This window comes from Crinia signifera, chromosome 9 (genome assembly GCF_055691185.1).
Source record: "Crinia signifera chromosome 9, ASM5569118v1, whole genome shotgun sequence".
Taxonomy (NCBI): Eukaryota; Metazoa; Chordata; class Amphibia; order Anura; family Myobatrachidae; genus Crinia; species Crinia signifera.
In genome coordinates this window covers 6375320-6485374 of record NC_139225.1, presented here as the reverse complement: position 1 = coordinate 6485374, position 110055 = coordinate 6375320, and the positions used below count along the sequence as shown (strand labels likewise).

At 44.3% G+C, this 110055-nt stretch overlaps 4 protein-coding genes across 8 annotated transcripts; 2 read left to right on the top strand and 2 right to left on the bottom strand.

Moving 5' to 3' along the window:
• Window positions 1–7648: 7648 nt before the first annotated feature.
• On the bottom strand, window positions 7649–18715 carry RABEPK (Rab9 effector protein with kelch motifs). Of its 2 annotated transcripts, XM_083160963.1 has the most exons (9): window positions 18449–18715; window positions 18199–18316; window positions 15939–16007; window positions 15444–15604; window positions 13496–13648; window positions 12661–12822; window positions 12404–12553; window positions 11856–12005; window positions 7649–8091 (listed from the first exon to the last, which is right to left on the bottom strand). In XM_083160963.1, exons 3-9 carry the CDS (start codon window positions 15989–15991, stop codon window positions 7814–7816), a joined length of 1107 nt encoding a protein of 368 aa, XP_083017089.1. In that variant the 5' UTR covers window positions 15992–16007; window positions 18199–18316; window positions 18449–18715; the 3' UTR covers window positions 7649–7813. The 2 variants fall into 2 exon arrangements, with proteins under 2 accessions (XP_083017089.1, XP_083017090.1); XM_083160964.1 differs by lacking the exon at window positions 18199–18316.
• PPP6C (protein phosphatase 6 catalytic subunit) lies at window positions 18714–30792 on the top strand. Its single transcript, XM_083160965.1, has 7 exons — window positions 18714–18876; window positions 22023–22118; window positions 22881–22946; window positions 23785–23926; window positions 24925–25004; window positions 26629–26838; window positions 29037–30792. The coding sequence occupies exons 1-7, from the start codon at window positions 18802–18804 to the stop codon at window positions 29283–29285; spliced, it is 918 nt and encodes a 305-aa protein (XP_083017091.1). The 5' UTR covers window positions 18714–18801; the 3' UTR covers window positions 29286–30792.
• An 8060-nt stretch (window positions 30793–38852) lies between these two features.
• On the bottom strand, window positions 38853–84675 carry LOC146036487 (uncharacterized). Of its 4 annotated transcripts, none has more exons than XM_083160476.1 (4): window positions 84621–84675; window positions 56181–56280; window positions 48277–48405; window positions 38853–39003 (listed from the first exon to the last, which is right to left on the bottom strand). In XM_083160476.1, exons 2-4 carry the CDS (start codon window positions 56235–56237, stop codon window positions 38917–38919), a joined length of 273 nt encoding a protein of 90 aa, XP_083016602.1. In that variant the 5' UTR covers window positions 56238–56280; window positions 84621–84675; the 3' UTR covers window positions 38853–38916. The 4 variants fall into 4 exon arrangements, 2 of the variants coding, with proteins under 2 accessions (XP_083016602.1, XP_083016601.1); XM_083160475.1 differs by lacking the exon at window positions 84621–84675 and adding an exon at window positions 58319–58445; XR_014460823.1 differs by lacking the exons at window positions 56181–56280; window positions 84621–84675 and adding an exon at window positions 51453–51571.
• Window positions 67504–78648, top strand: LOC146036473 (carbonic anhydrase 2-like). The gene is made up of 7 exons (XM_083160466.1): window positions 67504–67522; window positions 68183–68347; window positions 71733–71884; window positions 74587–74679; window positions 75530–75593; window positions 77674–77828; window positions 78523–78648. The coding sequence occupies exons 1-7, from the start codon at window positions 67504–67506 to the stop codon at window positions 78646–78648; spliced, it is 774 nt and encodes a 257-aa protein (XP_083016592.1).
• Window positions 84676–110055: the final 25380 nt, after the last annotated feature.

Sequence of the window (110055 nt, the reverse complement as noted above, 5' to 3'; positions counted from 1 at the left end):
AGCAAAACCCACCACAAAGTTGTAAGCTCACCTCCGCTCCAGCGTTAGTACGCTGGAGCTTCCCCGACGGCGGCAGGCTGGGGTATGTTCATGGCGGCGCGGGAGGACTCTGGTGCCTGAGCACTCCCGAGCTGTGCCAACCATACCCGAGCCTGCCGCCGACGTCACTGTAAAATGAGTGACTGCTGGCGGACTGGTCAACTGATCTGTACGCCGGGGGGGGGGGGGTGCGCCAGTAGTGGTGGACACCACTCGCGCACACCTATTCTGTATTAGGGAAATGCCCGGAAATTTTCCAGGACAGTCGGCAGCGCAGCTAAGCCCGGAAAATTTCCGGCCAAACCACTCGAGTGGTTAAGGGACCTTTATTCAATTTGTGAATAAGGTTAAACAACTGATACTATGTACATGTGAAATTACTTCTTGGATATTTTTGTTTTCTGATAACTGTAGGGTATCACTACAGAACCATTCTTGGTACTAAACCTTCTTATGGTAGTTGATGCCATCCATACAGATTTCAGTAGTTGTTTTTTTTTTTGGTGGGGGACAAATTTCACACCGCTGTGTGGTGCGACAGGACCTTTAGAAAAAATCTCCTGTAACAATCCGACCAGGTTTAAAAGAAGGGTGTTGCTGGGCAGTGTGAACAGGTAACCCAGGTCGAGAGACTATAATCACGCTATAGGGAGGAGGCAGAGCCCAGCGCTTATTCCCGGGTGGGTTGTGAGGATCTTCCCCTTGCAAATGCAGGGTTGCACTGGGATGGGCCTGTGTGACTCTGCATTTGTGATGTCATAGGGGAATGTAGTCTAGATTTAACTTGGGTCAGACCTTTTCATTCATCAGCACCTTGTATTTCTATATACCATTTTATTTTAGTAGAGAATGTGCAGTTAAATACAGGTGTCTCGCAGACTTTCTGAGAAACCTGTATAGGACTGCCTGAAGGTGATCATAAGTTACCTAGAGACGCTGCTGCTTTGTCTTCTAAATAATATTGAATGTCTCCGGAAGAGCAGAAGAGCAGCAATCTCCCTAGGTACATTCCCCCAATACGCATGCTATAAATAGGTTGTGATGTCATTCATAACACAGATACACCATAGCTACAGACACTAATTTCCTGAGATTTCTCATGTGTCCACTGAACTCCAGACACTGGTGGACTTGTCTTTTTATAGTCTACTACCAATGCTCCTAAGGTAGAGGTTCCCAAATGCTGTCCTCAAGGCACCCAATGGGCCTTATTCTAGTTCACTCAGAGGCAAATTCCTTCTCACATGGACAAAACCATGTGCACTGCAGGTGGGGGAGATGTAACTTGTGCAGAGAGAATTAGATTTGGGTGGGATTTTCTTCAAAGTGAGATCTAAATAGCAGTGTAAAAATAAAGCAGTCAGTATTTACCCTGCACAGAAACTAAACAACTCGCCCAAATCTAGTTCTATCTGCACCTGTTACATCTGCCCCCCCCCTGCAGTGCACATGGTTTTGTCCATCTGAGAAGGAATTTGCCTGTAAGAGTGAACTAGAATAAGGCCCAACGTTCCAGGTTTTAAGTATATCCATGGTTTAAACACAGATTAACTCCACTTGATGTACCAATTCACCTTTTGGCACAGTGTGTGTATACTTAAAACCTGGACTGTTGAGTTGCCCCGAGGTCCGCATTTGGGAACATCCTGTCCTAAACACTGCAAACAGCTGAGGGTAAACTCGTAGCTCCATGGGAGAGTATTGCATCGCGTTCAGTCCTTACAATACTGGTCAACTTCTGAAGAGATCAAGCTCTTTACTAAAAAGCACTAGGTATTATGCAGGCACTATATTGTTCATCTGAGAGCAGAGGTTGAGAACCATCGATGCAGGAGAAGGGATGGATCCATTTTTCGAAGCATTGACCCTCTTGAGCGATCACCAACATTTTCATATAAAATACCAAGTAATGGGGCAGATTTATTAATCCTGGAGAAGAGAGAAACTGGAGATAAAGTGGAAAGAACGCACCAGCCAATCAGCTCCCAACTGTCATTTTCAAACAGATCATTGGCTGGTCCTTTTTACCTTATCTGCAACTCCTCTCTTCTTCAGGCTTAATACATCTGCCCCAATATCCATTCTAAGAAACCCTAACACAGAGCAAATTCAACAAAGTACTTGGCATACTCTGTGGGCAAAACAAACTACCAGCCCGCCAACCGGCATCCAGATAACCCTGGTTTGTCCCTACGTTTTTTAAATCTGGGACATGGTGCTTAACGAAGCCAGCTAGGCCGGTAACTCCATTTATTAACCAGTTTCTTGGCTGTACACTAGTGAGAGGTTATGAACTGAAGTAGCAAACTTTATTATGAGTTAAGTGCAATTGATACAAAATCATTGATGGTTTATTGCCGATGGAAAGCATTTGTGATATCGATGGTAGCGATGGTGCTGTGGATGCTAGCGGTCCAAAGACCGACCCCCGGCATCCCAATAAGGATAATTCTGACCGTATCTGTACGTACCTTAACAATCTCTCCCTAACCTTAACCTCCCTGCTAACCCTCACTCCCGTACCCCGCTGCCTAAACCCCCTTCTCTGCAGCCCAACCAATGGGGGACATGGTCGCTAGGCCTACACTGTAAATGTTGTCATGCATTAGGTTGACAAGGCTTAGGTCAATAGATGAAATAGGTAGACATACCTAAGGTCGGAAGGTGGACACAAGCATTAGGTGGACAGTGGGAAGCTTGATAGTCAAAAAGGTTGACCTGAGTTTTTCACGTTTCTTTTTTAATAAAAAAAGGTGGTATTTCATACCCTACTATTTATTTTTTGGGAACAAACGACTGCTCCCAAATGCTGGAAAATGGACAAAAGCCGTCATCTGCATAAAGATCCATACACACTAGAAGATATTTGCATCAATATTGTTCAGAAAGGAGCTTCTTACACTGGAGGGGGCAAATTTTAAATGAGAAGTGTGATTTATAGTTGGTAATTGGTGTCCGAGGCGAGAACAAATGTGTTTGCATCACTTGCATTGTAACACTGTTTGTCCAGTCGTAAACTGCTCCTTTTTGCTTTGCTCCTAACCATTAGCGTAAGTTATTCATTGCTGCCTCTGCTTTCACTCTCCATGTGCTTCCAGTCAGCCGGGAACTTCCTGTAAGTATGCGTCTGCACTTTCTCTATATGGCATCCAGGTACTGCCTGCTGCAGCAATACTGCCCAACAAGCTCCAACACCGGCTTCCCCTGTACCTGCACCAACAAGTACTCTAATGCTGATGGTGCTGTGCCCCCTTCATGTCAGGAGCCCAGTGACAGCTGACTCCATTGTCTCTAGCACTTCTGCGTCTTCTCCTAAATTTATGGAGCAAAGTAACTTGTCTACATGTTTTGCAGCAGTTCACTTGAACATTGAAACAAACACCAGGGCCAGCGCAAGGTTTCTTGCAACATTTCACCCACTGCACATGCTACCTCCAGTTCATATTATGCCATGTATCGCCATAAGCTCTCACGAGCAGGGCCCTCTTCCCATAGGTCCCAAATAAATAACGTACTATATAGAAATGCCCCCGCTGATAAGCGACAGGATGTACACGCAGTGTAGTGATCAACAGGATTCCTTCATTTTCTAGCAGGACAATGACCAATAAGGATGCATTCAGTAGAGGTCCTGCTAGGAAAAAGCTGACCATAGTGTGAAGTGGATATTCTGACAGCTGGTGTGTTACATAGTATCTGGTTTACATTCAGTCTATCATTGTAGTTTTGGCTGGAGGGGAGACCTATTATATCACTAAATATTTGAGGCATATTTACAGAGCACACATTTTCCTATTCAGTATCCCCCATATGTAACATGGAGGAACCGCACCATATAACGACTAGATTTAATGATGAAGTCTCAGGCTCATAGGTTCCTATGCCAGATGCAATGCTGTCAGACTTACCGGGTGACACCTCAAAAACTTAGCAGGCAGAATGTATGGAAATGTCAGGCCACTTTTAAACTACACATAGGGCCTTATTCTGGTTCATTCGCAGCAGCCGCTCGTTCGCATGGGGACCGACGTTTTGTGCACATGTATACGCTGGGTGCATGCGAACTTGGCGAGAACTCTAGGCATGCTCCCAGCCTTACAAGCCGGGGGTTGGAGGGGGGCGTGGGCTGGGGCATTAGCATATGTGTACGCCCTGCGTTTCGTGGGTGTTCCCATTAAACCGCTGGGCGTACATAGGCTAATCCGGTTGTGACGCGCGTGCAGGGGGCTGACAGCTGACATAACCGGATGTCGTCTGCCCGCCCAGTTCCCTGCATCTCTCGCTCATATGTACGAGTGGTCTGGGCCAACCTTTCTCATGCGTGCACCTTCACCATCATACGATGGTCGGCGACCAACGAAAGATGGGGGAGGTTCCCACTGGCATGCGAATGGATGTTCGTGTGACACATCGTGCGCAAGCCTTGCAAACTAATTTGGCGTGCGAATAGGGTCATTTGGGTCATTCACAAGGATGCGTGCATGTGTATGAGCGAATGAGCCAAAATAAGGCCCATGGGGCGATCTAGCATTGCCCCGGGACTGTGTGCTGAGCGATCTGTTAGTGTCGTGTTCTGAATAGAGACAACACGGGTGATGACTAGATATTGGAAGCGTGCTTAGTTTGTGAGCGATCTAGTGAGAGCGCTCCGTGTGTGGCCCCCATTGGTTACATTTGTGGCCCAATAGTACTCGTGCCTTTTCAGGTGCAGCTTAAGCCTCTTCATGGCTCCACCTTGAATTTGCTAGAAGGGGTGAACCAGAATAACCCCCATTGTGCGTTGGGGAATGCATCCACTATAATCTCTTTTCTCCATATTGGGAGACAAGTCTTCTACAGTTGTCTTCCTACACTTGGGTACTTTTGGACTTCATCTTGGAGAAACAATCAGACGAATGCAACATCGCTCGCAGAAGAGATACACACAGGATAAATATCATATTGCCGGGACGTATTGTTCATTTATTTCTTATTCTCTCTTTTCTGCGCGTATTTGGCCTTATATTTGCAGTTTTAAATTTGATTGTTTGTTTTCCTAAATTTGACCCAACCATATTACTCAATTTCTATAGCGTTATATTTACCCTAGGGGGTCACAGGGGGCTAGACCCCATTGTGTTCTGCCACAGATTGAACCCTCTGAAGCACAGAGATTCTCACCAAACCCTCTTTTGCAATACTGCATCACAAGTCAGTAGATTACAAACTGCGCTCATTAACGGTTCCGCAGTTGCAACCATGTGCAATGTGACATCTATCTTAAGATTCATGCCCGCCCACCTTTGTAACCATCAATATTGCTGGCCACAAATGCTTGTGATATTTGGCATGGATTAAGCTGCAAAATTGCATAATAAATGTCCTATCACTGAAAGAATTGCCATTCAATATCGACAAAAGCAAGTCCTGCCAAAACTAAGAGTGAACAAGATATTTTTTGGACCTCAATTAGTGTACTGATCCGTTCTCCAGGCTTTGGTAAGGTGCCCCTACTACTGCGCTTTAACCACTTCACCAAGACCATGTGCATAGTTAAGGTTCAACACCCCCCCCCCCCCCAAAAAATAAAAATAAAAAAAAACCTCATATAACAACCTTTTAATGTATCCTTCATAAATGTCCCTCAGTAATCTCTTTGAATCAATTGTTTGTATTAAAACATGGGGCACGGAATTAAGGCAAAGTACCACAGGAGCATAAGATAAATTGAAGTTGATACATGAAAATATCCAATAGGAAAGCATCAGTTGTTTACGAAGGTGTGAAAAGATCGAATGCAGTGACAGACATTTGGCGTTGCATACATACTGTGAAGGGGATGCGGTCATTTGGTCGAATGCATTATGGTCGAATGTCATTACATCGAATCCATTAGGTCGAATTGCTAAAAGGTCGACATGATTCTAGGTCGACATGGGAAAAGGTCAAAATGATTCTAGGTCGAAAGGTCATTAGGTCGACAAGGTCATTAGTTCGACATTGTCTAGGTCGACATTCACAAAGTCGACATGGGGTTTTTCACTGTTTTTTGAGCCGACATGTGCTGACAGGCGGTATTTCATGCCCTACCATCCACTAGGGCGTGGCGGGAGAATAAAATAGTGTGCCGAGCGTAGCGAGGCACCGTGCCCGACGCATCGCGAGCGATGCGAGGGGATGCAGTGCACTTTAAACTGTGTCCATGTCGACTGTGTTGACATTCAGGTAAAAAAAACAGTGAAAAACCCCATGTCGACTTTGTGAATGTCGACCTAGACAATGTCGAACTTATGACCTTTTCGACCTAATGACCTGTCGAACTAATGACCTTTCGACCTAGAATCATTTCGACTTTTTCCCATGTCGACCTAGAATCATGTCGACCTTTTAGCAATTCGACCTAATGGATTCGATGTAATGACATTCGACCATAATGCATTCGACCAAACGATCCCAACCCCTGTGAAGGATAAATATCAAAACACAGGTATAAGTGCAGTCTATAAGGCGCTAATGAATGAATGTGTGTAAACTTAACTTCCCTTTTATTGCTGGTTGTAATAATTCAGGCAGTTCTGGAGGTTTCAATTGTTCTCCATGGATGTAATCATGTAGAAGGTCACAGAAATACAATAAATGGAACAACATATATTGTATCAGGTTTCATATACTGTGTCTACATTGAAAAATCCATTGACAAAAGTCCTTGTGGATTGAAACGCGTTAGAAAGCTGTGGAGGACCCGACCCGGTACTTATATGTTAGTTGGGCGCCCACTATAGTTAGTACGCTCATACCCCCACTATCCATGTCCGCGAGGAGTTGATTTTATATAGTGTGGCGAGCGCAGCGAGCCCGAAGCGTGGCGAGCAGACGCGGAAAACGAAGCAAATAGCTTAGTGGGCGCCCAACTAACATATAAGTACCTCTGACCCCTTGCATGTTGGGACTGGAACACCCTGGACTCTGTCATCTGTGTGGACAATCCGGATTCTTTCACACATCCAGGTCATATTCCATCTTTTGTGTCTCCAGTCTCACTTTAAAGGCCCTCCTTTTAATTTGTGTATCGCAATTTTTATTCTTTTAAATGTTGGAGCAATTTTTTATAAAACAACTTTTTGACGCAATACATGCGTCACAAAGATACCTTGATAAGAGTCATACTTCATGCCTCACAGTGAGTTGGGGTACGCTCCCCCTTTGAAAGATACCTTTATGAGAAAAATCTTATTCACTCTGTGAGTGGGGATACGATATCTCCAAGATTAAAGATACTTTTATATGTGAGATATCTCCTTTCACTGATGTGAGTTTTCGGTACGACATCGTCTACATACTTCAATGGTGGAAGGATACTTATAGGAACAGGGGACCTGTTTTTGATTGTAGACACAGTACATGAAACCTGATACAATATATGTTGTTCCATTTTTTTGTATTTCTGTGACCTTCTACATGATTACATCCATGGAGAACAATTGAAACATCCAGAACTGCCTGAATTATTACAACCAGGAATAAAAGAGAAGTTTCGTTTACACATATTCATTCATTAGTGCCTTATAGACTCCACTTATACCTGTGTTTTGATATTGTTGTTTTTGGGGACAGGTGATCCCCCCCATAAGAGCCAATAAGGACAGCTGCGCAAGGCTGCGAGGGAGGTGTACCCCTTTATGTAAAGGATAAATGTATATGTATTTAATTTAGCGCATAGAACTTATTGGGAAATATGGAACTACAAGAGCACGTTTCCAGCATCTGAAGGAACATCATTTGGATAGACATAACATTACTTTTGAAGTGCAGTTACATAGCAGTCATTGTACAACTCTCCATTAGTATCCATGCCACCAAATATGAGACAGAGGGGCACATGCCCTGTGTGGGCCAAGTCCTGAGCGCCAGCAGAAAGACCATTACTATCGCCTTTTTCATTCACGCCAGTTTGGGACTTTTCGGAGTTAGCGATATCAGTCCTGATTTTCCATGGTAGAAGGCACATGGAGTGATCCAACCGTGGAGCTGGACTGGGGGAATCAAACTTCAGCTGTGTCCACACCTTCTTTTCTACAGGATGATGGAGAAAGTTCAAATGTGAGAAGTCTCCGTATGGTGGGTGTCATGTTCCTCATTATACAGTTAAACACTTTCTAGCAAACACCATATAGACAATTTTGTAGTAGTCATTACAGGTTTGTTGTTGTTTTTTTTTTTTTAATCTTTCTAGAGCAAAGATGGGGGATTTTCAGCCCTCCAGCTGATGTTGAACTATACACCCCTCCTACAGTTTTGCTATTTGGCCATGCTAAAACTGTTGCATGGCATGCTGGGATATGTAGTTCAGCAACAGCTGGATGGCCAAAAGGTTTCTCATCCCTGCTCTAGAGAGTAGAGCAGTATGGTTGCCAGTACCATGCACAGAAACTCTCAAGATGTATGTAAAAGTGAGGTCTACTCTGTAGAAAGACTCTGTGGTCTTGTAATGGTAGAATGGGGAAATGGTGTTTGAGGATTTTACAGTGTACACTGAGCTGAGAAGCAACAGTCCAAAGCCTTTCTGACTGCATTTACTATGACTGTGGTTGCCATGGTAGTCACATGACACTGCATACAGTTAAACCATAATCAGGAGCCGGAAAAAGAATCAAGGAAAGTTTTTATACATACAATTTGACTTCTTGGGATGATGAGCCTTATTCTAGTTCACTCTCAGAGGTAAATTCCTTCTCAAATGGACAAAACCATGTGCACTGCAGGTGGGGCAGATGTAACGTGCACAGAGAATAAGATTTGGGTGAGTTATTTTGTTTCTGTGCAGGGTAAATAATGGCTGCTTTATTTTTACACTGCAATATAGATATCAGTTTGATGTAAAAACCACACCCAAATCTAATTCTCTCTGCACAAATTACATCTGCCCCACCTGCAGTGCACATGGTTTTGTCCATTTTAGAAGGAATTTGACTCAGAGTGAACCAGAATAAGGTCCTATGTGTTAAAATGTACCTAATTTTTCATGGTATTGCGGGTAGTGTAAAGGAAAAGGTATCTTTTCTAACTGAGTTATTCTGAACAAAGTCTCTTTGGTGTGCGTACGATCATAATTCCAACACAATGCTGACAGTGGCAATCTGATGGTAATTACTGGGGTTAGAGTTAAAGTTCAGTATCGTGTTAAAATACTTCCGGTGATCTTCGGGATTCTGAATATTGGGAAGCCGCCATTGGCATTTTGCTGGGATCTCAACCACCAGGATTCCAAACCCATCCCCTTCGGATTATGTATATTAACAGCTCTCAAGAATTGAATGAAAAAATGAAAACGCCTATTCTCTTCCTCCAGGAGTAATCTCAATTTGCCCAAATGTCGACAAGAACATTGTTCACCTCCAACACGGTCATAATGTCAATCTATTATGTTGAAATTGTATAGGTCCATGTCCGTAGTCAAAATGTGGAAATATCATTTCCATGCTAAATTTAGGTTTAAGTTAGGGTTGAACCCTTTAAGTGCCAACATCTCTGAGGGATGTGCAAAATATTGGCTAAAAATCCCAGCCTCTCTCACATTACATTAATGTAAATTAAAAAATTTGTAAAAAAAAATAAAATAATAATATTTCCTAAATAAGGTAACGTTACCGCCCATTATGATGAATAAAAATGTTTGCTTGGCAATTTTCACACCAATTCTGACAAATTCACTTGGCACTCAAAGGGTTGAGCTAAAAACAGGATTTTGGTACTCCCCGTTTAATCCCTGAATCCACAGAGTGACACCTGGAATGTAGACGTTACAGTCAATATAGAAATATAGTAACTGGGAGCTGGCACTTTAATTTGAGTAGTGTCAGCTACTGTATACACTCTATACCCCTCTCCAAATCAGTAACCCTTGCAGAGGAGAGCTGGAAATTCAGAGAGAAGGAGCAAACACACATAAACCTAAAGCTGTCCATACAACAGAACGATTCTAAACACGAATGTACGATTTCGATGGATCGTGTGATCGATTGTGTGCACATCGTATGGTATTTCGGTTTGATGACAATGCGATAAGCAGTCCCACAGGTCGAGAGCTCGCTCCACTGATCATACTGTATGTGCCGCACATATGATCAGTTGGAATTGCTAACTGTCTAAAGCAGATCGTATGTGTTTTATAGCACATTGATCGTTTGATCATACGACCTGGTCGTTCTAATGTATGGTCAGCATGACACAAACAGGTATAAACAGGACAGAGACATGAAAACTGAACAAAAGCAGAACCACAGGAAAAAACCATCACCCAGGCAGGAAGAACAGTGCCCGGCCAGTGTCCCCTACTAATTCGGAGAAATGATTTTAACGATGAGTACCAAAATCCTGTTTTCTCCTTCATCCAGCAGGGGACAGTGCAGAAGTGTCAAACCTGGGGGAAATGACAAACATACATTTACTTGACCATGTAGCTGCTTTACAGATTTGGTTTAAGGCAGTGATGGCTAACCTTGACACTCCAGCTGTTGTTCAACTACACATCCCAGCTACAGTTTTATTATTTGACCATGCTAAAACTGTAGCAGGGCATGGTGGGATGTGTAGTTCAACAACAGCTGGAATGTCAAGGTTAGCCATCACTGGTTTACGGAAACCCCACGGGCACCTGCCCAAGAAGAACCCCAAAAAACATGTAGAATGTGCCCTGATCTGTTCAGGAGGAACTTTAAACCATGAGCGTTTGGACCACACAGAGACCTAGATGCAGGAGAAGCATCAGAAAAAAAAATGGTACCACTAGGGGTTGATTTAAGTGGAAACTCGAAACCACCTTAGGATGGAAAGACGTGTGTACACAGTGCAGCCCTGCCCACGTGGAAAATCAAACAAGGAGTGCGACGCGATAAAGTGCCTATGCCTGGCAGAAGCTAGGGCAAGGAGTAACACCACCTCCCAAGACAAGTATTTCAGCTCTACGGATTCCAACGGCTCAAAAACAGATGACTGCGAAAGGAAAGAACAAGATCCAAATCCCATGGAGCTGTGGGTGTAACAAACGGAGGTACTACCAGATCACCCCCTGGAAAACCAACTGAACATTGCACTGTCCTCCTCATGCTGCGAAAAGAATCCCTAGCTAAATAACACTGCGTCACGGGAGAAGCCAAAAATGTGACCAGCTCTCACAGGCACAAAACTAAGAACTAATGGGAGTGAGGGTATAGAGGGGGGTGCCAGATGACGCTCCGACAGTGGGGATCCCGACAGTGGGGATCCCGATGTCGGGATCCCGACTGCTGGAGCACAGAGAAGGGGGATTCTATGCGCTCACCCCCCTGTCGTAGCACCGGCAGTCGGGATCCCGACTGTCGGAGCCCCATACCACACCCGTAGAGGGGAGGAGCTCCCAGTTACTACACTGTAAAGTCTTCATTCCAGTGTCCCCTGCTGGATGAAGGAGAAATAGTGGAAAAAAGTCAAGTTATCATTTCAACTGTGGACATGCACTATGTCCACAAAACATCTATGTTGACATTGTAATATAAACATATACCCCACCTGAAGCCAGAGCAGTGTTCTGTGCCTAGCTCCTTTGCTTAACTGAAGTCTGCAGGAATTCTCTGGGTGAGCAGGAAAGCCCCACGTAGTGGAGTCAGGTTGGTAGTTACCTGAGAACAACCTACGGAGTCCAGTGGTGAAAGCACCTTGAACACACACCTCTCAGAGTACCCATGCGGTACTCAAGGACCCTGCCGAATACATATGAATCTAGAATATTCATGGACATTTAAATTATAAACTAGTTATGGGCTGAGGGAGTGAACAACACAACAACAAACATGACATACCTGTATCATATCTGTGCATAGTGCCTATCGCCCCGGTTTCGGCCATTCCACCAAAGACATAAATGGACTGTTCCCAGGAAAGTGCAGAGTGGGCTGCACAGGCGGGAGGAACGTCCCCCTTCACCTTCAGCTTCTCCCACTTCATAGTGCCTGGAGAATATTGGGCGATTACTAAAGTGGGAACTGCACACACCTTTATCATGCATGAAGCCAAGTGTAATATAATATAATATATTATATTATATATAGCAATCATCAGGGCTATTTTTGTGCAGGCTCTAGCAGGAACTGTGGCCCTTATTCTAGTTCACTCTTTTTGACAAAATATTTCTTAGATGGACAAAACCATGTGCACTGCAGGTGAGGCAGGTGTAAAACCCCACCCAAATCTAATTATCTCTGCACAAGTAACACCTGCCTCACCTGCAGTGCACATGGTTTTGTCCATCTAAGAAATATTTTGTCAGAAAGAGTGAACTAGAATAAGGGCCACATTTCCTGCTGGAGCCTGCACAAAAATAGCCCTGGCAATCATATGGAAAGAGTACCTGTGTCAATGCAGAAGGTGTCACTAAAGAAGGTGCTGCCTGCCATCCCACCATGAATGAACAGCTTAGATCCTACAGCTGCCACAATGTGTCCGTGCCGGGGTCTTGGGGGATCTCCAGATGTTTCAGGCTCTGACCATGTCAGGTTGGCTAGTACAAACAAGATCAATAACAATGTGAAACACTCAAATGCTATGATCACAAGAACATAGAGAAAGCAAATGGGTTTATATTGTATATGTTGCCAAAGAGCTTACTTGTATCAAATACATGAAGCCTATTGTCATCCACTGGCTCCGCCCCTCTCTCCCCTCCTCCAAACACATAGAACTTGTCTCCGATGGCAGCGGAAGACGTGTGGTACGTCCGAGGTGTTGGGGAAGATCCCTCTGCTCTGGGACTTTTCCAAGAACAGCTTCCTAAAAAAACATATTAAAAAATCACTCCAATGACATACAAAATGCTTATAGCGCTATGGGATTGCAAAACGAGAACAGTATACAATATATACAGTATATCACGCAACAGCTTTATTACGATATGTATTGATTTCTGATGGAATATGCAGACGTAGCGTTAGAATTGGGCATAAACAACTTAAATCCGTGAATCCATCCTACCTTCAGTAAACGGTTCAGTCTGATGGGTAAAGTCTCATTGGGTTACAGTAGGCACCTTAATACCAAGGGAACATTGTTGAAATTCCTGAGCTTTCCTGGGTATTGTTCTGGCCATGTGCATCCATAAAAAGACGTTGTCAACTTAATGGATATTAATAAAGCTTTTTACAATATGCGTTATTGTTACACATTTTATATCCCTTTAAACTGATTAACCTGAGACGTGGCAGCACTAAAGCTGACAGAATCAGGTGCAGTGTGAATGGGGTCGGTGAGAAAGTGGCCTGTTACAGGATGTATCAGTCAGAGCAGAGCCTGCAGCGTGAAGGGCGTAGAACTAGCGGAATACAGTCAGTGGATAGACCATGTCTAGGTACGATTACATTACCATTAGTGTTTGACCTAGTGACCTATACTGTACATTGTACATCATCTATACCGTAACCATTCTGAATGGGAAATGAATACATACCTGGGTTTAATACTTGAACACTGTTTCTATTCTCTGCCTGTTCAGCTCCTCCAAATACCCAGATGCTCCCCGGGTTACCAGTACATGTAAAGCTTGCGTGTTCATAGCGTGGTAACAGCCCCTCCCAGCAAGGACTGTCCCACTCGTACGTGTCTGCAAATACGGAGACCAGACAGGGACAGATTCAATGACTTCAGATTAAACATATATGTTATACAACATGGATATAGTAGGGATGGCCATCGACCATCGATGATTCAAAATCATCGATGGTTCATGGCCGATGTCAAATACTTTTGCCATCAATGGGGGAGAACCAGATGGTTTCCCTCCATCGATGGAATAGCAAAACGATGTTTTGCCGTTTTTTTTCTTTCTTTCAAAGTGCCGGGAAGCGGAGCACAGCTCCGCCCCCCCGACACCCGTAACCCCCCCCCCCCCCCCGGTGTTTTGATTGGTCCACTGGCCAATCAATCAAAAACAATGGATGACCATCGATATGTAAAAATATCGATGGTCATCCTTTGCATAGTTTAGCACTGTCGATGGCCAGTTGTAGAATTGCCATCGATGGTAATGACAACGATGGCCATCCCTAGGATATAGGTAGGTTTGTGGTAACTGTTATTGGGAACAGTTATATTCAGTTTTCTCTACCAATTTTACCAGCACTTCTAGGCTAGTGCCAATGGCTTCTATATGCAAATAAATACTAGACTCAGAAGTGATATACATGTAGGGCAGGAATGTCCATACTATGTCCCTCCAGCTGTTGTGAAACTACAAGTCCCATCATGCCTTGCCACAGATTTGCTATTAGGGAATGCTAAAACTATGGCAAGGCATGCTGGGATGTGTAGTTTTACAGTTTGGACATGCCTGGTATAGAGGGTAATTCTGCTTCATGATAATGATTTTTTGCGCATGTGCAGGCTCTCTTGTCGCCCGCCCATTCACACAGAGCAATGCGGGTTGGGGGTGGCGGGCCTGGGTTGCACCCATGGGAACGCCCAGTGTTTGGGGCAGTTATCTGACATTAGTCCATCTCCACATGGTTGTGAGGGGATACGGCGGTGGGGCGGGCCCTCTGGAACTCCATAAGCTGTGAGCTTCGCAGCATCAGGGCCATAGTCTATATAATGCACGGTCATAAAAAAAATTAAGTCTAAAAATATAGGGGATGAAGATTGGAGTTCCATTTCAGATGGGATGTTGCTCTGGGCAACCAATCAGAATCTACTACATCTATATTTGGATTAAGGGACACATTTAAAAAAAAAAAAATCATCCCTTTATATTCACTTTAATATACATTTGCGCCTTGATGTTTGTTGTCAGTTTCAATTTTTTGTTATGTTAGACCAGGGGTTCTCAAACTCAGTCCTCGGGACCCCACACAGTTCACGTTTTCCAGGTCACCCCGGCAGGTGCACAGGTGCATTCATTACTCACTGACACATTTTAAAAGATGCTGAGGTGGAGCTAATTATTTCCCCTGTGATGAGACCTGCAAAACATGCACTGTGCGGGGTCATGCGGACCGAGTTTGAGAACCTGTGTGCTAGAATATGCTTGAAAATGTGGCGACATTTTAGAAACAGATTTTTACTCAGGCAGCACTGCGCCATTTAGGTTGAATCTGAATTGCAATGGAGCGTTACTGGGTGATGACAGGGGGTGGCTTCTGTGTGGACAGATGTGCCGCTATCAGCCACTGTGCTGGAAGACGCAGTTCCATTGGCACAGGCAGTGCGACGATTTGTACACCCCAGCGAATTACAGCTGCAGCCAGCGGCCAATTCACAGTAGCGCCTGCAACATTTCCTGCATCCACCCTTGTATCAGGCGCTAACTTCATACTTCAGTTTTTAGATATTTAGTTCTACTTAAAAGAAATCTCTCCTAAATCATTGTTTTGAGCGACTACACAAGATATATTTGCCATTACCGAGATTTATTATGTGTACATCAGAGAAACAGCATGCAGGATCAGCCCCACCGAGGATCACCACTTTACCCTTCCCCCCATCTTCCTCAGAGGCAGGCACAAACATGCTTGTATGTCCAACTCGTGGACTTGGGGGATTTCCTCCAGGAACAAAGGCATACCTGTAGAGATATAACCACCAACATGGAGAATCAGAAAGTTACGCATATCTACAATACATGAAGCAGAACAGAACATCCTCCGTACAAGGACCCAAGGGTTTATGGGAAAACTTGTATGTGTAATAATAGGATATACCCAGTATGGTTAGATCCATGTGAAGGCCGTCCTGCCCATTGAGGAACAATCTGAGACAACCATCTGGGTGTGAATGTATAGATGATATTTTTTTTCATATACTTAACAAGGAACATAAAACGCTGCATTTGACAGAATTCATAAAAATGGTGATTACAACCAAAGCGGCTTTGCAGGATTATAAAATCAGACACCCACCACATCAATTCTTTAGGCGCATCTTCTGGTTCCAAAACTCCCAGAAATTCCATAGTAGTAAAGTATCAACTGAAACATAAAATCATTGATTACTATACAATAATTTTAGTTTTTTTTTTTATTACAGTTACGTATTTGTTTGAGAATCACATAAAAAGCAGAAAAGTGAACATGTAAAATTTTCTTTAATACTCCATTTACAACCAGCCTAAATAACCTGGGTTTTCGCACGGGTTTGCAGGCGGTGTAAACGCACCCGTTTGAAATGACCCAGGTCGTGATATCCGGCAAGCGATCAGGGTTGTGATCCTGGGTTCAACCCGGTGTGCTGTGCAGAGTTAACGAGTAACCCGACCTGACCACTGTAATGCAATATCCGATGCTAGGAGATGCTCAGGACCCGACTATCCCCACATTATGCTAGGTTTGGGGGGTGGTGTACAAGGGTTCACACGGTACTCTTAACTTAGCACGGCGCCCATCGCGGGCATTGAATGCACTAAAAAATTGGGTGCAACGCGACCGACGCGATGCCCGCGATTTCCCATAGGGAACAATGTTAAATGTCTCAATTGACCCGATTTTCCTGTTCAATGCCTCAATTGACCCAATTTTCCTGTTCAATGCCTCAACTGACCCGATTTTTCCATAGGAAACAATGTTAAATGGCCCACAGAGGCCAAATAGGCACCCTGAAGTGTGAAATGGCCCCCACAATTGTTAATGCCACCCCACGATCAACGTGAACCCGAAGCGTGGCGAGCGCAGCGAGCCCGCGAGGGGCGGCGGTACGCGTCCTACGACCTTTTCATACCCCCACTATCCACGTCGGCGTGGAGTTGAGAATAGAGTTGTGTGGCGAGCGCATTGAGCCACCGAGCCCGAAGCGTGGCGAGCCCCGCGAGGGGACGCGGATACCTGTGAAGCCCGCGAAGGGACGCGTTTACCTGTGAAGGTATCCGCGGCTGCTCAACTCCACGCCGACGTGGATAGTGGGGGTATGAAAAGGTCGTAGGACGCGTACCGCCACGCTTCGGGTTGACGTTGATCGTGGGGTGGCGTTAACAATTTTGGGGACCATTTCACACTTCAGGGTGGCTATTTGGCCTCTGTGGGCCATTTAACATTGTTCCCTATGGAAAAATCGGGTCAATTGAGACATTTAACATTGATCCCTATGGGAAATCGCGGGCATCGCGTCGGTCGCATCGCACCCGATTTTTACTGCATTCAATGCCCGCGATTTTTTTACCTGCAATGCCCACGATCAAAATCGTGGGCGCCGTGCTAGGTAAAGAGTACCGTTCACACTACCCACGGCCACACTCTCTTATATGTGGCAGGCTGCGGGTAGCCGGCTGCCTGCCACTCACAAAGCTGCAGGACACAGAGCAGAGACAGATGATAGTGGTGCTCCTGCATCTCCAGCGTCTGACAGGGGAGGTGAGTGCAGAGTGCCCGCCGCTTTCCAGAAGTGCGGCTTCTGGGAGTGCTGGCATGCAACACGCACCCCCTGACAATGAGCAAGAAACCCCCTGGCAAGGAGAATGTAAGAAAATGGCAGCTATTTGGCTAAATATGCAATGGGCATTCTGGTGTGTGGCACAATCTGCAATGGGCATCTGGTGTGTGGCACAATCTGCAATGGGCATTCCGGTGTGTGGCACAATCTGCAATGGGCATTCCGATTTCGGTGTGTGGCACAATCTGCAATGGGCATTCCAGTGCGTGGGACAATCTGCAATGGGCATTCCAGTGCGTGGCACAATCTGCAATTGGCATTCCAGTGTGTGGCACAATCTGCAATGGGCATTCCAGTGCGTGGCACAATCTGCAATGGGCATTCCAGTGCGTGGCACAATCTGCAATTGGCATTCCAGTGTGTGGCACAATCTGCAATTGGCATTCCAGTGTGTGGCACAATCTGCAATTGGCATTCCAGTGTGTGGCACAATCTGCAATTGGCATTCCAGTGTGTGGCACAATCTGCAATTGGCATTCCAGTGTGTGGCACAATCTGCAATTGGCATTCCAGTGTGTGGCACAATCTGCAATGGGCATTACGCTGTGTGTGGCACAATCTGCAATGGGCATTACGCTGTGTGGCATATATTTAATGTACCTTCAAAAATATGCTGTGAGGCAGTAATGATAAACATTACACCGTCTGCACTGCCCGATCATCTTGAGCAATGGTTTATTATATTTATAATATATCTATAAAGATAAAATATATAAAAAAAGGATAAGTACTCCTCACCTCTATGAGGTGAGGTACTGCCAGTGACCACCCCACAGACCAAATTACTCCTTTGTGTGCTTAATAAGAAGTAGTTCCCATGCAACAAATTGTTTCTTGGTGACAAGTGTATTCCATGCTATGGGGGAAAGAGAGAATGAATTTAGGGAAGAAGGCAAAGGAACTTTAATATAGAACTGACTGTATCTGTATGGATAATAATACACACATATATTGCATACACACATGTACTGTCTATTACACCACTCACCTAGCTACACCGCAGTCACCATGGCAACAGCGTCCCTACATAAACGCCCAGCCTGCAGGACCAGGACCGGACAGGCGGCGGTGCCTCGGTCCCTCCCCGCACAGCTCGGCCGCAGCCGGACACCCGAGACAGGGGACGCTGGGAGTATAGTCAGGATGAATCCGCTTCTATACAGGACGCGGCGTCCACGCTGATCATTGTTGTTGATAAAGTTTGTAGAAAGAAAAAAAAAAATCCCAACCCTCCCTCTCTCGCTGTCAGCTTTATCCCCCGGAAGTGAGGCAGCTGCTCCGGGCCGGAAGTGACGTTGGTTCTCCCGGTGCCTCCCGCCCTCTCGCTACTACCCGCTCAAAATGGCGCCCCTGGACCTGGAGAAGTACGTAGAGATTGCGAGGCAGTGCAAATACTTACCGGAGAACGACCTGAAGGTGAGAGGCTGGCGCGGTGTCCCGGGCCGGCACCGGAATCGTCACGGTGTACCGGGAGCGCGTCTCCGCTGTGTCCCTGTCCTCCCCTCCCATCTCCGTGCCTGCCCGGCAGCTACTGCTCTGTGACCGGCTGACGGTCACCTTCACCAGCGCCGCAGCCCATCGTATCCAGGCTTTTCGTGTATTGAAGCAGGCCAGGTTTTAAGGCTAGCCCTGTTTGTGCAATACACATCCCTCACATTTATGTACAGCTGCAATACACATAGCTGTCTGCTGTGGTGCTTCTAGCACGGTCTGGTCTGTTTCTCAGCACTGAAATACAGACCAGACCTGTGCTAGAAGCGCCACAACAGAGGGTGGTGCCCCAGGCAGATAAGTGGAACTGCACAGGTTTTGGAAGACGCAGGGCGCTACAATGAACACCAAGATGTACTGCCAGGACGCTGAATGATTAACCCTTTGAGTGGTGGGTTTTCCTGGGGCAGGACAAACTTACCAGGCAGCGGTGCTCCCCTGGGGCTGTTGCTTCTGGCTGCAGCTGTTTGTGGGTGCTTTGGGGGAAGAGCAACTGAGCACCTCCTGAATGTCGGGGGGGGGGGGGGGGGGGGGGGGGTGTGTATGTCAGTGGCGTGGGGATATTTTGGGGGGAGGGGTGGGTCGCTGGTGGTGCACCGGCGCAACTTCTGCTTGTCTGGCATTCCTGGAAATTTCCTAGGAGAGCCCGCTAATTTTATTTTTTTACCGTTTCATATAATTCAGTGCAGTTCAGGCTGGAGAATTTCCAGGCGTACCACCATGCGGTTAAGGGTAGTCTTATATTCACCATTTTGAAAATATTGCTATATCAGCCCAATATATTTCAGTTCATACAATCCCACACCTTATATTATTATAATGTATTCTCTCTTTAATATCCTTCTTAGCCTCCTGACTGCTTCTCACTTCCCACCTCTCCTGCATCTTTTTGGACCTTTCCTATCTTAAAACTGAGATTCTAGCAGAAAACTTATAAGACCCCAAGAACTTGTTTAGAGATGTAAGAAGCGGTGGTGAGGGTGAAATGTGCTGTAACCAGCGCTATTGGGCACATTGCTTGTAATGCAATTACTATTTGCACTGATTGGGATGCAGTTTAAATCCCGGCGGTCGGGATCCCGGCGTTCAGAATCCCGACCGCCGAAATCCCAACACTTTCTCCCTCCGTGGGTGTCCACGACACCCCTGGAGGGAGAATAAATTAGCATGCCAAACGTAGCGAGGCACCGGGCCCGCTGTGTGGCAAGCGCAGCGAGCCCGCAAGGGGGGGCGATCCACGCCCCCCCTTATTGGGATTCCGGCGTCGAGATTTTGAACGCCGGGATCCCGACCGCCGAGATTTCATACTGAATCCGCACTGATTATCACGTTGTGGAGATGGACGGACCAATTAATATGTTGCGTCTCAAGCGCGAAAAGCTGACAGTAACATCATTTCAGCTCACAGCCCCCGTGCCAGTGAAAAGTCTGAAAAGTTACCCATTTGGGCCCTGAAACTGCACTTTTTGCTTCGTGCCCTTCACCATGGGCAGCTTTAGCTGATTTGTGTGGCTAAACCTGGTAGCTTTTTAACCTTGATTGTTAAGCTGCGACGACTAACAAAAGACGCAATGTTATCAATGATTTCCCTTGAACTCCCAGATACACAATATAGTGCATACAACCTGTGCAGTCTAGCAAAAGATATCGCCTGTGGCCGCATCCGGGAGTCTGTCGTTTACAGTTCGTACAAATCTTCCTGCAAGTTCAAAACATCAATAGAAGCGACAGACGATCAGTGGCAACGCACATCAGCATTGTGATAGGCCGTACACACTGGGGGATTTACCTGATCTGCTGTTCTGTCCACTATATATATATATATATATATATATATATATATATATATATATATATATATATATATATATATATATATATATATATATCTATATATATATCTATATATCTATATCTCTCTCTCTCTCGCGCGCTTAGTACATAGACCCCTTGGTTTTCCATTCTAAGTAATGTGGCTGTGAGCATGAATGCAAGCATGCAAGTGTGTCGACCCGAAGCACGGCAAGCGGTACACTGATAGTGTCCATGTTGACTTAAGTCGACATGCGGGCCCAAAAAAGTGAAAAGCTCATGTTGACCTTCCCATTGTCGTCCCAAAGATTCTGTTGACCTTAGCTATGTCAACCTATTACATGTATAGACCTGTCGACCTTTAGTGGCAAACCTAATGTTGACCCTATGACCCATACCAGTTAGGAGAGGCAGCAATATTTAAACGTTTAGTTTTTGTTTATGTGAAGTTGAATATTTTGAATTATTTAATTAGGTACTTGTTTCCTAGCACGGTGCCCGATTTTACTATGTACGCTAACGTAGTAAAATCGCATGCCATTATTGTATGGCATGTGATGTGACGAGATGCGATTTTTACCTGATATAATGGCATTTATTTACCACCCCAAGCCCCCCCCCCCCCCCCCGGTATCCACGTCATCCCGAAGCGTGGCGAGTGGCGGCGGAACGCAGCCGACCTTTTCATACTCCCACTATCCACGTCGGCGTGGAGCTGATTGTATATAGCGTGGCGAGACACCTCGCCCGAAGTGTGGCGAGCGCACGCGTATTATGTTACATGTATTACGCGTCCCCTCGCGGGGCTCACCACACTATATAAATTCAACTCCATGCCAACGTGGATAGTGGGGGTGTGAAAAGGTCGGCCAGATGCGTTCCGCCACCCCATTACACATGATGACACACACACGATGGCAGAATCCCGGATTGAAACCCCCTTCTTAGCCTGAAGGTAATTTAGGGTGACATTTCTAATACAAACTATCCGAAAGCAAAGGTGACACAATCTCATCCTTGCGCCAGAAAAAAAATCTGTGTTCTGGAATTTTCAGTAGTTTTAGATATGGGTGACTCAGCATGTCATGGTGGCCTACAATTTCTGCCAATGCAGGATAAATTCAAATGCAGATTATTACGTTTGCATGTGGTCAAAACCACATGTGGCAATTATGAATGATTAATGTAATGTTCCCATGTAATACTTTATAAATGAAAAATAAGTATTCATAAAGTTTCATTCTGTTTTTTCTTTAAAGCGGTTATGTGATTACGTGTGTGATCTGCTTCTGGAAGAATCAAACGTTCAGCCGGTTTCTACACCAGTCACTGTTTGCGGAGATATACATGGACAGGTAAATAACTGCAGTTGCCAAATCTGATATATTTTGATCGGAATTGATATTTAGTGTTCATTCTAGCACCCGCTATCTTTGAAAACCCATGCAGTTCCTCTTCCCTGCCTGGGGTGTCGCTTGCTGCTGGTGTGCTTCTAGCACAGTGTGTTCTGTATATCAGCACTGATATGCAAACCAGACCTGTGCTAGAAACACCACAGCAGACAGCGACACTCCAGGCAGGGAAGAGGAACTGCATGGGTTTTCGAAGATAGCGGGTGCTAGAATGAACACTAATATTGTCCCACATGTCGGGTTTTGTCGATCCCCCTGACCCATTTTTCGGCAAAATGGGGAATTGGCCTGATAGATGCCTGACGTATGTGCTCTATAACTCAATAATACATATGACACACGACGGATATATGCATGACCCCCTAGTATTAAAGTATAGTAATAAGCAAGACCAGCTTGTGTAATGGCAAAACCGCCTTATAATTTTAAGTAGTTAATGAGATGTATATTTTCTAAATTCTTCTGTGTATTTATCTTCTCCAAGAGGAGATATAAAGGAACCAATTTAATTAAATTTTGAGCCATCTAGAAACCGGGCATTGCGTCAAAAGGTTTTTCCTCACTACATCCTCATGATGGTTACGTGGGCAGAACTTGGTGACACATAACCATTAATTAAGTTGGCCAAAAAATATGCTGACCTGGTGGAACATTTGCTTTGCATATTCGGAGTCCTCCCGCTAATGATCAGGGTTTTCATTGCAGTTTTATGATCTGTGTGAACTCTTCAGGACTGGAGGACAAGTGCCTGACACAAACTATATATTTATGGTAAGTGACCATGTTTATTTGGGAGGTTTTACATTTTTAGAATTGTGACCTTCATGGTGAACGAGGCAAAATGTCTGTGGCTGTTGTAGTTCCTTGTTTGTGAGCTGCCGCTGAAAGAAAATACTTGTCATCACCCTTTCAGGCGGCTCATTGGACAATATAGACCAAAATATAAACCTTTCAATATGTTCTTATATTAAGGGTTTGAGGTTTTGTAAACCTTGTCATCCAAAATCTCTATTGGCCACAGTTGAGGCAATGTCACTGTATTAGAGTGTATAGTATTTGGCTACAAGAAAGTGCCGTGGTGAGTGCGTTTTATCAGAGCGTTCCCTTCCGCTGCATAACGTAGTCCTGAGGCTGCTCCTCTAACCCCCTGCCTCATACCCTGACCATCTCTGCTTTGCTTACATACTACCACCAGGCCACCTCCTGCTTGCTTGCACCTTATGTCATCTGTCTGTCGCCCTTCCCACTAGATTGTTAGCTCCTCAGAGCAGGGCCCACTTCTCACCTTTCACTTACAGCTCTCTCCTACGCAAGGATCATCTTTGCCCGCACACTCTCCTGCTGGTAAAGGCTCATCTCTATCTATGGCCGCCAGCCCGTAGTAGTACGCGGATTACTCTATTGCTTCTTACATCTAAGCTATAGTGTGTATTAAATTGTGGTGCACTAGACTTGTTGTTTATTTACTGTAATGTGAAGTTCAGTCTCCCTGTACTGTTCTATTGTATGCCCTCTGTATGGCGCGGTGAAACGTGTGGTGCTTTATAAAAAATGTAATAATAGTTTCAACCTGCGGCTTGGTAATGATTGTATCCCATTCCATTTTCAGGGAGATTTCGTGGACAGAGGGTATTACAGCTTGGAGACGTTCACTTACCTCCTTGCTCTTAAAGCCAAGTGGCCTGACCGCATTACACTGCTGAGAGGGAACCATGAGAGCAGACAAATCACACAAGTGTATGGATTCTACGGTAAGATACATATTATATTTATTTTTAAGTTGATATAACATATCGCTGCCTATTTTTAGAATAACTTAGTTATTTTTAACTTAAAATGGTTTTTCAAAAGGCCCTTTATGTATTATCTACACCAGACCAGGCCAAACTGTGGTTCTCCAGCTGTGAAACAAGTCCCTGTATGCTTTAGCAGTGACTTATAGCAAAACTGTGGTCAACTGTGGCAGAGCTTGCTGGGATGTGTAGTTTCAAAACAGCCGGAGAGCCACAGGTTGTCCAGGTCTGGTCTACACTGTAGGAAAAACATGTAGTACAAAAAACACCGGCCTGGCTGTGTTTGCCAAAATGAATAAGTAGTAACAACTTCAAAATACATTTTTGGCTAACTTAATTCTAAAGACCTTATGCATATGATTTTTTTTTTGGGGGGGGGGGGGGGGGGGGGGGGGTGCATTCTGGATATATACAGTCACTATACTGACAGTGATGGATCTGTAGGCATGAGAAAGGTAGGATCCCAAACTATTTAGAATGTTTCTTGCAGAACTTTTCATGTTAGAAATTGGAGCATTTTGAATGTTTTACAACTAAAATGCTGTGATTTGCATTTTATCTGTTTAATTCTCGTGTCTAGAGCAGGGGTTCTCAAACTTGGTCCTCAGAACCCCACTCAGTTCACGTTTTTTTTCCAGTCACCGACAGGTGCACTTATTACTGACTGACACATTTTGACTGATCCACGGATGGAGCTAATTATTTCTCTTGTGATTCTGTGAGGAGACCGGCAAAACATGCACCGTGTGGAGTACGGAGGATTGACTTTGGGAACCTGTGGTCTCTCTTTTGACAATACAAATGTAGACTTCTAATCTGCATCCCCAAAAATTTCTACACTGCCCCAATTTTTTTGCAGTTTTTTTAAGTTAATACTAAAGGAGGGGGGGGGGGAATCACTTGTTACTATGGCAGGATAACATGAGCGAAAGTCTAAGGAATGTTCTCTCTTCTAGATGAGTGCCAAACAAAATACGGAAATGCCAACGCTTGGCGATACTGCACCAAGGTGTTTGATATGCTGACGGTTGCAGCTGTAAGTAGTGCCACATTGTTGTTCCATTGGGGGGGGGGGGTCCTTCTGCTAGTAAATCTCTCACCTGTATTCTATCATTTATCTTACTGATTTCGTACATTGGGAACCCTGAAGGGACACTTACAGGTCTTTCATAGGACAGTTTGGGGGAAATTTACTAAGATGCCAGTTATTTTTCACAAATGGGATGTTGCTATGGGAAATCCATCAGAATCTACTTATTTAGAAGATAGATCGTATCTGATTGGTTGCCCATAGCAACATTTAATGTGACATAGAACTTGGTAAATTCCCCCCTGTGTGACCTTAGATTATTGGGTACTTGTTTCCTAGCACAGCCCCCATCACATGGTATACCATAAGACTAAATATGCAATGCGATTGGACGCGATGTTGTACAATAAAAAATTGTATGGGATTTATTGCACAACAACCCTGTTGGGTCCTTACAATGTTAGATGCCAACCCGAAGCGTGGCGAGCGCAGCGGTACGCGCCCTCCGATCTTTTCATACCCCCCACTATCCGGGATGCAGTTAAAATCCCGGCGGTCGGGATCCCGGCGTTCGGAATCCCGACTGCCGAAATCCCGACACTTTCTCCCTCCGGGGGTGTCCACGAGAATAAATTAGCGTGCCGAGCGCAGCGAGCCCGCAAGGGGGGGGGGCGATCCTTGTCCGTGTCCCCCCCCCCCCCCCCCCTTGTCGGGATTTCGGCGGTCGGGATTTTGAACGCCGGGATCCCGACCGCCGGAATTTCATACTGAATCCCACTATCCACGTCGGTGTGGAGTTGATTTTAGATAGTGTGGCGAGCCACCGAGCCCGAAGTGAACGGACGCGTATTACTTTACATGTATTCCGCGTCCCCTCGTGGGGCTCGCTTTGGGCTCGCTGCGCTCGCCACACTATCTAGAATCAACTCCACGCCGACGTGTATAGTGGGGGTATGAAAAGGTCGGAGGACGCGTACCGCTGCGCTCGCCACGCTTCGGGTTGGCGTTGATAGTGGGGGGGCATTTAACATTGTAAGCAGCCATTAGGGTACGTATACAATTAAAAATAGCATCATATGCGGCTATATGGCATGCGGTGGCATAAGATGGAAATCTTGGGCACCGTGCTGGGAAACAAGTGCAGATTATTGTTTGTCCATTATTGGGAAAGTTCAACTATTGGGGTTCAGCCCTATTAACTGAGGTGGTGGTAGTATCGGTTTCTGTTGACTTAGCTCATTGGGAGATTAAAGGCTCGTTCACACATGGCGATGAGGGACATGTCTAAGCAGGGATATCTCCGCACACAGCGATGCACCCACAATGTGTGCTGTGCGGACCAGTGTTCTGGTGAGAGATGGCGATGACTAGATTTTGACTACATGCATTGAAGATAGTCAGGTGATATCGACGTTTGGGACCGCGCATAACTGTCACCGGGAGGGGTATGCCCCTCCAGGGTTTACGTCTCCCCTCCTTACAGCTGTGTAATGGACTGATGAAGCGCTATGTTTGAGTATTACATTCGGTAGTTAGATAGTAGTAATCCATCTGTGTGCGGAAAGGTCATGGCCTTGTACTGAACAATTCCCAGGTTTCTCCTTATGCGCTATATTCTCCATCTCTGCAGTTGATAGATGAACAAATACTCTGTGTACATGGCGGATTGTCTCCCGACATAAAGACCTTGGATCAGATCCGGACTATCGAGCGCAATCAAGAAATCCCTCACAAAGGAGCCTTCTGTGACTTGGTGTGGTCAGACCCAGAGGATGTGGACACTTGGGCTATCAGCCCTCGAGGGGCTGGCTGGTTGTTTGGAGCCAAGGTCACCAATGAGGTAATTTATTTACCCCCCCTTCCCCCAGCGTTCTGATGGCATCTAAACTAGTCAGCATGTGTATAAGGGCCCTACATACACAGAGATTTGTGCCAGAGATTCATAACGGGAGATTTCAAATCTGTCACTACTGTCACAGAGAAGTGATGTAAAAAACTGCACTTCATCACAAAATATAATGTTATATGCCATAGACAGTAATTTCCTACCCACCACATAAATAATGTATGTTTCCAGAGCTCCTATATTTACATTTAACCTTGGGGCATTTGCTGACATGACGTGCATTGAATTAACCAGCACAACATTTTAAGCTTCCTTATAAATAAACGTTGGTGGCATAGTGTGTCCCCCCCCCTCCCTCCCTCCCCTATCCAAATAAATGTTGGTGGCATAGTGTTCTTCCCCCTAGTAAGCCCCCCTCCCCCCAAAAAAAGAAGTTTACTCATTGGCGGCTAGTGGACCCCCCCTCCCATAAAAAAAAGTTTAATCATTGGTGGCTAGTGGGGCAATCGTTGGTGGCACAGTGGGAGCATAAAAAAAATATATATATTCGGCTCCTCCACCGAACCGGGAGTTAGTCCTGCCAATCCTGGCTCCTGTTTGGCTAGTAGGCGAGGGGAGGAGCTGAGAATGTCAACACACATTCTCTCTGCTGTCCCCGCTGGTGTGTACCGCCCAGCGGTACCTCTTCTTCCAGCAGCTGCAACCTCCTCCTCCTTCAGCCACAGGTCAGCGCCGGGAGCAGTGAAGGTACCTTCACTGCTGCAGGAGCCCCCGGACCCTTCCCCAGCTTCAACGATCGCTTGGAAGGCCACCACACAGCAGAGATGTGCTGGGCCTTCTGAGCGATTGCGTTGAATTTTCCAGCAGGGCAGTTATGTAATGCGGGACGGCGCATACAGCCACTTTTGAGTGATTTACTAAAATTATGTAAAATCGCTCAGAAAGTGGCTGAAAATCGCTCTGTGTGTAGGGCCCATTAGAATAATGCGCGCAATCCCTGCAGGAGCGCAGGCCGGCCAGAGCTGAATGTGCAGTTTGTCAGTAGCCATTGTTGACCCTGTTCACAAATATGACCCCACCAATCTCTAGCATGTGTTCATTTATACTGTGAGATAAGGAGGGCCTCCTGCCTAAGCAATGTGTGCATGAACATCACTGCTGTTACAGGTAGATCCATTACGCTCTTAGATATACAAGCATACATGGGTTGTCCATAAGTGGCTAATTGGTGAACTGGAGTAATGTGAATGTATTACTGAGCAGCTTTTTCAGTTACATTTTTGTTAAAATGTGACTTGCATGTTAGAGAAGACATGGTTTCCCCCAGCACGGATTGCTCATTGTTGGGAAGTGTTTAGGTGTTGTGTTCACATTTTATATATTACAGCTTGCATATGTGATGACAATGCTACTTAGGGGGGGTATTCAATGCAGGGTCACGACTGTCATGTGACCCTGTCCTGTTCTCAACCTGCTTGATACTGAATTGGCAGGCAGGATTCAATGTCCCGCCTGCCGAGCGTCGTAAAGGGGGCGTGGCTGCGAGATCCCGCCGGGAGTTTGTCCATTCTTGTCAGAATGTGCCTGACTGCTTGTGAAATCGGGCACGTTCTGCCGAGATCACTTTTCAAATCTATCGGGGAAGACAGCATTGAATAGGGCCCTGCCGCTATTTTCCCCATCGGGAATAGCAGCGGGAGAGTGAATACCCCCCTTAACCCTTTGAGCGATGTGCAAAATGTTCTCTAAAAAATGTGTCGCTCACATTTGTGTTATAAATAAAAAAAAACAAATGTGAAGACATTTTTAATTTTTTTTTTTTTTTATTAAACATTACAGGATCATTATGATGAATAAATGTTTATTTGGCAATTTAGATAAATTCACTTGGCACTCAAAGGGTTAAAGTTTTGCCCTGCGCCTATTCCTGAAATAAATGTATACATCACACAATCCATATCAAACACCTGTTTTTGGCGTTGGGAAAATGCAGTGCTTGATGGGTAAAGAGCAGGTACAGTAGTACTAAAATACAATGAGTATAATGGGGAAAGGAGGACTGGAGTCGGCTACCCCTGCTGTATTGTATACAGAAAACTGTACCTGTATTACTTGTATATGATATGCCGTATTTGCATGTTCCCGATATTTCGCGTTATGACCTTTATGCCTTTTTCTTGCATCTCTTTCAGTTTGTACACATAAATAACTTGAAGCTGATCTGCCGAGCTCACCAGCTAGTACATGAGGGTTACAAATTTATGTTTGACGAAAAGCTTGTGACCGTCTGGTCTGCCCCAAACTACTGCTACCGCTGCGGAAATATCGCCTCCATTATGGTTTTCAAGGATGTGAACACTCGAGAGCCAAAACTATTTCGTGCGGTTCCAGATTCAGAGCGGGTTATTCCACCCAGAACCACCACACCGTACTTCCTCTGAAGCTCCTCCCATCCTCTTCTTTTGTACTGTGCTGGATTTTTCTTTTCTTTAAGCACTTTGCTGCTGAAATGCTGCATCTTGCCTTTATTCTTTTAAATTATCAAACATATATTGTTTATATTTCTATCTTTTTTTTTTGTTCTTTTTTTATTTCTTGTTAAAGAGGTATACAAAACCTGTACTGAAATGATTACTGCAACACAGTTTCTCGCTATTTTCTCCTTGACGTGGGGTAGGGGGCAGATTAAACATTAAGGGGTGGGAAATCTATTACAAAATCTTGGTACTGCATCCAGCAGAATCCGCAACATTTTAATTTATTATTGCCAAATTGGTTAAGCATTAATTTTTTTTCTTGCTGTAGTAGGGATCTTGGCAGCACTGTCAAGATATAGTTTGGTTGCATCAACATATTACACATATTTGACTAGCAAAGACTTAGGACGATGAAAGGGTGTTTATATAAACACCATCAAATAACAAAGGGTTTATAGCTGCAGAACTTGATACATGTATCCTGGGTTTACACCAGCAATCCTAAGCACTCAAAATATAGAATAACTATTAAATCTAAAATGGTCAGAAGTAAAAACAAAAAGGGCAGTAAATGCAATCTCCCCTGTGTTTTTTTTTTTTTTTTTTTTTGATTTATATATATTTTTTAAGTTCTGTCATTTCTATATTTGCCAAAAGCTGCACCTAGCTTTTTCTATAAAGCAACTTGAACATTTAACATTATATTCTTTAAAAAACCACTGCAGCATTTTCCGTATTGGCAGAATTATGAATTAGATATATATTTTTTGTAATTTATTTACAGTTTATTTTGTGTTTTTATTGCCCATAAAGTAGGTAAAGGTCCTGGGAAGGCAGTTTGTAAACCCCAGAGAATAGTCCTATTAATTTCCTGGGAAACAGCGACATCACTGCGACAAAGATTGAATGGAATAGGCTATATTCTCTGAAATAATACTTAAGCCCTCACAATTATTTCCACATTCCTTGTATGAAAGTCTTGATCTGTTCTAAACATTGTCATCGTAATCATTAGTGATCTACTGTTCATATCCGTTTTCTTTGGCTTTACCATTATCACCAATCTGAACCATATTTAAAACCCACTCAATCTGTTCTCATCATCCCACTTTATTTTATCCTACAGTAGGACAAGAATTGTTTCAGCAGCAAAGTTATTACAGGACTGATTGTAAATGCCTTGTGTTGTGTGTGCGAAAATGTAATTCAACCTTTACCAGAAATGTTGTTTTAAAGCGAATATATATAAATGAGAAAATTACACATTGTCAAGGGCTGCTTTCGTTGTGTTTTTTTTTTTTTTTTTTTTAAATAGAGATTTTATTGACACTGCAGCTTTTGGACTTTGTACATTTAAAATAATTGTACTTATTAGGTTATTTTCCCTTCCAGATATCTTGTATTTTAATAAAGTAATCATAAAAGTCACTTAGAGGTTAAATATTGGAAATAAAAATGCATTGGTCTGCAATCTGGGTTTTCTTTGGCTTTTTTTTTTTTTTGCAGTATGTGCAGCACGTACTTTTTGAGCGCGCATCTCCTCGCACCCAACAATTGTACCGTGTATGGGCACCATTCGATTGTGGAACTTAGTCCTACATCAGATTATCATCTGAGCTCTTTTTCAATTGTATTAGTACACCAATTTGTATGATTGCGGGATTGGGTGGGAAGACCCATTATAGATACACATTTCAGTTGTGGGATGTCGTTTCCATGTATGGAGGGTATAGTCCCTTCCGCCATGTTCAAATCCCCACTTCCGGTATGCTGAGGTCCAATGAAGCCGGGCAATCTCCATAATACACGGGTCCCAACTTCCAGTCACGGCTTGGTCATATGATTGGGCTGCTTTTGACACATGTTATGACGCACTATGCTGCGGTTTTCTATTGGCGGCTGTGGGAGAATGCATGAAGGCGGGACTTCCGCTTTTTGGGTATTTAAACCAGTTCATTGGTAATATGACTCCACCTTGAAAAAGACGTCAGTGAATGTCGAAACATGTTGAAGTTGTCAGGGGAGACCTAGGTAACCAGAAGAAAGAAATACTTTTTCATCAGACGTAAGAGAACACATGGGTTCCATTTGCTCCTGCACTGTTATTACTTAAGAGAGCCTCCCATGGTGCAATAAATACAATTTAATGTGCCAAACAGACATAAAAACAGTTCAAATCTGAAATGCTTTATCCACTTCACATGCACAGCTCAACAAATGTTGAGATAAAAACCACTTTCCACTATATTCAGTTCATCAAAAGGATAGAAGTAATTTCCAGTTTGTCCACAAGATGGCAGTCTTGCTTAGTACATGCATTCCACATATTCTATATACAAAAGATGAAAAGGTACCGGATGGGATCCCGACTGTTAAAACAACGACAGACGGGTTCCTGACAGCCACTGGTTATTCTCCCTCGTGGGGGTCCACAACCCCCACGAGGGAGAATAGAATAGGTGGCGAGTGTACTGAGCCACCGTGCCCGCAGTGTGGCGAGCGCAGTGAGCCTGCATGAGGCTTTGTTGCACTCGTCATGCTGTCTGAGTCCGACCAGTCGGGATTTGAAACTGCTGGCATCCCGAATGTAAAGGTGCCCATTCACGTTTATGAGTTGGGCCCTTTTCACCTGATTTCGACAGTATCTGGCTGAGAAATTGGGGGAAAGTGGCCTAACCTCCGATTCCGATCTGATGTGTGTGGTACATTGGATATGATCTGGAGAAGTGCTGCACATAAGAGTTACCGGATCTGGCAGGATCCAGCAGCAATTGCTTAGAGATCGCATACGACACTTCATATGCTAAAGAACCGCATACAATGTATCGTATGCAGTCTAGCTGGTGGGTTTTGGGGTAAAGGGGACATATATCACAATAGTGAGTGACAGGTGCGAGTGCAGAAAACAAAGCCCCATACACACTAGGCCATATTGTTAACATCGCTCAGAAAGGGGCTTCTGAGCCATATCGTCTAGTGTGGACACTCAATATTGTTAACGATGCCGCTCCCACAAGTCGTTAACGATGAGTGACATCTGCTGAACATGCAAGGTTCCCGGACAAACAATGTGGTTTAATCCTTTCTGAATGCTCCACAAATCTGTAGACCTGACAAACGGCCAGCGAGAACATGCACGGGTATAGAGCGTACACATTGGACGAGTTACACGATTTGTCGTTCAGAAACCCATCGGTAGTGTCCACATAGTTTAAAACATCGCCTGTGTTCACAGTTTTAGAGGGGAGTCTGTGAAAAGGCATTTGACCTTGATTGATAGGAACTTACTAACTTTCACTTCATGTTCTGGAAAAAAAAACAATTAGTATAATGTGATGTTTGTTAGTACGGCTATTTGATAAACATTGGTAAGTTTGATTACTGGGTTGTATGAGTGCTAACATTGTAAAACTCCAGGTCATACGTACAGTACGCTAAAAGCTCAATATTATTTGGTAACCCGCGTCATCAAGCGGTTCTACTGCATGTTCCACAAACTGGAGTAGTGTCCACAGAGTGTATGACTGTGGATTAATACTAAACCGAGCAACATTATACTACGTGGTTATTACAAATAAACCAAAAGGTAGAACAGCAGTTATTGCTAAATATATGATAAAAGATTTCTGTGAATCCAGTCACATTAACATAAACTATTGGAATGAATAATCTATATAAGGCTCACATGCAGGGCTGGAGGTAGGAGTCAAGCTTCCACTAGGCACAATATTTTTGGCAGCTTGGCTCAGCTGTCCCCATCATGCACACCCATTCTATATACAGCAGCCAATAGGCTGTGTGTGCATAGTATATCCAATGGGAGGCAGTGGCTCAGCTCAGACTGAGCCAGTGAGCCTCCAGGATCGTGATTCGTTCATGTCGGCGGCAGCGGCACCACTCGTCGCTCGCCACTGCCCGGTCAGCCATACATATAATAAAAGAGTCAGGGACTCAGACTGACAGTAACTGCCCGTATTAGGTGCCACTATTAAACCTGTGCATCAGGGGCCTAGTGACAAATCCGGCCCTGCTCCCCTGTAGATTCGATGGGGATATAAAGGTCTATGATATAATTGGAATAACGGATTACAAAAATAACAGTTGTATTACAGCTGGCTGTTTTTTAGAAGTGTAGGAGATGGAGATTAGGAAAGAGAATAGAGGGGGGGGGGAGGCTGGAAGACTTGAGAAGATTGTATTATAAGATTCAGATGCCAATAAAATGGTGATTATGAAATCTCCATTCTAAAAGAGATTGAATGAAGCACTCACTGGTAGCGGGCAGTTCTCCCTTCCCTGCCTCACCTGGAGTTCAAATGGTAAATCTGCACATAACAAAATGTTCTAATCAGTAATAGACCATGGGTAGGGTTACACAAGTAACCTCGTTCATGGCGGCTGCGAGGAACTGCCCCTGCGATTCATTTGGCGCGCTGCATATTCCCACCCGCACTCCATGAGTTTACTTTGGAGCGAGTGCAACTAGTTATAGTTCAGCGTACTAAGTCACACCTGCCACAAATATGGTCATGCCGCAGCCGCAACGATCATGGCTACATCGGTAGCGGTGTATTAGGTACTTGAACCATAATGTAATTGTAAGAGAAAGATCATGGGTCATTTATGTCTTTTATGTTTCAGTTAGGTTTACTTGAGGGAAGCTCCATGGCCTTCTGGGGTGTGGTCCCGACAGTCATTAGCCTGACGTTGGAATCCCGACTGGCCGGACTCAGACAGCGGGACGAGCGCAACAAAGCCACTCGCTACGCTCGCCACCTATTCTATTCTTCCTCTATGGGGGTCGTGGACCCCCACGAGGGAGAATATCCGGTGGCCGTCGGACCCCGAGTGTCGGAGTTTTGACTGTCGGGATCCCAAAGTCGGGGTAATGACTGTTGGGAAACTGTCCGGCACCCGGCCTCTTGCTCAGTTCGAGATCTGCACTATTAGTGCATACAAAACCCCCAGGGACAAAGTGCAATGCATTCTACGTATGTGTTCCACAATTATGAACCTTCTGAGTCTCGCCAATGAGTACTCCGTCCCAGGAGCTGACGATTTTGTCCCAGTGCTGGTGTTTGTACTTATTAAGGTAAGGGTCAGGGATGAAACGTGAGCTGCTAATGGGTGTGGGCCGACTGAACTAATATCTCTATACGTTACCACTACTACTATTTTACCGTCCATTATGGCGGTGGGTTATGGAACCTGTCAGCATGTGGGACATTGTAGGTGCGGAGAACATAAATCTGCATTTCCGAAATACAGAATGACAAACTGGAGCGCCCATGGTGGCGGAATTGTAACCATAGCTTAATAATAATAATAATAATAATAATAATAATCATCATATGCTAAGCAATGATCTGGAAATGATTTGATCCACTCCAAGACTTGTCTGCTTACTTATATTTTTTCTTCCCCATATCTTTTGTAATGTCATTTCTCTCTCTCCTTTTCCAGGCCAATCCACCCTTCCTCCTGTCTATGTCCGTGCAATATATCAATAATTTCTATTCCAACCGACTAACCGGAGAGGAGTCCTATTGGTGGATGCAGTTCACTGCAGCAGTAGAGTTTATTAAAACCATTGACGAGCGCAAGTAAAAGTCCTCGCCAGGCTGTTAAGCAGGAAGTGACGGCTGACTGCCAGCAGAGGGCAGCAGAGACCTTCTCCTTGTATCAGAACTGTACAGAGAGATGCTGATCTAACGTTTCTGTTACATGAGCTGAAGGTGTCCCTCTTTTCAGAGAGAAAACAAAAAAAAAAATGGGGTTATATTAATTTACTTGGTACTTGTGTAGTTTCACGGCGCCAGTATGGCGCCGTGCTACTTCCGGGTTCTACGCTCGCCACAAACTATGTTAAAAAAGTAACTTAACTCCATGCCAACATGGATAGTTCATACCTCCACTATCCATGTTGGCATGGAGTTGATTTTAAATAGCGTGGCGAGCATAGCGAGCCACCGAGCCCGCAGCGTGGGCGCCGTGAAACTACATGCTGCATCATTTTAAATGAACAAAAAGTTACATTTTATTTTATTATTTATTAACAGTTTCTTATGTAGTGCATCAGGTTTTGTTGCGCTTTACAATTAGAGATAGGGATAAAACAAACTGGGTAGTTACAGTCAGTCAGATGCGGTAGGAGGGCCCTGCTCGCAAGCTTACTATCTATAAGGAAATAGGTGTTGATACACAAGTATAGGTGTTATCTAGGCTGAATGATATGGTGACCCAGCAACGTAAGCCAGGGGTCAGGAGGAAAATAAGAGAGCAAATGAGTGATCATGTTTGTACTGTACAGTAAGGATGTAATTGGATAGGAATGATATCTGAAGGTAATGTGGGCAGTTTTGGAATGTGATAAGCTGCCTGAAGAGGTGAGTTTTTTAAGGGAACGCTTGAAGCTTGGAGACTGGGGGAGAATCTTACTGAGCGTGGGAGGGCAATCAAGACTGGGAGGCATACAGTAGATCTAGAGTACAAAGAGGTCGGGTTTGGAGATATTTTTGAGATAAGCAGAGATGTACATTGGTGTAGTTTGCTTCATGTCCCTGTTCCGGACGGAGGCAGGTCCCCCCCTGGTACCTGGGCAGCAGGGATTAATGCAGCGCCGCAAGCGGGGTCCCTGCGGCGGATGGGAAGTCAGCAGCGGGGTCCCTGCAGCAGATGTCAACTAGTAGCGCTTACTAGTTCCCATCTGCCGCCGGGACCCCCTGCCCGCCCCGCGCTGCCCAACCCCGCTGCCTGCCACCTTCCACCGCCGCAGTGCCGATGTGGGGGCCCTGGAATGTGTGGGGGCCCCGGGGCGACCGCCCCTGTCACCCAGTGGATAATCCGGCACTGTAATGCAAAAAAAATATATTTTCAACTATTTTTAGATTATATAAAAAGTAAATGACCATCTCAGGGATTGCTCGTTAGTCTAATAATGTTATTTCTAGGAGTTAATGTCAATAACTCAATCAAAGTTCCCCGGAGCTCACGAATGGATGCTAATCGGTACTTGTTTCCTAGAACGGCACCCACTAAGCAATATGCTTTGTGGGCTATTCTGCGTAGGGAAATTGCATCGCATGGGCCATTTTAGTGCCGTGCGATTTTATCATGTATTTTATTCACTGCATGTGTGCCCCAGGGCATCGCATCGCACCTCCCTCAAAATCGCATGCGATCGCATGCGATTTTATAGGGTGTGCGATGCCATTACATTAGGTATACAATAATGATTGTATGTCCTAAAAAATAGGTTTTACGCACCCCCCCCCCCAATATCCACGCCACCCTGGCAATGTTCCCTCTAATTTTACGAAGGCTGTGTGCGGCAAAAGATTTTGGCTGTGCAACTTTGGAAGGAAATTTCAATTTTTGTGCGTCACTTTTATATAACTGGAAAATGACGTTCAGCATTTGTGTTAACTTTACTTCAAAATGATATTAAACATTTGAACATTCAAAACACAGCACACAATGCATTTAATGGGTGAAACACACATTAATTGAGTCCAGAACTGCAAAAATGGACCACTGCTGCTTTGTGCGCTCTGTTGTAATGTCTGTGCGCACACTCGTCAAGTTGTGTGCGCGCGCACGCGCGCACAGCTTAGAGGGAACACTGCCCTGAAGTATGGTGAGCACAGCGAGCCCCAAGAGGGGCGGCGGTACGCGACCTCCGACTTTTTCATACCCCCACTATCCACGTCGGCGTGGAGTTAATTTTATATAGTGTAGCAAGCGCAGCGAGCCACCGAGCCCGAAGCCACACTATATAAAATCAGCTCCATGCCGACGTGGATAGTGGGGGTATGAAAAAGTCGAAAGAACGCGTTCTGCCGCCCCGCCCGGAGCTCGTTGCGCTCGCCACGCTTCGGGGTGGCGTGGATACTGGGGGGTGCGTAAAACCTATTTTTAGGACATACAATCATATCATTGTATAGCTAATTTAATGGCATCGCACACCCTATAAAATCGCATACGATCGCATGCGATTTTGCGGGAGGTGCGATGCGATATAGTACAAACAGCATTGAAAAAATGACATTAAAAAATCGCATCGCATGCCGCTATAATGGCCCATGCAATGCGATGCGATGCGATTTCCCTACGGTGCCGTACGTAGAAAATCTGGGCGCCGTGCTAGGAAACAAGTACCTGCTAATCTGCTCCTTTTGTTGTTATGAGGGTAAGTCCTACTGTACATATATGCTGAGTGTTGGTCTGTGGGACTGTGTTTGGGGCGCTGGGCTCTTTGGGCTGCTGTTGCTGGGCTGCTCCATGGCATCATATCGTACACTTTCAATCACCCCTTTAGTTTGTTTAATATATATGTAGCACCCTTTACATTTATTATTACTTCTTACCTAGGTAAGTCCTATCACATATAATTTCCCCTATCCCTTTTACTATCACTTTAATTTCACACTAATGTGATGCCATGGGGTGGTTCTGCTGGGCTGGCCTGGGGGGCCCTGTGCCCTGGACCTGTCCCAGAGTAGTGTTAGGGACTTGTCCTATTTAGGTAACCTGGATGCGGTGGACAAGCCCATACTAATGGCCATTACTATGCTAATAACCTCAAATGCAATATAGCAAGATATTAAAAGGTCTAGCATATATATTTAGTGTGCACCTGCAAACTCCTCCTCCTGCTTGCTGCACTACAAGTCTCAGCAGGTAGCACCTCATATGTCCAGGGTGTGCAGTTTAGGGCCCCTCCCCCTGGGGACTGCAACAGTACAGCTGCCAGTATTGGGGTCATTCCTAATTGCAGGTGACCGTTGGCACGGGCCCCCACAGTACTAGTTAAGGAAATGGAGATGTTTTTTATTATTATTAGATTGAAATTCTTGTTGAAAGAAGAATATTTTAAATTGAACAATGTTCAATTAGTTAATAACATAACAATAACATTATTGTATTACACTGCGGTATTCGTCTAGACAACACTGTCGTCTTTATGTAGTCTTTGGATACGTTGGCGTGTACGCATTGCTTTGGTACACTTCAGTGTAAGGCCTTTGACATTAAATATCCAGGAATTTCTCTGGCTATATGTTTGTCCACTGGGCCTGATTCAGGGATGAGTGTTACTAAGAATAATCCGTAAATAATACACATACATCTGTTCTAGTTACTAAACTGGATTTGTAAGGGTTAAGCCAAAGAGCAAAAAAAAAAAAAAAACATTCTATTAACATGGTTCATTTTTCTCCCCTTCAGAAATAAAAAAGTCAATCTAGCTGTTATGATCGCCGAATATGGGGCAGGCACTGACCCCCCCGAGCAGGCAATGCCACACCTCTATTCCCAGGGACGCCCATAAAACACTGGATGTTCCCCTGCTCCAGCCACCTGTCCACCCCCTTTGGAGCCAACGGTCCAACGAGTGTGAAACTCGCCGAAGGCATTGCCTCATGAGGTTTGATCTTGCTCAAACATGCTCAAACCCCCCACCATCGAAAATGGGACCGAATTCGGACCCTTACGAACGGGCTTAGTACCATAACATGGAGAACCAAAGATTGCTTCAAGAAGAAAGGATTTTATTTTCCTTTGTCAACAAATATTGTGTTACTTTTCCATTCCGAAATCAAGGTTTAGCGTACAACGCTGCGACGGGTCTCGGAGACGTTTCATCCTTCACCAGGAGCAGATCTTCCATTGTCACTCTCACAACCTTCAACAAGACAAAAACAAATACACGTGAGTGAGTGTAAAATAAAATCTGCAGGTTGTGTTACTGTGCGTATATTTATTTCCTGCTACTTTCACATCTGCTATACAATAGTGTAGCAATATACTGTATTATCTATTGTATAGGTAATTGTACATTCTCTAGTTATTTTCAAACAGGAACTGTAAATTTGGGATCCCGGGAATCCCCAATGCAGGATTACCTGTGTCCGATGGGTGCAGTCGTTTTCTAGAGGAGGAAGAGACTAAGGTGGCGCCTTATAGTGGTGTCATTTTATATAAAATAGTATAAAATATAAAAGCCACAATGGACCCACAGGGAGTACTCATACCGAATACTTCCTCTGCTGTGGGCTTCATCACCACATGTTAGCGCCTCAACCCTTCCACATGTATATTACACACAAAGAAATACAGTAATTCTTATCTTTTTAGGCTCCAATTGATAGTGCAACGTTCCTTATTCAAATCTCTCCAATTTGTATCATGCGAATGAGAGATATAAAAAAAACCATCATAGCGCAAACAGATTTATTCACATACAATGCACAATGTTCTAAAAAGAAATCCTCATACACAGGATTTCACAATTACTATAAAAGATGGAGAACTATAATCAAAGAGTTCTCATAAAAGCAGGTTAATGGAAAGACATCCACTTCAAATGCATCACATAAAGGAAAGGTAAAGTCAATCGCAAATTACCGGATGGTATGGAGAATCAGTGGGCCACTGAGTTCTCAAATAGGCAGTGTGCGCGACTCTGCGCTAGTCCTGGACCTCTGCAGCTGGTCACCGGGCAACGTAACTTTCTCCTTATTTCTGCACCTGGGGTGGGTTCCTTCCGATTCTCCTTCAAGGGCCGACGCGTTTCGACCACGTCCGTGGTCTTTTTCAAGGCTTTTAAAAGGTTCAGTCTTTTGCTCCAGACGGCGATATTTAAAGTCCGTGGGTTTAATCACTCCTCCAATGAGGAAGACAGCATTGTCCGCGTCATTGCGCTTGACGCGATGACGTTTTTGGCGGTCACGTGACCCGCTCCTGCTGGTCCTTCCGCACATAGGTGTAATATAGCTGTGCCGCGTATGGGCAGATTTTCCCTTAAGTAAGATGGCGGAAGCCATGTTTCCTGTCCCCCGTAAGTTGGATTACAAACAAGATCTATAACGTGACGCCCGCATGATCTGGGTCACGTGATCGCCACATTCTATCAACACCATTCTACAGGGTACTTTTCTTTAGTTGCCTTGGCAACCCTTTATTTATCGTTCCCAAACTCTTTAGTTCTATAAATCAAATATAGAAAAAATACATAAGTTAAAATACATAAAAGTAATTCATATATAGATAAAATACACTCTAAAATATGTGCAAAGAGAGAGATAGAGATCCAATTCTCTGAATTTAAAGTGACAGGTGCATCATATATAAAAGGAAGAGAGGAGGGGAAAGAAATCATAAAAACCACTTTAACTCGAAATCCGAGTTTAAGCCACCAGGTATCAGTGTTCCATATTCATATATTAGTTGCATTTCTTTTTGTTGCTAATAATGATACAGTGTCTTTATGTCTCATATGATTTTTGATGAGTTTAATCCCAGCAAAACTTTTAATCGAGTTAGTGGAACAATTATGTTTTGTTTTAAAGTGGTGGGATAATGCATGGGTTTCCACACCCTTTTTTTATGTTCCGTAGGTGTTCCCCCAGCCTTATCTTCAAAGGTCTGGAGGTTCTACCTATGTATACTAATTCACATGTGCATTTAATCATATACACTATGTTGCTGGTATGGCAAGTTATAAACTCCTGGATAGTGGCTTCCTTCCCGTTGATGGTCACTTTTTCTATTTTGCTAGCACCTTCCCCTTTTATTCCTCGACACCCTATACATACCCCACACCTGTGGAAACCTTTCGTTCTCACATATCCTTCCCGTTGTTTAGGGATAAGTGCGCTATTTACTAGGTTGTCCTTAAGGTTAGGGGCTTTTCTGTATATAAAGGCAGGGTTTTCTGGTAATACTGATTTGAGTATTGGGTCCTTTTTCAGGATTTTCCAATGCTTACGAAATGATTTTTCCATCTCTCTATGTTGTATATTATATCCTGAGATGAATGCCCACTCATATCTACTGTTACTAGATCTTTCCTCAGGTTTTTTTGTTAACAACATCTGTCTATCAGTGTCCCCAACCTGTACGGCTGCTTTCTCTATGAGGCCTTTTTGATATCCACAATCAGAGAATTTTTTTGTGAGACCCTGTGCTTGTTCTTTATATGTGGCATCACTTGTACAGTTACGTTTGATCCTTTTTAGCTGGCCGCTTGGAATAGAATTAAGCCAGTTGGAGTGACGGCAGCTGTCATAATTGATGTAAGTACCAGAGTCCGTAGGTTTATAGAATGTTTTGGTGCATAACTTATCATTCTCTGGAAAAATCATCAAATCCAGAAAGTCTACACTTGTGGTGCTGATATTGAAAGAAAATTCAATATTCCAGGTGTTCTCATTCAAGGAAGTGCAGAAAGCATCCAAAGATGTTCTATCTCCATGCCAAATAAATAGCACGTCATCTATGTATCTCTTCCAGGTCACCAGGCTCGCCCCATGCCTCTCTTTTGGCCAAATATATTCGAGCTCCCAGTTGCCCATGAATATATTGGCATAGCTAGGGGCGAACCTGGTGCCCATCGCAGTGCCATTCTGTTTTAAATAGAAGGTACCATTAAAAAGAAAGTAGTTGTTAGATAAAATGAATAACACCCCTTCCTTAATAAGTTCCTTCGCTTGTTGGTCTATATTACTTTTTTCCAAGAAGTCTGCAACTGCTTGTACACCTCTTTTGTGCTCAATAATAGTGTATAAAGACTTCACATCTGCAGTCACGAGAAACATTCCCTCCTCCCACTGGACCGTGGGTAGGAACCTAAGAACGTCTCCCGTGTCCTGCAGATGCGAGTCATTCAATAACACTAGAGGTTTCAAAAAATGGTCAATAAACTCGGACAAATTAGCAGTGACCGAGTTTATTCCCGCCACAATGGGACGTCCCGGTGGATTTTTCGGGTCCTTATGTACCTTTGGCAATAAGTAGATCACTGGGATAGTGATCTCTGTCCGTATCAGGAACTTCTCTTCGTTCTCTCCCAGTGTGCCATTGGATACATATTTTTTCACTAGATTTTCCTATTCTTTTAAAATCTAATTTGAAGGGTCAGCCTTTAATTTTTTGTATGTCATGGGATCGTCAAGGTGAGTGTTTACTGCCGTCTCGTACCATTGACGGTCCATCAACACCACCCCCCCACCTTTATCGGTGGGTTTTATAACTAGGTCTGAATTCTTTTTCAGACCGTCTAGGGCTTTTCTTTCATTATAGTTTAAATTATGTTTGATTTTTTCTGATTTTATCTCCTTCAAATCATCTTGGACCAGTGAACTGAAGCTATCTATGAAGCTCCCCTTAATATGTGAAGGAAAGAAGACTGACCTCGGCTTAAATGATGTAAGAGGTGGTTCTTCTTCAATGACTTCTGTATTGTTTTCCTTCATCAGAAAAAACTTTTTTATACATAGTTTCCTAATGTATTTATTGATGTCTACAAATGTGGAAAATTTATTTACTGGGATGGATGGGGCATATTTAAGGCCTCTCCTGAGTACTTTCTCCTCATAGACATTTAGTTCATATGAGCTAATATTAAAGATTTTTACAGAGATCACTATCCCAGTGATCTACTTATTGCCAAAGGTACATAAGGACCCGAAAAATCCACCGGGATGTCCCATTGTGGCGGGAATAAACTCGATCACTGCTAATTTGTCCGAGTTTATTGACCATTTTTTGAAACCTCTAGTGTTATTGAATGACTCGCATCTGCAGGACACGGGAGACGTTCTTAGGTTCCTACCCACGGTCCAGTGGGAGGAGGGAATGTTTCTCGTGACTGCAGATGTGAAGTCTTTATACACTATTATTAAGCACAAAAGAGGTGTACAAGCAGTTGCAGACTTCTTGGAAAAAAGTGATATAGACCAACAAGCGAAGGAACTTATTAAGGAAGGGGTGTTATTCATTTTATCTAACAACTACTTTCTTTTTAATGGTACCTTCTATTTACAACAGAATGGCACTGCGATGGGCACCAGGTTCGCCCCTAGCTATGCCAATATATTCATGGGCAACTGGGAGCTCGAATATATTTGGCCAAAAGAGAGGCATGGGGCGAGCCTGGTGACCTGGAAGAGATACATAGATGACGTGCTATTTATTTGGCATGGAGATAGAACATCTTTGGATGCTTTTTGCACTTCCTTGAATGAGAACACCTGGAATATTGAATTTTCTTTCAATATCAGCACCACAAGTGTAGACTTTCTGGATTTGACGATTTTTCCAGAGAATGATAAGTTATGCACCAAAACATTCTATAAACCTACGGACTCTGGTACTTACATCAATTATGACAGCTGCCATCACTCCAACTGGCTTAATTCTATTCCAAGCGGCCAGCTAAAAAGGATCAAACGTAACTGTACAAGTGATGCCACATATAAAGAACAAGCAGAGGGTCTCACAAAAAAATTCTCTGAGAGAAAGCAGCCGTACAGGTTGGGGACACTGATAGACAGATGTTGTTAACAAAAAAACCTGAGGAAAGATCTAGTAACAGTAGATATGAGTGGGCATTCATCTCAGGATATAATATACAACATAGAGAGATGGAAAAATCATTTCGTAAGCATTGGAAAATCCTGAAAAAGGACCCAATACTCAAATCAGTATTACCAGAAACCCTGCCTTTATATACAGAAAAGCCCCTAACCTTAAGGACAACCTAGTAAATAGCGCACTTATCCCTAAACAACGGGAAGGATATGTGAGAACGAAAGGTTTCCACAGGTGTGGGGTATGTATAGGGTGTCGAGGAATAAAAGGGGAAGGTGCTAGCAAAATAGAAAAAGTGACCATCAACGGGAAGGAAGCCACTATCCAGGAGTTTATAACTTACCATACCAGCAACATAGTGTATATCATTAAATGCACATGTGAATTAGTATACATAGGTAGAACCTCCAGACCTTTGAAGATAAGGCTGGGGGAACACCTACGGAACATAAAAAAAGGGTGTGGAAACCCATGCATTATCCCACCACTTTAAAACAAAACATAATTGTTCCACTAACTCGATTAAAAGTTTTGCTGGGATTAAACTCATCAAAAATCATATGAGACATAAAGACACTGTATCATTATTAGCAACAAAAAGAAATGCAACTAATATATGAATATGGAACACTGATACCTGGTGGCTTAAACTCGGATTTCGAGTTAAAGTGGTTTTTATGATTTCTTTCCCCTCCTCTCTTCCTTTTATATATGATGCACCTGTCACTTTAAATTCAGAGAATTGGATCTCTATCTCTCTCTTTGCACATATTTTAGAGTGTATTTTATCTATATATGAATTACTTTTATGTATTTTAACTTATGTATTTTTTCTATATTTGATTTATAGAACTAAAGAGTTTGGGAACGATAAATAAAGGGTTGCCAAGGCAACTAAAGAAAAGTACCCTGTAGAATGGTGTTGATAGAATGTGGCAATCACGTGACCCAGATCATGCGGGCGTCACGTTATAGATCTTGTTTGGAATCCAACTTACGGGGTACAGGAAACATGGCTTCCTCCATCTTACTTAAGGGAAAATCTGCCCATACGCGGCACAGCTATATTACACCTATGTGCGGACGGACCAGCAGGAGCGGGTCACGTGACCGCCAAAAACGTCATCGCGTCAAGCGCAATGACGCGGACAATGCTGTCTTCCTCATTGGAGGAGTGATTAAACCCACGGACTTTAAATATCGCCGTCTGGAGCAAAAGACTGAACCTTTTAAAAGCCTTGAAAAAGAAATAAGGAGAAAGTTACGTTGCCCGGTGACCAGCTGCAGAGGTCCAGGACTAGCGCAGAGTCGCGCACACTGCCTATTTGAGAACTCAGTGGCCCACTGATTCTCCATACCATCCGGTAATTTGCGATTGACTTTACCTTTCCTTTATGTGATGCATTTGAAGTGGATGTCTTTCCATTAACCTGCTTTTATGAGAACTCTTTGATTACAGTTCTCCATCTTTTATGGTAATTGTGAAATCCTGTGTATGAGGATTTCTTTTTAGAACCTTGTGCATTGTATGTGAATAAATCTGTTTGCGCTATGATGTTTTTTTTTATATCTCTCATTCGCATGATACAAATTGGAGAGATTTGAATAAGGAACGTTGCACTATCAATTGGAGCCTAAAAAGATAAGAATTACTGTATTTCTTTGTGTGTAATATACATGTGGAAGGGTTGAGGCGCTAAGGTGCTGGGAGATAATCTTTCTATTTTTCACTGTATTTTGGGAGGATTGTGGAATTACCTCCAATTTATCTTACCAGCAGAATTGCTGCCCACCTGGGAGCGCACTACCTGTGATTCTGAAACCTTCTTAGAAAAATTTCATCACCACATGATTTTTTTTTTTTGTTTAAACGGTTTTTATTGAATTGTCATAAGAAAATAAACTTTCCATATACATTGCAAAGCTGTTTTACGTTGCATATTTGAGTAAATAAACTGTATTGTAATGAATAAAGCATTGTGATACAATCCATCTCGATTTATGTATCAATTTTCTCTATACAATGTTTAGTAATATTTTCTTTCTCTAGTAGTTCTCGACCTTTATTGTCTATAAACCTAACTCACATTCCAGTCCATTCTCCTTTTCAGAGTAGCCGAGGTATGATTTTTCCTCAATTACAACTTTGCAATAAAACATGGTGTCAACATATACAAAACATCCCTTTGACCCCCCCCCACTGGCGTAACTATAATACAGCAGCCCCCGCGCTGGCTTGGAGGAGCCGGGGTCTGCGGGGCGCCCTAAAAATACCTTGGTCCTGACGGTACAGTATATGCTGTTCGTGACAGGGGCAGCCGGCTGCCAGGCACCTCCCTGCTGCTGCACCACCACTTCCATGGGAGTAGCGGCCGGCGCCAGGGTCACGCTGCCTCCTCCCTGCTTCTTCCCCCTATGTCCTCATCTACCAGCGCGGCGGTGGGTTCTCCACAGTGACCGGCAGCAGCACTTCACTGCCAGCGCTGTGACGCTGTGAGAGCACCTCTGCTGCCAGGTGCCTCCCTGCTGCTGCACCCTGGAGTAGCGCCCGGAGCCTTCTTCCCCCTCTGTCCTCATCTCCCAGCGCGGCGGGGGGTTCTCCACAGTGACCTGCAGCACTTCACTGCCAGCGCCGGACGGACACCGCTGCATGGCAACACACACACTAAGGTGAACGGGGATGGGGGCAGTTATGTGCTGCGGGAGGGAAGGAATGAAATGAAACCCTGAGGCAGTCCTCTGTGCACAGAGTGGGGACTCGGCATCTTTGGGTCTGTACATAAAGCTGCAAGGGATAGAAGGAGAACCGGCAGGCTGTGCTGCTAAAACTGACTCCCCCCTCTCTCCTGCAGCCTAACCCTAAGTAGGTAAAACATTTTCATAATTAAATGTTGGGGGGGGGGGGGGGGGGCGCTAGACACTTTTTTGGCTGGGGGGCGCAAAATTTCAAGTTACGCCACTGCCCCCCCCCCCTCCCCTTAAGCTTAATACTACAAGGATCCCCCCTCTCCCACCCACCCTCTCCCACCCACATCAAAGACTCGGTGCAACTTAATTATTAGATAATGATTTAAGCAAGTACCAGGTTGTGCCTTCAAATAGCTTCATGACTTGCTTCTGCGCATCTTCCTCCAACGAGTTTATATACGTTCCCCATTTTGCATAGAATTTTTTGACCCCCTCCTCCACCAACGGGAGAGTGGCCCTCCTATCGAAATATAGCAGTTGTATCAAAGCTGTCTTTACATCCTGCAAAAAGGGAGGAGTGGCAACAGTCCAATTTCTTAGTATAACTTTTTTCGCTACTGTCACTATTATAGTTAGGATTGGGGACAGCTCTGTCTTTCGGCCATGTATACTCCAGTTGGAGAAATTTGCGCAGAGCATTGCCAGTGGATCCTTCGTAAGGCGCAAGCCACATATCGTGTTTATATAAACCATAACCTTGTCCCAGAATTTTCTGATTTTCCCACAATCCCACATATGGTGAAAAAATGTAGCGTTAGATCCCTTGCATTTGAGGCAAATACCTAACTCTCCGGGCACAAAGTATTTTCTCTGAGCCTGAGAGATGTATGCCCTATGCAATGTTTTTATGTGAACCTCTTGCATCATGGCCGAATGCAGTACCTTCAATGTTTTCTCCATATGTTTACATAATATTTCCTCCGAGGTTATCCCCGGGACATCTACCTGCTACCTGGATAACATTGCTTTCCAAACCAATTCTGGTGTGGGTGGCAAGATGTCACCATAGATGTATTTAATCTGAAAAGGTCCAGTGGCACTCAACGCAAAGACCTGTTTTATCACATCTTGTTGTTCAGTATCCCACATAGGACCTCCCTTTGATCATCACCACATGATTTTAATGATTAGCTACCACAGGCAAAGCTCACAACGGGGTTACCGGCACCACAACCTGCACCATGGATCCTTCACAGACAACACAGACACGCTGGGACCTCCTCCTCTACTCTCCAGTATTCGCTAGCTGGGCAGCGCAGGACGTATCACACAACTCCGCCCAAACGCATTAGAGCAACGATTAAAAGGTACAATAGTTAAATGAATATTATAACCTATAACATTAAATTAACCCCCCCAAAAATATGATAAAACAAGCTTTTACCGTGTTTTGTTTCCAATAGTGGTTTACAGGCAATTCAATTGTAGCCTATTTTTTTCTTTACCTGAAAAATGATCTACCTGTCTTCAGCGGAAAGCACATAGAGGGAAATTTACTAAGAATATGAATATGATTTATTTCTTTTAGCCGTATTTGCCTTAGGTAATTTCCCCCATAGGATCTGGAATAAGTTTGTGGACTGTGTTTTTATGACCGCGGATGCGAATATAGGCACTTACTGGGGATTACTTTCTACCTTTCTTCCTGTGTCTTCCCTAACATGATTTTGATCTAAAAGGGTTTATATCTGACCATTCTTTTTGAACTGTTGTGTTGTTTTATTATAGCCAACAAGCCAACCAAAATAAAGAATTACAGATGTAGTCAGCTTTGTTGCCTGCAATGTGTAAACGTGAAAACACGGAAAAATTAACCCACAGGGAAAACAATTGTCACCTTTTCATGTTCAGGGTCAGGGTAATTGCAGATTTGCTCCGGAAAAATGGATCTAATCAAAGCCTTCACTTGTACTGGGTACACATAGGTCGGGAATCGAGTGTATTCAAGTCCTATTCCGGAGTTCCACTAGCAAAATAAAGGACAGAATATTAGTAATATTTAACAAAAATATCACAATCATGAATACAATAGTGGTTCCTGTACGAGGCACTTGGATATTTACCATAAGTGGAAATAATTCAGTGTTTTCAGTACAGTGTTTGGGTGTGTGCATATGGGGTTGTGTGTGTGTGGGCATGAGGTGTGACTTGGTGGCGCACGCCTAAGATCCCGGTGCCCTAGGCAGCTGCCTAAAGCTGCCTAATGGTAGAGCCGGCCTTGATCGCGCCATGCATAGAAAGGTTGCTCCCCATTCCCACTCATATGCCCCCAATGAATAAATTATTAGGTAAATGTGTTCCCCATTTATCCATAATCTAGGATTAGCCATAGCGCATAATGATTCATTCCCCTTTTATGTAAAATCATGTACCTCAAATATATTCTTATTGTTATGAATTTTTTGTTGTTATTTCTAGATATTTTTGAAATGTGACAGTTTTATTTTTACTGTCAAAGAGTGGACTGTCGAAGTCGAGTTACATATACCCCCACAGTAGAATAGTATGGCCGCCATTTTGGTTCGCAGAGTTGCGTAAATAGTTGAGTATAGGAACCAGTATGAATAATTATGCGAACCCTGTGCGCAGCCATACTAATACACATAAATTCATATCCCCCACGCACAAATAATAAAATATAGCTATATGGTTTAAATTCGCTACACATAGTATAAAAGTTAAAATACGATTTCCCCTGGACATATTTTGCATCTGTGTGTTCCGTCTCTCATGCGCAGTGCTCCGGTGATTGTTTAAAGTGTGCAACTTGTACCAGTCAAAAGTTATGGACCAAGTACATATCTAATGTTTTACTTTGCCATGAGGACAGTACAATTGAAAGATCCAGATAAAACAGGTTGCACAGCTTGACTTCTAGACCTATGACGAAGCTCTGGACAAAGACACAGATGTGCATTCTACTGTACCAATCAAGAAGAAAAGAAACCTGACCTCTTGGTCAATGGAGAACTTTACTGTCCTCTTTTGTCTGGACCCTATATAATGTTGAACACAGCATGAGGACTTTCTCATTCTTTCATTCTATCTTCTATTTTGGACTGTACTCTGGATTGAATACAGGATACTCGGACTGAGTAGCGCAGCGTGTTGAGAGACGGTAACTGTTTCCTTTTCTGTGTATTTGTACGTGAGCCGATTGTATTAACATCTGTTTTCCCCTTTTCATTAGACATTGTTTGTGTTGTATCGTGATCTGTATAATCTGTTATTGCATTCTTATTTCTGTAATCCCCTGTTGTACGCTAGGGACTCAAATATATGGTTAAGGACTTTGTACCCTTATTCCGGAATTTACACCAAAGCCTTCTGTATTATTCGCAATAAGCGGAAGGGTTAAAGGGACATTATACCAACTGTTTTTACGTATAATTAAGTACTAAGTACTGCGAAAGGATACCGCCATCAGGGTATCGGTTTAATGTGTGTGTAATAAGGTTCGCTATTTGGCACTACGCTTTAGTTCGCCCATAGTTAGGAATAAAGGTAGTAAGTTTACGGACACTGCGCACTTCACTTATTATCCATTGGTTTGATATTAATTCGACATTAACACTGTATTGGTAGCTTTGCTGATAGTCACATGAAGAACATCTCAGGTATGGATAGTGCCCATATGCTTGTAATTTGCTGCATATGTGTTGCCTTGCACTGGAACACCACCTGGACCTGTTACATTGGCAGCTTCAACACCTTTTTTACCCTTTACTACATACAACTCAACAATCTCTTCATCTCCCAGGCTGCGGAGGTAGTTTCTGGGATTGTTCTTCTTAGTGGCTGTATAATGTACAAACACATCTGTCTTAGTGTCATCCCGATTTATGAAGCCATAGCCATAGCGTACACTAAACCAAATGACTCTCCCTTTGTGCTACCTTCAGGCTGTGGATCTGTTGCTGTTGTGGTAACTACATCAGTTTGCTACTGGACTACAGAACAAGTGTCCACACCTCTAGGCTGTCCTTCATCAACTCTCCAGTCTGTCTCTTTTCTGCACTTTTCTTGTTGTTGCATGTGATACCGCAATTGCTGCAACATTTCAGTCATTTTATAAGTCAGTTCAGCGACTTGCAATCCTATAGTAGTTTTTTTTTTTTAAGGTATTTAATCCTATAGTAGTTAATAGACAGCTCCACTTGCTGTTGTTGATGAACAATGATTTCATTTTGTTTTTGAATTCCGTTAAGGTATTCCCTTCCGATCCTCGGACATCTTCACTATACGTTGGGAGCCATGTGGCCCCAAAGTAATAGGGCAATGTAATTGGATTTATGCAGGCCATGGTTGTGCAGGTTGTTCCCCTGCAGCTTGTTTGTCCGATGACATGATGCGTTCGTTTCCTGTTCGTGTGACACCAAATGTAACACCTAGTAATATTTAGTATATAATTTCAGATAATGTTTCCAATTATCCGATCTACAGGTTCTCAGTTATATTCACAACAGTACTATAAAGTAGGATGTATTAATCTGGAACTCATCTGTGTGTATTGTTACCACTGAAAGAACTTTCGGGTTAGTTAGTTAGTTACCACAGGCAATTTTGACTAACAATACAATTAATTAATCTGTTTTACACTTCTGCTGATTAATAAATAGATGTCAGAGCAGAACCAGTCACACAATGTACTGGCCATAGTTACAAAAGAAAATAAAATCTTAACAATATACTACCTACTATACATTAATACAATAACATATAAATAACCGTATCCTTAGGGGCCCCCTAACGTAGTAAAGCAGTTCAATTGAAATGGTCTCGTTGGTGCAGTTATATGGAACTTTCAGGACCCTTGTACTATATAACAATGTTACTGAATCAGGGATCTATTTTAGGAAAATTTATCCTATACTTTCGATACTGAAGACACGGTTTCTGTTTCCGATATTGTAATTATGTAGCAAAGGGGAAACCCGACTTCGCTTCAACCCCACTTTCTGTCATACCCGGCTTACGGCAATCAATCTGGAACACACTTTTAACAATTCTCACCACCAAACGGCTGGTTGCTAATCTCCTCCATTGTACAAGAGACCCGCAGGTTGGCACACCATGCAGATCTGTCCCCTCAAGATGGCCACCACAGCACTGCTCCAACGGTTTCCTCCAAGCCCAACTGTCAGTATGGGGCTTCTATTTATAGACTTCAGTCACATGACCCTATAACTGCATTTGCTGCTGTAATGTCATCTGCACCTCTCTACACACAGTGCAGACAGATCAGAGATTGGAGAGTCCCTGCTGAAAGCCCACAGTTCAGTATAAAAGTCTTAAGGTGCCCATACACTAGTAAGATTTATCTTCAGATCTGGCTGGTTGGAACAAAAACATGGTTATGGATGAGTGACAGTTTGTCAGTTTTCCAGCATTTCCAAGCAAATGGTCAACTGCCATTTGCTCTCATCCATAACCATGTTTTTGTTCCAACCAGCCAGATCTGCAGATAAATCTGCGTGTGTATGGCCACCTTAACAGTATTACAATTTATCAGCATAGGGATTACTGCGAGCGCTCCCGAAAAAGGGGGCGTGTCCTCCAAAAAGGGGCATGGCCTTGTGGGATGACGCGTCCTCCGGCCGCGCCCCGTCTGTTCTTGTCAGGCTGGGGGGACTACCAACTGCCCCCCCCCCGCGCGGGACAATGGCGGCCCCGGGGAGGACACGGGAACGTTGCTGAATACCGGGACGTTCCCACGGTAAGCGGGACAGTTGGGAGGTATGCTATGGGGTACTACATTAATAATGTAAATAAAGAAAAGTAATAAACAAACCGCGTGCATAATGGAACGATAATCATATATATATATATATTTATAAACACATTATATTACTTTAACAATGTATATAATTTGAATCAACAGGACTCGACCTGATATAATCTTGTCCTTCAGTATATCTCAATTTTTACCTTATGTTCGGTTAGAGTTCAACATAAAACAACCTTGACAGGTTTAAACTCTCGGAAAATATTTCTAAAACATTATGAAATGATATCGCTCCTCACAGATAAACGCTCTGGAATATATACAGGTGGTTGTGTTTCCAAGCTGATGCAGTGACAGCAGTGTGCAAAGGGGAGGCATTTACATGGGCACAACCCACTACTGTACATATCAGTGATATAAATACACATTATAAAAAGCAGACAGGTCAGGCGTTCTCCGGAGTCACAACTGTGAGTATTCCGTTGTGTTTTTGTCACGTGTGTTATTATGATTAGTATATTAGGGATAGTTATTTTCTCCACAAACGTGGATCTTAAAAATGACGGTTTAAATTATAATTAAGTAATATATTATTTATATAATATTTTTTTTCCCCTGTGTGCAGAGAAATGTGGTCTGCACACCATTAATGTAAATGTGCATTGGTTGTGTTATATCTATCACCGTCCTACTGTGCACACTCATTTCTTGCTTAGGATTTCCAAATAGCATTGGATGGTCCTCGAGCCTCCGTAAGCCATGCAGCGGGAATGGGATCAGCAACTAGGTGGAAAAGCATTAGGTTAACACCACTAGGTCGACATGCATGACGGTCGACATGGCTGAATGTTGACATGCGGGAAGGTCGACATGACTGAAGGTCGACATGGGTTAGGTCAACGGTCAAAATGTCGACATGGGGTTTTTCACTTTTTTTGTCCTGAATTTAGACACAGTTGACATGGATCAAATGCGGTCCTTTTACATGCAATGTATCGCATGCAACCCCACCCCCCCGCTGCCAGGAGGGGGGCCGCGTCGGAGGTGGATCGGGCAGGAGGCAGGTCCGCCCTCCAGCTCAGGTCAGAACCACACCGGATTGCACATTGGACTGAGGGGAACATCAAACATGTCCGTGATTAATTAGGTGAAATTGGCCCTAATCGTACTAGTGTTTGGGCACCTTTAGTTGCACCAGGAGACTGTACTGATTAATATGTATATTGCTGGTGACATGGATTGCAAATGTGAGAATTCGTAGTGGTCTGCGAGGAGAAAGCCGCCACCCGGACAGAAAGAGGAAACACCCACTGCTAAACTAAGAGACAATTGCGAATTCATAAGCAAATCCCAAAGCACAAACAGTTTTTGACATCTGAGCAATTGTGAATTGTTCCGAGGGTCCACTAACCTATGACATATGGCTGACGTCACAGACCCTCCTCAAAAACGTCAGGGCATGCCTGCGTTTTTTATGATATAGCCCCCCCCCCCCTTTGCATTTAAGATCCATATGTTCTTGTACATATTCAGAAACTCAGTAGCACGCAATCTGCTATTCCAGGATTTTGGAACATGGCACTTTGAGTCTGATTCACACCTGCTCGCTAGGCATGTTTGCCCCCTGCTGCTGCCCCTTCCCGTCCCTCTTTGAGCAAACAGCTTGGCTAGTGTTCGCTCCCAGGGTTTGCTTATGTGCATATTTGAGCATGCGAAGACCCCGAACATCTGGGAAGGGGCTGAATTTGGACCCGACTGAACTGGTCTGAATCTAACCCTTTGTGACTGTTAGTTTGGTTTGTAGTATTACCTAGTTTTTCTGTATGCAAATATTATTTCTAAATTTTGTCCAATAGAATTCTTATGTTTTTGTGTGTGTGTGTATTTTATACAATATCTCAATTACTGGTAAATTGATTTAATGGGCATGTTGGTGGGCATAATGTGTAATGGGCATGAGGCATAATGTGTAATGGGCATGACGGTGGTGGGCATAATGTAAAATGGGCATGACAGTGGCAGTCATAATGTGTAATGTGCATGAGGCATAATGTGTAATGGGAATGAGGGTGTGCAGCATAATGTGTAATGAGCATGACAGTGGTGGGCATAATGTGTAATGGTCATGACGGTGTGAGGCATAATGTGTAATAAGCATGACAGTGGCAGGCATAATGTGTAATGGGCATGAGGATGTGAGGCATAATGTGTAATAGGAATGAGGGTGTGAGGCATAATGTGTAATGAGCATGATGGTAGTTGGCATAATGTGTAATGGGCATGAAGGTGTGAAGCATAATGTGTAATGGGCATGACGGTGTTGGGTATAATGTGTAAGGGCCATGATGGTTTGAGGCCTAATGTGTAATGGGCATGACAGTGGTGGGCATAATGTGTAATGGGCATGAGGGTGTAAGGCATAATGTGTAATGGGCATGAAGGTGTGAGGCATAATGTGTAATGGGCATGATGGTGTTGGGCCTAATGTGTAATGGCCATGACGGTGTGAGGCATAATGTGTAATGGGCATGACAGTGGTGGGCATAATGTGTAATGGGCATGATGGTGGTGGACATAATGTGTAATGGGCATGATGGTGTGAAACATAATGTGTAATGGGCATGAGGGTGTGAGGCATAATGTGTAATGGGCATGATGGTGGGGGGCATAATGTGTAATGGGAATGACGGTGGTGGGCATAATGTGTAATGGGCATGACAGTGGCAGGAATAATGTGTAATGGGCATGACAGTGTGAGGCCTAATGTGTAATGGGCATGACAGTGGTGGGCATAATGAGTAATGGGCATGACAGTGGTGGGCATAATGTGTAATGGGCATGATGGTGGGGGGCATAATGTGTAATGGGCATGATGGTGGGGGGCATAATATGTAATGGGCATGACAGTGGCAGGAATAATGTGTAATGGGCATGACAGTGGTGGGCATAATGTGTAATGGGCATGACAGTGGCAGGAATAATGTGTAATGGGAATGACAGTGGTGGGCATAATGTGTAATGGGCATGACAGTGTGAGGCATAATGTGTAATGGGCATGACAGTGTGTGACAAATATTCGAATGAACATCAAGACGTGTGGCATAATGTCTAATGAGCATCATTGAGGCCTCACACCTCTTTGGAGTTGGCCGCCATAGGTACATGCAAATTCTTTCTATTTATATCTACAATTTGTGTGTGTCTGTGTGTGTTTGTGGGGGGGGGGGGGGGGGGGGGGGGAGAGAGAAGAGTGTCATATTTTTACTATTCGCACTGGGAGCCAAATTGCCCCCCCCCCCCCCCCAAAAAAAAAGCAGCCCTGTTTATATTAGCACATTTTTTTGGCAGGGGGGAGCTACATTTCTAGTTATGCCACTGTGTGTATCCGCTGACTGCATACCAGTATCTAGGTGCTTCCCCGATGCATCATGTTACATATAAGACACGTTTTCTGCAAAAGAAGCCGCCCAACGCTAGGAAAGTCCCAGAGGACCTGGAGCGCCGCGAGGAGCAGCAAATATGTATACAGACACATCTGTATTGTCACAAGAATATGCGCTATATATTATATCTGGACTGTATAACCCTGGTGCCCTCTGGCCGGGGAGAGGTCTTCCGCTAGTCAGCATTGCTGCGGGAGCCAGGATACGGTAGCGTTGGGCTCACAGCAATCATTTCAGTCAACTCCGTGAGAGCCAAAGAAAAAGCTCCCGGTCACGTGACAAATAAGTGATGCCGAGTGACACAATGCAAATGTAGGCACGGTCTCATATATTGTATATAACAGTTCCCAAACATGGAGCCTAATTCAGATCTGATCGCAGGACAAATTTGTTCTCAAAATGGACAAAACCATCTGCATGGCAGGTGGGGCAGATGTAACATGTGCAGGGAGAGTTAGATTTGGGTGCGTTATTTTGTTTCTGTGCAGGGTAAATTCTGACTGCTTTATTCTTACACTGCAGGTTAGATTTCAGTTTGAACACACCCCACCCAAATCTAACCAGGAATCTCACCAGTTGTCTCTGTAGCATTCGGTAGGCTTTCCTTCTGCGTAGTTTGTCATTCTTCATCCTGGCTGCTATTTCCAGAATTGATGTCACCCACTGTGGGACGCTGATCATAACAAAGAAAGAAATACCAATACTGTAATCGGCGATTCTCATCAGTGACACCCACTCCTATAAAACCGATATGACATCACCAAACTAATCCACATTTTGGTTTAAAATGCCAACATTCATTTGCAGCAAATGTCCGTAGCAAAGCAATTAAAGAGTATAAGCATGTATGTAGTGTTCAAATTGATTAAATAGATTAGGTTACGGGTCATTGATAATCAGTTTTTTACAATTAGGGGTCCTTCTACTTCTTCTACTATAAGGGTGCACTTCTGCGTCGCAAAATGACATGTGCCCTATGTACAGCGCTGCCAACCACTTGTGGCGCCTTATAAATAAAATGTAATAGTAATAATATTGGGGCAGATGTATCAATAATCTTTTAACGTTTGTTAAATAACGAGTCCCGCTTCTCCTGCATAACGAGGAGAAGCGGGCACTCGTTATGGGGAGATGTATTAACATCCCCCAAGCCGATAAGGAGAGCCGTTATGCCCAGCGTTAACGGCTCTCCTTATCGGCTCCCTCGCCGCCCCGCACATGCGCACTCGCCGTCGCCCCCCCTGCCCGGCTTACTGGGCATGCGCGAGATCTCGCAAAAAACACGAGATCTCCAGCGCAGCCCTAGCCAGAAGCAGGGCTAGCGTTGTCCCCACAGTGGGGGATAGGACAACGTTAGCCCTGAGCTGGCGAAGCGACCGGGGCGAATTAACGCCTTGAAGGCTGTTAATACATCGCCCCGGCCGTTAATCCCTGGGGGGGATTGCAGGGACAGCCCCGCCGAGCGTAACTCGGCGGGCTGTCACTAGCGCACGTTAGTGCGCTAGTAATACATTAGGGTCAGACGTAATCCCCCCTAGTTAACCAGCGTTAAGTGCATTTTGCACTTAACGCTGGTTAATACATACTGCCCCAATAATACTAGATTGCATCGCATCTAGTTCAGATCACACGCTGTTGTAGCGTATTGCATTCAATCCGATGCAATCTAGTACAAAACGCGCATAGAACATATTGCACCATGTACGGGCACCTTTAGTATGGATTTAATACAATACTACCAGTGCATCACAAACAATTGGCATCTCTGTCACATCATCTAAAACTTGTGGGCACTAATTCAGCACGGATCGCTTGGATTAGAGAAAAAAAACAGTTGGCTGCAATCAAAAAGTCGCCGCCAATAAAGAAAGATTCCCTTGCAACAAGTTTGCAAATGCATCGCAAGCAGAGATCCATTCACAAGAAACGGAAACATTGAAGCGTACTTTCCATCTGAGTGAGTATAAAAGGCTGCCACTAACCTGCTAAAGGACCAGGCTGGAAGTGGTCATCGCCTACATCAGAGACCATGCACGCCTGCATTTACACAAACACACTCCGAAAATGCCACGCTTCCACCCCTGGCTGGCTTCCTGTCAATCAAACTGCGTCAGCTTTGTGTTCTCATATTCATTCACAATTTTCATTAGCGCATGCACCAATGCGAATGTGGCACGTGTGCAGTCGTTTGATTATTAACCACAATGTGATGTCGCTAAGAAGCGAACTAGGCTGAATTAGGCCCTTTGTGTCGCTGTTCTACTGTATGATCCCAAAACAGCAACAATAATATATATATATATATATATATATATATATACACACACACACTTGTAAAGTAATGAATGGAGGAGCGCACAATCAGTAAACAATAAATGCTATAAATGCTATTTTTACGGCAATATTTAGCTCACATACATATAAATTGGCTGCGGTGAGTGTATTCTTATATTCTTTCAAAATCACCGCCAATTATAATGGATGACATCAGAACTGATTATTTACAGGTATTATACACATCACGTATTTATTGTCTTACATTTTACTTCACTAAGCTTTGCATTAACTGCTTTCAATAATTTGTCCTGAATAAGAATATATTCTGCATTCATTTACTCTGTGCACTATATAATAAAGCACTGGTATAGGAACTACAAGTCTCATAAATCTGATCTGTTCTGACTTTACTGCAATAAACCTAGAAAACTCACCCAAAGTTCTGGCACTCCTGGTAAATTCTCTCTTCCATCAGCCAAGGACCAGGGACTGGAGTCAGTGTGATCCAGGGACTGTAGGCAGTGTGACTCAGGGACTGTAGGCAGTGTGATCCAGGGACTGTAGGCAGTGTGACCCAGGGACTGTAGGCAGTGTGACCCAGGGACTGTAGGCAGTGTGACCCAGGGACTGTAGGCAGTGTGACCCAGGGACTGTAGGCAGTGTGACCCAGGGACTGTAGGCAGTGTGATCCAGGGACTGTAGGCAGTGAGATCCAGAGATTGTAGTAGGCAGTGTGAACTTCCTGTTCTCTGGGTGACCTCATGTCATACAGTTCACACAGTATCTTCCCAAAATCTTAACTCTATCAATGCTCAGCCCAACCTGCAGCTAATGAGAGCTTGAGCATGAGCCAGAGATTCCTCAACTGTAACTATACCATATTATATATATATATATATATATATTACAGGCTTCTTAGCTTGTGTGTAAGGACATTACATTTACATAGGAAGTGTGAAATAGTATTGTTTTACGGTCCATATAGACTGGGCGATTATGCCCAGGGTGTATGGACAGCGACATTAGGTCGACCACTATTGGTCGACAGTAAAAAGTCGACACATTAAAAATCAACATGCATTGGGTTGATATGTCAAAATGTCGACACAAGCGAAATGTTGACTTGAAAAAAGGTGGACACGGGCAAAAGCCGACACGGTTTTTGCCATGATTTTTTATTAAGACCGACTTGTTCATAAGTGACCGACCCAGTGGGCGTAGAGGGAGAAATAAATAGTGTACTGAGCGCACTGTGCCCGAAGCGCGGCGAGCGTAACGGTACACCTATACGAGGTTCATGTTGACAGATGTCGACATATACACCAAAAAAGTTAAGAACTCATCAAACCTTTTCCCGTGTAAACTGTATTTCATGATCAACGTTTTGTTTGTGTCCACCTTTTGACCATGTCTAAATAATGCGCGTCGACCTTTCTGATGTCTCGACCTTCTGACTGTCGAACTAAACACTGTTGCTCTAACAACCCATGCCCCAAGGACAGACAACCGTGTGTGAGAATTCATCCCAATATTGGCAGCATCCGCAATACACAAGCATATGCAGGGCAGCCGAGAGGTATGCTGGGCCCCAGTAAAACAATAAGACAATAACACTCCCCCCTGGACTTTAGACAGTTTTTTTGTCCCCCGCCCCCTAAACATTTTGGGGGCATGGCCTAATCGCGGTAGGTGGCCACGCCTCCCACAATTAGGCCACGCCCCACATTTTTCCTGGGCTCGTCATACCTCTTGGCTCTCCTGGTCGCCGGCCCGCTCATGGATCAGTGTGGGCGGGGGCTTGGGGCAGCGGGCATGGATCAAGCACATGGGAACGCCCAGCATTTCATTGTTGTCCCCATGAAAACACTGTGTGTTCCCATGGGTATGTGCCAGGGGTGGGCAGATGACATCACATGACATCAGCCACCCTCCCTGTCTTTGCCCCCCTCCCCATAAACACCCAATATTATTTGTTTATCCTTATTTTTACACAGACTATCAACCGGACACCTACCACGCAGGGGTACTGGGGAAAGCCATGGTCTTGGGTGGCCTGTGGGGGGACCCCACTACTGCTGTGACCTATGCCAGGGCTGACAGTCACTAGGTCAGTGGTAGCCAACTCCAGTCCTCGAGAGCTACCAACAGTTCACATTTTCCAGACAACCCAGCTGCTGCACAGGTGCACTCATTACTCACTGACACATTATAAATGACCCAGAGGTGGAGCTAATTACTTCACTTGTGATTCTGTGTGGAGATCTAGAAAACATGCACTGTAGGTAGCTCTCGAGGACTGGAGTTGGCTAACCCAGCACTAGGTAATGCTTTGTCTGGGTGAGCATGTATAAAAAGTGGCCCCTGGCTGTGTGGCATTGCACTGATAACTGATTTTTTTTTTTGTCCCCCTGTATTTCTGGAACCAGGACTGGCCCAAGAGCTGGTTTTGTAAATACAGGGAATCCCCCCCCCCCTTATTTCTGCAACCAGGACCAGCTCAAAGAGCCCGGGGCTAGTAATGCTCGTGGGTGGGACACCATGCAGTTTAAATTAAAAAAAAAATATAACCAAAAAATGCAATTTCGCGGTGCAAAAACATTGCATATTCCTGCAACCAATTTGAAAAAATCGCACCCTATTACATGTGCGACTTTCAGTCGGAAATCACACATTTGACATTTGTGATGTGGTGGTTTTATTTTACAAAACAAAATAGCATCCTGCATACCTCCCAACATGACCCTCTCCAGGAGGGACAGATTGCTCTGTTTCTGGACTTCCCTCTGAATGAATAACTGCCATCACCTGTGTTGTAAAACACCTGTCTTATCAATTACCCTGTTTGGCACAGATGATGCCAATCATACAGTCAGAGGGAAGTCCAGGAGCAGAGCATTGTGTCCCTCCTGGAGAGGGTCATGTTGGGAAGTATGAACCTGTGACATTTGTCCAGGCTCGGACTGGCCCACAAGGGAATAGGGGAAAGCCCCGTGGGCCCCACTCCTTTTACAAAATATGTATTCATCAAGGGTAACAGATCCTTCACTTTCTACTAAAACTATGTGATGGCTGGCCACACCCCCAATGAAGCCTGGCCACACCCTTATTTATCGGCCCCTAACACTGCATTCCCCCGGTGGGCCCTTCATGCCCCAGTCCAAAACTGCATTTGTCCCCTGGTCCCCTGTACATGGTTTTAGCTCATTTCATGTTCTTGTGAGAAGCTTCCATTGATGTACAGTACAGTGCGCGTTGTAGCATGCAGCATTATCCTGTTTGTAGCCATTACAATTTGTATGTCAGGTCTATGGAAGACAACTGTGTTGTATTTCTCTACGAACGGTAAGTTCACAGGAATATTGGCTCCCAGGTCCAATTAATATAGTGGCAGTTGTGGTAGGACAAAATGAAATGGGAAAGGGGGGGGTTTGAGGTGGGCGATTTTCCAAAATTGGACTAGCTAAAGCCTCAAATGCAATTTCAACCCTACAAATTTATGTCTTGAACTGAACAGTCCCAATGCTTTGTATTTCAGCATTTGGGAGATTAGGCTTCAGAGATGTTCCAACTTGTTCTCATCGGGGTCCTTTACTTTGCGGTGTGCTGCCATGGAGCAGGTAGGGGGCACGCTGGCTGTTGTGCACAACCTTGTTTTCATCAAACCCCACGGTTCATGATCTATACCTGTACCATAGTAACCTCCCCTCCTGCATTCTGCAGGAGACTCCCTGACATAGCAGTAATCTCCCTAGCTCCCTCATTAGTCTACCAATCTCCCTCATGTCACCTAGCCCACATTACACTGTTACATCGGTACTCTTTACTTAGAAGGGCGCCCATCATGGCCATCTCGGGCATTGAATGCACTAAAAAATCGGGTGCGATGCGACCGACGAGATGCCCGAGATTTCCCATAGGAAACAATGTTAAATGTCTCAATTGACCCGATTTTCCTGTTCAATGCCTCAATTGACCCAATTTTTCCATAGGAAACAATGTTAAATGGGCCACAGAGGCCAAATAGGCACCCTGAAGTGTATAAAACCCACCCAAATTGTTAACGCCACCCCACGATCAACGTCAACTCGAAGCGTGGCGAGCGCAGCGAGCCCGCGAGGGGCGGCGGTACGCGTCCTACGACCTTTTCATACCCCCACTATCCACGTCGGCGTGGAGTTGAGAATAGAAAGTGTGGCGAGCGCAGCGAGCCACCGAGCCCGAAGCGTGGCGAGCGCAGCGCGCCCCGCGAGGGGACGCAGATACCTTCACAGGTATCCGCGTCCCCTCGCGGGCTTCACAGCTGTCCGCGTCCCCTCGCGGGGCTCGCTGCGCTCGCCACGCTTCGGGCTCGGTGGCTCGCTGCGCTCGCCACACTTTCTATTCTCAACTCCACGCCGACGTGGATAGTGGGGGTATGAAAAGTTCGTAGGACGCGTACCGACGCCCCTCGCGGGCTCGCTGCGCTCGCCACGCTTCGGGTTGGCGTTGATCGTGGGGTGGCGTTAACAATTCGGGTGGCCATTATACACTTCAGGGTGCCTATTTGGCCTCTGTGGCCCATTTAACATTGTTTCCTATGGAAAAATCGGGTCAATTGAGGCATTGAACAGGAAAATTGGGTCAATTGAGACATTTAACATTGTTCTCTATGAGAAATCGCGGGCATCTCGTCGGTTGCATCGCACCCGATTTTTTAGTGCATTCAATGCCCGAGATTTTTTACTAACGATGCCCACGATCAAAATCGTGGGCGCCGTTCTAAGTAAAGAGTACCGTTACATCATAGTTACCTCCCCCCTGCATTCTGCAGGAGACTCCCTGACATAGCAGCAATCTCCCTCTCTCCCTCATTAGTCTAGCAATCTCCCTCATGTCACCTAGCCCAAATTACACTGTTACATAATAGTTACCTACCCTCCTGCAGTCTGCAGGAGACTCCCTGACATAGCAGCAATATCCCTCTCTCCCTCATTAGTCTAGAAATCTCCCTCATGTCACCGAGCTCACATTACACTGTTATATCATAGTTACCTCCCCTCCTGCATTCTGCAGGAGACTCCCTGACATAGCAGCAATCTCCCTCATTAGTCTAGCAATCTCCCTCATGTCACCTAGCCCACATTACACTGTTACACCATAGTTACCTCCCCTCCTGCATTCTGCAGGAGACTCCCTGACATAGCAGTAATCTCCCTCGCTCCCTCATTAGTCTACCAATCTCCCTCATGTCACCTAGCGCATATTACACTGTTACATCATAGTTACCTCCCCTCCTGCAATCTGCAGGAGACTCCCTGACATAGCAGCAATCTCCCTCTCTCCCTCATTAGTCTAGAAATCTCCCTCATGTCACCGAGCTCACATTACACTGTTACATCATAGTTACCTCCCCTCCTGCATTCTGCAGGAGACTCCCTGACATAGCAGCAATCTCCCTCATTAGTCTAGCAATCTCCCTCATGTCACCTAGCCCACATTACACTGTTACACCATAGTTACCTTACTTCCTGCATTCTGCAGGAGACTCCCTGACATAGCAGTAATCTCCCTCGCTCCCTCATTAGTCTACCAATCTCCCTCATGTCACCTAGCGCACATTACACTGTTACATCATGGTTACCTCCCCTCCTGCATTCTGCAGGAGACTCCCTGACATAGCAGCAATCTCCCTCTCTCCCTCATTAGTCTAGCAATCTCCCTCATGTCACCTAGCCCACATTACACTGTTACATAATAGTTACCTCCCCTCCTGCATTCTGCAGGAGACTCCCTGACATAGCAGCAATCTCCCTCATTAGTCTAGCAATCTCCCTCATGTCACCTAGCCCACATTACACTGTTACACCATAGTTACCTCCCCTCCTGCATTCTGCAGGAGACTCCCTGACATAGCAGTAATCTCCCTCGCTCCCTCATTAGTCTACCAATCTCCCTCATGTCACCTAGCGCACATTACACTGTTACATCATGGTTACCTCCCCTCCTGCATTCTGCAGGAGACTCACTGACATAGCAGCAATCTCCCTCTCTCCATCATTAGTCTAGTAATCTCCCTCATGTCACCTAGCCCACATTACACTGTTACACCATAGTTACCTCCCCCACTTGCATTCTGCAGGAGACTCCCTGACATAGCAGCAATCTCCCTCGCTCCCTCATTAGTCTAGCAATCTCCCTCATGTCACCTAGCCCACATTACACTGTTACATAATAGTTACCTACCCTCCTGCATTCTGCAGGAGACTCCCTGACATAGCAGCAATCTCCCTCTCTCCCTCATTAGTCTAGAAATCTCCCTCATGTCACCGAGCTCACATTACACTGTTATATCATAGTTACCTCCCCTCCTGCATTTTGCAGGAGACTCCCTGACATAGCAGCAATCTCCCTCATTAGTCTAGCAATCTCCCTCATGTCACCTAGCCCACATTACACTGTTACACCATAGTTAACTCCCCTCCTGCATTCTGCAGGAGACTCCCTGACATAGTAGTAATCTCCCTCGCTCCCTCATTAGTCTACCAATCTCCCTCATGTCACCTAGCGCACATTACACTGTTACATCATAGTTACCTCCCCTCCTGCATTCTGCAGGAGACTCCCTGACATAGCAGCAATCTCCCTCTCTCCCTCATTAGTCTAGAAATCTCCCTCATGTCACCGAGCTCACATTACACTGTTATATCATAGTTACCTCCCCTCCTGCATTCTGCAGGAGACTCCCTGACATAGCAGCAATCTCCCTCATTAGTCTAGCAATCTCCCTCATGTCACCTAGCCCACATTACACTGTTACACCATAGTTACCTCCCCTCCTGCATTCTGCAGGAGACTCCCTGACATAGCAGTAATCTCCCTCGCTCCCTCATTAGTCTACCAATCTCCCTCATGTCACCTAGCGCACATTACACTGTTACATCATGGTTACCTCCCCTCCTGCATTCTGCAGGAGACTCCCTGACATAGCAGTAATCTCCCTCTCTCCCTCATTAGTCTAGCAATCTCCCTCATGTCACCTAGCACACATTACACTGTTACATCATAGTTACCTCCCCTCCTGCATTCTGCAGGAGACTCCCTGAAATAACAGCAATCTCCCTCTTTCCATCATTAGTCTAGCAATCTACCCCATGTCACCAAGCCAATATTATGTAGCTATTACGTTTTTGGGGAAAAAAAGGAATGAGAGATAGATACATTTACAATGAATCATCAGCACAATTTCCCAGCGTGATAAAACACAATCATCCCTATGGCTACATGCATTTCTTGTGGCCATTTACATGGAGCCACGTGTAAAACACAATAGATGAACAATCCCTGACACGTCTCAGTGACTTTTCTTTGGCAAGTATAGTAGTCATTACCGGCACAATCTGCTGATCATTGAAATGACCGTTTTCTTTTTACTTTACAGGGCACTGGTGCTACATTGAGGCTGAGTGCGGTATGTGGATTTAATGTCAAATTACAATACTGCTGCAATGCGTTCATAGAAACTAAGACATTAACTCTTTGATTGCTAACATCTCTGTGAGAAATGCGCAAAATATCAGCTAAAAATGCCGGCGTCGCTCACATTTGTTATACGAATTCAAATAAAAAAAATGTTGCGAAAAGAAGATGATATTTCCTATAAAAGTTAAACATTACCGGCCATTATGATGAATACAATTTTTGCATGGCAATTTTCACACCCATTTCGACAAATTCATGTGGCACTCAAAGGGTTAATATATATAAATCCGGAAGGCGACTCGTTAGATGCCGCAACTTTGTTTCCTGATGTGTAACGGATATTTTATTGTCAGCTCTGTTTATGTTTGTATCCATAATCACAATGGGCCTAATTCAGGTTGGCAACTTAACTCCGGCCCGCCGGCAACCGATTCCCTTCGCTGACATGCGAGGGGATGTTTTCGCTAACTCGTCCCCTCACATGGGGCTGCTAGCAGGAGAATTCATGCGACAGTCGCTGACTATCGGATAATTTATCCTACCTTTGGAAATAAAAGTCAGTCTAAACTGACTATTATTTCCTCCGCAGATCGCTGAAGACAATGTGACGTCACCCGTCCGCCCCATAGCAGGCATCGGCCCGCCTGCGTTCCCAGGGCAACACCCAACATTTTCATGGGGATGCCCCCCCCAAAACTGGCTGTTCCCCTGCTCTGGGCCATTGTCCGCTCCTGCCTGTGCAGACCCCCCCCCCCCCGGCATGTGGGAGAAGTGGCCATTGGCTGGAGGATAGGCCTAATCCCCGGTATGTGGGAAGCAGTGCCGGCGCAACCACTAGGCAGCCTTAGGCATTTGCCTAGGGCGCCGGCCACTGGAGGGCGGCAATTTGGAGCAGGTCCCCCCCCTGGATGGAGGTGAGTGGCGGCAGCGTCCGCAACTCCCCCTACGTGGACCCGTTCCCCTCCCCACCCCTGGAGCTACATAGCGGCACTCGATCACATCCCCCGTCACCCTCCGCCCCTGACAACCTTCCCCCGTGGAAGGATGCGGCGGCATCTCGGCACCCCCCCTATGTGGAGCGGTCGGCCTGCCGCCGCAATACCTGTACCACCCCCCCTGTGTGGAGCAACCAAATACCCGGCAACCCGGCGCCAGCAAACCCCCACCCCCGTGTGGAGCGGCTGGTCTGCCGCCGAGAAAGAACGGAAGCCCACCCCAACCCCCGGGGGAGCGGGGGAGCAGGTGAGCGCTGGCACCCCACCCCCACCCATGTGTGGAGCGGCTGGTCTGCCGCAATTCCCGGACCCCCCCATGCTGAGATGGTTTACAATATTGGCTCTTCCCACTATGGCCGGTGCAGACACCAGAGCGCCCCCACCCGCCTGTGGCGCTCCGGTGCCTTGCCCCGGCCCTGGTGGGAAGAGCCAATATTGTAAACCATCTCAGCTTGTGTAGAGCCAGAGGGTACATGCAGCCAGAGGAGCAGAGCGTTGGGCACCGGAGGGCATGTGAGTATAATTTACTTAAACAGGTACCCATGGATACTACTGGAGAAGAGGACCGACCGCGGTGGACCCTATAGGTGTGTATTGTGTGTGTGATTGTAGCATGAAATAAAACTTTACTTTTCTTATGTGTGTGTGTTTATTTTCACTATTTCGATTGCTGTAGAACTACAAGACCCAGCGAGCCCTTTAATGATCCGCATGCTGGGACTTGTGGTTCACCGCAAGAATGTAAAATACTGGAGGTGGGTGGTTCCTAAAGGAAAAAAATTGTCCTGTCTAAATCTAAAGGAAAGGGGGAAATATCCCATAGTTGTCTTGCATGGGATCTCTAAGAAGAAATGGAATTATAAGTAAGTATTATTCGTTACTTTCGTAATTTGGTCTGTCCTCTAGAGTGACCTCTAATGGCCACTGGCGATACCTCACCTCAAAAGGGTGAGGAGGATTTAGGACCTTTTTCTGGTCCACACACAGCTCTGCAAATTTGGCAGCGTTGTGTATAGACCAAACACCGTCCGCCCCCCCTCGCACGGGCAACGATTTAATTAGTATAAGGTCCTTAGCCTTTTATAGTTTCCCATTAAGATGCCATGTATATAACATTACAAATAATATATTATAGCTCATGGCGTGTTTTTTTATATCATATTATAATGCCAGTCGCCAAGAAAGGTAAAAATATGTGTTACTGCTCTAATTTCGTAGCATCTCCTTGAGAAAAAAAAAATGATTTTCACATGTTTGCAGCATCTAATACATAAGTTGGAAGTCCCCCCTGTCACCCGCTGCCAGCGGTAAATAGACACTGCGCATGTGCACAGCGTCTATTCCCGCAGGCAGCCACTTTACAGAGCCGCTGGCCATGCCCCTACAGCAGCAAAGCGGGGCGTGGCCTCACAGGAGTGCCGTTATTTGTAGACCACGCCCTATTGTATACAGGACACGCCCTCAAATTTCGACCACGCTCTATTGTCCCTCCTGTCGTGAATCAAAAGTTGGGTGGTGTGTTTATTTATCTCTCTCTATATATATATATATAAAAGGCTAAATCGTCCTCACCTTTTTGGAGGTGAGATGAGGTACCACCAGTGACCACTAGAGGTCACTCGACAGACCAAGTTGCTCCTTAACAGAAAGTGAAACCAAAGTGATCTGTTTACAACCTCCTGTATAATTGGATACGGAGAGAGGGATCTGGGAAGACAGAGATTGGGATTTGGAGCAGATAGGGATGTAGCCGTAATTTTAACGTGTATATGATATACGTCAGTATTAATTGTTTGGAAACAAATTGCCACTGAATGGACATACAGTTTGTATTTCTTTCTTTAGAACCATCTATCTGGTATAAGGATTATTCATATTGTGGGCAGTTGTCTCAGTCACCCATCAATATTGTAACATCCAATACTCTGTTTAACTCTACTTTGGGAGCTCTCTACATCACTGGCACAACAGGATCGGTCACAGCTGTAGTAACTAACAATGGCCACACGAGTAAGTTTATTATTATTATTATTATTATTATTATCCTTTATTTCTATGTTCATCATTTTTTATTTTAATTTAGAGATGTATTTGTAGCATATTCTCTTTAGTCATCTGCTAGAAAACAGCACCAATATTGCAGAACATCTTATTACTTTATTACTTGTTCTAACTTTCTGCAGTTAATGGAACAGTCTATGGGCAGTATTCAATGAGAAAAATTCTCTGTGTTTTATGGCGAGTTTGTGCTTTTCTCGCGTTGGACGGAGACTTTTGCTCTCAAAAAGCGAGCAACCCTATTCAACGTGCACTTCTCGCCGTCTTTCTAAGTGATTTTCGCCGTGTCTCTCCGTGTAGCAATTCTCCATCTTTTCATGGTGAAGTGGAATGTGAACTTTTAAAATAAAAGTTTTTTGTTTTAATTTTGGTGTCAAAAAATCAGGATTTTTTTTCTGTGAAGGGGCATGTTATTTTTATTCATGTGCTTATAGCACATGAATATATATTTAATAAAAAAAAATATATATATATATATTTTTTTACACAGAGCAGTCAGCAGGGGGCCGGGAGCCGAGCCGCTCATTAGATATTCATATATTCACTGCACCCGATCATTACATATGCATGATCGGGAGCAGTGAATACACGGTCCCCTGCTAACACCCCCCCGGGGGGGCATCCTGTGTTGCCTGGCTCCCGGGGAGCCCACCTTCCCCCCTTTGCTGACATGAATGGCAGCTGTCATAGGGCAGTATTCAATGACAATATTCTCCGTGCATGGCGAGCGTTTTTTTTTCCGCTCGCCATGCACTCGCCGTGTTTTTGTGGAGATTCTCCATGTTTGGAGATTCTCCGCCACGGCACTTTAGATAGTATTCAATGTGACTGATACTTGCCGCCCCTCGCATCAAATCTCAGCCAATCCAGCGTATGAGGTGACGCTGCAGGGAGCCTGAGGATGGTGGCAGGCAGGGAGATGGTGTTACCCGAATTATAGTGTTAAATAATAAAATGAATTATGCATGCATTGTGGGCAGCATGGATGGTGTAATGGTTAGCATTACTGCCTCACAGCACTGAGGTCATGGGTTCTATCCCCACCATGTGTTATATACATGGGGCACTACGAACGGTGTAATGGTTAGCATTACTGCCTCACAGCGCTGAGGTCATGGGTTCTATCCCCACCATGTGTTATATACATGGGGCACTACGAACGGTGTAATGGTTAGCATTACTACCTCACAGCGCTGAGGTCATGGGTTCTATCCCCACCATGTGTTATATATACGGGGCAGTACGGACGGTGTAATGGTTAGCATTACTACCTCACAGCACTGAGGTCATGGGTTCTATCCCCACCATGTGTTATATATACGGGCAGTACGGACGGTGTAATGGTTAGCATTACTGCCTCACAGCGCTGAGGTCATGGGTTCTATCCCCACCATGTGTTATATATACGGGGCAGTACGGACGGTGTAATGGTTATATTACTGCCTCACAGCACTGAGGTCATGGGTTCTATCCCCACCATGTGTTATATACATGGGGCACTACGAACGGTGTAATGGTTAGCATTACTGCCTCACAGCACTGAGGTCATGGGTTCTATCCCCACCATGTGTTATATATACAGGGCAGTACGGACAGTGTAATGGTTAGCATTACTGCCTCACAGCGCTGAGGTCATGGGTTCTATCCCCACCATGTGTTATATACATGGGGCACTACGAACGGTGTAATGGTTAGCATTACTGCCTCTCAGCGCTGAGGTCATGGGTTCTATTCCCACCATGTGTTATATATACGGGGCAGTACGGATGGTGTAATGGTTAGCATTACTGCCTCACAGCGCTGAGGTCATGGGTTCTATCCCTACCATGTGTTATATATATATATACGGGGCAGTACGGATGGTGTAATGGTTAGCATTACTGCCTCACAGCGCTGAGGTCATGGGTTCTATCCCTACCATGTGTTATATATATACGGGGCAGTACGGACGGTGTAATGGTTACATTACTGCCTCACAGCGCTGAGGTCATGGGTTCTATCCCCACCATGTGTTATTTATATACGGGGCAGTACGGACGGTGTAATGGTTACATTACTGCCTCACAGCGCTGAGGTCATGGGTTCTATCCCCACCATGTGTTATATATACGGGGCAGTACGGACGGTGTAATGGTTAGCATTACTGCCTCACAGCGCTGAGGTCATGGGTTCTATTCCCACCATGTGTTATATATATACGAGGCAGTATGGATGGTGTAATGGTTAGCATTACTGCCTCACAGCACTGAGGTCATGGGTTCTATCCCCACCATGACCCTAGCTGTGTGGAGTTTGTATATTCACCCCGTACTTTCGTGGGTTTCCTCCGGGTACTCCGGTTTCCTCCCACAATCCAAATATATACTGGTAGGCTAATTGACACCTAACAAAAATGAACCCTAGAATGTCTGTGTGCGCATGTACATGTGGTAGAGAATATAGATTGTAAGCTCCACTGGGACAGGGAATGTTCAAATATTCTCTGTAAAGCGCTGCGGAATATGTGTGCCCTATATAAGAAACTGGTAATAAATAATAATATGTGTGTGCTGTATATATAACTGGTAATAAACAAGTTATATATACAGGACTACTGCTTTTAACCATCTGTTTAAACATAGATTTTTTGGCATTTGGAAGACTGATTGGGAATATCTAATTTTCCTGTTAGCATGGAAATAATGGGGGCTGCATTGGGGTTCAACATTTTGCTATCTACTAGTCGAATGGCAGCACAGGTGTGTTTCTGAGGCTGAAGCTTCATACACACTAGGCGATACTAGGGCTTTTGATATTGTTCACAATATCGTCAAGTGTGTACACTGAATATCATTAATGATGCAGGCTCCCGCGTGTCTTCCAAACATGCAGGTCAATTTGGCAATATAGCCAAGTGACCTGCTTGTTTAACGGGTCCGGGTGACATAACTGAACGGTATCGGTGGCCGATACCGTTCAGCACGTACGGACAGTGGCTCTGATTCTGAATAGAAAACTTACATGTATGTTCGCACGGGGAGTTCGGTGGCGAAGTTCTGCGCATGTTGTTATAAGGTTCCGTACGGATTATTGTCTTAATATTTGATTTGCCTACTTTATATACTGTATGATTGTGATGTTCACAATGTTCGTGGCTGTTGATACTTTTGTTTTTCATTTTCCTCTTTATAATATGACTGTCCTCTCTTATTCGGGTGCCGGACGGGGTCCCGACAGTCGGACCCCTGTACCACATCCTCTTATTCTATATGCTTCTACGGAATATATATTTGTTTAAATGCCACTAACTTTGACAAGACTCCCACATGTTATCAATATGAGTGTTGTCTCCTTGCAGTTGAGGTGGCCGTGGACGCAGTGTATAATCTATACACTAAAGGACTTAGTGATGCGTATACACTGGCTGCTTTTCATCTTCATTTTGGCGATGCAGCAAGTATCAATCTGGGGTCAGAGCATCGCATCAATGGTAGAGCTTATCCACTAGAGGTGAGTGACCGTACTCCCACGTGTTCCATCTATGTGTCCACGTGACGTGTAGTATGTAATCATGCAATGACATACTGTACCTGGCTGCACTTCACTTACCCAGTCATCCAGCCCAATAAACGAGGCATCAGCCACGTCTGACATCATAGGCTTCCATGGGATACACACAGACTCGCAGCCTCTTCTGCAGCAGGCTGTTTTTTATTTACATTTATAACGTTTTAACCCTTCCCTCCCCATATGGGGTCCTATTGTTGTAAATAGAATGGTTGGTTTTGCTGAACTCATTTTTATACTGTTTTCACTAATACTTTGATCTTGTCTTTATGCCTCTGTGCTTTGCTCTTCTTTTATTTTCTGATATGTACTGATGCATTCATACAGGTTATAACCTATTACGCGTGTGTTAGTTTATCAATATATTCATGAGTCTGTGTATGGCTTGTCTACACAGGGTAACCTTGGTAGTGTTCCCAACATGGCTGCCTTACCTGGTACACATGTGGATCGCATGGAAAACCCATGCAATGGGCAGCTATGTTGGGACACGATTTTTAGCATTAGGGTGCTGCTTTCACCTATCTTGTGTCATCTCTACTAGGCCTATTTCAGCCAGGGTAATCATTTGTAGCTTTCCCAAGGTGCAGGGGCGTTTAGAGAGCGGAGGAGGCCCCTGTGCAGCTTCCTGGGGCACAGTGATGTGTGTAGTAGGGTCTAAACACTAGAGTACTCAGACCCTCTTGGGCATGCGTGGATCTCCGGAAAAATGGCGTGGAAGAAATTTTTCCAGCGATTTTCACATTGCTGCTGCTGTCGGCGTTGTGGAGTCTGAGCAGTAGAGCACACAGGCTCCACCTTATGTGCAGGTCGCCAGGAAAATACGACTGTGTCATTTTTCTGGACTCCGGAGGGTAAGTATCAAAAAAATAGGTGCAACGTGTGCAGTGTGGGCCCCTGTGGGATTCAGGGGCTCACTGCCCCCATTAGAAATATGTCACTGACAAGATGGCTGCCTCACCTGGTACCTTTCATGCATAGAATATAGATCCCAAAATACTCAAAATATTTTCCCCAACTCTGCATTATGCTTATTGCGCTTTCTAGGTTTCTCTTTATCATTTATTATCTGTGGATTTTCTATTTGCTGTATTACTAAATCCTTTGTACCCTGTGGGTAATTCTGATCTAATCGGCCCGTTGCAAATTCGTAAAGGGGACCGATGTTGAAGATCAAATACGCACATGTCTTCTCTGCAGGTGCAAGGGGCCGTTGGTATGCCACTGACAAGATGGCTGCCTTACCTGGTACCTTTCATGCATAGAATATAACGCCCTCCATTTCCTGGGCATATCCACAAAAACGCTGGGTGCGCCCAGGAAAATGCTGAGAATCCCTGTGTGAATGGAGGCGGCTTTCTATTCTCAGTGGGCGGACTGCTTCCCGCCCTGTTCTCAGAGCATGGTCCACTAATCTGGGTCACTGGAGAGTGATTTAGATTAACGAGCGCTCCAGAAATAATTAGGCAAAACATACATCCGCAGGCCTGAGGGGACATTCGGTGGCCAGCGAGGGGCGGGCATTCACACGCCAGGCGGTCGGCGTTAGTTGGCTTGCAAAGCAGCGAAATATCACTACTTTGTGAGTCAACCAGAATCAGGGCCCATATGCGATGTCTGTGATGCTTGTAAAGAGCCTGGAGTCCCAAAATAAAATGATTATTATTGTCATTACTATTATCCTCATCATTGTACAATACACTGCTTATTGTAAGCATGTTACAACCCCACCATCCCACCAATAGCGCAATGCTGTAGCCCAAGCTTATGGCTTGCAGGTTACATGACACCCTGCAAGCCAGTAGTTTGCCAGTAGTGCCCCCCCCCCCCCCCCCCCCAGCGACCCAGAATCCGGAGTCTGTTGTGGTTTCCTTGTGTCGGCGACCCGACCCCCTGTTCATGACCTCACATGTAAGGATAGCTATCGTTGCCATTGCCATCGATGGTTGCCATCAATGGCAATTCTGCAACTGGCCATCGATAGTGCTTAACTATGCAATGGATGATCATCAATATTTTTACATATCGATGGTCATCCATTGTGTTTGATTGATTGGTCTGTGGGCCAATCAAAACACGGGGGGCGGGGCTTCGCGGGTGTCGGGAGCGGAGCTATGCTCCGTGTCCTGGCACTTTGAAAAAAACAAGCAAAACATTGTTTTGCTATTCCATCAATGGAGGGAAACCATCTGGTTGTCCCCCATCGATGGTAAAAGTATTCGACATCGGCCATGAACCATCGATTATTTTGAATAATCGATGGTCGATGGCCATCCCTACTCACATGTAAAGGGGGCGGGGGCAGCTCAGGTTGCCACTAGTGCTAGTATCAAGGCTGCTCAGGACACCCATGAATCTCTGTTTCTCACCCAATGGGACTTCCATCATACAGATATGAAAGCATCAGGACCCTTTGTATAGGGCTTTGTACCAAAATCCTACAATCCAGGGTGAGATGGTGCCACTCGGGGAGATAGCTGAGGGGTCATCGCTTTCCACACCATTGCAATAGCAATTAATCCCCCTCCCCCCATGGCTAATCCCCCAAGTGAGAAGAAGACCAAGAAGGGCGATTACGTGAGAATATATCTTTAAATGACAATTGTGTGACATAGATTTATTGTGATTTTTTCCCCCACCCACAGATTCACTTTGTTTTTTACAATACAAGGTATGCAGATCTAACAGAGGCTAAGACAAAATCAGACGGCCTGGCTGTGATTGGTCAACTTTTTGAAGTAAGAACTAATGTTACTCCTATATAGAGTTTACCAAAAAAGAGAAATAAATGTCAAATATTTAGAACTACAGCAAACCATTTTTGTTTGTTTTAATTGTCCTTTAACACATAACCGATGTGTAGTGCAGTAAAATAAGAGAAATGCGCTTGTTAAAAAATGTTCTGTAAATTTAACTTTCACCTTTAAAACTAATTAGGATATTTGCCAGTTTAAAAAAAAAAACACTTTTTGCAACTCCAACTTGTTAATTAAGTGTTGGAAAGGGACTAGAGAGACTGCTGTATTGGAGATTCTGGGTGAGATTTAATAGGATGAGAGATTCAGAAAGTGAGAGATTTGGTGAGAAATCTCCAGGTTTTTTAAAGCGGCAATCATTTACACTGCAAAACCAGTCTGATTTTGCAGTGTAAATGATCGCCGCTTTAAAAAAACCTGGAGATTTCTCACCAAATCTCTCACTTTCTGAATCTCTCATCCTAATAAATCTCACCCTCTATGCGTGGACTTCACTTTAGGCGGCATATAGAGGAACGGATCCTACAAGTGTATTTCGTATCAGAGGTGTTTATGCTCATCAGTTAAATTTATGTGTTTTTTTATTATTAAATCTCATATTTTTAATATCTCATTTGTTGTTACTAGCGCTACGTTTCCCTTTCCTGAATTTTTTTTTGCCCGGAGGGTTTGCTCCTCCCTCTTGAGCAGCCGCTTTCCGACACACCCCACATCAGCGCCTGGCCAGTTGCTTAGGCAACACCCCTCCTCTCTGTTAATTAAGTGTTGTCAATGTTTGTAAGTTAAAATCATAAGTTATTATATTGGTGTATTTTTGTATTTTTGTTCCCAGATTGGGGCAAGGAATGAGCATCTCAGCAGCTTAATCGATGTTCTTCCTGCAATTTCCAACAATGGTAAGTTGTTATTACATGACCCTTAATTCCCCTGTCGACCTTCCTGTATGTCAACCCAATGGTGTCGACCTAATGACTCATGATCGACCATTCGACCGTATCCCGGAATAAATGGTTTTGTCACAACACAATGAAGACCAGGCGAAAAAATCCTTCCACTGAAGGGATGTAAGGGTTGTGAGTGTGCTTACAGTACAACATCAGGGCTACTGGCCTGTCGGCATCTACAACTAACCACCAACCTTACCTTCAGTCAGGGAGGACAAACATGGGAAGAGGTGAGGAACATATGAAGTGGGGGCAAAAAAGGTGGTCCCAGAGAATGGGCCAGTCCACAGTAACTAGTCACACACGGTGGGGCCTGGAGCTGGGTGCAGGGGGAGGAGAGCCCTGGAGACCTGGGATTGGAGGTGGAGCAGTCCAATATGGCTACATTTCACCTGAGAAATCGGGTGACAAGTGGCCAAATCCCAAGTGTTAGACGTCCAACCTGATAAGTCCTGTGCGCATCGGATCGGAGCCAGTGGTCGGACCTGCTGCACATCCGTCCTCTGAGTTGGCCTCCACTCCCAGCAGCAGGGAATGGGATCACCTGCGATACGTTACATACAGACGGACCGCATGCACAGCATCACATGGTCCTGGGCAACTCAAGGGGGATCGGTTGGACATATACTGCTGGGACTTTAGACCACAAATCCAGGCATGTCTGCAAGAGCCTCAGCATTTCAAAATGCCTAGACACTTATTTTGGTAACCAATGGCTTGGGATTGCCATCAAAGGCTTGATCACTGATGGTCTCCATCCCCCATCAATTTACGTCTTTGCTCTGTGACATGTGAGGCAGTAAGCCAATCAAGTTAAAGGATGGGATTTTATGGATCGTGACACGTCAGGCATAAGGGATACGGTCGTATTGTCGACAGCACTTAGTTCGACACCGTTGGGTCGACAGGAGGTAAGATAGACAGGGTTCTAGGTTGACATGGGTGAAGGTCAACAGGTGTCTAGGTCAACATTGGACAAGGTCGACATGGGTTTAGGTCGACATATGCATTCGGTCGACATGGGTTAGGTCGACAGGTTGTTAGGTCAACATGGGTTTTTTCACTGTTTTTTGAGCCGACATGTGCCGACAGGCGGTATTTCATGCCCTACCATCCACTAGGGCGCGGTGGGAGAAAAAAAGAGTGTGCCGAGCGCAGTGAGGCACCGAGCCCGAAGCATGGCGAGCGAAGCGAGGGGCTGCGGTTCACTTCCAACTGTGTCCATGTCGACTGTGTCTACATTCGGGTCAAAAAAACAGTGAAAACCCATGTCGACCTAACAACCTGCCGACCTAACCCATGTCGACCTAACGCATACGTCGACCTAAACCCATGTCGACATTGTCCCATGTCGACCTAGACACCTGTTGACATTCACCCATGTCAACCTAGAACCCTGTCGACATTGTCCTCTGTCGACCCAACGGTGTCGACCTAAGTATGGTCAATAAAACCATCCACATTTCAGGCATAAGGCCGATAAGGAGCGGGGATGGGGCTTTGTTTCTTACATTGGGGTTCAAATCAAAAGTCCATGTGCCCAACTTGATGCTTCAAAAAACATCAAGTTGGGGACATGTGGTGTCCCTGCCCGAATTGTTTGGGCGGCACTACACCCGCGACTGGGTGGAGCCAAATGTAACTTTCGGCCTCAAATCCGGGAAACGTCCTGGCAAAGTTAATGGCAAATCCACCACTGACTGTAACCCTAAGACACCCCTCCAAGTCCCACAGCCGAACCCTAACCCCCTAGTGTCTAACTAACCCCATCCCCTGTAATAACCTCTGGGACATGTCGGGTTTCTGACCACCAGAAAACCAGTTTTGGTCAATATTTTCACTGCATCCCAAATCAGAAGCTCAATCCTGTCCACCACCACATAACGGAACCTGAGGAAGACACGCAAGTACAATTTCATCTAAAACATTTCTCAATAAGGAACTTTTGAAGCAGTTATCTAGTGCCCTGCAGGGGGAACACGGGGCTCTTCTGCTTGTTTGGTTTCTACTAATTCTCTGTTCTATTTTTCAGGGAAGAACGCATCACTTAGCTTCAACTTGAGAAACATTCTACCAATCAGTTTGGGGAGTTACTATAGGTACCAAGGCTCCCTCACAACCCCACCATGCTCGGAAAACGTATCATGGCATGTTTTGGGTTCCATCCAGCAGATTGACTTGTCTCAGGTAAGGATATTCAATTGCATCATTAGAATTTTTGGACCAATTCAGTTTGATCTCAACTGCCCCAGAGAGCTTGTGTTGTTTAAATATCCACCACTCCATCAGTGGGGTCATAACGCGGGTGCGGGTGATGCGGACTGCACTCGGGTTTTACCCACCAAGGGGTGGCGCCAAATTCCAGCTCCTGCTCAGTGACAAGGCCACACCTCTTCCCACGAAGCCACATGTAAAGCCATACCCCCATAGTACTTGAAGCAGAATAATGCTGGGTCCACACTGGGCGACCTATCCTTAATTCAATTGAGAGGATATATACAATGTACCCTCAATATGTCTGTGAACTACATCATTCACAGACATATCACCTGCATGTATGTCCATTTGCTGCAGAAGTTACCGGTGACTGACAGATCATCTAGGCTGGGACATTTAAATGCCGTCCCAGATGTGACATCAGACAGAACACAGCGGACCGACGATCTGTAAGTGTGTACTGGACAGTGGACGGTCAGATAGGTTGGACTCAAAAGGGCAACCAAGATGTCCGTAGACGTCATACAGGAGGTGATATACTGCAGTTCCAGCTCTGATACATAGGGGGCATCGCTCTTTGTACCATGTTCTTGAATAAGCCTCATATGATTTTAGTAACAAGTGTTAATATTAACAGCTCTTTTCTCTTATTTTATTCCCATAGTACAACACAATCATCTCTTCTCTGTACTATACCGCAGAGGGAGAGGAACTTCAAATCCCAATGGAAGACAACTTTCGGCCAGTCCAGCTTCTTAATGGGAGGAAAGTGTACAAATTCAAGGGCTGAATGGGATGTTCATTTGTACTAGAGAACTCCTAAATTACTTTATTACTACTACTACTACTACTACTACTACTACTACTACTACTACTACTACTAATAATAATAATAATAATAATAATAATAATAATAATAATAAAAAATCCTTTGTGCTTGCAGTTCTTTAAATAAATGGTTTTCATATATCTTATATTTCTATATAACTTTGCTAAACGTATAATCACATAACCGAGCCTGCGCCAGATTATCCTCTCTGTGTGTCCGGTATACAGTATATTATGTTGGAGGTCCACCAAGTTCTCACTCAGTTACTGATCTCTAGCGACAGGGGGAGAATAATTCTGCAACATAGGGGCCACATTCACCACCTGATCACAGGACATATTTGTTCTCAAAATGGGCAAAACCATGTGCAAGGCGGGTGGGGTAAATGTAGGGGTCATAGTGGGTCGAGACACAAGAAATATGTTGACATGGCTAAGATCCACAGGGTCGGAAGGATGACCCAAGAATTAGGTAATTCCCACCACGGTAAACCGGCGGGGGATGCTTAGAGCATCCCAAAATGCGGTAAAAACACAGATAACAGGGTTTTTGCCGCATTTTTAGTTTAGAGAATCTCCCCCTCTATCTCCAATATCAGAAATGCTTGGGAGTAAAAGTACTGTATATTGTATATTTCCATAATTTGGGATATTTGCCTATCATAATGAGATATCTTGGGGATGGGACCCTAGACTAAAAACACAGAATACATTTAGGTGTTATATACATCTTACACGCATTGCCTGAAGGTAATTATATACAAGATGATTTATTCATTTTGTTCATGAAGCAAAGGTTTGTGTGTACAAAGGTTTGTATGAATTAAGTAAGTTTTATTGATGTGTCACACACTTAACCAAGGCTTGTAGAGAAGGAGAAGCCAGAATTAAGGTAATTAAGCTTTGCAGATACCAAGTATCACTGAATGATTGTTAGGTGTGCCAGAATTTTTAAGCAGGTAGTTGACGACCCAAAGCAGAGGTGCATGGTCTAACATGCCGATGGTGTACACCAGGGATCCCGCAAGGGGATTTGGACTTTGAAGGCACCGGACGTGCAGGTCGCAGGCAGAGTTGATCCAGGAGCTGAAAGATTGTAGGCCAGCAACTCAGAGATTCTCAAACTGTCAGGTGGGTGAGCTGGGAGAATGCAGGCCAGCTATCAGAGCCACCTGCTGGATGGGTTGTAGGAGCTGGGAGGTGGTTGGTAAGCAACACAGAAAGTTTGGAGTACTAAGGTACAAAAATTGGGAGAATGCAGGCCAGCCGTACTGGGATTTCCAAGGTGAGGAGGTACTTTGGAGTTGGGAGATTGCAGGCCAGCTATCAGAAAAATATATTCAGGCAAGGCAGAGGAGATTTCCAGGAAAGAAGTAAATGGACAAGGTATTCGCAGTAATTCCAGGAAACTGAACCAGGACCAGAGAGCATGCATCAAGGCACCAACAAACAATAACCGGCAGTTCCCCCAATCACAGTTCTGGCTGCAGACAGGTAATGAATTAGGATTGGATAAAGGTGTGCTGCTGTAGCCGAGTAGCTGGGAACTCAGGACACCAAAATTACCCTGCATCCCAGTTGCCTGGCAACAGGGGAACTTCTGCTGATGTTTGCCGTGATGTCCAGGTACTGGACAACTGCCGAGACTTGCACCGGGACCCAGCAGCACTGCTGGCAGAAGAAGGTGCAGCGCTGCTAGTGGGGAGAGCTGGCGCCAGGTACTAGCACACGGCAGTGGTGCGGTGACTAACAGTGATAGAGTTGCAACAGGTTTTGATATTAAAAAAGTAGATACTATTGTATATTAAAACACTGAAGCAGGTAATATGATTCGGGTGTGGTACAGGGGTCCGACAGTTGGGTTCCGACAGTCATTATCCCGACGTCGGGATCCCGACTGACCGGACTCAGACAGCATGGTTTAATATATGTTTAAATATATATTTTATGGATGATCCTGGGATGAGTTGAAAATAGATCATACCCCAAATTTACTACTTTTCTATAACACAATGTTGTGGTCTATACTCTGCATAAAATAGGTATTGCCTCGTTATTTCTTTTTGGATATAGATTTTTAATCTATTTAAATCCGGATCCAAGGAGAGGCGGTCATCTCGGAGACCCCACACATTAGGCACCCCCACATTCCCCCCTAAATCGCACATGCCGCTGGTACTGAAATCAGAGCACGACATGATTCAGTTGTGTCTCCGATTTCTCCAATACACAGCGCCGCCTGCTGTGGTACTGCTGAAGTCGCTGTCAGTGTCTCATGGGATTTCACAGCCACGGTCGCAGGGATTTCTGTGACGTCCAGTAGCTGAGAGTGAGGCGGCGCCGGCAGCGTGTGATTGGCTAGCACTGAGCTTTGAGCTATGTGGAACCGGACATATGAGTTATTGTGAATTATTCATGAACAATTGTGGGTACTTGTGAGTTATCCGGGCTGACGATTTCTAAATCGGGTCGGATCGGGCACATCGCATCGCATGCGACCCTCGGATGCGATGCGATGACCCGATTTTTCCATAGGAATCAATGTTAAAATTGACTGAGTCCATTTTAACATGGAATTCAATGGGAAAAAGGGGTCCTTTTCATACCCCTACTATCCAAGTGGGCATGGAGTTGGATATAAACCTGTGGCGAGCGTAGCGAGCCACCGAGCCCGAAGCGTGGCGAGCGTAGCGAGCCCCGCGAGGGGACACAGAATACCGTCCTCTCGCCACACTTCGGGCTCGCCACAGGTTTATATCCAACTCCATGCCCACTTGGATAGTAGGGGTATGAAAAGGACCCCTTTTTCCCATTGAATTCCATGTTAAAATGGACTCAGTCAATTTTAACATTGATTCCTATGGAAAAATCGGGTCATCGCATCCGATGGTCGCATGCGATGCGATGCGATGCGATATCGCATCGCATCTGATTGTATGCCTTAACTTAAGGCATACAATCAAAAAATCGGCAGCCCGGATAACTCACAAGTACCCAATTGTGTTATTCGTTATATTTTTGGGAACATTAGGGTACGTTGTAAAGTGTGATTTGCATTTTGGTTTTCAAAAATATACTATATATAGTCAAACTGTCGACATGGGGTTTTTCCCTTTTTTTTTGAGCCGACATGTGCCGATAGGCGGTATTTCATGCCCTAACATCCACTAGAGCATGGTGGGAGAATAATATAGTGCCCGAAGCATGGCGAGCGCATCGAGCTTTGCAAGGGGATGCCGGCATGGCCTAAAAGGGGTGAGGTGGCGGTTATGAGAAAAGTACTGTATTGGGGCATGGTCAATGCAGTTGCATCATTGTGGCCACACCCTCACCGGTATTACAGGCATTACAAAGCGGGGCGGGGCTACATTGGGCATTTCACTTCATTTTTGTCCCCACGAAGGGGGGGGGATGGGGGGGTTTGTAGGAGGCTGGTGGCAATCCGGGGGGTGAGAGACGGACCCAATTTTTGTGAGCCTCCGGGCCATTCTGGGAAGGTGGGCACGTTTGCTGTTTAGAGTGGATCAACGCAAGAACCGGGCTTCTCTGCATACATGATTGCATCTGACAGCAAATACACTCCCCCAAAATGGCCATGACACGCCCTGTTACTTCCCACAGATGGTCACTTCCTGTTTATCACACTGTAATTATATCTGCCCCTTTATACATGCGCAGTGCGACCGAGGCACGTGCGCAATCTGGCCTTTATAACTCAATTGCGAAAACTTTGGCATAGTGTAGAACGCAGTGTTGCTTGTGACAACCACAGGCCTGATGAATACAAGGAATACTATCCTTCCATTCTAGTTATCATTTTTATTGATTATTTATGTCTGTTTAGCGTTCATACAGTTTTGTGGCTGAAATGGGTTTTTATCATATAAAAAGCTCAAGTCAACAATGGGTTAATCGACAGTAGGAAGCAATTATACAGTATGTGTCCCACTGTCTAATTTATGTGTTACAATAGCAATGTCATGACACATACCCTTAAAATAATAAGCTGTAACATTGAAAGGTATTCATTTTCCAATCAAAAATTTGGCTGCACAATTGAAAAATGATTAATTGCTGCATAGTTTTTTCAGCCCGTTCCCAATATTAAACTGTACAGTACAATATATTGTATTCTGTAAAAGAGGAATTATGATGACTGTTTTTACTGTTTTTTCCCCCATGGATGTAATATGTTTTAAAGATGAGAATAGAAAATGGCAAAGGGGCCTATTAACCGTGTTTAAAATATATCCAATGTTAATTAGGGATTGGACTTGTGACACGCCTCATTTAGGGGCAGATGTTTTAAGCCTGGTGAAGTGACAGCAGCCAATCAGCTCTGACTTTATTCTTAAAACCCCGCCTGTAACTTGGTGAGACCGTTTAGGCTGATCCCACCCAGGCTGGCGCACTAGAATGCAGATCTCCGGTACGCTGCTGATGCTGTTGGTGGCTGTGCACGAAGTCATGCAGGGTGTACACTGCTCGCTCTGCCAGGGGGCTGCTGGACTCCAGCCAGTGGTGCAAGTGTGGCGGTACGGGGTGGTGCGGCTTACCGCTAAAATACATTGTGCCGGTACCCCGTGTCACCATAACAAATGACCCGGAGAGCGCTCACTGCACAGGTTCGCGACATGACCACATGACATCATGGCGTCCCTATCATGCTGGGCCGCAGCTTCTCAGAGGATGCCAGCCATGACGAGGCCGCGCCGGCGGGAGTCCCTCATAGGCCTTTTCAGATGTTCTGAGGCTGGAGAGGGGGCGGTGACCACAGCCATCGTCGCTGGCTGACTGATATCGCTCTGTTGTTAAATCTGGTGAGATTTCGCCTTGGAGTTTCGTTTTTACTGTAATAAACCATCTTGTCTAACCAGATTGAGCAACCTGTGGTTATATACCTGTTGGGGAACAACAATTCCCAGCATCACCTGACTATGTTTGGATTTATAGTTCGACTAATTTACCCAATATCCTATATGTCCCAATTTTCATGTAGCCACTCCCCTTCATGTCATATGGCCATGCCCTGACTACACCACGCCCATTTTCCCAGCGCACCTTTGGGGATGGTATTCTGTCCACTGTCAACTCAAACGCCGGTCATCAGTATGTATCACTCTTCAGTAACTTATTCAGCTATAAAGAGACAGATGTCTGCTTTATTTGTCCTTTTGCAGAGTTCTACATAGAGAAGTGGGTCACAGACAGTGCGGACGGTTCCAGTAGTGAGTATTAGGGTTAGTGTTGGAGTGAGGATTAAGCTGCAGGAGGGGATAGCAGTTACTACTAGAGTATGGTTAGAATACTCTCTGGTACCCGTCAGCAATGTGCCTGCCTGGAATCTGCTGTCTGTATTCTGACTGTTGGGATTCTGACCGCTGGCCTTATTATACCCAAACCGTGTACTTACGTTTGATGAGTTTTATTATATAAGTTTTATGATATATTAATACATTTTATTAATATTAATAATACATATGGATTTATATCAAATCCAGAGTTATTTGAATTGATTATATTTACAGTAGCTTATAACTTGTATATAATGGTGAATCATCAGCACCATTTCCCAGCACTTCACCAAGTATAGTATCTCTTACCAACTGCTTTGGGGATCAGCTACATTTGGATATAAGTCATTTTAAAAGATTCCTCTCAGATGTAGCTGTACACACCCACGCTTCTAGGTGCCACGTTCACAATCTCTTTTCACAATCTCTCCATATATGGAACTAGCCACGCCCTTTGGGAGGAGCATGACACCCCCCCTCAATAGGGTGCTGTGCAAATTTCTACTACCAACTATAATCTCCCTGAAACTAGTTTTTAAAAGTAGGCAAGTATGGTTAAGTATTTAGCAAGTCCATTATAATTCATGTAGCAAACAAGACAAATCTGAATCCATCTCTTTGAGGCGTGGAACCGATTTACCTTATGTTAGAGTGAGCAGATGAAAGGCTGACAGGTGATTACGAGGGCGCTGCAGGTCCCCTCTCAGCTGAGGGCTGTGCATTGGAAGTGCATTAAAGATAAACAAAACAAAACTGAAAGCATCCTGGGAAGTTCCTGGGCGTTCTCCACGGGTCCATCTGCAAATATACCATCATCATCATCTCTGCCAGCGGCTGCCCTGACACTAGTGGAGAATGGGTCCCACTGTGCAGGTCCATTAAACTTAACTACCTAGAATTAAACCAGCTCCGTCTGTCATATTACTAATGAGACGCGATCTGCTGAGTAAACCTTAAATGCAGCAGCTTTCTGCTAAGATCATCTTCTAATAATGTCTGCGCTTCTAAATATACTTAAATAATGTAGACTCCATACCTCCCAACTGTCCCGATGTCAGCTGGACAATCCCACTAATGCAGATGGTTCTTCTGTCCCTCCCTGTGGGTTGCAGGGGACAGGTTGGAAGAGATGGCTGGTAATCGCTGAATTCAGTGTGGTAGCACTGTGCATGCCCCCCAAATTATATAAACGGGGATTACAGTGCTTGGCTCCGCCCTCATTACCCAAGGCCCTACCCCTTTTTTCATCAAGTCCCACTCCTGGCACTTTGTTGGGGTTAATGCAACTGCTCATTTTAATACCATAAGGCTTTTCTTACAGATTCCTGAGTGCATTGTATTTAATGGATTAAAAACTTCTGTCTGAAAACTTTACTGTTGGGGAATCATTTATTTCCTGCATAAAGTCAAATGAAGTAAAGCCCCATACACACTGGGCGATTTTAAGCTGAAAACCGCTCAAAACAGCTGAAAGCCGCCCAGCGTGTACGGCCCGGCGATGAGCGGTGAATGATGATTCTCGCCGTGAAAGACACTCATCTGCTTGTATTACCAGCAGATGAGCGTCTTTGTGGGCGGCTTTGTATAGCGCTGCGCTATGCAACGCCGTCCTCCCCCCACTGACCGCGCCGGGCAGGGGGAAAGCGGCTCAGTGTGTATGCACTGAGCTTCTTCCCCCCCCCCAGCTATGACCACGGTCATCGCTGTCCATACACGCTGGGCATAATAGCCCAGTGTGTATGGACCTTACCTTTCTTAATATTGCTACCTACTTACAGACCTGGGACTACCTTTGATATTTAGGCCTATATTGAATACAGCTCTACAAATACATATTTGTTTTTAATAGTACGGTTCCGACCTTGCGATATTGTTTATTTGCTGTTGGTACTTGTGATGCGATGCAATGCAATGGCAGCCGATGTTATACAATTTTAAATTGTATACCATCGAATTGTATGGCATTGTATGTCATTGTATCGCATATACAATGGTATGAGATTTAAAATTGTATAAGCCCCCTAATGGGGGCTTACAATGTTAAATTCACCCCCATGCCACCCCACTATGAACGTGAACCCAAAGCGTGGCGAGCACAGCGATACGCATCCTATGACCTTTTCATACCCCCACTATCCACGTCGGCGTGGGGTTGATTTTATATTGTGTGAAAACATGTAAAGTAATACGCCTCCCCTCGCGGGACTCGCTGCGCTCGCCACACTATACAAAATCAACTCCACGCCGACATGGATAGTGGGGGTATGAAAAGGTCGTAGGACGCGTACCGCCGCCCCTCGCGGGCTTGCTGCGCTCACCACGCTTTGGCTTCACGTTCATAGTGGGGGTGGCGTGGGGGTGCATTTAACATTGTAAGCCCCCATTAGGGTGCTTATACAATTAAACATCGTATAGGGGGCTTATACAATTTTAAATCGCATTGCATCGCAGTGCATCGGGTGTATGCCATGCGATGCAATGTGATTATATGTCGTGCGACCTAATATCGTGGGCGCCGTGCTAGTACACAAGTACCTTGCTTATTCTTGCTTATGCTTCAATGCAGCAGACAAAGTGCTGAAGGTAAGAGAGACTGCAGTTCCCCTGTGAATAGGAGAACACACCTATTTGTGTGACACGTCACTATCAATGCATCATTCAGAATCTTGGGTGAACAGATTGCTGCACAAAGGTTCATATTCCTTCATACTAACTCATGTCCTACAGGAATACAGCTGCTTGAAACTCATAGACAAGAGCGGCAGGGTCACTAGAATCTACAAAGTGGTCATAGGTCCTCGGCTATACAGCGTGTGCTTCTGGGAAGAATACTAAAAAGGTGTTAAAACCTTGATACGGAGCCAATGAGCCATGGAATAAATTCCCAGATTGAGTCCATTAAATAAATACTTGATTGATGAAGGTAAGTCAGAATCTGGAGTTTTGGTTCATTAATTGGTATCGCAAGCCAGCAGAGCTCCTGCCTTAGAGGTGGATGTGACGTTAACCTGCACAGCATTAAGTGGTTAGAGTTGTAACGATGTTTAGATAATTTATATCTGCATTAAAACAAGTTTGATGCTATGATCACAATGGCTGAATGGTGAGTTCAATAAGGCAGCCATAATTACGCTAGCTTAACACTACATAGAACGACACAGACACCAACTGCTAGATTTAAACGGTCAACAAGTATTTATGGTACAAGCTGACCCTATTTTAAAGTTAAGTTGTGGCAGAAAGAAGGCACTACCAAACACCATCTACAATAAAACCAATATCCCTAAAATAAAGGAGGGGAGTGAACAACCTCCTAAATGTATAACCTGCAATGTGCAGGATTCACCACTCTTTACTCTGGTGGGAAGCTGAATCACATGACCTGGCTATATATATATATATATATATATATATATATATATATATATATATATATATATATATATATATATATATATATATATATATATATATATATACCTCTCCATCGTCTACAATTCCCCTGATAGGCCAGTAAACTCACCTATGAACAAATCTTTACCAACGCCTTTTAAAACTAAGGAAAAGAGAGACTGATCTCTCATTACATGGGCATTTCTTGTCAGAGTACCACAGAAAAAAATACATACCCCGAGGCTTTCGAGTACAGAATATCCCAACCCTAGGACGCAATAATCCGAACTTTTGCAGCCGCTGGTGCGGAGTATTAAACAAATGCTCACTAGATCTGATGCTCCTAGTGGTTGAGGAAGTCGGGTCTGAGCTGAAGAAAGTTAAAAAGAACATAGAGGATTTCGGAGTGGAACATCTAGCCACAATCAAAAGTGAAAAGTCCTGTAACCTAATCGATAAACTGAGGGTTCAGGTAGATAACTATAAGCGGGAGTTGATGTCCTTTAAACGAAACAAATTAGCAGTAGTTACTGCAGATTATCAGAACCACACCGTATACAGGTGGCTCTCTGGTGACTCTGGATCAAGGCGTCCACAACGCCCATACCGTAACAAGCGTCAACAGAGGAATCCATATAATTTGAACACAGGTTCATCAACCTCTGCATCTGACACCGACCAATCGAGTGCCCCTCACGATTTTTTATGTTCATACGGTGGAGCACCCACCCAACCTGTAAAACCCCGAAGAGGAAGGGGAATAGGCCCCACCCAAGAAGTGGTAGATTTAGGAAAACGGGTCCGAAAGCAAATTCTGAATTAGTCTTCAATCTATCTGACAAGCCCTTGACTCCAGCTATGACATCTTTGCTATCTAAAGGTCTATCATTCGTGCCGACACACCCCCATGACAACTTTTCGGCCTCAGTCGACTTATATAAATTCTCTCGCAAACTACGTTTACATGAGCAATTCAAAGAAAGTCCATCAAGAGGTCCTAGTACCCCCTTTCGTCCACCTTCAATGTACGACCCTGCATCATCTAATGCCAGTATTAAGACTTTTTCCAGATTAGTCGAACACGAGATCGCTGGAACCCCAAGGAAACCAGAGTTCGACAACCTCACACAAGACGAGAGAATGGCCCTGAGTACCCTTAAGCAAGACCCAAGCATAGTGATCCGTCAAGCGGATAAAGGAGGAGCAGTTGTCATACAAAATTGGACCCAATATGACAACGAGGTTATGCGCCAATTATCCGACACAAATACATACAAATTAATCAAAATTAATCCCATTCCAGACTTCAAAAAGCAAGTTGATACAATACTACTTCAAGGATTCAACTCGAAATGGCTTACCAAAGAAAACTTCGAATTCCTCACAGTACCTTTTCCGGTGTGTCCAATAATATATACCCTCCCCAAAATCCATAAATCTCATGTTGACCCCCCAGGTCGACCTATTATTTCGGCACGATCTTCACTGTTACAACCACTGGCGATATTTTTGGATCACCATCTACAACCATTAGTCACCACAAGCAGCACCTACATAAGGGATACCTCAGATTTCATTGAGAAAATTTCAGATATTAACATCACTGGCACTGAAAAACTGGCAACAATGGATGTCTGTTCATTATATACAGTAATCCCGCACAAGGAGGGCCTAGCAGTGCTACGGAAAAAATTGGACACCAGAGATATATTGGAACCACCAACAGATTTCCTAATTCAACTGGCCACTCTAATCCTCAGCTGTAATCATTTCATGTATGACGGCAGGTATTATGTACAACTCTCCGGGACGGCAATGGGGTCAAATCTAGCCCCAGCATACGCAGGACTTTTTATGCTTGATTACGAAATGACTCACATCCTGCCGAAGTACTCTGAGTCAATTGTCTTCTATAAACGATTCATAGACGATGTCTTTGTTCTGTGGGATGGCTCCACTGAATCCTTTGAGAACATGGTCAGTGACCTAAACAAGCTAGACAATCCTATCAAATTCACGCACGCCATCGATTCCAACTCCATCAACTTTTTAGACATCAATTTATCCTTGATCGACCACTCCATCCAGGTGAGCTTATTCCAGAAGGAAACAGACAGAAATACGTTGCTATACACAACGAGTCAACATCCTCCCGCTTTAAAAGAAAACTTACCTATATCTCAATACATGAGAGTGATTCGTAACAACTCCAATCAAGCTTTAATGGAGAAACAGATAAAAGAGATGACGGCACGCTTCATTGACAGAGGCTACTCAAACAAAACCTTGACGAGATGCTTATGTAAGGCAAGAAAGAACATTCAAAAAAAGCAAAGAACACGTGATCAGGACGTAACATCAAAAACTAACCAACGGATGATTTACGTAAATACCTACAATCATGCATCTGACAAAATATATAACAGTATTAAAAAACATTGGCCAATAGTGACTTCTGATTCATCACTAAAACTGCAACACCAACATCCTCCTATGTTTGCCTACAAAAAGGGAGCTAACTTGAAGCAATTATTGATGAGACCGACTCTCAATCCTAAATCCGAACACAAAACCACGTGGCTTTACAGTAAACGTCCAGGCTGTTTTCGGTGTACAGGGTGCACCACGTGCAGCAGCATGATACAGGGCGCCACCTTCCCACACCCCCACTCTGGGAAACCGATAAAAATCAAATATCGCCTACATTGCCAGATGGACTTTGTGATTTACCTCCTCAATTGCCCATGTGGGTCGGCCTATGTTGGAATGACCTCACGGAAATTTCGTGAGAGGATGGCCAATCATTGAAATTCCATCAGAACAGCATTAGAAACAGGGAAGGCTGAGCTTCCAGTGCCCCGACATTTCTTGTCGGCGGGCCATCAAATATCAACATTAAGATGCCGTCTGATAGATTGGGTCCCCCCGATGGCAATGGGGAGGTGACCGAGGACTACTGTTGAGAAAAACGGAATGCAGGTGGATTCACCAATTGGGTACATTGTCCCCACGGGGCTTAAATGAACACAATCCCCTAGCTATATTTCTCAAAGACTAAAACCGCCATCCATCTGAAATACTGTGCAGAGATTATTCTCATACACAGACCATGGTTCTTCATTACCCAAGACTTTTTATGAATAGTATCTCTATGTTATGCACTTTAACATCTGTCAGGACCATGGCACCAAGGATGTGACTGCATTTGGTTCCACCCACATCAACTAAATTATATTGTAATATATAGTACCACCCATTGTGAATCACATGTAATCGTAAAAAAAATTTTTTATATAAAAATATCTATAATTATTAAATAATAAATAATAAAATTAAATAATTAAAAAATAAATATAATAAATAACGGTTAAAATCTAATTATCTTTTCATCACTTGAGGGTCCATTACAATATCTTTATAAATTAATCGTCATTATAGACAAATCTTTATCACATCCCCCAACGGGTGGTCCCTTGTTAAGTCACATTCTATTATGGTCAGGCTTTATCCACATTCACAACGGGCTTAAAAGCAGTGCATATGTCTTAATAATGTCATCATGTCTTTTTTCAATGTATTATACCTTTCAACCTCTAGGTGGCGCTGAAACATTATGCGTTCCACTTGCGGCTCAAATAGACGCCATTTTTGTTTACCTTCCGATATACGATCAAGTTTCTTTACACATAGATATGCGCTGCAGCAAATCATAGTAGCGATTTGCTCACTGTCCGCTGTAACTACATTAAGCACATATCCTTGGCCCCCCGAGCCTGTAACACATCGACTGATACCTTCAGCCGATGTGCGGCTCATCTGTGCGTTCCACCAGGAGTTACTTCCTGGTTACGCACTTCCGGTTTTTCCGGAAGTGCGTGCGCGCAGTGCCGCGCCAATCAACTGATTGGCGCCAAAACGCCGCTTGTTTAGATGATTCATTTGGGTATAAAAGCCCGACCAGGACAGTCCTATGATGTGGCTGATCCGGTCTCCTGGGCTGAGGCGTTTGCCTCCATATATGCGCTGATGACTCTTCACTAAAGTATGTAACTTTGTGTTTTTTTTGCTTTATGATGTTTGCTTATTGGTCTATGTGCAGACATCTAAATCGCATCTTCTGTATATGTATTGTTGTTATAGGCTCCTTGATAAAGGTCTGAATATGGACCGAAACGTCGGGGCTTGAGGAGAATTAAATAAAGTATACTACTATTATCATTTTTTACAAAACGAATGACTTTGTCATATTTCTAAGGAGAGTGTTCAATTCCCCCCCCAGAAAGGAGGGATATCTGGACTATATATATATATATATATATATATATATATATATATATATATATATACCTCTCCATCGTCTACAATTCCCCTGATAGGCCAGTAAACTCACCTATGAACAAATAACATAAACCCCAGAAATCTGCCTAGCAACTGCACTGTCACTGACAACCAATAGCAAAAAAATAGGGCTCTTACCGGTATATGGCCTTGTGCTTCGGCAGCCCTGGGCAAATCATTTCACATTCTGTAGATCATTACTGATCTGATGTGAAAACTCTGGTGCTTATTATTAGATAAGGATAATACAGTATGTGGCAATCCTGCCTCCTAATTCTCAGCTAGAGGTCGTCAGTGGAGCAGTCCTTGGGCCGGATGTATCAAGCTTCAAAAAGTGATAAAATGGAGAGTGATAAGCAACCAGCCAATCAGCTGCTACCTGTCATGTCACAGGCTGGGTTCAAAAAATAACATATAGGAGCTGATTGGCTGGCTGTTTATCACTTTCCATTTTATCACTTTTTGAAGCTCGATACATCTGGCCCTAAGGGAGCTATTTTCAAAAAACGTTTCCAACAAGCTCGCTAAACTGCGTCCTAATACTGCACAGGGTCTGTCACTTGCTGTTGGCATGGTCTCCCCTCATATAAGGTACTCTGCTCTTGCATGTATAAGGCTCCTCCATATGGCTAACCATCTACTTTCCTCCAAGGCAGCCATGCTGCCGGAGACAGACAACCACCCCCTCTCTCTTGCAGTATGGGAGTGTTTTACAAGGTGGCTCTCTTACTGGTGGATTCTCCACTAGATTCTAAGGTCATGTTGCCAGTAAGCGGTTCTCCCCCGCCCACAGTATGGGGCAAACAGCACGCCCATGGTACTTTTCATCTTGTTTCCGTGACCTAAGCCCAAAATTGTTGGGTGGAATTGTCCTTTTCATTACCTTGCTATGTGTAGGTTACTTTAAAAGAATCAATGGAGCACTATAACCTTTGTATATTCGTATTAAAGTTCTATTGCGTTTGGTTTATTTTATAATATCGCTCTTCATTCAAAATAAAATAAATATCATTTGTATTGATTAGTTCAGTCTGATGCCAAGACTTGCTCCATGACCTGCCCTCTAGGACAGTAACACATGCAAATGATTGTGTTGATGTGTTTTTGGTTTGCAAACTTGAACTCAAACAAGTCCCATGGAACCAGGCTCGGACTGGCCTGCTGGGGAACCGGAGGATTCTCCGGTGGGCCCTGGTGATTTTTGACTCCCCCACTTTTTGAGGAGGTGGGCCCTGATGCAAACTTTTACTGTTATAGCCGCCCGGCAGTCAGCTATTGACTGACCCGGTGACGGCTTTAAGCTGGCAGGCGGATTTCAGCTCCATTCCCAGAGAAGCCATGTGGCCTGGCAGCCGGAATGTCCCATCATGACATCACGCGCTGTACCCGCTGTCTACATTCCTCTTGATGGGCCCTCATTGCCCCAGTCTGACCCCGCATGGTACTTTAGGTATGTCTGACATGCAACTAGGTGCTAGGAACTTCCATATCAGTGAGCATTTCCAGTGCCTTCTCTTCTTTTTCATAAGACATAGTCCCTTCTCTGAAATACCCCCTCTCTCTGCATGGTCCCTGCTGAGCCTGTGACCTTGATTCTATCTCATTTACATGGTGCATTTTTCATCCAGTAGAAATATCTCGTTTCGGGACCTTTTCATCATTAACTGAATTTACAGCAATTTCCTCGTGTGTTTTCTCCAAGGGATTCTGCTTTGAGATGCACATTAAATCTCCATTAATACCTCATTATCCCGCTGATACGATTACCGCGATAATGAGGCAGAAATTCTAATTGTCCCTGGATCATATCGTACAGTTCATATACCTGGCAACGCTGAGACACTAAATAAATAAATAAATGCCACACGTCTCTTTTATAATATTGGGTTATATTTCTGGTGACACAGGAGCTTCTGGTTTATTAGGCACTAGTAACGAATTTGCCAGCTCTAAATTGTTGGACTTGTCACTTCAACGCATCTTGCAAAGGTGATACCCATTCATTGGAAACTCTTGTATGTTAATTGCTGACTTTTTTCGAAAATTGAACACAATACTGTATATAACTATGTTCTGGCCTTTTTCAGCAGCTAGTAATTCTGCCATACTTGTGAGAACGTGGAGAAGAATTATTGACAAGGTCTAATTTCTGTCAATAGTTTGCAAATTGGATTTACAAGAGTCGGGTCTTATAGACTTATTATTTCCTGAACTGTATAGGGTAATCGACACCAAAGGATCAATAACTGAGGCACGGTAAATATGGGGCCTTTTAAAACTGCTGATCACCAGAGGCGCCCTTACCATTAACCCTTGCGTTACATCAGCGGTTCACAAACTGTGGATCCCAACAATCTCAGGATGGGGTCATGGGAGCTGCAGGAAACTTATCGATAAAGCAGGCAAATCACAGTCAAACTCAGAGCTGTCGATAAGCAGGACTCAGAATCAGTGGAGAACCACCTTGTAAGTGCATCATGGAGGGTTGGTCATCATCATTGACCACCAGTATGGGTAGTTCCGGAAAACAGAATCAGGGGAGCATGAGAGGGAAGGAGGAATTGAGCACAGACTTTATGGCATTTGTCTGTAGAGAAGGAGATAGAGGTGGATAGGTAGCCTAGATGGGCCAAGTAGTTCATATCTACCATCAAATTCTATGTTGTTGGGTTTTTTTGGTTAAAGTTTTCTGCACTCTCCAACAAAATAGGCTCATTAATCTATAAATGATTGTATATTGTATGACAAGCAAGAAAGTAGTAAGGTACACCGGTCTCCATACAGAAAAAAATCAATAAATCAAAATAATTATTCCATTGTTTGGCACATTGGTTTTTGTAAGGATAGGGGGGATATTGAATCATCCTAGCTGGGTTATCTAATACACTATGTCTGTGTATCTTGTGCTTCTGCGTGTCCAGAATAACTTCAATAACAAATTCAACTGAAAAGAATCATGTGGGACTCTATTATTCTATTGAAAATAAATATGAAATGTGAATCATTTCAAAACTTATATTATAAGTACAGTTAATAGAAACCAGTGGGTTAACCGCATAGAGCCTATGTAGCTACCCTGGGGGACACTGTTTACAGGTTTACAGCAGACACCCTGTGGGCCTCCGCACCAATGAGTCCACCTAAGATGGTCAATGGTATAAAAGTCTCTAGACCAGTTCGGCACAACTTCTGGTGCCTCAGACGATGGGCCTAATTCGGATCTGATCACAGGACACAAGGCTGCAGTAAGCTGGATGCGTAAACTAGGTGACAGCGGGCCACTGGTCAATACCCTATTGAACGTAATATCAAGTTTAAACCAAGGAGGTTAGGAGGGGCACTTACTGATATGGATGTTACCTCTGGAAAAAGCTCTGCTATTAGTGATGCGGAACCCTCACGAAATGCCCCAGAAATTAATTCCCCTTTAGGGGTAACAACCTGTGCAAGCGTCATAGAAAGAAGAGATTATAAACCAGGCAAAGGGCCTGATCCAATCTTCGCAGCCCAGCAAATGCCGCCCCACACAAGCGAATTCCCAGCCATGTGCAAGACTTGTCTAAACACTAATATACTGCATGAAAAAGGCCTGCAGGAGGTAAGAGAATTACTGATGTATAATAATAAGTACCAGGGTCCTAATCTACCAGTCTTCATGTTACTACTAGAAAAGACATTGACTAACATTCTTTTCCTCATTAAAGCATTATGTCCTTCTTGGATGTGCTATGGTATCTAATGCGGCCCCACATTTTGCTAATGCTTACAGGTTTGGAAAAATCCCACAATGGAACCAAGTATAGAACCTCAGCCAGCAGAGGTGGGGGATTATATCCTCCAAATTTGTATCTCCCAATGGCTTGTTTGGGGTTTACTTATGGGATTGCACTCCCTTTGCGTGAACAGCTATTCAGATGGGATGTAGGATACCCGTAGAAAAAATGTGGGGGGTGACAGGTTGCTAAGGAAATGTAGCAGAGGCTGGTCCGGTCTCTGGAAAGCATGCAGGATATTGGGGGTAGCAGGACTGTATGGTGTGCTCTCTGTCACCCACCAACGCATTTCGCCATTGCTGCGGCATTGTCATGGTGTAGAGAAAATTAAAACTAGTGCAGGGGCAAACGCAGGATTTTCAGAAGGGGGTTTCCAGAGGGGCGGAGAAAAGCATGGAGATGGACACTTAGGTGACCCAGTATATGCTGCGTTACTTAAAGTATTATAGATATACCAAATGTATATAAATAATAATAATATATATATATATATATATATATATATACATACAGGGGCATCAACAGCAGTGTAGACCCCTGGGCACTGCAATGTATTGGGGCCCCCATAGATCCTCTGGCGGTAGGGGTGGGAGAAGCTTTGATGTCCTGCAGGTGGTAGGGGGTATTATATCAACCGCTCAGCATGTAGCGCCTGGATCAGTAATTTGCACTAATTACCCCTTTACTGCACAGATGGTGGGAGATGGGGTGGGAGAAGGGGGCATTGGGATGAATGAAGGGGCCCTGATACATAACTTCCAGGGTGGTAGAGGATGTTTAATATGCAGAGGAGGGGTGTATAGTGGAGTGGGCTTATTATTCATAATTTTCTGGTGGTAGGACAGCTTGCTTGACTGCAGATATCTCCAGTTTCTGGAAATAGATTTCTTAGATTTTAATGGAATTAAAAACTACAGAATCCCACCTACCAAATGGTATTGGGGACTAGGGGATGAGAGTTCAGGAGGCAGAGCAATCTGCCAACGAGAATATAAAACTACATAACAGGTGTGTGGAGCTGGAGCAGTAACCAGCTGCTGGAAGGCTGATATCTCTGGTTGTGGGAACAGTAAAGACAAGTTCCTAGTGTCCATCAAAGAGGGAGAGTCCCAGCTTTTGGAATATACCCTCAGAAAAACTCTAAGTCAGACAGAACCTGAAATATCTGACTGGGAATAGCAATTAACAGGCTTGGATGGGGACCACTGTTTTGAAATCAGATATCTCCGGTTCCCAAGGGCCGATTTTTAAAATTCTTGTACCCATGGAAAGAGGGGACCCACAGCTTTCAGCCCTTTTTGGCCCTTAGACTCCTGGAGGGGTTTCTGGGTACTCAGAAACTACTGCGTGCGCCACTATAGTGGGTTTATATACCTGTATTGATTTGTTAATTGGAAACATGATTGGCACCTGTGCAGACATAATTAGTTAACACATTCAACAAAATCCATAAAATGCAAATAGATTGCATGAGCAGGGGGGTTGTATATCTAATTAATATAGTATAACTCAAAACAAGCATTCGGAATAGTTAAAAAAGGTATATTTATTGATTGCGCACCCGGAAGTTCAATACTGAGTTTCTGTGAAACACAAGGGGCTTCCGGAGTGTGATGTGTTTCCTGCCCAGTGGAGCGTATGCCACTTCCAGATAGTCATAAATCCCCTATTTGGTGAGACGTGCAGCATGCATACACCGAACGCGCTTCCCATGTGCACATCACTTCAGGGTGAAAGGATGTTTTCTTGCACTTAGGGCAGCGGTTCTTTCGCAACCATACTATTAACAACAACCGCCCTCATCTCATCACTGGGCACTCCCCCAAATGGGTGGAAATGAAAGCATGGCCATTTTAATGTCTGGTAGTTGTCCACAATTTTGAGTATAGGTAGAAAACAATAGGCAACTATCTTTGAGGGTATTACTGAAATTAAGGATATTCATCAAAGACACACATATGGATGGATATACAGGATTATACATGAATTATATATACATATCTCATAGCATATTAAAAAATATATCGTAAAATATATATTTGTTTGGGAAAAGGAAAAGAGTATATACAGTTGGTAGGTTTTTATATATATATAGGTGCATTGGTTTATAACAAAGTAGCAAAAGCACAAATTAGATATAGTCATTAGTCATTAGTCTGATATTAGTCATTAGATATAGTCATTAGTCTGATTCCCTTACCTCCTTCAAGCGCTCCCTCAAAACCCACTTTTTTCGACTAGCCTATCCCTCCTCCTAACCTCTTTTGATCCTCCTATCCTGCCTCCGTTCCCCTCCGTTCCTACTTATCCTATTGTATTTCGTTCGTCCACCCACCTATTTTTAGTATGTTAACTCTTATGAGCAGGGCCCTCCTTCCTCACGTACTCACCCTACCTCATTACCTCACCTGTGCTCCTGTCCTGTTCTTCCCTTCCTCTACTTCATCTTCAGTCTCCTTGACAATTTTGACACCTACTTCTGAACTGATGCTGATTTTAGTTCTACCAGCTATACCCCTATTTATACTGTATCTTTCAACACACCCTGTACGTTACCTTGTAATTTGTTTTTTTTTGTTTGCTATGTACGGCGCTGCGGACACTTTGCGGCGCCTTATAAATAAACGTACTACTACTACTATTACTAGTCATACCGGAGGGGCTTATTAAGAAAATGTGAACTTAAATGTATAAAGTTTCTTCTCACTAAGGGCCTTATTTTAGTTCACTCTTTCTGACAAAATCCTTCTTAGATGGGCAAAACCATGTGCACTGCAGGTGGGGCAGATGTAACTTGTGCAGATATAATTAGATTTGGGTGGGGTTTTGCTTCAAAGTGAGATCTATATTTCAGTGTAAAAATAAAGCAGTCAGTATTTACCCTTCACAGAAACAAAATAACTCACCCAAATCTAATTCTCTCTGCACATTTTACATCTGCCCCCCTGCAGTGCACATGGTTTTGTCCATCTAAGAAGGATTTTGTCAGAAAGAGTGAACCAAAATAAGGCCCAAAGATACCATGCATAATAATACTTTTGTTATGTTATCCACAGCTTATGCATTTCTCCCCATATCTACACTTGTAAATGGCATTGGGGATGTTTGTTCAACCGATTTTAAGTATTCAAAACATTTCATCGTCTTGAAACATTGCATCAGTCCAAATTTTTTTAAAATAAAATAATAGTTTTGAATGCTGAATGAATAAAGAATGAATAATATAGCAAAACATAATAATACTAAGTTGAAGTGTAGTAGAGAGAGAATTGATAAAGGACGTAGGAGTCAAAGGGGCCAAAGTTGTACTGGATGTCCGAATCTAACCAGTCATGGCATTTAATTTGAATGCTTCATTAAGCCCATCTGGATAGATCATTCGTAGTCTGAACCTCCAGCACACCTCCCGTCTGCACAGTCTGCGGAAACGATCCCCACCTCTGGGGGTTCTGGTAATATGTTCAAGGTCCAGTAGGGTAAGATCCGCTGGGTTTCCAACATGTACTTCATGAAAGAGTCGAGAGACACTATTGTTGACAAAATGTTTATCAATGTTTCGGCGATGCCCTAAGAAGTGGATTTTAATTCTCCTCGTTGTGTGACCTGCGTATTTCAGGTGGCATGGGCAACATAGGAAATAAATGTATTCAGTATTGCAGTTCATAAAACCATTAAGTTGTACTGTTTTACCCTCTCCATCTGTCAAACTGTTTTCAGGCCGGGTTTTAATATGGTTACATGTTAGACATCTGCCGATCCCACACCGGAAAAAAGTTGGGTTTAGTTCCAAGCCATGACAAAGTAGATGGTTCTGTACAAATTTTGGCTACTCCTAGCATACTTGGTGCTAATTTGTTTTTAAGGGTCTTATTATTTTTTTATACAAACAGAGGTCTAGTAGGGATAACGTCCATTAATAAGTTATCTTGCTTTAGAATAGTGGAATTTTTTTGTAATAACATTTTTAAATAGATTAGAGTGGTTATTGTATCTAATTAGAGTAGAGTGGTTATTTTATCTAGAGATATATGTTACTTGGGCATCCTGTCCTGTATTTAAAGAGTTTTTTTGGGTTGTAGTTCTAGAAGTGAATCTCTATTTAGGGTTATTACCTCCTCATAGGCCTTGGTTAAAAGATGCTTGGGATAGCCTCTCTGCTGAAATGTGAGGATCATCTCGGAAGCCTGTTTCTCACATGTTTTAATTTCAGTACAGTTTCTGTAGAGGCGTAAAAGCTGTCCCGTTTTTTTCCATGGTAAGTAGTGCGCATTATTGAAGTGTAGAAACGCATTGGAACCCACCTCCTTATTATGGTTCGAGGTGACGATCATGTCTCCCATTACTATGAGGGTTAAATAGAGGAAAGTGGTCTGCTTTGTGTGTAGAGTATGTGTGAAGTATAAATTAAAAAGTGTTGGAATTAAGGTGATTGACAAAACTGTGCACTAAATGGTGATCCCCATCCCAAATAATAAATAAATCATCAATATAATGGCCATAGAGGACCAGATTCATGCCATAGTCACTCTCCCAGATGAGCTGTTGTTCCACCTCACCCATATATAAATTGGCGTAGCTGGATGCGATTCTGGTCCCCATGGTGGTACCCATCACCTGTAGATAGTAAGTGTTCTCAAATAAAAAATAATTGTGCCGTAAAATATAAGCAATAGAGTCTATGATAAATTGTTGATGTCTCACCCTTGCACGGGTGTGACAGCCCTAATCGTTTACTATTGCTTGACTCAGCATCCCATGTAATCTGCGCCTCTTAATCTGATAATTTGTTATCACACCTTTATTCACCCACACATACTAGTTTTTTAAAGGGTGCAAACATGAGCTGCTTTGCCAATTTTCAAGATCGCTTGAGAAGGAGACAAAGCTTTTTCTCCAAATAGGACTCACCCAATTTGGAGAGAGAAAATCCAGAATTAAAAGATGATTTTATCCAATTTAAAAATTGGTCGAAATCCAAGTTAAAACTTTGGATGGACAGTGTAAATCTCCAGAGATACCTTGAAAATGACATGGTGTTTAGGGGATAGAGACTGTTCAAACCCTCAATCATTTTAACTGACACCGAAGCACAAAATGATTGGGATAAAACCCTAGACAAATGCTCACTAGAACTGATGATCAGATATAGGACAGCACAAGCAGAAAAATTTGCAAGAGAAATTGAACAACTTAAAAAAAAAAATACACATAAACACACTTGGGAATATAAAGAAATAGATGAAATAGGGAATGATAGGGATAGAGTAAAAAGTTATACAGGAATCTGGAGGACTATAGAAGTGGAACAGTGAGGTTATATAGGGGGGGGGGAAAAAACAGGAGAAAACCATCACCCCACAGAAACCTATACAGGAGGGACAGGAAACTATCCAATTTTTTACCGCCCCATAGAAGGGAGTATTCCCAGGAAAGGGGCTATGGACATGCAGGGAGACAGAGGGTACACTCTGGTCCCTGCATGTCCTATAGGAACTATACCTACAAACAAAGAGATCAGGGCAGATTAGCAGAAAATGGGCTGCATAAAACGAAATCTACAGGAGCAGGCTCCAAAATAAGAAACACTAACTTCAGCTCTATAGAACAAGGCTTTTTTTTTTTTAGAGAAGAGTCCTCAACGAGTAGAAGACCCTAGAACAAATCTAACACACCCAGGGACACAAAAAAGGGTCCGAAGCCCAGATATAGTGGAAGAAGGGGCAGAAAGAAGGAGAAACAGAAGAATCTAAGATTATATAAATCTTAAAAATAAAAGTCACTCTTCAATCTCTTTCTGCAACAGACCTTGCACTATTAAGCAAAGTCTTAAAATACTTCCCTATAACACCTCCAAATATGTTCAACCTGTTCGTCGAACTTAACCTTAACTTCGCAAAGCAGTTTTGAATAAAAATAGGGAACAAGCAGCAGCCATTATATTAGACCAAGGTGACCTTCCTGCACTCAACTCTAAAAGTTCAGAGAGGTTTGAGGCGATTTCACTGGAACCCGCTAAGGTGTTGGACATATCCACAGATACATTTTTAACAAAATCTGTAATTTTTCCCCAAATAAATCAAAAGAGTCTTTTTATAAGACAATGCTCAGAGAATTTGAAGATATGTGTATAACACTCAACTCTGAGTCAGAAAAGAAAAAGGGTAAAACCAATCTAAGTTGCAGTGAGAAACGGGCTTTGAAAGTATTGACCAAAGAAACATTCATAATAATAAGAAAGACGGATAAAGGAGGGGGGGGGGGGTTTGTAGTGCAGGACAGATCGATTACATCTTAGAGGCAAATAGAGGCAAATAGGCAACTAAAAGATACACATTTTTATGCTGTCCTAGAGAGGGATCCCACAAAAGAATATGCACAAAAACTTTTCGAGCTCCTGAGAGATGGGGTCATCTCCAGGGAAGAGCTCCATTTTCTTTATTGTGAACACCCCCTCATACCCATCTACTATCACTTATCACTTACCTAAAATTCGCAAAACCCTCACTTCACCACCTGGGTGACCTATCATTTCTGGCATTCAATCACTTTCTTCCAATTTATCTTTTTACGTTGACACTTATCGCCAACATCGCATCTCCACCCTCAGGTCTCACACCATAAATTTTTTACAGTTAATAAAAGACATCAAGTGGAAGGACTCATACTCATTCCTGACACTTGATGTCACCAGTATATATAAAAAAATTGTCTTCTGATGGTGACCTGGGGGTGTATATAAACAATTTATCATGGACTCTATTGCTTATATTTTACAGCACAATTATTTTTATTTTAGAACACTATCTACAGGTGATGGGTACAGCCATGGGGACCAGATTTGCGCCTAGCTACGCCAATTTATATATGGGTGAGGTGGAACAACATCTCATCTGGGAGAGCAACTATGGTGCGAATCTGGTCCTCTATGGCCGTTATATTGATGATTTATTTATTATTTGGGATGGGAATCACCATTTAGTGCACAGTTTTGTCAATCACCTTAATTCCAACACTTTTTCATTTACACTTCACACATACTCTCCACACAAAGCAGACCACTTTACTGGATTTGACCCTTGAAACAATGGGAGACATGATCATCACCTCGAACCATATTAAGGAGGTGTGCTGGAATGCGTACCTACCCTTCAATAGTGCACACTACTTACAGTGGGAAAAAAAGGAATCCCTACGGGACAGCTTTTAAGCTTCTACAGAAACTGTACTGAACTTAAAACATTTGAGAAACAGGCTTCCGAGATGATCCTCACATTTCAGCAGAGAGGCTATCCCAAGCATCTTTTAACCAAGACCTATGAGGAGGTAAAATCCCTAAATAAAGATTTAGAACCACAACCCCCCAAAAAACCTCTTTAGATACAGGATGGGATGCCCAAGTAACATATATCTCTAGATACAATAACCACTCTACTCTAATTAAAAAGAGTATTACAAAAAATGACCCTCTTCTAAAGCAAGACAACTTATTAATGGACGTTATCCCTACTAGGCCTCTGTATTAAAAAAGAATAAGACCCTTAAAAACCAATTAGCACAGAGTATGCTCAGAGAAGACAAAATTTGTACAGAACCATCTCCTCTGTCATGGCTCACATCTAAACTTAACGTTTTTTTTTTCCGGTGTGGGATGAGCAGTTGTCTAACATGTAACCATATTAAAACCCGGCCTGAAAACAGTTTGACAGATGGAGGGGGGGGGGGGGGAAGGGGGGTAACACAGTACAACTTATTGGTTTTATGAACTGCAATATTGAATACATGGTTTATTTCCTAAGTTGTCAATGCCACCTGAAATACGTAGGTCGCACAACAAAGAGAATTAAGATCCGCTTCTTGGTGCATCGTTGAAACATTGTTAAACATCTGGTCAACCATAGTGTCTCTCGACACTTTCATGAAGTACATGCTGGCAACCCAGCAGATCTTACCTTACTGGGCATTGAACATATTACCAGAACCCCCAGAGGTGCGGATTGTTTTGGCAGACTGTGTGTGTACAGGAGGTGTACTAGATGTTCAGACTATGAACAATCTATCCAGATGGGTCGAAGCAGTCAAATTAAATGCCAGGATTGGTTAGATTGGTTAGATGGACATCCAGTACATATTCGGACCCTTTGACTCCTACGTCCTTTATCAATTCTCTCTCTCTCTGCTACATTTCAACTTATTATTGTTGTTATTTTTTGCTTTATAATTCATGCATTCCCCCCCAATGCTTTATAATTCATGCATTATTCCCCCCCCCCCCCCCCCCCAAAAAAAAAAAAATTGTATTTTTTTTTTTGCAACTGGCGCAATGGTTCAGGCCAATAAAATATTTTGAATACTTACATCGTTTTGAACATACCCAATGCCGTTTAAAAGTGTAGATATGGTGAGAAATGCATAATTTGTGGATAACATAGCAAAAATATTATTATACATGTTATTTTAGTGAGAAGAAACTTTATACATTTAAGTTCACATTTTCTGTCTGTTGCTGAATAAGCCCCTCCGGTATGACTAATGACTATATCCAGGGCTATTTTTCAGCAGGCTCCAGCAGGAACTGAGGCCCTTATTCTAGTTCACTCTTTCTGACAAAATATTTCTTAGATGGACAAAACCATGTGCACTGCAGGTAAGGCAGGTGTAAAACCCCACCCAAATCTAATTATCTCTGCACAAGTAACACCTGCCTCACCTGCAGTGCACATGGTTTTGTCCATTTAAGAAATATTTTGTCAGAAAGAGTGAACTAGAATAAGGGCCTCAGTTCCTGCTGGAGCCTGCTGAAAAATAGCCCTAACTATATCTAATTTTTGCTTTTGCTACTTTGTTATAAACCAATACACCTATATATCTAAATGTACCAATTGTATAGACTCTTTTCCTTTTCCCAAATGAATATATATTTTTCGATATATTTTTTAATGTGCTATGAGATATGTATATATAATTCATATACTCTGTATGTATAATGCTGTATATCCGTCTATAGACTTTGTGTGTCTTTGATGAATATCCTCAATTTCAATAATACCCTCAAAGATGGTTCTACCTATACTCACAATTGTGGACAATTACCAGACATTAAGATGGCCGCGGTTCCACGTCCGTCCTTATGGGGGAGTGCATGGGGATGAGATGAGGGCGGTTATTTTCAAACGTATGGCAGAACCGGTCCGACTTTCTCGGCTCCTGATTGGCCGCTAGGCGGCCAATAGAATCATTCGGAGGAAAGGCGCGGAAGATGAAACATCTCTGCGCCTCTCCAGTCCGTGACCGGGTACCAGCCGGGAGCAGCGCGTCTGGAGCTGAAGATGCCGGGGTCGTCGCCGGTGACCAGGTGAGTAGGATTTCCATCCTCAGGTACCCCTGTGGACTACTTCGGATCCTGGACCCCGGATTCTTCAGCCCAGGAGCCCCGGAACCCCGGACCAGCCCCGGAACCAGGACCAAGGCCCCCGGAACCGGACTCTTCTGCCCTGGAGCCCGGACCCAGGATCCAGGGACCGACCTACAGGCTCAAGGTAGGTAAGTATTAGTGTGTGTGGGCTGTGGATGTATTAAACTTTTATTTTTCAGGGTGTCAGTGTGTGTTTATTTAACTATTTCTTGTACTATGGAACTACAAGTACCAGCGGGCCCTTTAATGCCCCGCATGCTGGGACTTGTGGTTCTCCAAGTCCCAGCATGCGGGGTAGGCTTGCTGGGACTCATAGTTCTACAGCAGAAGACAATAGTTTTTATTCTTTTTTTTACACTTTACATCAGCCCGATGCCCACCGCCCAGGGGCATCGGGGACAGCCCCTGACTTTCAGCATGGGCTGGTAAGTCCTGGAGGGGGGGGACCACTTCTTTGGGGGGTCCCCACTTCCCCAGGAGCTCTGCCCATGCTGACCAGCCAGGGGGTTAATGCTTTGGCCGCGGGACCTTATATAATAAGTGTCCCCCGGCTGTGGCATTACCCTGCTGGCTGGTTGGGTCTGGTGCTGGTTCTTGAAATACGGGGGACCCCTAGTCATTTTGTCCCCCGTATTTTGGGAACCAGCGCCGGACCTTGAGCCTGGTGCTGGTTTTATAAAATCCAGGGAACCCCAACTTGATTGTTCCTTTGATTTTATGATACCAGCACCGGCTTTTTGAGCCCGGGGCTGGTTATGATTAGGAGGGGGGACCGCAAGCCGTTTTTTCTTTTTCTTTTTTGTTTAAACTATTTTTTTTTTACAACAGATGCATGCACAGATCTCAATGATATGTGCATGTTTCTGTAAAAATCGCCAGCAAGAAGCTGGTCTATTTTTTTTGCGCTTTTGGTTATGTCCCATATGCGACTATAGAACTCGCATCCTATTACATATGCGAGTTCTATAGTTTACTATGGGAAAAAATCTGGATGCGATTTTCAGTGTGACTGAAAATCGCAACTTTTAAATGTGCGAATTCACGGGAAAAAATGCAATTTTTCCCGCGTCTCACACCCTATTACATGTGCGATTTTTAGAAAAATTGCGATTTTGGCCAATTTTGGCCAAAAATCGCAAAAGTCTAAAAATCGCACCCTATTACATTTCGCCCCTGGTGTTTAAGCAAACTTATTCAAATATGGTACAGTATGGTCTGTTTTACAACATTGGCTCTCTATATTTTTATATTGATTTTTTTATTTTTATTCATAATTTGTCATGCAGTATATTGTATTTCATTAAATATATATTTTTATATTGTATATAATGATTGGCACCTTTAATGTTTAACTATTCACAGAAACTCTCACTAGCGCATATCTGGCCTGGAACTGACGTCAGGCACAGCATCCCCTAAAGCGCTCGGGCACATTTTCCCGGACACTCCCAGCGTTTTTTCTGGCACGCTTGCATTTTTCTTAGCACTCCCACTAAACGGCTGGTTTCCACCCCCAGAAGTCTACTTCCTGTCAATCTCCTTGCAAACGGCATTAATGTAGAATTAATTACAGGATTTCATCGCAGGAAGGCCTTGTGCATGCGTACTGCAAACAGTGTACCGTGTGACTTCCCAGCTGTGCAATCAGCTCTGAATTGGGCTCTTAGATTTCTGTTTGTTACTTTTGAATTTGAAGTCGTAAAGTTCTGCCAAACATGCTTCAAAATGCAAAGACGAGACTGCAATAAGACAGTGAGGGACATTTTTACATTTGTTTTTATATTGTCTTCTACGAACTGTTATGTTAAGGACACGTCACAAGGTGGGAGCAATACGCATTTTACTATCTTAAGTAGACGGCGCGAGATCTGTCATTTCCCATAATACCCTTCTTCTACATAATCACTGCTCATTCTGAGGATAGGTCTTAGTAGTCTCAGGAAATTAACGTGTTACAGTTTGGTGTAAGTGTTCAACAACTAAATTGCTTTGGCTGCTGCCGTTTTATGGGATAAACTGATGCAGGTCACAGTAGCCAAATCTCCTTTTTACAAGTTCCTGGCTAGAAATGTGTTTGTTGGCATAAACAGATGGGGATTATAAAATTCTCGCTGATTGCTCTGAGAACCGAACATGTTCTCGTCGTGTTTTGGCAGCCTGGAAAAAGCCTATAGTCCTGTTTAATGTTCTGCTACTGGCAAATTCTGTAACCCTAACAGAGATCTGAAGTTGCTTTATTGCTGGAAGAGAGCACAAGGTGTTGGGAAATGTGCAATAAACAGGCAGATTCGCTAGCAGGCAAATACGTATTATTGCATTTATTGCACAACTAATACCTGGCTGCCTGGCTGACTTCTAGAATGAGGGATGGACAACAATGAATTAATAGAATAAGTCATATGGAGCAATTGGAGGTACAATCTGGTGGTACTGTATAACACAGGACATTATAGTCACTGGTATAAAACAAGCAGGAAAACGCTAAATCACCGCTAGACCTTAAATAATACTTGCTGTACAGTATCTAAAAAAAGAATAACCTGAATTATGGCCCTGATTCAGGTTGGCTCCGTACGCACCGAAGAAGCCACCCTGCCGAATCCCAGCCCCCCACCACCGAAATCCCTTGGTACAATGCGAGGGGATGTGTACAAGAACACATCCCTTTGCATGCCTCCGCTAGCAGGAGTGAACTGACTTTTATTTAGGAGCGCTATGAGGAAGAATGGGAGGGCGGCTGCCATCTGCTCCTAGCAGGCATTGTCCTAAACCTGTTCCCATGGAAATGCCAGCATTTTCATGAGGACGCACGTAAAATGTTGGGTGTTCCCATTGTCACCGCCCCTGGTATTGCATGGGTCATGTGGGAGCTCCACCCTAAAAAAACGTGATGCCATGATGTCGCGGTGAGCGTCATGGACACAAAGACCAGAACGAAGATGACACTAAAACAACTCTCTAGACTGCAGGTTGCCGTTTATGGCAACTTGATAAACAAATGCAGGTGCCACCATGGGATAGCAATGATGCAGCCTACTAGGCCTTGCACCCTGGTTGGTGGCACATCCAAATTACAGCCTTGGCCTGTGTTTTTTTTCTTCGCTCTTTCTCTCTCACCTCCTCTCTCCACATTTTTTCCATTCTCTCCTTATTTTTACCCTCTCCCCCCCCCCCCCACGAATGTATTGCAAGGGTACTGGATACTAGTGAAAGAGGTTGTTGTAACCTAGAGCAAGGGTGCAGAGTCGAACACGCCGTTCCCCAGGAACCCCCGCGAGGCGGTATGGTCTTTTTCAGCACCTAACGTGCAGGTCACAGCCCCCTGCCTGGGTTCTCCCATTAGTCAGGACTTATGGATAGGATGTAGACTGAATGAAATGGAAGGCGGTGGAACAGAGGAACGGAAATGGGAAGAAATGGAGTATCGAGGAGTTGAAGAAAGTTCGTGAATTATAGGTATCCAAACAATTACTAGGCTTGTCTGGATCGAGAACTGAAGAATATACCAAAGCGGAGATTTGGCAGACGGACGGGACCGGAGTTCTGAAGAATCACTGATGCACTGGGAAACACAAAAGAAAGAGCTCAGGACGCTTGCATACAGACAAGCATTGAAAAGCGCAGGGCTCTGGTGTCTGGCATTATGGGGGAACCCCTATTTATCCTCAAGTGGTCCATGATTAGTCGTGAGTGTTTGCTAGGGCCTCGGGTAGGGTATTCCCTGGTCACAAGACCAGAAGAAACATAGCGACATCTATGATTACTTCCCAGCACCGATCACCACCAGACCTGGTAACTGATTGCCCAAAGACAGGGATAACACATTATCACAGTTAGCGGAGGCACACTGGTAGCATGTGATATTATATATATATATTGGGGCCGATTCAGACTCGTTCGTTTGGGTCCGAATTCAGCCCCGTTTCGATGGTGGGGGGTCTGCCTATGTGCATACACTAATATCGACATGTGCAAACCTCCTGGGAAAACGTCTTTGGCGAATATCACATTTGTTGAGGCGTTGGCACTGTGAGGGGAGGAAAGGGGGCGGGCAGGGGGCCGGAGCAGGGAAACGGCCACAATTCTATGGGCCAGCCTAGAAAAACACTGGGCGTTCCCTTGAGAACGCAGGCGTGTTGATCCCTGCTCAGGGTGGGCGGCTGACAAGACATCAGCGCCCGCCCCCAGGTCTGTGATTTTGAGGGCATCTGAAAAGTAAGTATAAACTTACCTTCAGCGAACAGCGATGCGCGCTCCCGCCAAAGTCCCATCACACAGTTCAGTATGTGCTGCACATACTTTTTGAACTAGGTCAGGATCACATCGCAAGCAATCGCGTGCATCGCATCAGGGGCCTTATTCAGATCTGCGTGCATTCGCACGCAGTTCCGATGTTGGCCATCTGCGCATGCGCAGGCGGGTATCTGCGCATGTGCAGGCGTATGGTGCGTTCACCCACGGCGACCTTTCGGTATGCCGGTTGCATGCACCCATGGCGGTGTGTGGGGGGGGCAGAGATGGGCAGGGGGCGCTGGGCGTTCTCATGGTAATAATGCAGTGACGCAGGTGTGGGGGGCGGGTAGCTGACATCACCGGATGTCAGCTGCCCACCCATATCCACGCCAGCGTGCACGCAAATATACGCAACTGAAAAGTCATTTATATATACGTGCACGCTAAACATCATTCGATGGTCGGTGACCATCGAAAGATGTGGGCGGTTACCCGAGCCATGCGAATGGATGTTTATGCAAAACATCCATTCGCAGCTGTTCGGGCAAAGCCGCACTTTGACGGGGCGGCGGGGGGGGGGGCGTGCGTTCGCCGGGCGGGGTTTGGTGGACTCGCAAGGCTGCGAAAGTTTATCTGTTGTGACTGACACTTTAAAATGTTCTCCTGTCGGAATGGCCGGGAGGGTCCCGCAATTTGGGTCCCCCTTCCCGGCCCCCCGGGAAGGTGGGCGAGTCTCCCGCATTACACAACAGCCCTACACTCCCCCCTTCCCGCGGTATAAAACTCAGAATTTCGCGGGTCCACGGGGAGGGGGCGGGGCTGAAATGCGTCATTTTGCATCATTTTAGCCCCTCCCCAATCCACGTACCCGCGAATGAATGCAGCTGTCTGTCATGGAGGTGGGGCTTGGTGATGTCAGTCTTGCC

Excerpts from the sequence above, each read along its gene's own strand:
- LOC146036487 (XM_083160475.1), bottom strand. The coding sequence starts at position 58,356 with ATGGAAGAGAGAATTTACCAGGAGTGCCAGAACTTTGG. Across the intron at positions 56,281-58,318 it reads CAGGAGTGCCAGAACTTTGG|CGTCCCACAGTGGGTGACAT; the intron begins GTGAGTTTTCTA and ends TGTTATGATCAG. Across the intron at positions 39,004-48,276 it reads CTGACCCTGAACATGAAAAG|GTTGTGAGAGTGACAATGGA; the intron begins GTGACAATTGTT and ends GTCTTGTTGAAG.
- LOC146036473 (XM_083160466.1), top strand. Across the intron at positions 74,680-75,529 it reads TGATTGGTCAACTTTTTGAA|ATTGGGGCAAGGAATGAGCA; the intron begins GTAAGAACTAAT and ends TTTTGTTCCCAG. Across the intron at positions 75,594-77,673 it reads TCCTGCAATTTCCAACAATG|GGAAGAACGCATCACTTAGC; the intron begins GTAAGTTGTTAT and ends TCTATTTTTCAG.
- RABEPK (XM_083160963.1), bottom strand. The coding sequence starts at position 15,991 with ATGGAATTTCTGGGAGTTTTGGAACCAGAAGATGCGCCTAAAGAATTG. Across the intron at positions 13,649-15,443 it reads TGTACACATAATAAATCTCG|ACACGTACGAGTGGGACAGT; the intron begins GTAATGGCAAAT and ends CCGTATTTGCAG. Across the intron at positions 12,554-12,660 it reads GCTTCATGTATTTGATACAA|CCAACCTGACATGGTCAGAG; the intron begins GTAAGCTCTTTG and ends TGTTTGTACTAG.
- PPP6C (XM_083160965.1), top strand. The coding sequence starts at position 18,802 with ATGGCGCCCCTGGACCTGGAGAAGTACGTAGAGATTGCGAGGCAGTGC. Across the intron at positions 22,947-23,784 it reads ACACAAACTATATATTTATG|GGAGATTTCGTGGACAGAGG; the intron begins GTAAGTGACCAT and ends TTCCATTTTCAG. Across the intron at positions 26,839-29,036 it reads GAGCCAAGGTCACCAATGAG|TTTGTACACATAAATAACTT; the intron begins GTAATTTATTTA and ends CATCTCTTTCAG.